This window comes from Podarcis erhardii, assembly GCF_964252035.2.
Source record: "Podarcis erhardii genome assembly, chromosome: 15".
Classification (NCBI taxonomy): domain Eukaryota; kingdom Metazoa; phylum Chordata; class Lepidosauria; order Squamata; family Lacertidae; genus Podarcis; species Podarcis erhardii.
This window is the reverse complement of record NC_138505.1, coordinates 31,827,301-31,971,188: the sequence shown is the minus strand read 5'-3', so window position 1 is coordinate 31,971,188 and position 143,888 is coordinate 31,827,301. Positions and strand designations below refer to the sequence as shown.

At 43.6% G+C, this 143,888-nt stretch overlaps 3 protein-coding genes across 5 annotated transcripts; 2 read left to right on the top strand and 1 right to left on the bottom strand.

Annotated features, from left to right (window-relative positions):
- The first annotated feature begins 45,857 nt into the window (after positions 1-45,857).
- On the top strand, positions 45,858-80,696 carry GOLGA3 (golgin A3). Its single transcript, XM_081842744.1, has 21 exons — positions 45,858-45,966; positions 47,279-47,949; positions 50,257-50,368; positions 52,272-52,578; positions 53,392-53,594; positions 55,156-55,293; positions 57,068-57,229; positions 59,203-59,571; positions 60,236-60,313; positions 61,811-62,074; positions 63,273-63,367; positions 65,214-65,430; positions 66,039-66,182; positions 69,319-69,516; positions 71,343-71,459; positions 72,410-72,549; positions 73,233-73,365; positions 73,982-74,104; positions 74,747-74,911; positions 77,153-77,316; positions 80,307-80,696. The coding sequence occupies exons 2-21, from the start codon at positions 47,324-47,326 to the stop codon at positions 80,512-80,514; spliced, it is 3,963 nt and encodes a 1,320-aa protein (XP_081698870.1). The 5' UTR covers positions 45,858-45,966; positions 47,279-47,323; the 3' UTR covers positions 80,515-80,696.
- A 12,597-nt stretch (positions 80,697-93,293) lies between these two features.
- On the top strand, positions 93,294-117,909 carry ANKLE2 (ankyrin repeat and LEM domain containing 2). Of its 2 annotated transcripts, none has more exons than XM_081840806.1 (13): positions 93,294-93,601; positions 101,020-101,466; positions 102,953-103,147; positions 103,491-103,684; positions 104,740-104,928; positions 106,311-106,433; positions 106,705-106,771; positions 107,074-107,270; positions 109,399-109,505; positions 111,047-111,240; positions 113,208-113,943; positions 114,058-114,189; positions 115,653-117,909. In XM_081840806.1, the coding sequence occupies exons 2-13, from the start codon at positions 101,031-101,033 to the stop codon at positions 115,873-115,875; spliced, it is 2,793 nt and encodes a 930-aa protein (XP_081696932.1). In that variant the 5' UTR covers positions 93,294-93,601; positions 101,020-101,030; the 3' UTR covers positions 115,876-117,909. The 2 variants fall into 2 exon arrangements, with proteins under 2 accessions (XP_081696932.1, XP_081696931.1); XM_081840805.1 differs by lacking the exon at positions 93,294-93,601 and adding an exon at positions 93,749-94,034.
- Positions 117,910-118,771: 862 nt separating this feature from the next.
- Positions 118,772-134,259, bottom strand: PGAM5 (PGAM family member 5, mitochondrial serine/threonine protein phosphatase). Of its 2 annotated transcripts, none has more exons than XM_081840808.1 (6): positions 133,767-134,259; positions 127,956-128,134; positions 126,598-126,723; positions 124,861-124,949; positions 124,075-124,208; positions 118,772-120,105 (listed from the first exon to the last, which is right to left on the bottom strand). In XM_081840808.1, exons 1-6 carry the CDS (start codon positions 134,048-134,050, stop codon positions 119,955-119,957), a joined length of 963 nt encoding a protein of 320 aa, XP_081696934.1. In that variant the 5' UTR covers positions 134,051-134,259; the 3' UTR covers positions 118,772-119,954. The 2 variants fall into 2 exon arrangements, with proteins under 2 accessions (XP_081696934.1, XP_081696935.1); XM_081840809.1 differs by having other exon boundaries at positions 124,075-124,205.
- Positions 134,260-143,888: the final 9,629 nt, after the last annotated feature.

Below are 143,888 nucleotides of genomic sequence, written 5' to 3'. Positions count from 1 at the left end.
AGGTTCTGGCCATCTTCACAGGAACAATGCAAGAGTATATTAAATCAGTAGCAGTGTGCTGGAAGAAAGTATGAGTGTTAGCTTCTCTGGATCAGATGTCTATACCTAACCAGGGGGTGGGAGAGAGCAGGAACTCTTTATTTGCTGCTTCTTTCTGTGCATGGAAGGAAGAATGCAGGAGGGAGGATGTCCTTCAATGACTAGACATGCTTGTTAGTCCCTCTCTCACTGCATGTTGTCTTCTCTTTTGTTTCCAGGATGTCTGCCAAGCTCTCCCCTGCTCCCCTTCTCTCCAAATCCCCCCTGCAGGTGAAAGAAGGCTCCCTGGTGGTCAGGTGGCTGAGATTAGTTTCCGGCCTGCAATTATCCGCATTCCTAATGGATATTTTGGCCTTGCCGATGTGCATTGCCTCAACAGCCATTGTCAACTGGCGAGTGTGGCGTGTGGACAACATCAAAGGAATAGGGTCTGGAAACATCTGGATAGGAATCTGGCAGGTCTGTTTTTGGAAAGACCATTCTAACGACGGCAAGTCTTTTTGGCATTGTGAAAATCTCAATGAGCAACATCCAACCCTCCCAATGGAATTTTTTATTGCACAGGATTTAATGGCCCTAGCTTCCATTATGAATTCAGCGGCCCTAGGATTAATTTCGTTCGCCTTGTACAATGTTTTCAAGCCCAGAAAACATAAGGATTTTGTGTCAACCTTTTTTAGGCTTGCAGCTCTCCTGAACTTAGTTGCAGGGATACTCGTCCTGATTTCCGTGACATGGAACATGTCTGCTGTCTTACAAAATGAGGAAATTGTCTTCCCAGAAGCTTTTGAATTGCCTCAAATTCCCAGTGAGCAGCATATTGGACCTTCTATTTATCTAGGCTATATCGCTGCGGGTTTCCAGCTGCTGAGTGCAGCATTGGTTGGGATGGAGAGGTGTTGCATCAGGACCACCGCAACAGATACATCTCAAATAGCAACTGTAGTAGTGATTACCCCAGGAAGTGCAGTGAAAAGCGAGAGTCTAACTATTTGTTCGAAGTGTGGTTCTCTGCTAGACCTGGTAATTCAAGAGAAATCCTCCGCAGTGGAGATGGAGGAAACCCATGCGGAGAATCTTGTCATTCCAGAGAAATCCTGTGCAGTTGAGATGGAGGAAAGCTCTGCAAGTGATCTTGTCATTCCAGAGGAATCCTGCGTGGTTGAGATGGAGGAAAGCTGGGCAAGTGATCTTGTCATTCCGGAGGAATCCTGCGTGGTTGAGATGGAGGAAATCTGTGCAAGTGATCTTGTCATTCCAGAGGAATCCTGCGTGGTTGAGATGGAGGAAAGCTGGGCAAGTGATCTTGTCATTCCAGAGGAATCCTGCGTGGTTGAGATGGAGGAAAGCTGTGCAAGTGATCTTGTCATTCCAGAGGAATCCTGCGTGGTTGAGATGGAGGAAAGCTGGGCAAGTGATCTTGTCATTCCAGAGGAATCCTGCGTGGTTGAGATGGAGGAAAGCTGGGCAAGTGATCTTGTCATTCCAGAGGAATCCTGCGTGGTTGAGATGGAGGAAAGCCATACACCCCAAAGGTGACCTGAAGGACATCAAAGCCCACCTGATGTCCCCAAACATACGATTATATATGTGATTCCCTAAAACAGGGAGTCATAAACTATCAAACTCAGATCCACGCAGATCGCTCCATACATGCATGGATCTGCGTGGATCAGGATCTTATAGTTTTGTTTTGGGACTTCAGGTGGGCTTTGATGTCCTTCAGGTGAGGAAGCCTCTTTTTTATGACTAGTATTTATTTATTTATTTATTTATTTATTTAAGATTTTGTTGATCTACAAAAGTGTGCAATGTCTCTCTCTCATGTTTTCTCCCCCCATGTAACACTTTTACAAATCATTTTCATTTGTTGAGACATTAGGAAGCAAAGGGGAAAGAGGTGGAGGGGGGAGGGAAAGATGGGTGGGGGTGGGGTCGGGTGGCGATTTTTCTATTTTACTTCCTATATGTAGGGTTTGGTGTCAGGGTTGTTTGTGCAGGTTCTTTGCTGTTCGCTTGTGTTCCTTTGGTGGCGAGAGAGGTTGGGGTTGGCCTAGGGTGTGGTTATTCATACTGTGTGTGAGGGGAGCACCCTGTTGCAACAGCTTTAATAAAGATCAGGCTTACTAGCTGCCTTGCTTCTCAATATTCTCTGGTTGGCCTCTGTTATTTTCTCCTACCGATAGAGAACCTAAAAAGAGGACTCTGTATGGGCTCTTGGGTACCCCATAAGAGGAAAAGAGCAGGTTTTTCCTTATAAGAAATAATAAACATGCTCATATCAAAACAAGAGTCTGAAAATAAGACAATTTTGCTTCTGATGGTAAAAGGTATATAAAGGACCCTTGGACGGTTAAGTCCAGTCGAATTCGTCTATGGGGTGCGGCGCTCATCTTTGCTTTCAGGCAGACGGATCTGGCATTTGTTGATAATACAGGGGTACCTCGGGTTAAGAACTTAATTTGTTCCAGAAGTTTATTCTTAACCTGAAACTGTTCTTAACCTGAGGTACCACTTTAGTTAATGGGGCCTTCCGCTGCTGCTGTCACACCGCCGCCGTGCAATTTCTGCTCTCATCATGAAGCAAAGTTCTTAACCCAAGGTACTATTTCTGGGTTAGCGGAGTCTGTAACCTGGAGCGTCTGTACCCGAGGTACCACTGTATTGCCTTTGATGGACAGCAGCTACTCAAAATGGGTCAGGCACCACAACACATTTGCTAGAGTGTTTTTCAAAGAAAACCAATGTTCAGCACTTTGGGGTTCACCTTTCCTTTCTTTTTCTTTTTCTTTTTCTGTTCCATGTTGCCCAGCCAACATAAAGGAAAGTAGGAACATGTAAATCTAGTAAGTCTACAGGAGTTGTAAACTTTGAATTGAAGCAAAATGATTGTATTTGCTTTTGTTATGCCCAAACTTGTGAGTTGTTTTAGGCTTCCATTTGGGGTTAGTTTTGTTTTTGCCTCTGAAATGCATCTCTGGCTTGAAGCAGTCTTCTAACTTGAAGAAAGGTCCTCTGGAAAATAGGGGTGGGGTTTGTAGCCCCCCCCCCCCCCGCTCCTGGACACCACACTTCAACTATTTCCATTCCTACAGCAGGAAATATAAAATCAAAACTGCTTTTAAATCGTGAGTCATAGGAAAAGAGGAAGCTGCCTTATACTCAAGTCAGATTACTGGTTCATCTACCTCAGTGTTACGTAAACTGACTGGAAGCAGCTCTCCAGGATTTCAGAAACATAAAAATACAAAATGAGAACACAAAATACAATGATACCTCGGGTTAAGAACTTAAATTCATTCTGGAGATGTTCTTAACCTGAAACTGTTCTTAATCTGAGGTACCACTTTAGCTAATGGGGCCTGTAACCTGAAGCGTCTGTAACCTGAAGCATCTGTAACCCGAGGTACCACTGTACATAATTAAACAAGAACAAAAACTCCAATAGGGATCTTCTACATGCTGTGATAGCCTGGGGGGGGGGACCCCCTAAACTCTAGAAATTAATAAATGATAGGATTTTGATTATTTGAGGTGTGAAGGGAGAAATATAAACTGCAGTGGAATTCCTGGGCTTGGAAGGTTGCCAAGGTAACTGGGTGCGAGGTGTCAGGAAAATAAAGTTTTGAGCAAGGGTTGCTAGGAGTAAGAAGGTCTGGGATCCATCTTTAGGCAGGCTAGCTGAAGGCTGGCTGGGAGAGATGTATTGGACTGTGGGGCTGCATACTCCTCACTCCAGAAAGAATAATAGGAATTGTAGTTTACCCCTCACAGAGCTTCAGTTCTCAGCACCCTCAATGAACCAGTACTCAAACCTGGAACATTTTCAGCTATCACAGTGGAAACAGAAAACGCAGATACTGGAAGTCTCTGAAAAACTAAAGACAAGGCATTAGCTGGAAAAGGATAAGAGGATAACTTTATGACAGGACATCATTTTTTATTGCACACACAACGGATTATCATTCACAGTGGCACCCACCCACCTCACTTGCACCTGACAACTTTGGGACTATGTTTTCCTATAAGGACCCTGTGTTTGGAGGGTATGGAGTGGGAAGTGCATAATGTTGGATGGGGAGGGGGGGGATAGAAAAATCTATAAAAGATCTTTAAAAACAACAACACAAAGCAATGCATGGCCACTGAGTAGGGGAGGCCAGGCGCTCCTGCACATTTAAACAGCTGCATAGCAAAGCGAATTGCTGCCCTTCGAACCGCACCTTCTGAAATTCCCTTTTGTACACCACTACTAAAAGCCCGGTCCTCTTATGCATCTGGCTCCCTAAACACTGAACCGCTCCTCTTCTGCGATTCCCCCACCCGTGCCAAAAAACAAAAGCAAGTTTTAGACCAGTTTTGGGGCACCAGGCGGGGTGGCAGAAACTCAAACGTCACCAAACCACCCAGAGCAACTTCCCTCCCGGCAGGTCCGACCACATAAACCGTCCGCCGCCGTGTGCGTAGCGGGGGTGGGGAAACACCGATTCCCTTTCCTGGTTCCGCCCTCGGGACGGCCCCACCCTTGTTTGGACTCCTCACCTTCCCCTCCTTCCCACCCCCACCCCCGTCTTGTCCTCCGAGCTTTGGCGCACTGTGACCGGGGCGGGATCCGGGAGGTGCTTTTTTGCTGGCGGAAGGGGAGATAATCACACAGCTAGCCCCGCGCCGACGGCTCTCGGCCCAACCACCCGGGCGCTTGTTTCCGGGGGGACGGGAAAAAACATCGCGCCGCTTTGGCTGGGCTGGAGATGCTGCAGCAGCGCCACGTCTCGGGCAGGAGGGAGGGAGAGAAAACCTGGGAGTCCAGCTGGGGCAGGTCAGTGGGGAGGGAATGGGGCCTGGCTGGGGGGGGGGAGTGTTGTTAATAAGCAGCAGTCCCGTGCACAGCGGAATGATGAGGAGTACGTGCACATACTCTAAATTTCTTTATTTACACTTCAAAGCTGGTATGTTACAGAAAAACATCTTGCCTCTGCCGGAGCAGAGAAAAGCATCCTCTCTCCTCTAAAGCACAGAGAGAGAAAAAACACACACTGAACTGCAAAGAACAGTGAAAAACAGGAAACCAGTGTACGTCACATCCAGTCTCCCTTTCCCGTGGGAAAACCCAACAGTACGCTGACTGTGGAATGTAAACACCTGTCTTGTGACAAGCACTTCGCTGCACAGTGAAGAGAGCAGAAACCAACATCCTCCCCCTTTCTGTGAACACCACTGGGCAGCGTGTTCGTACAATATCAGTACAAACCCAACTTCTGCACATAGGTACAGTGTTGATCCCTTGATACAATCTTGGACAATACATCAGCAGGAATTTCATTACCTGGCATATAGGACACCGTTACGAGTCCCTTCTGAATACGTTCCCTAGCATGTTGCAACTTCAATTGCAAGTGCTTCGTGCTTTGCTTACAACCTTCAGAATTCAGCAAAGCCAAACATGCTTTGTTGTCCTGGTAAACCTGGATTGGACATTTGACAGGAATTTTCATGTCTTTGCACAATTGTAACAACCATTCACAATCTTTAAGTGAATAAGACAGTGCATTCAGTTCAGCTTCACAAGTACTTAAGCTAACTGTTGTTTGCTTCTTGCATGACCAATCAAATAGACCCTGATTGTACATATAGCAAACTCCAGACGTACTTTTCCTGTCTGTAGTGTCACTTCCAAAACTTGCATCTGCAAATATCTCAAGACCACCAGACTTCTGATTGTTAAATCTCAGTCTGTAATGCATAGTGCCTTTCAAATACCGCGCTATGCGTTTCAGAGCTTTCCAATCCTTAACAGTAGGATTGTTGACTTGTCTGCTTAGCAAATTACAGCTAACAGCAATGTCTGGTCTTGAACATCTGGCAATGAAGTTTAGCTTGCCTAGCACACTTCTGTACAGTGTAGTGTCAGAAAATGCTTCTTCAGTGTCATCTACCTGATAACCTGTTGTCATCGGTGTGTCTACAGGGTTAGCATCCATCAGGTTCAGTTTGCTTAACACATCAGCAATTTTCTGTGACTGGTGTACTAGAACGTTACCATCTTGATCTCTCTCTATTTCCAGAGATAGGTAGTTGTTTACCTCACCAAGATCTTTCATGTCAAAGTGCTCTTTCAGTTGAGCTAGGGCGTTATTGTACATTGTGACATCCTTCCAAAAGAATAAAAGATCATCAACATAAAACAAACAATACAGTTTCTTTTGCCCCTCCTCTTTGACAAATACACATGGATCAGCTTTCCCTTGTTTAAAACCTAGAGAAAACAATACTTCAGTGAGTTTTGTGTGCCAACACCGTGCACTTTGTTTGAGACCATAAAGGGACTTCTTCAGAGCACAAACAAATCCCTGTTTTACCTGTACGCCATCAGGTGGAAGCATATAAAGTGATTCATCTAGAGATCCGTACAGAAAAGCTGTATTTACATCATGGTGACTAATGTGTAGATTTTCCTCTGCAGCTAGCTTGAGCATAAGCCTAATGCTCTCATACCTCACTGTGGGTGAGTAGGTCTCGTGATAGTCTTCACCTGGTACTTGTGCAAAACCTCTGGCTACCAATCTGGCTTTGTGTCTGACTATCTTGCCATTTTGATCAGTCTTCGCTTTGAAGACCCATTTGCTTCCAAGCAATTTCATTCCTGGAACTACTGGAACTAGTTCCCATGTTTTGTTCCTTTCTAAGGAATCAAGCTCAGCCTTCATTGCATTTAACCATGGCTCAGCTTCCTTTGAATCCAAATCCTGGATTTCTTGGAAACTTGAAGGTTCAAATACCTTCTTGGAGCTTTTAACAGCTGTTACTGCTATCTTAGCAAACTCATCAGCAAATCTCTTTGGAGGTCTGCCTTTTGTGGCTCTTTGTGACCTGCGAATTAGCCGTAGATCTTCAACACTTTCCTCTTCCTTCTTGGGAGAAAAGTGACCTATTGTGAACAATGGTTCCTCCAATTCTTGATCAGAGCTTTCAGAGGGTCGCATAGAGGCTTTCGCACTCTTGAAATCCTCTGAATCGCCCGATTCAGTTTCAGACTCAGAGTCAGAACTTTCATCAGTGGGTGTGGGTTGTTGTGGTTGCTTTTGACTATCCTCAGTCTCATCACTGTCTTCAGGATAACATTGGAAAATTCCCACATTCTCCCCCCACTTGGCATTGTACTCGACACTTCTTGTGAGCTTAATTGCCTTTGAGTCAGTCATCATTATTCTGTAAGACCCTTTCTGATAACCTAGAAAGATACCATGCAATCCACGCTTGTCTAACTTGGAGTTTTGTGATGAGTGAACCCACATGTCAGAACCAAAAATTTTCATGTGTTTGATGTATGGCTTCTTGCCAAACATCTTCTCATAGGGGGTACAACCAATCGCTGAAGATAACCTGCGATTATAACTGTAAGTGAAACATGAGAGAGCTTCGGCCCAATAACTCTCTGGTAGATTTGCATCATGCAGCAAGGTTTTTAACCCTTGAAGCAATGTCTGATTTGCTCGTTCCGCAAGTCCATTCTGCCATGGCGAGCGAGGACTAGACAAATCGTGTTGAATTCCTTTCTCAGACAGAAAAGCTTCAAACTGCTGAGAAGTGAATTCTCCCCCGCGATCACTGAAAAGAGTCTTTACCTTCTTACCATGCACATTTTCCAACCAAGCACAGAATTCCTTGAACCTAGGAAAAGCCTCTGATTTCTGCTTGAGATTGTACACATAAATATACCTGGAAAATGCATCAATGAGAACCATGAAGTACCTGTTTCCTCCCAAAGAGGGCGCTAGTGGTCCAACCAAATCAGCATGAACAATTTGGTATGGTTCTGTAGCTTGCCTACTAGACACCTTACCTTTCGCAGCCATTTTCACCTTGTTTGCTGCGCATGCCTTGCACTTCATGTGGTACCTGCAGGGTTTAATAGTCATACCTTCAACCAAGGCAGGCATTTTAGATACTGCCTCAAAATGCAAATGACCAAATTTTCGATGAAAATCGTGAATACATTCTGCATGCAAACTTTCGTTAGTACCTGCAATGCAACAAGTGTCATCCTGCACAATATCATCATAATACAAAACATATAAACGATCAACATATTCAGCATACAATACATAATCATTTTTCTTTGTGATGATGCACCTTTTGTTCTTAAAGGAAATGTCAATATTCCGCTCATTCAGCTGTCCAACGCTGAGCAGATTATGTTTGGCATCCGGCACATAAAGCACATTCTGTATCGATAAGTCCAAACTGTGAAGAACAACAGTTCCGTAGCCTTTACTGGGGATTGTGTGGTCATCCGCCTGGTGAATCGCACCTTCCTGCGGTGTAAAAGACACGAACAGTCGCTTATCGTTGCACATGTGATGGGTCGCCGCTGAATCAACAACGAAGAAAGATCTAGACGTCTTCTGGACCTCTGCATCTTTTGGAGTGAAGAGTGAGACCATTGCCTTGTGCTGCGTTGTCCTGGACACTGGACCTTTGCCTTTGCTCTGGCCTCTTCCACGCGATGAGCTTCCACTGCGCTGCTCTGTCTTGGCCCTGGGATATTTGCATTCCCTCTTCATATGGCCTAGACGTCCACACGAGTAGCATTTCACTGCCTTCAAAGCTTTGGCGCCATCTGGTGGTTCCACTGCACTATGGGATGACAACTGTGAAGTCTCCCCCTTGCCCATGCAGCTAGCACCCCGCCGGTCTGCTTCATTCAGAATCACGGCAGTAACATAGTCCACTGTCAGCTGAGCAGTAGGCTGTACAGCAATCTGAGTCGCAACAGACTCCCAACCTGAACCCAAAGATTGTAGTATCATGAAGGAATACACAGCCTCTGGAAAGTTGAGTCCTCTCTGTTGCAGCTCATGTCTCAGATTCTGCATCTCCATCAGATGTTTACGCACATCTCCACCTTCAGCAAGAGCCATATTATGCAGCTTGTTAAAGTAAAACATAGTGGATCCAGCTTCTGTCCTCAAGTGAGCCTCTCTCAAAGCGTCCCAAATTTGTCTGGCTGAGGTCTTATCACGCAATAGACAGAGCTCTTCTGGGGATACTATCAATGTAAGAGTTCCCCTTGCTTTGGAATCTTTAGCTTGCCATGCATCTGTAACTGGAGCTGGGGGGGTGTCTGTAATAACTTCAAACAGACCCTCTTTCCGCAGAATAGCCTCTGCATAGAGAACCCAGTCCGCATAGTTATTCTTATTGAGCTTAGGAATTCCACAAGCATCCTGAAGGGCCATCATGACTCTGGCATTAGCCTTCTGCGTCATGTCTGCTGCTTTAAATCATGCTGCTTTATACAAGCTGCGTCTGTGCTGCTTCATTCCAAAGGCAAGTTCAAAACAGCCTCTGCCTGTGAGCCTGTGCCACTCTGCTTATCTGCAGCTGCTTCAAACCTTATTCCAAAGGCAAGTTCAAAAGGAAAGTTCTAAAGTGCTTTCTCTATGCTGCCTTAAATCCATGCTGCGTCACTTCTGCAGCTGCTTTACTCCAAGAGCACTTTTAAAAGTTACTTTCGATTTCCCCCAGCAAAGTAACTTTGCCCGGCAAACGGCTTTAAAAGTTCAAAGTCCAGCCATAAAGCCATTAATTAGAAGCTGGCAGGCTGCCCGGAGCAGTAGCACATACCTCATCAATCATCTTGACGCGCAGAGCAGATTCCGTTCCGATCTGTCCCCCTGCATTCCGATCCTTTGCCGGCAATCCGATTCGACTTCTGGAGCCCATTCTTAAGATGACTGTGTTTTTCTGGGCCCATAACCAAATGTTGTTAATAAGCAGCAGTCCCGTGCACAGCGGAATGATGAGGAGTACGTGCACATACTCTAAATTTCTTTATTTACACTTCAAAGCTGGTATGTTACAGAAAAACATCTTGCCTCTGCCGGAGCAGAGAAAAGCATCCTCTCTCCTCTAAAGCACGGAGAGAAAAAAAACACACACTGAACTGCAAAGAACAGTGAAAAACAGGAAACCAGTGTACGTCACATCCAGTCTCCCTTTCCCGTGGGAAAACCCAACAGTACGCTGACTGTGGAATGTAAACACCTGTCTTGTGACAAGCACTTCGCTGCACAGTGAAGAGAGCAGAAACCAACAGGGAGGGGGAGGGGGATTGGCTTGACCCCCGCCCCCTCCCCCCCAGCAGCTGGGTGTCTTGGGGCTGGTGGGGGCTGCCAGGGGGGAGGACAGTGGTGGCTGGAGGTGGGAGGCAGATGTTTGTTTGGAGGAGGAGGAGGAGGAGGAGGAGGAGGGTGGAGGAGATCAGCTGAGCTGGAGAGGAGCCTCTGTGTCTTTCTCTGTGGGTGAGCGAGGGAACATATTAGTGCATATACTCAAATGTATTTTGGGAAATATTTGGAATGGTCTCTGGTACTGTGTTTAGAATTCCAGGGCAGACCAATCCTATTTGTGTGTGTGTGTATGAAGGAGAGGATGCAATAGTGGATGTTGTGCATTTTAAGGAAACATTCGAATGCTCAGTGGCATAAATATGTTTTAAAAAATCTAAGATGTTGATTCCCAATCCTATGCATGCTTACTCAGAAGTGAGCCCTACTTAATTCAGTGAGACTTAACCCTCGTCAAGGTAGGCATAGGATTGCAGCCTAAGAACTATGTATCCTGGAATGAAAATAATAATAGTAATAGTAATAGTAATATGCTTTGAAGTTCTTCTTAGATCTCTGCACAAAAGCAATCTAATGTAGTGCGTGTTCTGTGTGTGTGTGAGAGAGGCATCCAGCTGGCTAAAAGGAAGAGGATGGAGACTTAAGCAATGGAGATGTATTTATGCCCTTATATGTGATTTTTCCTGCCTTCTGAATAGGAGTTCAGGGCACTGTGCATGGCCCCTCCCTTTTTTTATATGCACTGCAACCCTGAGAGGTTGAAACAGAGCAACTGGCCCAAGGTTGCTCCATGAGAAGATTTTGGCCGAGTTCTGCGCCTGGCTGGAACGAATTATTAACTTTTAGGATGGAAAGGAACTCGGTGTTTGGAAGTCTGAGTGTATCGGAGCTGAATGTATGTTGTTGGTTTTTCATTGCATTTCTGCCTCAAGTATCTTCATTCATGAACCCTGAGGCAATGTTCATCAGGGTTATTGGGCAATTCAGGAAAAATGATCTTTTCCCAACAGATCCAAACCTGTTGAGGTTCAGACCATGGCCTTAGGTCTGAGTGAATTATTGGGAGTCAGCAGCTGAGTAAAATGCTAAATTTAGATCACCCTAGAGCACCAGAAAACATTTTGATGCAAGTTACTCTATGAAAATTTCTCTAAATTTCCTGAAAACCTACTTTACTGGTTTAATGATACAAAGCCTGTGTTTTTCTGTTTTGTTCAGTACCCTCACCTCAGTTGTATGTGTTTATATCTTTGTAGGCAACAATAACTGTTTTAGTCCCAGAGACTTAAAATATTTATAAATGGCAGTGATCTTTGAATTCTTGGTGAAAAGTACGAGTATGCAAGGCTTTTGATCACACAAACCATATATAAACAACAAAGTCACATAAGAGTGCTCTATTATTTTCAACAGGGATTGCTATTTTTGGTGCATGATCTATCTTCTCATTCAATTTGATCTCTCTAAAACAGAGTTGGTGAATATGTGGTCCGCCAGCTGTTGTTCCCATTGGCCTCAGCCAGCATGGCCAGTGTTCCGGGATGCTGGGAATTGTAGTCCAACAACAGCAGGAGGGCCACAGGTTCTTTGGTATCCCAGAGGTTCCTTAGAGCAGTGTTTCCCAACCCTGGGCCTCCAGCTGTTTTTGGACTACAACTCCCATCATCCCTAGCTAGCAAGACCAGTGGTCAGGGATGATAGGAATTGTAGTTCAAAAACAGCTGGAGGCCCAAGGTTGGGAAACACTGCCTTAGAGGACTAGTTGATGAGGAAAGGCTCCCTTTAAAGTAGGATGCTTAAACTTTGCTGGTCTAAAGGTTGCATTTGATTTCTGTGGTTCTTCATTCCTCTCCAAAGCAACTTTTGCTATCATGTCTCTCTTTTCAATCTGACCGTCCTTGCATGGCAGTGAACTTCATCCTTCGTCCTTGCATCACAGCCCACTCTTGTCCTAATTCATTCGTCTGCAATATGATATGAGTGTTGGTTGCTCTGCCAGATGTACAAGACTTCAATAAACAAGTGCTTGGTCCTGTAAGTGAAACTGTCTGGGCACGGAAGGATAAAATAGTCTAGCTGTCAGTGGGAATGGTGAAAATAAAAGGCAACTGGTGGTACAAATTGCAAATGAAAATAGTTTATGCCTATTGCCAAGGGCAGCCTCATCATTGCTCCGATCCAGCTAGTGCCGTCAGTGTACAGATATATGTTTCATGCACAGTAACTTCATAATTCTTGTGTGGGTGGGTTACTTGGGACTTGCACCTGTCTGGTGCTTTGTTTCTTACATCTTCATTTCACCATCTACACTCCAGATACAGCTCTGTGCTGCAGTTTCCAATCTGGTTGTTTAGTGCAGTCCTATGATAGCTGCACATTTGACACTCTGGTTATGCTTTAAAAAGCTACTGGAGGCACCTTGTTGGCTGCTTTTGTACCTTGTTTGTTCATTCTTGGTATGCGTTTAGTTTTAGGTGCTTCATATATGTTACCATGTAAACCTCACAATAACCTTGTAATGCAAGTAAGTATTATTTCCTTATTGCATCTAAGGAACGGAGAGCAGGGAAGCTGAGTTTGTGAGGAAGTGGGTTATATCAAGCCACCTGGTCACTTAGAATGATTTTGCTTATTTCTCTAGCTGTTTCTTTACATAGAGGAATGCTGGTATGCTCTGAATACTACACGTGGGCTAAGCAAACCTCGCTTTCTAGGGAGTGCCCTTTTATCAGACGCTTATTTGTTTAAGTATTGGGAGTGTTGTGCTACTACGCAAGCCGAGCGGTTATTAACACCTGCAAAAATCAGAGCTGGTTCTGTGTCCTCCTGGGCAACCGTAGCTCAGTGGTAGAGCCTACCTGTTTGGCATGCAGAACATCCCAGGTTTGATCCCTGGCATCTCTACTTTAAAAGGTCAGGTGGCATATAATAGGCAAGATTTCACCCTGAAGCGCCACTACCAGTCAAGCTAGACCAGTGGTTCCCAAACCTTTTCCACCGTGGACCTCTTGAAGGTTGCTAATTGTCTTGGCAGACGCTTAAAATGTTTCTTCTGCCTGCTTCAGCAATTGTAATGTGCTGTGCCAGAAGCTGTACATTTGTAAATTGCATTTTTATTGCTTCTTTCATTTTCTGTATTGTATTATTATATATTGCATTTCGAATGCTGTATAGTGCAATATAAAATACAATACAATAATAAACCATAAAACATAATAGAAGAAAAAGAGAGAGCAATAAGAATACAATTTAAATCTGATATTTAATGCACTGTGCATTCCACAATTGCTGCTCCCACTGTTCTTCACAGACCCAGAACTGTCTGAATGAAGCTTGCCATGGACCACCGTTTGAGATCCCCTGATTGAGTTCTGTGGTACCAGTTTCAGTTGATGGTGCCTAAGGTTGTGGACACAGTACTTGTAGCTATTTGCTGTATCGTGGGTCCTCCCAGTTCTTCCCCATCATTCAGGTCAAGCGAGTGGTGGATGCATTATTACTCCAGCCACCCTTAAAGAGGAGGTTGTGTGACAACATCTAAAGAAGCCAGAGGTCTATGATAATGATCACCCAGTCATTAATACCATTCTTGGGCTAGGATAGTCTAAGCTGTTGTGACTCACGCTTAGGAACCAACAAGCTGATGACCCCCACTTGGATGGCTTTAAAAGAGTAGACAAATTCATGGAGGCTAAGCTCTGCTTCTTGCCTCTGAATACCAGTTAATGGGATCACCACTGGGGAGAGGTGCTGCTGAGCTTTGTTTCTGCTAGTGGGCTTCCTGTAGGCATCTTGGTGGCCACCTACCTATCTTGTGGCAGTGAATCCCATGTAAGGCATTTCCTGCCCCTTCATCTGCATGTAGATCTGCCAAGGGTTCTGTGTCTGGGACATGCTAGAGCGCAAGAAGAATGTTTGTATCTAGGTTTTCGATGGACACAAGTGCGATCTAGAACAGAATGTCGCAGTGTGGAGTTGCAGCTAGCCAGCCATAATCTTTCACAAGATAAAGTGTTACCTCGGTTTAAGAAAGCCCTGTTTATGTACTATTTGGTTTACGAATTCCGCAAAACCGGAAGTAGTGTTCCGGTTTGCGAACTTTACCTCAGTCTAAGAACGGAAGCCAAATGGTAGAAGGGCACCAGTGGCGGGAGGCCTCATTAGGGAAAGCACGCCTCGGTTTAAGAACGGTTTCGGTTTAAGAACGGACTTACGGAACGGATTAAGTTCGTAAACCGAAGTACCACTGTACTCTATTCCATCCCTTTCTCCATTTTCTGTTCTCCCTCCCAACACAAACACAACCTCCTCCCCTGACATGTTATGGGGCTGCTGAGTATGTCCACTCCCTCACTAGACTGTTTTGGGGTTCCCTCGTCCCTACGGTCCCCCCTCCCCCCAAAAAAATTCTTCCTACTTCTGAAAACCTTTGTGTTCTGCCAAGCCAGCTATTATTTCCCTCTTGTGTACGGATGGTGCCATTTTCCCTATATGAGGTCCAAATAAAGAGAATCGGTTAACTATTGGTTTAAGTAGTGCATGTGATTGTTCTACTGTAACAGAATGGGGTTTTGTTGTTGTTGTTGTTTTACAAAAAATAAAATGCCTTTTTGTCTCTAGAGCAGGCTTCCTCAATCATTGCCCTGCAGATGTTTTGAGACTACAGTTCCCATCGTCCCTGACCACTGGTCCTGCTAGCTAGGGATCATGGGAGTTGTAGGCCAAAAACATCTGGAGGATCGAGACTGAGGAAGCCTGCTTTAGAGAGTGACGCAGCTTAGTAATTGCTTTCCCCCCCTTCAGGCTACTGCAATGATCTCGTGGAAATCCTGAGCTGCCTGCTGACCGGACTTGGACTGAGTTGAGTTGCCTGCTGTAAAACTACAGATGAGAAGCTTGGTATTGTGTCCTCATGCGCAGCCTCCTTGCTGGCAGTTCTTCTGATGGATAGAACCAGGACTCGGCAGTTCTCTTGAAAAGTGTGTTTTGTTCAGCTGGGGAAATATTTTCCCCGCATCTTAATAGCATCTGCCATGGACTCTTCGGTGATCCTGCTGGAGAAGCAAGCCAGCAACGGGGGCCCCTACAGCTCTGAGCAGCCTGTGGAGATGGAGGCCAAATTGGAGCGGCCAGCAGAAGGAGATGGCCTTCATGGTAAGCTGTTTCTGCAGATCAGATTTGTCTTGCTGCGAGGAATGTGTTTCTGAAGGTAGCGCAGTCAGGCTGAGGACATAAGGCGGGCAGTGGACAACCTGAGGAAGTGCCATCCCACTTTGGGCCTGCCGAGAGACACAGGTGATGTCCACTGTTTCCAGGATCTCTCCTCATTTTGAGATTTTAGTGCAGTGATTCCCAAATGGAGAGGATGGTGTGACAGGAGAGGATGACAAGGGTGGCAGGAAGATTAAAGGACCATCAAAAAAACAGTCAAATGTTTCAGTGTAGTATAGTATATTCAAAACGAGAGCAAGAGCATCAAGGGATAAATTTGGTGCGTTGTGAGCAAATTTTCATTCCTAAAGGGTGGCACAGAGAAAAAAGTTTGAGAACCACTGCTGTGGTTGGTGAGCTGAGAGTTGGTTTAGACCCTGGGTAAGAATCCAGAGGCTGAGGTTAGTGGTATGTCAGAAGGAAACTGAATATATATTTAATTTTTAATGTACATTTTTTGTAGCTGTGTATTTTTGTAATATTTTGTTTAAGTTGCCCGTTGTTGCTTTAGTTTTTTGTACATCGCTGAGACATATTTTTAATATATTAAGTGGTGTAGAAATTAAATAACCCAATCGAATCAAATAAGGTGAGCCCTGCTGGATAGGACCAGATGGCCATCTGCGTTAGGCCCCTGTGCCTGAATTCCCCCATCCTTGTCCTAGCAGGTCTGGTTGAAGGGTCAGGAGCAGGCAATTTGACAGAGCTCTGCTTGAGGACCCAGAGAGCTGCAGCCAGTCAGGGTAGATAATAGCCTTTACAGATTTCATATAATGCCGTTTCCTGTGTTCCCAGTGCTTTTCTTCTGAACAGCCAAAGGTCCCAGGCTAGTCAAACCACGTGGGTCTTTGCCAAGGCATTTCTTATAGCGGGGATGCTTTAAAGACCTAGGATATCCTCTCTTTATAGGAAGGGGAAACAGACTGGAGACCCATCCTTCCACCCCTAAGTTTGTAAGGGATGTGAACCTAGTGCAACCCAATATTCTGCTCTTTTCCAGTGACGAGTGTAAATGACAGCAAAGTGCCAGCTGAAGGAGAATGCCTGGTTCCAAACAGCAGCGAGGTGCCATGTGCGAATGGACCAGCATCTCGCTACCCTGTCTCTTCTGACCCCAACGGCAGCCCACGTGGGGAAGTACCAGCTCCAGGTGTGCCCGGTTTCCATGACAACCTAAAGGCGTCTCAGGGAGCTAGTGCTGAGGGCATAGTGCTTAGGAAGGAAGTGTTGCAGTCCCTCAAACTAAGCCTTCCCATGCAAGAAACCAAATTGTGTAAGCATCTGTTTATGGCGGAGCCCCCTGTTTTTTTCTCTTGCTCCAAGAAAAGAAAAAAAAGCTCCCTCCCCCACTTTCCATTACTCTCCTGGCCTCTGCAGACTCTGTCTCCAAAGATCACTTCAAAAAAGCTTGATCTGATACTGTAATTTTGCTCTGTGGCAATTGGTGCTTGTGACTCTGTATTTAACACACTTTACTTAAGTAATAAAAGCCCCAAACACTTGAGGTTTAGCTAGTTATTTATCTGTGGGCATTTATATCTCACTTTTGAAAATGGTCCATAATATTAACGTTAATGTAATGAAACAAATATGAAACAAGCGGCATTAAAAAAAAAATCAATTGGCAGGGAAGAAAAGCACATAATTAAAATACTTGGGGGTGAAACATTTGCTAAGGTCAGACAAATCTCGTGGAGAGCTCTCTACAAGTGGGATGTCACCACTGAGAGTGATTGTAATAATCGGTTTTCAAATCTAACCGCGAGACCACAGTTCAGTCAACCTGTCCTGTGGCTGCCCACCCCTTCCCTCAACCCAATAAAAGTATGGCAATTAGGGTTCTGCAACAGGCAGTATTCTTAATCTGGAGGGAGCTGTGAACAAGTTGCTTGAAGAGCTGTGGATCCTAAACTGTGCACTCTTAATATCAGTGCTTACACAAGGCATTGGGGTTTGGGGCACTTTTTTCAGCTGCACGCTCACCTGGCTAAAACCGCATGCTTTGCTTATCTGCATGAATATTGTAGTAAGTCTTGAGATAGGGGTAGTCAACATAATGCCCCCCCCCCCGATGTTGCAGGATTCCCAACACCCATCATCCTGACTGTTCGCCACAATGGCTGGGGCTGATGGCAATTGGAATCCAGCAACATCTGGAGGCCGCCATGTTGCTTAGCCCTTGAGTTATAGAAATAAGTTTGGCATCGCCCAGCTCAGTCCTTCCACACAATTCACATATAGGCGGGACTGAAGCCAGCTTTTTATGAACGACTTATATTGGGAGATGATGCATTTCAGTGGATAGCCAGCTGGAGGAGAAGCCTGGGAATCTGGATCCAAGCCTCTGCTCAGCTCACAGTGACCTGAGGTTGTCACAGTGCCTCAGTTCCTCATTTGTAAGAGACTCTGCTGACCTGACCCTTGTGGGGATGTAAAAATGGAGGATTCTGAATTTGCTTTGCGTCCAATTTGCTTTGCTTTGCGTCCAATTTAAAGCAAGCTGAATCTTCAGATGTAACCAAATTATACATTGAGGTGGGTCCTGCTGACTAGTCAAACCCAAGAGCTGGAATTGATGTCCTTGTTCCCTTGAGCTGCATCTTCTCCATGACCAATTGTTAACAATCTCACGGTGCATCCCAAAATGTCTTTGTTTGTTGGTGTCTGAGGTACTGGGTCCCATTCTGGGCAGGGTACAGAATGGGTACTGCTAAGCCTTGGTAGATAGAAGCCTCATTGGATTCTCACTAAATTAACTTCATTTCCCCCCAAAAAGCATGTAACCTTTCAGTCTAGTAATTGAAATGAAAGATCTGTCACTTTTCTGCCTCTCTTGCTGTTTTTACTTTTTGCCTAATTTTTGCTAAGAAACATACATTTCTACCCAGCCTAGTAACACACACGCGCACATCTAAATACATAAAACCTGTCTTTCATCCTGTAGGTTCAGCCGATTCTTCTCTCCCTTTAGAGAAGGAAGAACAAATCAGACTTCAGGCAAGAAGGCGCCTTGAAGAACAGCTCAAACAGTATCGTGTAAAAAGGCACCAGGAGAGAGTAAGAGCCTAGCAAGTGGTTTCTCTGGTGTTTATGAATTCTAATGACTTGGGAAATCCTGTAAACTGCTCCTTGGTGCTGCAAAGCATCATTTGAGGTGATGCTGTGGGGTGGACTCAGTTTGCGGAGGGGGTCACAGAATTGCAGCAGTGTGATCTACATATCCCTTTTTAAGGCCAGGAGCCTTAGCAGCTTTCACAGACAACGCGCCCCATTCAGAAGTAACAGATAGCCATGTCATGTTCTCTTGCTATATGAACAAGCTGTGGTGAACATTGGGCTTATGCAACCATCATTCCCCTATCTTCTGCAGAAGCTCTTTCTTATGGTTTTACACAAACCACAGTTCCTTGTGACATCTAAATCCAAGGAACTGTTGTTTGTTTAAAGCCTCTGTTGGTCATTAAGCCAGGATCCGATATAGTTGTACCTTGGAAACTGAACACCTTGCAAGTCGGACATTTTGGCTCTGGAATGCTGCAAACCCGGAAGTGAGTGTTCCGGTTTGTGAACGTTCTTTGGAAGCTGAACGCCCGATGTAGCTTCTGTGGCTTCCAGTTGCGTGCAGGAAGCTCCTGCAGCCAATCGGAAGCTGCACCATGGTTGTCGAACATTTTGGAAGCCGAACAGACTTCCGGAATGGATTCTGTTTGGCTTCCAAGGTACAACTATACTATGGTTTGATCCTGGCTTGTTTTCACTAATTGTAGTTATAATTAACTGCAGTACTCTGAGTTTGGAAGTGCTGTGGCTAGCCCCAGCCATAACTCTGTGTTGGGTGGCAGATGACACTACCATATTACATGGACATGCCAGTAGTGTGCTAAGTAGTGAGCATGCATTCACCCTCTTTATTCTCTGAGCATATACAGTGTGCATGCCCTAGAAGGTTACTTTCCCCTCCCATCTATATTAAAAGCGAGCGGACAGTTTGCCATTGAGGCTGATGCTTTTTTGACTTTCACTCTGGTGTGCCAATAGAGAACCTTTTGCTGGACTCCCAAGCCCTGCCGTCGTTGATCATTTGCCATGCTGGCTGGGGCTGATGGGAGTTGCAGTCCAGCAACATCTCAAGGGCCACAGGCTCCCTATTTCCGTTACATACAATCACAGATAACTGAAAACAACAGTATTTGTCTCATCAATGACCTGGTTCCATGGCTTAACTTGAATGGGTGGTCTCCTTGTGTGTCCACCTGCTGCACTCAGCCAAGCCATTGTTTGGTGTAGCATGTTGTTCAAACAACACACCATGTCATGCCATGGCTCAGCTCAGCTCAATGCAACACATAGCAGAAGGACTGAGGAGGAGCAGAGTAGCTGAGATTCACCCTCTCAGAGCCCACGTTCTTAGCTATGGTTTGACTTTGTGTGATGTGCAAACCAGACTGATGTCCACCCATGGATCTTTCACAAAACCGATTGGCCTGACACTTGTTTGTTCAGGTAGAGCCATTTTGATGTGTTAACCATACTGATGTGGCAGGGGTGTTTGCCATCCCTAAATCTGGTGGTGAAGGAAGAATAAGCTGTAACTTTAAATATTAAATTTAAATATAAACTTGAAGTATTACATTTAAAGTTCTCGCACTGAAAGGAGGAGACTGACTTTTGCATTCAGGAACCTCACCTTCCCTCATGGGTGGGCTCGTTCTGCTCAGAGTGGACTTTGAAGATGCTCGAACTCAGGACGAAAGGGAGAAACGTGCTAGGAGGAAGGCGCATTTGGCAAACCCTCACCGTGACCAACTCCCGCCCAGAAACCTATGTCCCCACTGTGGAAGGATGTGTGGGTCCAGAATTGGCTTCCACAGTCACTTACGGAGTCACTATTAAGACCATTTTTATGGAAGACAATCTTAGTTGGCTACGAGTGGTCGCCAAAGAAGAAGAAGGTCAACCAGATGCAGTGGACACTTAGAGCAACTCGTCCATTTTTTAGGAGGTCTTCTCAGATAAACTCTTGGTAGAGAGAGAATCAACCATTACAGCACAGAAGAACACGTTCAACGTATATTATTGCTCCAACTCCACACAGACACAGCTGTTCATTAACCAGGGTCTTATTGAATCATCCACTTAAGTGTGCCAAATGCAGCACATTACTTACCTGGAAGGGGAGATACCTTGATCGTGGAAGGTTTTCCCAGGCTCATCCGTTGTATTTCCCCGCTTGTTATTTTCCAGCAATTGGCATTCAGAGGCATGCTGCCTCCTAACAGCAGAGGTAGGACATTGGCAGCCTTTACCTCTATGAAATTGTCTAGCCCTCTCTTAAAGTCATCCATGTTGGTGGCCATCAATGCCTCCTGTGGGAATGAGTTCCATAGTTTAACTACAGTATGTGCTGCATGCAGAAGTTGTTGTTGTTGTTGTTTAGTCGTTTAGTCGTGTCCGACTCTTTGTGACCCCACGGACCAGAGCACGCCAGGCACTTCTGTCTTCCACTGCCTCCCGCAGTTTGGTCAAACTCATGCTGGTAGCTTCGAGAACACTATCCAACCATCTCATCCTCTGTTGTCCCCTTCTCCTTGTGCCCTCCATCTTTCCCAACATCAGGGTCTTTTCCAGGGAGTCTTCTCTTCTCATGAGGTGGCCAAAGTATTGGAGCCTCAGCATCACAATCTGTCCTTCCAGTGAGCACTCAGGGCTGATTTCCTTAAGAATGGATAGGTTTGTTCTTCTTGCAGTCCATGGGACTCTCAAGAGTCTCCTCCAGCACCATAATTCAAAAGCATCAATTCTTCGGCGATCAGCCTTCTTTATGGTCCAGCTCTCACTTCCGTACATCACTACTGGGAAAACCATAGCTTTTACTATACGGACCTTTGTTGGCAAGGTGATGTCACTGCTTTTTAAGATGCTGTCTAGGTTTGTCGCATGCAGAAGTACTTTTCCCCATCTGTCCTGAGTCTTCCAGTATTCAGCTTCATTGAATGTCAACATGTTCTCATGTTCTCATAAGCCATCCATGCTTCCTCTTACTCATATTTTATCTAAACTAAAAGAGCCTCAAATGTTGTAGGCTTTCCTCTCTTTTTCACCTTTGACCAATCTTTCACACCATGAAGATGATTACAATATATTTAGGGGTTCAATACCATCTGTGTTGCTTGGTGTTGTGAACAGCCTTTTACTTCTGCTTACATTTGGGGTACAAATGGGGCACGGTTCAAACTCTGCCCTCCTTCCTCTGTAAAAGAAACATATTTATAACTAGAAGTTAAGATTCATTATTATTATTTTTTGTTCCCAGGATTTAGAGCTAACTTCAAAGCCGCCATGACATTGTAATAATCACATTAGTTGGCAATGTGACAGTTGAGTTTCGGCTTTACTTTGGGATTGTTTCCCCACCTTAGCAGTGCAATATACTTAAACCAGAAGGTTTTAACTGAAACAAGCATTGTTTCTCTTTCGTGTTGTACGGATGCCAGTCCTGGTTGTTTGTGGATCTGTGGCCAGCCATGAAGATTGGAGCATTTCAGTTCATGAACATAAAAAGACCCCTGCTGGATCAGACCAAAATGTCCACCTAATTCAAGATCCTATTTCACTCAGTGGCCAAATAGACTTCTCTGGAAGGCCCATGAGCAACACTTGAAGGCAGTAGGCCTCTTCTACTGATGCAGAAGTAGGTAGAAATTCCACTTAGCTAAAGGCAATCTATTGCCCTGTTTGTGGGTTTCCCATAGGCATCTCGTTAGCCTCTTTCAGAAACAGGATGCTGGACTAGACAGGCCTTTGGTCTGATCCACGGGGACTCTACTTATGTTCACGTCCTACAGTTACTGGTAGACTTAAAATGCCTCTGCATGGTCCTTATCTGTTTTCCCACATGGAGCTAATATCAGGCAAGATCTGCTTGACCCGACTCTGCACTGGCTGCCCATTAGTTGCCAGGCCCAATTCAAAGCTGAAGCAGGTGATGGGGAGGCAGAGGTGTCATGGGTGTCTCCTCCTCCTGCTTCAACAAGCTCCTCTCCTACCTTGTCTCCCAGAACCAGCAGAGGACAGAAACAGGCAGAGCAGTGGAAGACTGCATGCGGGCCCAGTCTCTGATTGCCTGGGAAAAGCCACGGAGGGCTTTTTGTAGGGAGACAGGGGCTTTCAGTCTTGGCAACTGATTCATGGGTTCAGACCTACCAGGGATGAGCTGCTGTGCTCATGCAGCCAAATCTGTGAAGATTGTGCTTTTGCTAATAGTTTAACTCTGAATGGTGTGCTTTACTGCCAGCATGCTCCTTTTTTAAAAAAAATATTTATTTGCTTTTACAAGAAAGAAAAAACATAACAACCACAAAAATAAAGAGAAACAAAAACAATCACAAATACACATAGAAAAAATTAAAAGTAAAAATTCCAGCTTTTAAGTTTATGCTTACAAAGACTTCCTTTCTTGACTTCCTCACGCCTCCCTTTTTTGTGTTCTTCTTTACCCAATCGTGTACAGCAAATCTTTACCTTCTTTCAAAACTCATTTCTAATTATTAAAATCATTCTATTATGTCTCCAAACTTTCCTCCATTACATTTAAACACCTTTTATATATTATTTACTTTTGACATAATATAACTTTGGTCTTTCACCTTTTTTCTATTACATTTTTACATATTTTTTAAACCTATATCACTAATGCCATATTATTTTGTATCCAACATCATTTTAACATTCATAAACTTTACAATGTTTCTGCAGATAGTCTTTAAACTTCTTCCAGTCCTCTTCCACCGCTTCTTCTCCCAGGTCTCGGATTCTGCCAGTCATTTCTGCCATCTCCATGTAGTCTATTACTTGCATGTGCCATTCTTCCAAGGTGGGCAAATCTTGTGTCTTCTAATGCTTTGCGATAAGTATTCTTGCTGCTGTTGTTGCATACATAAAAAACGTTCTATCTTTCTTTGGCACCAATTGGCCGACTATGCCCAGGAGAAAGGCCTCTGGTTTCTTAAGGAAGGTATATTTAAATACCTTTTTCAGTTCATTATAGATCATTTCCCAGAAAGCCTTAACCTTTGGGCACGTCCACCAAAGGTGAAAGAATGTTCCCTCAGTTTCTTTACATTTCCAACATTTATTATCAGGCGAGTGATAAATTTTTGCAAGCTTGACCGGGTTCATGTACCACCTGTATATCATTTTCATAATATTCTCTCTTAGGGCATTACATGCCGTAAATTTCATACCGGTGGTCCACAACTGCTCCCAGTCAGCAAACATAATGTTATGACCAATGTCCTGCACCCATTTAATCATAACTGATTTGACCATTTCATCCTGTGTATTCCATTTTAACAGCAAGTTATACATTCTTGACAATATCTTAGTTTTCGGTTCTAACTTCTGTTTCCAGTTTTGATTTTTCCACCTGGAAGCCTATTTTTTAATCCAATTTATAGGCCTCTCTAATTTGATAATAATACAACCAATCTCGCACTTTATCTTTTAATTTCTCAAAACTCTGCAGTTTCAATATATCTCCTTCTTGTTCTAATATCTCCCAATATTTCGGCCACTTGGCCTCCATATTGAGTCTTTTCAGAGCCTTAGCTTCCAAAGGTGACAACCACCTTGGGGTCTTGCTTTCCAGTAAGTCTTTGTATCTTGTCCAGACATTAAATACCGCTTTCCTGACAATATGATTTTTGAATGCTCTATGAGCTTTAACCTTGTCATACCATAGATATGCATGCCACCCAAAAGCATTATTAAAACCTTCTCGATCCAAAATGTCAGTGTTCTCAAGAAGCAGCCAATCTTTCAACCAGCAGAATGCTGCTGATTCATAGTAAAGCTTGATGTCTGGCAGGGCAAACCCACCTCTTTCCTTTGCATCAGTTAATATTTTAAATTTTATTCTGGGCTTTTTGCCCTGCCAGACAAATTTAGAGATGTCTCTCTGCCACCTCTTGAAACAATCCATCTTGTCGACAATCTGCAAAGTTTGAAACAAAAATAACATTTTTGGTACTGCCAGCATGCTCCTGGACACCTGTTTGTTTCTTCAAGCACTTTTCTGTACAGCAAAATAATATATCTTTGTGTGCTATTTTTACCAAATAAATGCATTTTTTACCAAATAAATGCATTTTTATGCACACTTTACCTTAGTAAATACATTTTTGTACACATGATTTGGCTGGAGAACTGCATTGCAGAATTTTGAGAAGTACAAATTCTGAGAATAGTTTCAGGACATTAAAAAAAAATAGAATTAGGGTTCTCCTAAAATGAGAACTGAATAGGATCTCCACCCCCATCCCTTGATGTGCTACTTGATTCTACAAATGTTTACCAAGAAATTCATGCTAAAAAGTCTCCAGTGGAAATAAATAGGGCTTTAAAAGGCTTAAATTTGACTGGGTTGTGTGCTTAGTCCCTGTTGAAAAGGGAAATTATTTGCCAGCAAAGCATAAACTTAATCCCAAACTGCTAATGTGGAAAGGTAGCCACCTGCTGGCTTTCCGAGAAATCCACAATATGCCTCTTCGCCTTTGGTTTAGTTTAGAAACGAAGAACTGGAAAGGCGGCCTGTTTGATTACTAGGAAAGTTAGATGAATTCAAGCAGTGGAACATGCACAGCTGGATACTTCTGACTGAAATCCTGCTAGCAAAATTGAGGGAGGCATAGCCTGTTATAAGCAGATTGCATTTGCCTTGATTATGCTTGTCCCTTTGCAGCTGACCATCCTCTCCCCAAAACTTACCTTGGGTCAGCAAGTGGAAATAGCAGCAGCTCAACAGGCTCATAGAGTGTAATTTTCAACTGGCCTGCAGTAGGAAAAGATGTTATGGATTCCAGAGAGTAGCATGTTTCTCCTGAGCCATTTCAGGCAGACAGCTGACAGCATGTGACATTGCTTCCAGAACATCAGCACTGGTTGCCTATATCCTACCGGGTCAGTTTCTTGTGTTGATATACAACTGCCCATCAAAGAACCTGGGTCCAGGATATCTTAAGGGCCACCTGAGCCCTTATATCCCAGCTTAATCATGGAGATCATATGGAGGGGCACTGCCTGTTGTCCCCCGGGGTTACAGACCAGCCTCAGAATCTCTTCCAAAAGAGCTTTGACAGGCTTCCTTGCTTTTGACTTTCAAGCTTCTCTTAAAGATCCTTTTATGCTGACATGCCTTTGCAGTTGTTTAATTTTTATTTTTTATTAGCCAGTCACTTTAATTGTTATTTGTATTTTTTATAAATTGTGTCTTATGTTTTAACATTGTAGAACTGCCCTGACATTTTATGATATACTGGCATAGAAATACTCTTATAAATAAATCAAATAAATCCCACCCCACCCCCTTTTTTTTTTTGTCCAGCCTCACCCTTCTTTTTTAAATTTGCTAGTGTGTAGAGGTTAGTGGAGCTTCCGCTGCAATTATTACACAATCCTCTAGGTGTACATTGATGTACAGTGGTATTGTCTCATCAGGCATGGATAGGTTTAGAAGTGGCCATTATTATGTTCTTGGTGTAACCTTGCCTCCGTCTGTTACATGGCCACCCCTCCACCTCATTGCCTGTTCTGTGATGGAGCACAGATATGCAGGTGAGCATCACCTGTTGAATCAAAGCCTGCCAGGTAGTTGCTGAAGCCATGGAAAATTTGTAAGAAAAGGAAATGGTCTCAACCTTAGATTAAGGGTCACCTTACATGAACTCCCAGGTGTGTTGTTGCCAGTTTAACTCTGAGCATGTGGCAGCTCCTGATTAAGCTGTCATAACACAAAGATTTGGACTGTTTGGTATGTTAAGACACCATCACAAATTCATGCACAATTTGCCTGTAGGAGTTGCTCACAAACGAAAGGAACTAACTAACTTGCACTGAGTCACCCACTGTTGGTCCATCTAGCTCAGTACTGTCTACTCCAGAGGAGAAGGAAGTTTTAGCTTGAGGGCTTCGTTCCTTTCTGGACCATTTTGCAATGAACACATGTCAGGGGTGGATGGGGCCAGAGGTGAAAGTGGGTAGGGCTAAGAATGTAAAATTAACATTTGTACAGTAGGCTACTTTCTACAAACACAGAGCCACTATTATATGCCATTCATGCAGGCAAGGATCTGTATCAGAGTTCAAGGACAGATTCCAGCCAGGCAAAAACACCCAAGGAGGGTCCAAAGTAAGGCTAATGAGGGATGTAAGAGTGTGTGACATGGGGAGAGTCCCAAGGCCCAGATGATGATGATAATGATGGTGACATTATTATTATTTATTAGATTTGCTAGTCACGTGTTACCCAAAGGTCTCAAAGTAACTTACAATACTGTTACAAATAGATTATGCCATAACAGTATTACAGAAAACAAGAGCAGGGACTGGATCCCTCAGACCTGCCCCCCCCCTGCCCCCGGGCTCTTTGCCCCCCACTCTGCACTCTCAGATGTGGAGAAGTCCTCCCCTCACAAGGAACTGACAGTCTGACTTTTCCATTTCAGCGGCTGGAGGATGAACAGTGCTACATCCTGGGGGTCATCGAGAGCTGTCAGGCAGCTGAGCTCAGGGGGCTCCGATCCCTGAAGTGCTCCAAGGAGGAGACGACTCAAAAATTTCTGGTGAGTGATGGGGGGGGGTGAGGGACCCCCACAGGGAGGTGGGGGGAAGGGGTTGTGCATCTGCAGGGAGGAGGACCCTGCCGGCTTAGGCCATGGGGTTGCCATTCCCCTGCAAAGCCAAGCCTGGTGTTTGGGGTCGGAGCTGATTTTCCTCCCCTGTTCTTTTCCAGGACATCTTGGGGCCCTTGGAGCACTTCAGGGATTGCCCCCTGACCCTGGCCCTTGCCTTGGAGGCCCTCCTCCAGCTAAGGTGAGTGGGGTCTTTGGCGTGGATGGGGTTGTGGGTGGGGGGCAGAACTCCAGGGGGAAAGAGCAGGCGGGAGGGAGAAGGGGGCAAGGGAGACTCTAACCCTCTCCCTTTCATCTCTGCAGCACGATGAGGCCCAGATTCACCTCTGACATGATGAGTGCCATCCTGCACAGGACGTTGGAGGCCGTGCTGAGTGGGGCCAAGGAGGAGGAGGAGGAGGAGAAGAGAGAAGCATGTCCTTTGTTTTGACTTCCCTTCACAGGCTCTTTCTTCCTCTTCGTCACACCCTTGCAGAATCCAACTCTCTTCTCTCTTTTCCCGCAGGAACTGAAGAGGCACTTCCGGCTTCTGCTGGGCAGTCTTCTTATGGAAGCACCCAACCCTGGCACCCTCCTCCACCTTCTCAGTGTAAGTGTCCCTTTGGCATCCGGGGTGGTTTTAGCGTTGTCCCCCCCCCCCCCCATCCCTTACCCAACGGACTGCCCCATTTCTGGGGCACAGAGCCTGTTTGGCCCCCAATTTGGTCCAAGACCAAAGATGGCAACCCCTCATGGTCCAGAAGTGCCAGGGACTCCGTGGTGGGGGCAGTGGGGGCCGCTTTGGCCCAGATTGGCCCCTGACTCTGAAATGCTCTTTCCTCCTGCAGGACCTCCGAGGATACGCCCTGGGGGAAAGTGGGAAGGCTCAACAACTTGCGGGCACAGGGTTGGCACCTTTGTTTTGGCAAAAGACAGAGCAGGGGACAGAGAGATCCGAAAATTGTTAACATTATTTTGCCTCAAAAGATTTCACGGAATTTTGGGCTTTTCCGTTCCTTAAGATATATGATCTACTCTCTGTGTAACTCCACGTGTCAAGAAGAAAAAGAACTGGAAGAGAATGGAATAAAAATATAAAAATAATGGATTATGAATAAATGCACAATAAATTGTTACTGTCTTGAATTTCATTGTCTTATTGTCTTCCATTCATCTGGACACCTTTGTTGTTGCAGCCTGAAAGAGAATTAGCATTTTTTGCTGCTGCATCACTCTCAGGTTGACTCATGTTAAGCTTGTGGACCACTAAGATCCCTAGATCCTTTTCCCTACCAGCAAACCAGTGTCCCTCAACTTATATTGGTGCAGCTGGTTCTTCCTGCCAAAGTGCAGAACCTTAGATTGGCTACAGGTCCTCTTTGCTCACCACCAGGGAGTGACCATGTCGCAGTCAGTGCTGTGGTAGCTCCGTGTGGCAGGAAGAAGAAGAAGAAGAAGAAGAGGAGGAGGAGGAGGAGTTTGGATTTAATATCCCGCTTTATCACTACCCTAAGGAGTCTCATAGCAGCTAACAATCTCTTTTCCCTTCCTCCCCCACAACAAACACTCTGTGAGGTGAGTGAGGCTGAGAGACTTCAAAGAAGTGTGACTACCCCAAGATCACCCAGCAGCTGCATGTGGAAGAGCGGGGATGCAAACCCGGTTCACCAGATTACGAGACTATCGCTCTTAACTACTACACTACACTGGCTCCCAACACAGTTCAGTGCAATCGCCTGGTGACAATCCAGTCCAGCTGGTACCAGTGACCCGAGATTGAAGATGTCTCTAGCACACTGAGTGTTTTGCCTTGGTAGAGCATTCCATGTTTGTGACATCTGCTGGGAGGGCATTCCACAGGGCAGGCACCACTACCAAGAAGGTGTTTGCAGGCTCCTGACATCCTGGTCTAGTTCCTCGCAGAACTTGTTCTTGATCTGTGTATCAGAGTACACAGAACGTAAGCACTCAATATGTTAACCAGAATGGAGGTAGTTGAGAGATGGAGAGAAGGCAAGCATTCTGAGCCCTCAGCTAGCAGTTCTATCAGAGACAGAAGGGAGTCCCTTGCTGCAGATCTTATGCCGTGAATCTTTGGGATGCCCTCCTTGCCACAAAAGGTGTAGCTCTCTCTGAGGCTGCCATTCAAAGCAAGTCTTGTCTCCTGTTCTTTGTTTTAATATTTTTGTTTTTTGTGCACAACTGTGCATATTCTGTATATATTTTGTATATTTTTATTTTTTACATAGGGGAGTAGTTAGGGTTAAGTGTAGGGTTTAGGGTGGATTACGAGTCCACCACTCTTAACCACTGCACCACACTGGCTCGCCCCACTCTTATATGGAGGTGCCAGAGACAACTTGGGACCTTTTCCCTGCAAAGTATAAACGCTACATCTCTCTCTGAGCTAAGCTGCGTAGCAATTATATGAACTGGAACTAACAGTCCTCTCTTGATGGATCATGAAGGTTTCATTAGAAATTGAGAGGAAGGGCATGGCCTCTGCTATGTAAGTGTCCCAAAGCATTTTAAATGAATGCTAATGTATTCCTTTCTCTCCTACTTATATCCAGCCCACCTTTTTTTTTTTTTATTGCAAAAATGACCAAGGCAATCCAAGCATCTCTTAACCTGGGAGTAAACCCCAAAAGGACTTCTGAGTAGATATGGTTAGGACTGTACCATACTACATTTATTGAGGCATAAGTCCATTTCAATAGATGCATGACAATTTATTTGAGAGGATTACGATGCTCTCTACTGGCCACATTTTGTAGCACAAGAGGCATGAATTTGAGAGTGCAGGAATAGTTGGCTGTAAACACAAGTCAGGGCTGGTTCTGTCATGAGGTGGATTGCCTCAAGCGGCAAATTAAAAGGCAACAAATTATTAGTTGTTAAGATGACAATTTCAATACCCCATTTGGGGAGGCTGTGGATTTATTGTTTCAGAACCAAAAGGTCATGGGTCATCTTAAAACATAAATTCTAGCTCTTTCATATATTCTACCCATGGTATATACACATGGTATTTTCCACTTGACTCATTTGATGAATGCCAGTGAACATTGCCTGGTTTCTGTGGTGCAGTTTATTTAGTCCTTGTAACTGTTAATCAAGCACTTGGTTGCTCCATGCTGTAAAAAGGAGATGGGGATGAATCAATTTAGCAAAAACCAGCAACCAAAACTCAGCCTAAACAACAACACCAAAAGGGAGCCAAGTCCAAGGTGCTGAAGACCAACTTATTTGAAAAACACTCCACTAAATGTATTGTAACATAATGAGTTTCAAGTGCAATTGTTCTTCATCACAGGAAAGAATAAAGTGTTCTCTAATTTTAAATATATAAATTCAATAAATAATAATAAGAATTTTAAGGTCATATATATATATACATATACATATATTTGCTTTCGTAGATTTTCACGGGTACAGGAATGCAGGTTTTGGTGTCCTCGGGTGTCTTCCCGTGTAAAAGTTGGGGTGTCTAGGCGACGTTCACCAGCCTGAAGATGACGAGTGAGACCTCGTCGAAACGTCGCCTAGACACCCCAACTTTTACACGGGAAGACACCCGAGGACACCAAAACCTGCATATACATATATATATATACATATATACATATATATATATATATATATATATTCATAACTGTATATATAAACCACATGTTTATATATAAACCTAGATTCAGGAATTACCATATTCTTTGCTCTATAAGACTCACTTTTTCCCTCCTAAAAAGTAAGGGGAAATGTGTGTGCGTCTTATGGAACGAATGCAGGCTGCACAGCTATCCCAGAAGCCAGAACAGCAAGAGGGATCGCTGCGCAGTGAGGCTGGCTCACATTCGGAGCATCAACACAGAAAGGAACAGAAAGAAAGCAACACAAATATTTTGATGGAAGTGTCTTAGGAAAGCGATTTTAAATCATGGACACCTAGGTTCTGAAAATGGTATTGCCTGTATTGGTGTGAGTGATGGGGTCCCATGGCACAAATTCCATGTGGTCCCAGTGCAAAGGAAAAGAGCTAAGATCTTCTCCCTTACTATAATGTCCAAACAAGATGGGATGGGGAAGAAGAATGATAGGTTTGTAAGGAGTCTTCAATAATTTTGCCAAGGAAATTCTTATGGTTCAGGGCCTCATGCTATTAGCCTTTCTTGTACATGGAGATCCTTTATGAAATGCATTCAGGCCCATCAAACAAATCTGTACTGAGATACACACACTGTATCACCATTTTTATTGCTGGAACTGCTCTGAATCTGACTTCAGGAAGAACGCGTTTTAACTGCGCAGTGTCCTGGAATAGACACTCTGCATTGGGAAAGAAGGGGACTGAGTTCCCTCCCATTTCCCACTTTCCTGATGTTCCAAATGACCAGTACCCTGGAGTTATGATTTGTGTTGTTGTCAGGATTCTAACTGGCCTGTAACTGACCTAAGAATTCTGCAGAGCAGTTGCTGCTGTGGCTGGCCGGCTGCTCAGGCGAACGTCAGCTCAGTGGCCAACAGCTCAGTCTTCTTGAGGCTCAGGAGCACCTAGCAAATATCTGCTCTGTTCCTGGCACGCTAGACTCTAGCTGAGGAAGGCATTTCACGTAAGTTTATGGATTAAACATTCCTCACTATGCCATCAGGTGTGTTTATGCTCAGTGGGAAAGGATAGCTGCAGTAGCAGGTAGCAGAACAGCGAATCATGAGCAGCTTCCCATCCACAACAGGTTGCTGAGGTTCTGGCCATCTTCACAGGAACAATGCAAGAGTATATTAAATCAGTAGCAGTGTGCTGGAAGAAAGTATGAGTGTCAGCTTCTCTGGATCAGATGTCTATACCTAACTAGGGGGTGGGAGAGAGCAGGAACTCTTTATTTGCTGCTTCTTTCTGTGCATGGAAGGAAGAATGCAGGAGGGAGGATGTCCTTCAATGACTAGACATGCTTGTTAGTCCCTCTCTCACTGCATGTTGTCTTCTCTTTTGTTTCCAGGATGTCTGCCAAGGTCTCCCCTGCTCCCCTTCTCTCCAAATCCCCCCTGCAGGTGAAAGAAGGCTCCCTAGTGGTCAGGTGGCTGAGATTAGTTTCCGGCCTGCAATTATCCGCATTCCTAATGGATATTTTGGCCTTGCCGATGTGCATTGCCTCAACAGCCATTGTCAACTGGCGAGTGTGGCGTGTGGACAACATCAAAGGAATAGGGTCTGGAAACATCTGGATAGGAATCTGGCAGGTCTGTTTTTGGAAAGACCATTCTAATGACGGCAAGTCTTTTTGGCATTGTGAAAATCTCAATGAGCATCATCCAACCCTCCCAATGGAATTTTTTATTGCACAGGATTTAATGGCCCTAGCTTCCATTATGAATTCAGCGGCCCTAGGATTAATTTCGTTTGCCTTGTACAATGTTTTCAAGCCCAGAAAACATAAGGATTTTGTGTCAACCTTTTTTAGGCTTGCAGCTCTCCTGAACTTAGTTGCAGGGATACTCGTCCTGATTTCCGTGACATGGAACATGTCTGCTGTCTTACAAAATGAGGAAATTGTCTTCCCAGAAGCTTTTGAATTGCCTCAAATTCCCAGTGAGCAGCATATTGGACCTTCTATTTATCTAGGCTATATCGCTGCGGGTTTCCAGCTGCTGAGTGCAGCATTGGTTGGGATGGAGAGATGTTGCATCAGGACCACCGCAACAGATACATCTCAAATAGCAACTGTAGTAGTGATTACCCCAGGAAGTGCAGTGAAAAGCGAGAGTCTAACTATTTGTTCGAAGTGTGGTTCTCTGCTAGACCTGGTAATTCAAGAGAAATCCTCCGCAGTGGAGATGGAGGAAACCCATGCGGAGAATCTTGTCATTCCAGAGAAATCCTGCGCAGTTGAGATGGAGGAAAGCTCTGCAAGTGATCTTGTCATTCCAGAGGAATCCTGCGTGGTTGAGATGGAGGAAAGCTGTGCAAGTGATCTTGTCATTCCAGAGGAATCCTGCGTGGTTGAGATGGAGGAAAGCTGGGCAAGTGATATTGTCATTCCAGAGGAATCCTGCGCAGTTAAGATGGAGGAAAGCTGGGCAAGTGATCTTGTCATTCCAGAGGAATCCTGCGTGGTTGAGATGGAGGAAATCTGTGCAAGTGATCTTGTCATTCCAGAGGAATCCTGCGTGGTTGAGATGGAGGAAAGCTGGGCAAGTGATCTTGTCATTCCAGAGGAATCCTGCGTGGTTGAGATGGAGGAAAGCTGGGCAAGTGATCTTGTCATTCCAGAGGAATCCTGCGTGGTTGAGATGGAGGAAAGCTGGGCAAGTGATCTTGTCATTCCAGAGGAATCCTGCGTGCTTGAGATGGAGGAAAGCTGGGCAAGTGATCTTGTCATTCCAGAGGAATCCTGCGTGGTTGAGATGGAGGAAAGCTGGGCAAGTGATCTTGTCATTCCAGAGGAATCCTGCGTGCTTGAGATGGAGGAAAGCTGTGCAAGTGATCTTGTCATTCCAGAGGAATCCTGCGTGGTTGAGATGGAGGAAAGCCATACACCCCAAAGGTGACCTGAAGGACATCAAAGCCCACCTGATGTCCCCAAACATACTATTATATATGTGATTCCCTAAAACAGGGAGTCATAAACTATCAGATTCAGATCCACGCAGATCGCTCCATACATGCATGGATCTGCGTGGATCAGGATCTTATAGTTTTGTTTTGGGACTTCAGGTGGGCTTTGATGTCCTTCAGGTGAGGAAGCCTCTTTTTTATGACTAGTATTTATTTATTTAAGATTTTGTTGATCTACAAAAGTGTGCAATGTCTCTCTCTCATGTTTTCTCCCCCCATGTAACACTTTTACAAATCATTTTCATTTGTTGAGACATTAGGAAGCAAAGGGGAAAGAGGTGGAGGGGGGAGGGAAAGATGGGTGGGGGTGGGGTCGGGTGGCGATTTTTCTATTTTACTTCCTATATGTAGGGTTTGGTGTCAGGATTGTTTGTGCAGGTTCTTTGCTGTTCGCTTGTGTTCCTTTGGTGGTGAGAGAGGTTGGGGTTGGCCTAGGGGGTGGTTATTCATACTGTGTGTGAGGGGAGCACCCTGTTGCAACAGCTTTAATAAAGATCAGGCTTACTAGCTGCCTTGCTTCTCAATATTCTCTGGTTGGCCTCTGTTATTTTCTCCTACCGATAGAGAACCTAAAAAGAGGACTCTGTATGGGCTCTTGGGTACCCCATAAGGGGAAAAGAGCAGGTTTTTCCTTATAAGAAATAATAAACATGCTCATATCAAAACAAGATTCTGAAAATAAGACAATTTTGCTTCTGATGGTAAAAGGCATATAAAGGACCCTTGGACGGTTAAGTCCAGTCGAATTCGTCTATGGGGTGCGGCGCTCATCTTTGCTTTCAGGCAGACGGATCTGGCATTTGTTGATAATACAGGGGTACCTTGGGTTAAGAACTTAATTTGTTCCAGAAGTTTATTCTTAACCTGAAACTGTTCTTAACCTGAGGTACCACTTTAGTTAATGGGGCCTTCCGCTGCTGCTGTCACACCGCCGCCGTGCAATTTCTGCTCTCATCATGAAGCAAAGTTCTTAACCCAAGGTACTATTTCTGGATTAGCGGAGTCTGTAACCTGGAGCGTCTGTACCCAAGGTACCACTGTATTGCCTTTGATGGACAGCAGCTACTCAAAATGGGTCAGGCACCACAACACATTTGCTAGAGTGTTTTTCAAAGAAAACCAATGTTCAGCACTTTGGGGTTCACCTTTCCTTTCTTTTTCTTTTTCTGTTCCATGTTGCCCAGCCAACATAAAGGAAAGTAGGAACATGTAAATCTAGTAAGTCTACAGGAGTTGTAAACTTTGAATTGAAGCAAAATGATTGTATTTGCTTTTGTTATGCCCAAACTTGTGAGTTGTTTTAGGCTTCCATTTGGGGTTAGTTTTGTTTTTGCCTCTGAAATGCATCTCTGGCTTGAAGCAGTCTTCTAACTTGAAGAAAGGTCCTCTGGAAAATAGGGGTGGGGTTTGTAGCCTCCCCCTGCTCCTGGACACCACACTTCAACTATTTCCATTCCTACAGCAGGAAATATAAAATCAAAACTGCTTTTAAATCGTGAGTCATAGGAAAAGAGGAAGCTGCCTTATACTCAAGTCAGATTACTGGTTCATCTACCTCAGTGTTACGTAAACTGACTGGAAGCAGCTCTCCAGGATTTCAGAAACAAAAAAATGCAAAATGAGAACACAAAATACAATGATACCTCGGGTTAAGAACTTAAATTCATTCTGGAGATGTTCTTAACCCGAAACTGTTCTTAATCTGAGGTACCACTTTAGCTAATGGGGCCTGTAACCTGAAGCGTCTGTAACCTGAAGCATCTGTAACCCGAGGTATCACTGTACATAATTAAACAAGAACAAAAACTCCAATAGGGATCTTCTACATGCTGTGATAGCCGGGGGGGACCCCCTAAACTCTAGAAATTAATAAATGATAGGATTTTGATTATTTGAGGTGTGAAGGGAGAAATATAAACTGCAGAGGAATTCCTGGGCTTGGAAAGTTGCCAGGGTAACTGGGTGTGAGGTGTCAGGAAAATAAAGTTTTGAGCAAGGGTTGCTAGGAGTAAGAAGGTCTGGGATCCATCTTTAGGCAGGCTAGCTGAAGGCTGGCTGGGAGAGATGTATTGGACTGTGGGGCTGCATACTCCTCACTCCAGAAAGAATAATAGGAATTGTAGTTTACCCCTCACAGAGCTTCAGTTCTCAGCACCCTCAATGAACCAGTACTCAAACCTGGAACATTTTCAGCTATCACAGTGGAAACAGAAAACGCAGATACTGGAAGTCTCTGAAAAACTAAAGACAAGGCATTAGCTGGAAAAGGATAAGAGGATAACTTTATGACAGGACATCATTTTTTATTGCACACACAACGGATTATCATTCACAGTGGCACCCACCCACCTCACTTGCACCTGACAACTTTGGGACTATGTTTTCCTATAAGGACCCTGTGTTTGGAGGGTATGGAGTGGGAAGTGCATAATGTTGGATGGGGAGGGGGGGATAGAAAAATCTATAAAAGATCTTTAAAAACAACAACACAATGCATAAAACAACAACAAAGCAATGCATGGCCACTGAGTAGGGGAGGCCAGGCGCTCCTGCACATTTAAACAGCTGCATAGCAAAGCGAATTGCTGCCCTTCGAACCGCACCTTCTGAAATTCCCTTTTGGACACCACTACTCAAAGCCCGGTCCTCTTATGCATCTGGCTCCCTAAACACTGAACCGCTCCTCTTCTGCGATTCCCCCACCCGTGCCAAAAAACAAAAGCAAGTTTTAGACCAGTTTTGGGGCACCAGGCGGGGTGGCAGAAACTCAAACGTCACCAAACCACCCAGAGCAACTTCCCTCCCGGCAGGTCCGACCACATAAACCGTCCGCCGCCGTGTGCGTAGCGGGGGTGGGGAAACACCGATTCCCTTTCCTGGTTCCGCCCTCGGGACGGCCCCACCCTTGTTTGGACTCCTCACCTTCCCCTCCTTCCCCCCCCCACCCCCGTCTTGTCCTCCGAGCTTTGGCGCACTGTGACCGGGCCGGGATCCGGGAGGTGCTTTTTTGCTGGCGGAAGGGGAGATAATCACACAGCTAGCCCCGCGCCGACGGCTCTCGGCCCAACCACCCGGGCGCTTGTTTCCGGGGGGACGGGAAAAAACGTCGCGCCGCTTTGGCTGGGCTGGAGATGCTGCAGCAGCGCCACGTCTCGGGCAGGAGGGAGGGAGAGAAAACCGGGGAGTCCAGCTGGGGCAGGTCAGTGGGGAGGGAATGGGGCCTGGCTGGGGGGGGAGGGGGATTGGCTTGACCCCCGCCCCCCCCAGCAGCTGGGGGTCTTGGGGCTGGTGGGGGCTGCCAGGGGGGAGGACAGGGGTGGCTGGAGGGGGGAGGCAGATGTTTGTTTGGAGGAGGAGGAGGAGGAGGAGGAGGGTGGAGGAGATCAGCTGAGCTGGAGAGGAGCCTCTGTGTCTTTCTCTGTGGGTGAGAGAGGGAACATATTAGTGCATATACTGTATTTTGGGAAATATTTGGAATGGTCTCTGGTACTGTGTTTAGAATTCCAGGGCACACCAATCCTATTTGTGTGTGTGTGTATGAAGGAGAGGATGCAATAGTGGATGTTGTGCATTTTAAGGAAACATTCGAGTGCTCAGTGGCATAAATATGTTTTAAAAAATGTAAGATGTTGATTCCCAATCCTATGCATGCTTACTCAGAAGTGAGCCCTACTTAATTCAGTGAGACTTAACCCTCATCAAGGTAGGCATAGGATTGCAGCCTAAGAACTATGTATCCTAGAATGAAAATAATAATAATAATAATAGTAATAGTAATATGCTTTGAGGTTCTTCCTAGATCTCTGCACAAAAGCAATCTAATGTAGTGTGTGTTCTGTGTGTGTGTGAGAGAGGCATCCAGCTGGCTAAAAGGAAGAGGATGGAGACTTAAGCAATGGAGATGTATTTATGCCCTTATATGTGATTTTTCCTGCCTTCTGAATAGGAGTTCAGGGCACTGTGCATGGCCCCTCCCTTTTTTTATATGCACTGCAACCCTGAGAGGTTGAAACAGAGCAACTGGCCCAAGGTTGCTCCATGAGAAGATTTTGGCCGAGTTCTGCGCCTGGCTGGAACGAATTATTAACTTTTAGGATGGAAAGGAACTCGGTGTTTGGATGTCTGAGTGTATCGGAGCTGAATGTATGTTGTTGGTTTTTCATTGCATTTCTGCCTCAAGTATCTTCATTCATGAACCCTGAGGCAATGTTCATCAGGGTTATTGGGCAATTCAGGAAAAATGATCTTTTTCCAACAGATCCAAACCTGTTGAGGTTCAGACCATAGCCTTAGGTCTGAGTGAAGTATTGGGAGTCAGCAGCTGAGTAAAATGCTAAATTTAGATCACCCTAGAGCACCAGGAAACATTTTGATGCAAGTTACTCTATGAAAATTTCTCTAAATTTCCTGAAAACCTACTTTACTGGTTTAATGATACAAAGCCTGTGTTTTTCTGTTTTGTTCAGTACCCTCACCTCAATTGTATGTGTGTATATCTTTGTAGGCAACAATAACTGTTTTAGTCCCAGAGACTTAAAATATTTATAAATGGCAGTGATCTTTGAATTCTTGGTGAAAAGTACGAGTATGCAAGGCTTTTGATCACACAAACCATATCTAAACAACAAAGTCACATAAGAGTGCTCTATTATTTTCAACAGGGATTGCTATTTTTGGTGCATGATCTATCTTCTCATTCAATTTGATCTCTCTAAAACAGAGTTGGTGAATATGTGGTCCGCCAGCTGTTGTTCCCATTGGCCTCAGCCAGCATGGCCAGTGTTCCGGGATGCTGGGAATTGTAGTCCAAGAACAGCAGGAGGGCCACAGGTTCTTTGGTATCCCAGAGGTCCCTTAGAGCAGTGTTTCCCAACCTTGGGCCTCCAGCTGTTTTTGGACTACAACTCCCATCATCCCTAGCTAGCAAGACCAGTGGTCAGGGATGATGAGAATTGTAGTTCAAAAACAGCTGAAGGCCCAAGGTTGGGAAACACTGCCTTAGAGGACTAGTTGATGAGGAAAGGCTCCCTTTAAAGTAGGATGCTTAAACTTTGCTGGTCTAAAGGTTGCATTTGATTTCCGTGGTTCTTCATTCCTCTCCAAAGCAACTTTTGCTATCATGTCTCTCTTTTCAATCTGACCGTCCTTGCATGGCAGTGAACTTCATCCTTCGTCCTTGCATCACAGCCCACTCTTGTCCTAATTCATTCGTCTGCAATATGATATGAGTGTTGGTTGCTCTGCGAGATGTACAAGACTTCAATAAACAAGTGCTTGGTCCTGTAAGTGAAACTGTCTGGGCACGGAAGGATAAAATAGTCTAGCTGTCAGTGGGAATGGTGAAAATAAAAGGCAACTGGTGGTACAAATTGCAAATGAAAATAGTTTATGCCTATTGCAAGGGGCAGCCTCATCATTGCTCCGATCCAGCTAGTGCCGTCAGTGTACAGATATATGTTTCATGCACAGTAACTTCATAATTCTTGTGTGGGTGGGTTACTTGGGACTTGCACCTGTCTGGTGCTTTGTTTCTTACATCTTCATTTCACCATCTACACTCCAGATACAGCTCTGTGCTGCAGTTTCCAATCTGGTTGTTTAGTGCAGTCCTATGATAGCTGCACATTTGACACTCTGGTTATGCTTTAAAAAGCTACTGGAGGCACCTTACGTTGGCTGCTTTTGTACCTTGTTTGTTCATTCTTGGTATGCGTTTAGTTTTAGGTGCTTCATATATGTTACCATGTAAACCTCACAATAACCTTGTAATGCAAGTAAGTATTATTTCCTTATTGCATCTAAGGAACGGAGAGCAGGGAAGCTGAGTTTGTGAGGAAGTGGGTCATATCAAGCCACCTGGTCACTTAGAATGATTTTGCTTATTTCTCTAGCTGTTTCTTTACATAGAGGAATGCTGGTATGCTCTGAATACTACACGTGGGCTAAGCAAACCTCGCTTTCTAGGGAGTGCCCTTTTATCAGACGCTTATTTGTTTAAGTATTGGGAGTGTTGTGCTACTACGCAAGCCGAGCGGTTATTAACACCTGCAAAAATCAGAGCTGGTTCTGTGTCCTCCTGGGCAACCGTAGCTCAGTGGTAGAGCCTACCTGTTCGGCATGCAGAACATCCCAGGTTTGATCCCTGGCATCTCTACTTTAAAAGGTCAGGTGGCATATAATAGGCAAGATTTCACCCTGAAGCGCCACTACCAGTCAAGCTAGACCAGTGGTTCCCAAACCTTTTCCACCGTGGACCTCTTGAAGGTTGCTAATTGTCTTGGCAGACGCTTAAAATGTTTCTTCTGCCTGCTTCAGCAATTGTAATGTGCTGTGCCAGAAGCTGTACATTTGTAAATTGCATTTTTATTGCTTCTTTCATTTTCTGTATTGTATTATTTTATATTGCATTTCGAATGCTGTATAGTGCAATATAAAATACAATACAATAATAAACCATAAAACATAATAGAAGAAAAAGAGAGAGCAATAAGAATACAATTTAAAATCTGAGAATTAATGCACTGTGCATTCCACAATTGCTGCTCCCACTGTTCTTCACAGACCCAGAACTGTCTGAATGAAGCTTGCCATGGACCACCGTTTGAGATCCCCTGATTGAGTTCTGTGGTACCAGTTTCAGTTGATGGTGCCTAAGGTTGTGGACACAGTACTTGTAGCTATTTGCTGTATCGTGGGTCCTCCCAGTTCTTCCCCATCATTCAGGTTAGGCAGGTGGGTCAAGCGAGTGGTGGATGCCTTATTACTCCAGCCACCCTTAAAGAGGAGGTTGTGTGACAACATCTAAAGAAGCCAGAGGTCTATGATAATGATCACCCAGTCATTAATACCATTCTTGGGCTGGGATAGTCTGTTGTGACTCATGCTTAGGAACCTTGAGGGTAACCTCACAACTGGATTCCTGTGATGTGCTCTGTGAAGAGCTACCCTTGAGATTGGCTCAGAAGCTGCAGCTAGGTTGCTCAGTGGGGCATCTGCTGAACAACACCTGTACTGCCAATTCGCCACCGAGTCAAGTTCAAGGAGGGTGTTTTGTTATTGTTGATTCTGGCTGCTGCAGTTGCTGCAACTATGTTCTATGATTATCAGAGTTGCTTATTTTAATTATTTTTGTTTGGATTGTGCAGCACTTTGAGATTTTGGAATTGGAAAATTTGTATGTGTATGTATAAGTAGATAGAGAGAGAGATAGGAAATAAACAGATAAACAAATAGTCAGCCATAGGATCCCTTGTCTCTGATGGACCTGCCATGCAGAATTCAGAAGAGAGGGCAGATTTCTCCTTTAAGTTCAGTGCTTTTTTTTACTCTTTCTCCATAGGAGTGAATTCACACCAACAAGCTGATGGCCACCCACTTGGATGGCTTTAAAAGAGTAGACAAATTCATGGAGGCTAAGCCCAAGCTCTGCTTCTTTGCTTGGTATCTTTAGGATGCCTCCGAATACCAGTTAATGGGATCACCATTAACCATTTCCTGCACCCTTCACCTGCATGTAGTTCTGCCAAGGGTTCTGTGTCTGGGACATGCTAGAGTGCATCTAGGTTTTCGATGGACACAAGTGGGATCTGGAACAGAATGTCTCAGTGTGGAGTTGCAGCTAGCTAGCCATAACCTTTCCCAAGATAAAGTGTTACCCCAGTTTAAGAACAGCCCTGTTTACATACTGTTCGGTTTATCAACTCTGCAAAACCAGAAGTAGTGTCCCGGTTTGCAAACTTTACCTCGGTCTAAGAACGGAAGCCAAATGGTGAAAGGGCACCGGTGGCGGGAGGCCTCATTAGGGAAAGCACGCCTCGGTTTACGAACGGTTTCGGTTTAAGAATGGACTTACGGAACGGATTAAGTTGGTAAACCGAAGTACCACTGTACTCTATTCCATCCCTTTCTCCATTTTCTGTTCTCCCTCCCAACAGAAACACAACCTCCTCCCTGACATGTTATGGGGCTGCTGAGTATGTCCACTCCCTCACTAGACTGTTTTGGGGTTCCCTCTTCCCTACGGTCCCCCCTCCTCCCCAAAATTTCTTCCTGCTTCTGAAAACCTTTGTGTTCTGCCAAGCCAGCTATTATTTCCCTCTTGTGTACGGATGGTGCCATTTTCCCTATATGAGGTCCAAATAAAGAGAATCAGTTAACTATTGGTTTAAGTAGTGCATGTGATTGTTCTACTGTAACAGAATGGGGTTTTGTTGTTGTTGTTGTTTTACAAAAAATAAAATGCCTTTTTGTCTCTAGAGCATGCTTCCTCAATCATTGCCCTGCAGATGTTTTTGAGACTACAATTCCCATTGTCCCTGACCACTGGTCCTGCTAGCTAGGGATCATGGGAGTTGTAGGCCAAAAACATCTGGAGGGCCGAGTTTGAGGAAGCCTGCTCTAGAGAGTGACGCAGCTTAGTAATTGCTTTCCCCCCCTTCAGGCTACAGTAATGATCTCGTGGAAATCCTGAGCTGCCTGCTGACCAGACTTGGACTGAGTTGAGTTGCCTGCTGTAAAACTACAGATGAGAAGCTTGGTATTGTGTCCTCATGCACAGCCTCCTTGCTGGCAGTTCTTCTGATGGATAGAACCAGGACTCGGCAGTTCTCTTGAAAAGTGTGTTTTGTTCAGCTGGGGAAATATTTCCCCCGCATCTTAATAGCATCTGCCATGGACTCTTCGGTGATCTTGCTGGAGAAGCAAGCCAGCAACGGGGGCCCCTACAGCTCTGAGCAGCCTGTGGAGATGGAGGCCAAATTGGAGCGGCCAGCAGAAGGAGATGGCCTTCATGGTAAGCTGTTTCTTCAGATCAGATTTGTCTTGCTGCGAGGAATGTGTTTCTGATGGTAGCTAAGGTCAGGCTAAGGACATAAGGCGGGCAGTGGACAACCTGAGGAAGTGCCATCCCACTTTGGGCCTGCCGAGAGACACAGGTGCTGTCCACTGTTTCCAGGATCTCTCCTCATTTTGAGATTTTAGTGCAGTGATTCCCAAAGGGCATGGCATGCCACGCTGGTGTGACAGGAGAGGATGACAAGGGTGGCAGGAAGATTAAAGGACCATCAAAAAAACAGTCAAATGTTTCAGTGTAGTATAGTATAGTATCTGTTTTTTATATTCAAAACGAGAGCAAGAGCATCAAGTGATAAATTTGGTGCGTTGTGAGCAAATTTTCATTCCTAAAGGGTGGCACAGAGAAAAAAGTTTGAGAACCACTGCTGTGGTTGGTGAGCTGAGAGTTGGTTTAGACCCTGGGTAAGAATCCAGAGGCTGAGGGTAGTGGTATGTCAGAAGGAAACTGAATATATATTTAATTTTTAATGTACATTTTTTGTAGCTGTGGATTTTTGTAATATTTTGTTTAAGTTGCCCGTTGTTGTTTTAGTTTTTTGTACATCGCTGAGACATATTTTTAATATATTAAGTGGTGTAGAAATTAAATAACCCAATCGAATCAAATAAGGTGAGCCCTGCTGGATAGGACCAGATGGCCATCTGCGTTAGGCCCCTGTGCCTGAATTCCCCCATCCTTCTCCTAGCAGGTCTGGTTGAAGGGTCAGGAGCAGGCAATTTGACAGAGCTCTGCTTGAGGACCCAGAGAGCTGCAGCCAGTCAGGGTAGATAATAGCCTTTACAGATTTCATATAATGCAGTTTCCTGTGTTCCCAGTGCTTTTCTTCTGAACAGCCAAAGGTCCCAGGCTAGTCAAACCACGTGGGTCTTTGCCAAGGCATTTCTTATAGCGGGGATGCTTTAAAGACCTAGGATATCCTCTCTTTATAGGAAGGAGAAACAGACTGGAGACCCATCCTTCCACCCCTAAGTTTGTAAGGGATGTGAACCTAGTGCAACCCAATATTCTGCTCTTTTCCAGTGACTAGTGTAAATGACAGCAAAGTGCCAGCTGAAGGGGAATGCCTGGTTCCAAACAGCAGCGAGGTGCCATGTGCGAATGGAGCAGCATTTCGCTACCCTGTCTCTTCTGACCCCAACGGCAGCCCACGTGGGGAAGTACCAGCTCCAGGTGTGCCCGGTTTCCATGACAACCTAAAGTCGTCTCAGGGAGCTAGTGCTGAGGGCATAGTGCTTAGGAAGGAAGTGTTGCAGTCCCTCAAACTAAGCCTTCCCATGCAAGAAACCAAATTGTGTAAGCATCTGTTTATGGCGGAGCCCCCTGTTTTTTTTTCTCTTGCTCCAAGAAAAAAAAAAAAGCTCCCTCCCCCACTTTCCATTACTCTCCTGGCCTCTGCAGACTCTGTCTCCAAATATCACTTCAAAAAAGCTTGATCTGATACTATAATTTTGCTGTTTGGCAATTGGTGCTTGTGACTCTGTGTTTAACACACTTACTTTACTTAACATTGTTGGGCTGAGTAAATGTTGCCATTAAAACACTGTTAAAAACAAAGGACCCTTATTGCTTTCCTTTTTTTTTCTTTTTGCATTCCAGTTAGACAAGTGCAAATTCAGAATAATTATATTGTATAAAGCCAGGCTTGTATTTTAACAGCTTGCCATAGGTGACCAGGAATTCCATGCAGGTGAATAAAAGTGCTGGCAGAGGAGAAATGAATTGCCTACTTGGTAGAAAGCTATATTTTTTCTACTAGAATCCTTTCCTTGGCCAGCATGAGAATACAGACTACATATATTAGTACGTATATATGTTTTTGCAGGCTGATAACTGTTTGTTGCACTTACTTGCAAGCCTGTAACCCTGCACAACACCACCTGTTTAGATAAAAGCCCCAAACACTTGAGGTTTAGCTAGTTATTTATCTGTGGGCATTTATATCTCACTTTTTAAAATGGTCCATAATATTAACGTTAATGTAATGAAACAAATATGAAACAAGCGGCATTAAAAAAAAAATCAATTGGCAGGGAAGAAAAGCACATTACTTGGGGGTGAAACATTTGCTAAGGTCAGACAAATCTCGTGGAGAGCTCTCTACAAGTGGGATGTCACCACTGAGAGTGATTGTAATAATCCGTTTTCAAATCTAACCGCGAGACCACAGTTCAGTCAACTTGTCCTGTGGCTGCCCACCCCTTCCCTCAACCCAATAAAAGCATGGCAATTAGGGTTCTGCAACAGGCAGTATTCTTAATCTGGAGGGAGCTGTGAACAAGTTGCTTGAAGAGCTGTGGATCCTAAACTGTGCACTCTTAATATCAGTGCTTACACAAGGCGTTGGGGTTTGGGGCACTTTTTTCAGCTGCACGCTCACCTGGCTAAAACCGCATGCTTTGCTTATCTGCATGAATATTGTAGTAAGTCTTGAGATAGGGGTAGTCAACATAATGCCCCCCCCCCCGATGTTGCAGGATTCCCAACACCCATCATCCTGACTGTTGGCCACAATGGCTGGGGCTGATGGCAATTGGAATCCAGCAACATCTGGAGGCCACCATGTTGCTTAGCCCTTGAGTTACAGAAATAAGTTTGGCATCGCCCAGCTCAGTCCTTCCACACAATTCACATATAAGCGGGACTGAAGCCAGCTTTTTATGAACAACTTATATTGGGAGATGATGCATTTCAGTGGATAGCCAGTTGGAGGAGAAGCCTGGGAATCTGGATCCAAGCCTCTGCTCAGCTCACAGTGACCTGAGGTGGTCACAGTGCCTCAGTTCCTCATTTGTAAGAGACTCTGCTGACCTGACCCTTGTGGGGATGTGAAAATGGAGGGTTCTGAATTTGCTTTGCGTCCAATTTGCTTTGCTTTGCGTCCAATTTAAAGCAAGCGGAATCTTCAGATGTAACCAAATTATACATTGAGGTGGTTCCTGCTGACTAGTCAAACCCAAGAGCTGGAATTGATGTCCTTGTTCCCTTGAGCTGCATCTTCTCCATGACCAATTGTTAACAATCTCACGGTGCATCCCAAAATTTCTTTGTTTGTTGGTGTCTTTGAGGTACTGGGTCCCATTCTGGGCAGGGTACAGAATGGGTACTGTTAAGCCTTGGTAGATAGAAGCCTCATTGGATTCTCACTAAATTAACTTCATTTCCCCCCAAAAAGCATGTAACCTTTCAGTCTAGTAATTGAAATGAAAGATCTGTCACTTTTCTGCCTCTCTTGCTGTTTTTACTTTTTCCCTAATTTTTGCTAAGAAACATACATTTCTACCCAGCCTAGTAATACACACACACACATCTAAATACATAAAACCTGTCTTTCATCCTGTAGGTTCAGCCGATTCTTCTCTCCCTTTAGAGAAGGAAGAACAAATCAGACTTCAGGCAAGAAGGCGCCTTGAAGAACAGCTCAAACAGTATCGTGTAAAAAGGCACCAGGAGAGAGTAAGAGCCTAGCAAGTGGTTTCTCTGGTGTTTATGAATTCTAATGACTTGGGAAATCCTGTAAACTGCTCCGTGTAGCTTCTGTGGCTTCCAATTGCGTGCAGGAAGCTCCTGCAGCCAATCGGAAGCTGCAGCATGGTTGTCGAACATTTTGGAAGCCGAACAGACTTCCAGAATGGATTCTGTTTGGCTTCCAAGGTACAATTATACTATGGTTTAATCCTGGCTTGTTTTCACTAATTCTAGTTATAATTAACTGCAGTACTCTGAGTTTGGAAGTGCTGTGGCTAGCCCCAGCCATAACTCTGTGTTGGGTGGCAGATGACACTACCATATCACATGGACATGCCAGTAGTGTGCTAAGTAGTGAGCATGCATTCACCCTCTTTATTCTCTGAGCATATACAGTGTGCATGCCCTAGAAGGTTACTTTCCCCTCCCATCTATATTAAAAGCGAGCGGACAGTTTGCCATTGAGGCTGATGCTTTTTTGACTTTCACTCTGGTGTGCCAATAGAGAACCTTTTGCTGGACTCCCAAGCCCTGCCGTCGTTGATCCTTTGCCATGCTGGCTGGGGCTGATGGGAGTTGCAGTCCAGCAACATCTCAAGGGCCACAGGCTCCCTATTTCCGTTACATACAATCACACATAACTGAAAACAACAGTATTTGTCTCATCAATGACCTGGTTCCATGGCTTAACTTGAATGGGTGGTCTCCTTGTGTGTCCACCTGCTGCACTCAGCCAAGCCATTGTTTGGTGTAGCATGTTGTTCAAACAACACACCATGTCATGCCATGGCTCAGCTCAGCTCAGTGCAGCACATAGCGGAATGACTGAGGAGGAGCAGAGTAGCTGAGATTCACCCTCTCAGAGCCCACGTTCTTAGCTATGGTTTGACTTTGTGTGATGTGCAAACCAGACTGATGTCCACCCATGGATCTTTCACAAAACCGATTGGCCTGACACTTGTTTGTTCAGGTAGAGCCATTTTGATGTGTTAACCATACTGATGTGGCGGGGGTGTTTGCCATCCCTAAATCTGGTGGTGAAGGAAGAATAAGCTGTAACTTTAAATATTAAATTTAAATATAAACTTGAAGTATTACATTTAAAGTTCTCGCACTGAAAGGAGGAGACTGGCTTTTGCAATCAGGAACCTCAAAAAGAAACCTTGGTTGCCGTTCTATGATGATTTCCATTTGTTTACATGACGGGCAGTTTATTGGTTTAAAATAAAAGACTTTGGTGATCAGAAATTGCATTCCATTTATACTACTGCTTGTCATCTTCTTTTTCTTGTCCAAGCAGTCTACAGCTAAAAGCCGTCCCTCCAGTACCCTTGATCCTGAGCTGATGTTACATCCAGAGACTTTGCCAAGGGCCAGCACTGTGTCTATGACAAAAGAATACTCATTCTTGCGAACCAGCGTCCCGCGGGGACCAAAACTGGGAAGCCTGGGGCTTCCGACACAATCAAAAGAAAGGAAAAGTTCTAAATCTAACAGGTCAAGTAGAATCCGGTCTCTGGCAGACTATAGAACTGAAGATGCAGAAGGGCATCTTCCGCTTGATTCACCAGGTGGCTCCCTGAAGCAGAATCGAAGCAGCCTGACATCTGTTGTGTCTGAGATCAGGCTAACCCCTGATCCAGATGACCGGCTGGAGAATTCCTCCCTGGCCGGAGATAGCATCTCTGATATTGACGGAAGTGAAGTAGGATTGAGGCTGGACGGCAACGAGAGCGACAGTTCTACGTACAGTAGTTTATCGGGAAGGGGTCCCTATGGCGCTTTGCTCAATTCCGAAAGCAGGCAGGGCGCTTCGCTGGCTGTAAATGGCCAGGAGGTCCCGTTGGATGCAGTTGGACAGTTTCCTTCCATCAGGGAAGTGTTGCAGGCTGCTGCGGCGACAGAGCACCATCCCAACGATCAGGAAGTCAACGGGGAAGTGAGAAGCAGGAGGGACAGCATTTCCAGCAGGTAAGTGCATTACAGTGGCTTTCAAACTTTTGAACCTCCAGGGAATAGTTTTCTGTCTTGTCTACGAAGGAATACCGCTTGTCTCTGCTGTGAAAGGTGCTGCGGCGTCTTCTGCAGTGCGCAGTCAGCTTGTGAAGAGCATTAGCTTGGACTGTTATATGAAGGCACTCTGTGCTGACTTGGTTGGCAAGTCCATCAAGCTCAGTGCTGTCCACTCCAGGGATGGGGAGCTTGTTGCCCTCCAAATGTTGTTGGACGACAGCTTCCATCACACTTGACCACTGGCCATGCTGGTTGGGGCTGACGGAAGTTGGAGTCCAGCAACATCTGGACGGGCTCTGATCTCCTCATCCCTGGCCTACCTTGACTCACAGCAGTTCTCAAGAAGTGTCATGATAGGTCTGACCAAAAGGCCCCTCTAGTCCCCACAGCAGCCAGCCAGGTGCCTCCTGGGGAGCCCACAAGCTGGGCATGAGCACAGCTATCGTTCCCCAGAGACTGGTATTCAGAGGCATATGCTGCCTTTGATTCCTGGAGGCAGCGTTGAGCCATCATGGCTAGTAGGCAGCAGCTTGGGTGGGAGACTCCCTGGGAAGGTAGGAAGCAGCCTTATACCAAGTCAGACCATTAGACCTAGTTCATCCTGCATTGTCTGCTTTGACCAGCAGCATCTCTCCAGGGTTTCAGGCAGGAGCTTTTCCCTGCCCTACCTGGGGACACCAGGAGTTGCAAGGTGTTAACACTCTGCTACTGAGCTTGCAGTTCTTCCCAAAGCTACAGCTCATGTACGCTGCCTTGAGATCCATCATGAAACAAAGGTGGGATATGCATGGAGTAAGTGTAGTTGCAATGCATTGGGGAAGGGCCATAGCTTAGTGGTAGAATGACTGCTTTGCCATGCGGAAGGTCGCCAGTTCAATCCCCAGCATCTCCAGGTAGGAGAGCCTCCTTTTCTGAAACTTGGGAGAGCTGCTGCCAATCAGTGTAGATAAAACTGAGCCAGAATGACCAATGATGTGACTCAGTATGTAGCTACTCTGAGCGCCTTTTTGCCTAGAGGGCTGGCTATAAATGCCTTAAGTAATAAGTGAACAATATGCACCCAGATGCCCCTGTGGGTTGACCTCTTTCCATGTCAGGTGGTTGACTGAATCGCATTCAGCATTTTGTCATAGAAGAGGACCTTCAGTGTGTCCCCCTGTTTATGAACCTTACGCCATCCTTCTCACACAACCCATTAAGTATTTAATCCATGCACAGATCTTTCCAGCTTTTAGCACTTAACGAGACGCAAGGGTTCCTGCCCTAGATGCACTTATCCACTTTAGCCCTTTTAAGAATGGGATTATTTGTTGGTTCTCAGAAGCTTACTCGCCCATGATACTATAATGAGTTTCTCAGTGCCCATCTCTTTTAGGTCAAGTATAGAATTAGCAAGTGGGCAAGTGGGCAATATTGCAGTGCCGATCGTGGTTGCTGTTCTTTCCCTTCCATCTTTCTTATAAATGGATGGCCAGTTTTTAGGTATCCTTTTGGCTCGAAAGTTATTTGAATGAAATAACAATATTAAACACCCCATAGTTTTTTTTTAAAGTGTCCATTTGCTGGGCTAAGAAAATCTATTCTCCATCATGCTCAAGAGGGACTAAATTTTCTGAGCAAGTGTAGGTTGGCTGTAAAGAGTTCCCAAGGGCATTTAGCAATGGCCCACATTGCATCGTTGTCATCATCCTGTGCCATCGTCCCGCTTCAGTCTCGTGATACAGTGTCACTTTGATGTTTTCAAATGGCAGCCGCACTCATGGAGTGTGGTGGCGGCAGCAGCAGTGGCATGTCAGCAAGGAGGGTTGGAATACAATCAGATTGCCTTAGTATCTCATTTGGGGCTATGGAGAATCTATTGGGAAAAAAGGCCCATCCTGTCAGCTCTGCTGAAAAACCAGCTCCATCATGTTGCTCCTGTCTTTGTACTCTTTCCATCCTGGTGGTATTTCAGTAAGGGGCTATTGTTTAATTTAAGAATTGCTCCCTGCTTTTGCTTTTTCTCTCCTCTCCCGTCCTCTTTTCCCTTTGGTGTCAAATCTTTTCGATTGTAAGCCAGTGCACAGGGACTGTCTTGTTTTAATTCATTGTATGTAAGCCACTCTGGGAGCCTTTTTTTTTTTTTTTTTTGAAAGAACAGCCAGGTACAAATGCTCCAAAAAAGAAAATAATGGGGACAATATCATGAGCTGTGAAATAGCCATGTATGTCACTGGCACAACATGTACATTGATAAAGTGTGTGCGCGCTTTTGTCTCTCCCCAGTATATCGATGGAGAGTTCTATCGCAGGCACGCATGACGAAATGTTGCAGGTCCTCAAAGAGAAGATGCGTCTCGAAGGGCAGCTTGAAGCGCTGTCATTGGAAGCCAATGAGGTACAAATGATGTCACCCCTTCTGTACAGGATGTTACTGAGGCTACTTAAAGCAGGAATGGGCACCCTTCATATAAAACTGCTGGGAGAGGATGTCCAGAGTTTTGGGGTTCGGTGCCACCAGTATGCTGATGACACCAATCTGTCTCTTTTTCATCTAAACGTGAGAATGCTATTTCTGGGCTTAAATCAGTGTCTGGTGTCAGTAACGGGCTGGCTGAGGGTGAACAAATTGAAGTTTAAGCGAGAAAGAGGTGCTCCTAATTGGTGGAAAGGCAGATCAGGGAACTGGGATTCAACCTGTGCTGGGTGGGGTGACATTCCTCTGACAACTCAGGTTCGCAGCTTGGATGTACTCCTAGATTCAACTCTGAGTGTAGATGCCCAGGTTTTGGCAGCAGCTGAGCGTGTGCTTGCATATTTAAAACCAATGCACAATATGCACTCGTTCCTGGAGATGTCTGATCTGGGAACAGGGACACATGCCTTAGTCACAAGGTCGCCAGTTCAATCCCCAGCATCTCCAGGTATAGGGAAGTTTTTAATGTTTGATGTTTTACTGTTCTTAATGTTTTAATTTGTTGGAAACCACCCAAATTGGCTGTGGCAACCAAATCAGATGGGTGGCATATAAATAAATTGTTGTGGTTGTGGTTGTTATTTGGTATACTCTAAAACACCGTATGTGTGTCTGCCTTTGGAAAGTGTTCAGGAACTTCAGTGGTCCAAGATGCTGCAGGCAGATTATTGCAGAAACTTACTGCAGCACCTTATTGCAACAGCTCCAGTGGCTGCATGTCTGTTTCTGGGCACAATTCAGAATGCTGATTATTTCCTACAAAGGCCTATACAGCTTGATTCCAGGCTGTCTGAAGGACAGCATCTCCCTCTGTGAGCCAGTCAGCTTTTGAGATCTTCAGGAGAGGCCTTTTTCTCAGTTCTGCCAGCCTCATAGGCACATTTGGGAGGACATGAGAGTGGGCCTTTTCCATTGCTACTCCCAGATTGTGGCACTCCCTTCCACCGGAGGCTCGCCTGGCCTCCTCTTTGTTTTCCTTTTGCCAGCAGGCAAATAATGTTTTGTTCCCACAGGCCTTTGGCCACTAACTGGCTTTTGTGGCAGGGTCTTCTAAGACTGAAGGGACGTGGGTGGCGCTGTGGGTTAAACCACAGAGCCTAGGACTTGCCGATCAGAAGGTCGGCGGTTCGAATCCCAGTGACGGGGTGAGCTCCCGTTCCTCGGTCCCTGCTCCTGCCAACCAACAGTTTGAAAGCACGTCAAAGTGCAAGTAGATAAATAGGTACCGCTCCAGCGGGAAGGTAAACAGCGTTTCCGTGCGCTGTTCTGGTTCACCAGAAGCGGCTTAGTCATGCTGGCCCCATGACCGGAAGCTGTACTCTGGCTCCCTCGGCCAATAAAGCGAGATGAGCGCCTCAACCCCAGAGTCGGCCGCAACTGGACCTAATGGTTAGGGGTCCCTTTACCTTTTACTTCTAAGGGTGGGTGGCGTAAATGGTTCTAAGTTGTTTTGATTTGGTGTTGCTTTTTTTTATATGATAGCTTATTTAATTGTTCTTCAATATTTATATCAGATTGGTGTGCAATTCTGCGGCATGTTGTGAGCCACCTTGGCTTCTGCACTGGGAGAAAGGCAGGCTATAAATAAAATAAATAGTTTGTGGGGTTGCAAGCTGTAGTTTTACACTGAGGAGAAAAGAGGCTGTAGAGGGGTTAGGGTGGGGTGGGGTTTTCTTTTTCAGTTGGGGGTGACATTTTTAGAAGATTATGCAAAAGCTGGATTTTAAGGAGGTACTGAAGAATCCTATGAACCTCATTTGATTTTTCCGTTGCCTTGTGAAACCATCATTTAAAAATTATTTTTTAATCATTGTTTTTTGTTCAGGCTCTCAAAGAAAAGACAGAACTGCAAACCCAGCTTGCTGCTTTGAACATGAAGCTTCAGTCCCAGATGGAGCACAGTGAGAGCAGCCAGCAGAGGCAAGACTCGCTGAACTCGGAGGTGGCCACGCTGAAGCAGTCTTGTTGGGACCTGGAAAGAGCCATGGCGGAACTTCAGGCTGCCTTGGAGGCCAAGAATGCCAGCCTGGCTGCCTCCAACAATGACCTGCAGGTGGCAGAAGAGCAGTACCAAAGACTGATGGGGAAGGTGGAAGACATGCAGAAAAGTGTCCTCAGCAAGGATAGCACAGGTGAGTAGGTGCTGCTCTCTTTATTCTTAAGAATCATTATTTATCGAGCGGTGCTTTGTAAATTTATTTAAAATATCGTAGATTCCAGTGTATAAGGTGACTTTTGAACCTCGGAAAATCTTCTCCAAAGTCGGGGGTCGCCGTATACGCCGGGTATGGGTGGCGTGGAGCAGAGCCCGCCCCCTGTTGCTGCCCAGTGTATTGGGCAACTGGGCTTATAAGATGAACCCCCAAATTGCAGCTGCCAATTTGGGAGGTCGTCTAATACGCCCAGTCGCCTAATACGCAGGAATCTACGGTATTTATTAAATGGCTTGATCCGAAAGGCCTCCCAGCAGTGTAGTAATAAAGTGGTAGAGAAAACACAGCTAAAATCTACAAATGGATTAAAGAAAGAAAGAAAGAAAGAAAGAAAGATAGAAAGATAGATAGATAGATGCAAATAAATCTATAAAACCATCATCATTAAAGCGAAGGTAAGACCAATGAGGAGCATTAAAAAATAAATATAGAAGCAAACAAAATATTTTCAGCAGGTGCCTGAATCACTTTAGTGATCATAGATTTGTGTTGCCCTTTTCTGCAAGTTCTGCAGCTCTCCTATAGTCAGAGAGAGGCCTCTATTGCAGTTGACTTAACTGCAACAAAGCATAAAACATGTAATCGAAAAACAGTAATTAAAAAAAGCTAAGAACTACAGTAATTGTTTTTAAAGGTGCGATGGAAATGTCTATAAAATTAGATGCTTCTTGCTTGATCGTTGCTGCTGATCAACCTTCATAACCTTTCAAATGATTTCGCTTGGCTTCTTAGTTCATGATCTCCGACAGCAGCTTTCCTCATTGCAAAGTCAGCTCCAGCAGGTGCAACTGGACCGCACCACGTTGACCAATAAGCTGAAGTCATCTCAAACAGAGATTGCGTCCCTGCAGAAAGTGCGGCACTGGTACCAGCAGCAGCTGGTGGTGGCCCAGGAGGCAAGGGTTAGGCTGCAGAGTGAGATGGCAAACATACAGGTAAGGGGGACTCTCCCTTGTTAGCCTCTGTGGCACTTCTCAGTGCATGAATAATATCTTGCAATTAAGATGGAGGAAGCTGTCTTATACTGAGTCGCACCAATGGTCAAGCTGTCTTAGTAGTTTGCACACTGACTGGCAGTGGCTCTCTAAAATTTCAGGCAGGGTTCTTGTCCAGTCCTACCTGGAGATGCCAGGGGTTGAACCCTAGCACGTTCTGCATGCAAAGCAGATTCTCCTCTACTGAGCTACACCCATTCCCCAGTAAGTTAGGCTCAGAGGCTTGACCAGGATGCACCTATTGAGCTTTAGCAGCTGAAAGGTGATTTGCCCTGGCGGTCTTCCACCACAACACACAACATATTTCAAGAAACCATTGCTTCATATTTCAAGAAACCATCAGCCTGAACCAGCATGGTGTGAGTTGTAGACCCAAAACATCTGGAGGAGCACCAAATTGGCAACCCTTGGTATATCCATACATAAATATTCCTTTCTTCTTCAACTTAGAAGAAAGGAGATTCCAACTAAACATACGGAAAAACCTTCTGACAGTAAGAGCTATTCAACAGTGGAATGGTCTCCCTCGGGAGGTTGTGGATTCTCTTTCCTTGGAAGTTTTTAAGCAGAGGTTGGGTGGCCATCTGTCATGGATGCTTTAGCTGAGATTCCTGTAATCTAGGGGGTTGGGCCAGTTGACACTCAGGGTCCCTTCCAACTCTGTGATTCTGTGATTCCATGTATTTGACACTTGGGGCCAAATTAGGCCACTATGGAATTGGACAATTGGTGCCTTGCCATCTAGAAACCTAAGATGTGGTGCAACCCTAGTTAGACACCCTGAAGATTATTTATTTAAAATGAGAGCCCCTTCACTCCTCCCTTTGTCAGGAGCCATGACATCTGATTAACCATAGTTCCGTTTTGTGTGACCCAGGAAACTATGGTTACCAGCTTTGGAACAAGTTGGGTATTAAAATCATCTACAACCCATGGTTTAATATTGTGGCTTGTTCCAAAGCTGTTAACACATTTCCAAGACTGGACAAAATGAGGAACTATAGGCTTCATGGTTTAATCATGGCTTTAGGTGAAGAGAGGAGCAGAGAAGCTGTGCTGGCAGGGAAAAGATTCATGCATATCCCAGCTTCTTAAGAAGGTGAGAGATGGTTGTCCAGATACAGTCAGTTGGGAGCGGTGGTATCTGGCATTGGTCCTGATGTCATTCAAACATGCGGCAGCTAAAATCATGCATTGAAAGGCCCACTGGAAAGGAATGTCTTCAGTTTCTGGCAGAAGGCACTCAGATCATGATGTCATTCCAAGGCCATGGAACCACCACAAAGAAAGCACTGTCGATTGTTCCCATCTCTCAAATATCGTGAGATGGCTCTGAGAGCAGGGCCTCTGAAGCACGTCCAATAAAATAATATATTTGTGTATTTCTTCGGAACAGAGGACATGAATCCTAACCCGACTGGTTCAGTTCCCTTCCCCTTTGAACTGCTGTTAAGCAACATTTAGTGTGACTTTTTTTCTCTTCCCTTACTGTTTTCCACAGGCTGGTCAAATGACCCAGGTGGGCATGTTGGAACATCTCAAGTTGGAGAACGTAACACTCTCTCATCAGTTAACAGAGACTCAGCACAGGTCCATCAAAGAGAAGGAGCGTATAGCTACACAGTTGCAAAATATTGAGGTAAACTTCATAGGAATTTTCTTTGGACTCTCTTAGTACTTCCTGTAATATGGGGATCTCTAAAACTTCAGAATTGTAATACCTTAGAATACTGCAGTCAGCTTAGAATACTGCAAGAATATTGCAATCAGAAGCAGTGTCTGGGCAGAAATGGCTAAAATGTCCAATTTTTTGGATAATTTTCCTTAAAAATAGCTGGGGGTGGGGGAGTGGTATAGAATTGTCCTGTGCGTCCTGGGTACTTACGGAGTACAGTGGTACCTTAGTTTAAGATCTGCTTAGTTTATGAACAACTTGAATTAAGAACACTGCAAACCCGGAAGCAGGTGTTTTGGTTTGTGAACTTTGCCTTGGAAGCAGAACATGTTCCGCTTCCCGTTGAGTGTGTTCCATTTGTAAATTGAGTCCCGCGCTGCTATGGGAAAGCACGCCTTGGTTTAAGAACGCTTTGGTTTAAGAATGGACTTCCGGAACGGATTAAGTTCATAAACCAAAGTACCACTGTAGTGGGGAGCTGAGGCTAATACAAATGTCTCTATAATATAGGCACTGGAGAAGCACATGCTCTATTGTTTCTATTTGTCCAGAATTGGAGGGGCTTTGTCTCACTGAGTAAGCAATCTTCCTGTATCAACCTTCAATGACAGCCGAGGGGAGGGCACGACATTGTGCCAGGGTAAAGTCCCTCTGGTGCTTAGGGACGTCGAGATTAGTTAGATATGCCATGGGAGAGGCAGAGTACCTGATGGATTCATTGGCCATAAAAGTTGGGATCCTGGCTAGATCCAGTTGGCGCTCTGTGTCTGCTACACATTGCTTAATGAGTGCTTTGGCCTGATCATATCCCATACAGCTATGGATCACTGCCTTGCTGTGGCAAAGGGGCTTGAATACAGAGGTACCTCGCAAGACGAATGCCTCGCAAGACGAAAAACTCGCAAAACGAAAGGGTTTTTCGTTTTTTGAGTTGCTTCGCAAGACGGATTTCCCTATGGGCTTGCTTCGCAAGACGAAAACGTCTTGCGAGTTTGTTTCCTTTTTCTTAAAACCGTGCATTCAATTCGAGGAGCAACTCATAGCACGTGGTGTGGTAGCCTTTTTTGAGGTTTTGGAAGACTTTGGTGATTTTTGAAGATTTTCCAAAGTCTGTGCTTTGCAAGACGAAAAAATCGCAAGATGAAAAAACTCGCGGAATGAATTAATTTCGTCTTGCGAGGCACCACTGTAACTCAGATCACCTCCCAGGGGCATTTGCAGTCTCAGTTTGCAGTACAGCACGTGGTGCTTAACAGTAGTCGTTCAGTTGCTAGCTTGCCCTCTGGTCTGAATATTTCTTAAATGAATAATAGGACAACCTTGTCGTAAAATACTTCCCCTGCCCCCTGTACCACCCAAAAGAAATAAGAATGCACATTATTTATTGAATTTGGAGGGGGTAATGTGGCAAGTGAGTGATTTTTTTGGAGCAGATTCTGGATCATCTGGGTGGGAAATTAATTTGGGGTAGTGGGTTTGGTAATTGGACTGATTTGGGGTATCTGGGGTGGGGTTTAATTTAATGTTGAAATTATTTGGGGTGATGAATAAGTGGAAGATCAACCATATGTATAGCCTAACATCAACACTGGCCTGAAGAGTCATTTCTTCAGAGCTCAGGAATCTTGATAAAGGTTACATAACATATTAAGAGAATGACAGACTGGATTGTTTGATTCCCAGAACTCCTGTATTGTGTTGGTCACTTCCTCTTTCACTGTCTGCTTCTTCCTGACAGGCTGACATGTTAGACCAAGAGGCAGCCTTCTTGCAGATCCAAGAGGCGAAGACCATGGTGGAGGAGGACTTGCAGAGAAAACTGGAGGAGTTTGAGGATGAGAAGGAGCAGCTTCAGAAAATGGCGGATTCTGCAGCAATATTGGAGCAGGAGCTAGAGCAGGTATATGCAGCGGGTAGAGGGAAGAGCTTTCCACAGAAAGCTTTGCAAAGGCCTATTCATAGTTTGCATCTTAACGACTGGAGAGAAACAAAACTGGAAGCAGGAGATACAATCCAGCGAACAGGAGTTCTTTTTAAAGTGCTTTTGAAAATTCTGTTGGAAGGCAAATGCTGATCATGACGAGCCAGCTGTGAGGATAAGGTAGCTGCCTCCACCCGTCAACCAGCTATTTGGTAGTAGCAACAAAAGGCATTTTTGTTTTAATACAGTTCTTCTCTCGCTTTCTAATTCCCACCACTGCTGCTTCCTAGAGTCCCCCATCTATTAAAAGCTAAAGGTAAAGGACCCCTGACAATTAAGTCCAGTCGCAGACAACTCTGGGGTTGCGGTGCTCATCTCGCTTTACAGGCCGAGGGAGCCGGCATTTGTCTGCAGACAGTTTTTCCGGGTCATGTGGCCAGCATGACTAAGCCGCTTCTGGCACAATGGAACACTGAAACCAGAGCAGCGCACAGAAACGGCATTTACCTTCCCGCCGGAGTGGTACCTATTTATCTACTTGCACTTTTTTTTTGTCCTGCTTTTGAACTGCAAGGTTGGCAGGAGCTGAGACCAAGCAATGGGAGCTCACCCCGTTGCGGGGATTCGAACCACCGACCTTCTGATCGGCAAGCCAAAGAGGCTCAGTGGTTTAGAGCACAGCGCCACCCGCGTCCCCACAGCACCACCCCCATCTATTACTCGTCTACATTCCACATCATCCTTGTTTGCCTACCACACTGGTTTCCAATTCTGACCCTCTACTCCAAGCCGCATGAAAATTGCTGCAGGTCTAGGGGGACCACTTAATTTTTTTTTGTCTGTTGTAGCAATTGCAATACACTGTGCTAGATGCTGTAGGATTTTCAACTGTATTTTTTATTACTTCTTTTGTTTCTAATGTATTACACCTTATTTATTTATTAATTTATGTATTGAATGTATATACCATCCTATACCCAGGGGTCTCAGGGAAGTTCACAGAATAAAATCAAGATATAAAACCACAAAATACATAATAAAAATAAAAACAACCCAGTAGTGCCCCCCCCAAAAAAAACACATTTTAAAATGGCATAGGATGTCAATAAAATCAACCTAAGGCCTAGTTAAAAAGGAACGTTTTTGCCTGGCGCCTAAAGATGTATAATGAAGGTGCCAGGCAAATTTCCCTGGGAAAAGCATTCCACAGATGGGGTGCCACTGCAGAGAAGGCCCGTTTTCGTGTTGCCCCCCTCCAGATCTCTCAAAGAGGTGGCACACGAAGGAGGGCCTCAGAAGATGATCTCAGGGTCTGGGTAGGTTCATATGGAAAGAGGCGGTCCTTGAGGTATTGCGGTCCTGAGCCGTTTAAGGCTTTATAGGTCAAAACCAGCACTTTGAATTGGGTCCGGAAACTAATTGGTAGCCAGTGCAGTCAGACCAGTGTAATATGCTCAAACTATCTTGCTCTAGTGAGCATCCTGGCTGCTGAATTCTGCACCTTGACTTCCATAGAATGCAACCCCAGGAAATGCTCTATCCCTTCCTGCCGCTGACCTAATCCCTTGGATTGGGGTAGCCAACTTGGTTCCCTCTAGATGGTTTTGGGTTACGACTCACACCAGCCCTTGTCAGCATGGCCAGTAGTCATAGATGATGGGAGTTGTAGTCCAACAACATCTCGTGGTACCATGCTGGCTACCTTTGCCATAGGTGATAGTACTCTAGGCTCAGGGATGGGGAACCTGTGCCTGCCTGGATGTTGTTGGTCTCCAGTTCCGTTCAGCCGCAGCCAGCATGGCAAGCAGTCAAGGATGATGGGAGCTGTAGTCAGGCAACATCTGGAGGGTTCATGGGTTCCTCACTCCCACTCTAGAGACCTTAAGTGCTGGGTATGTGATGTGTGCATTCATAATGGGAGAACACCCTAACACGTTTTTCCTTCTATTCAGCTGAAATCGACGTTGCATCAACGAGATCTCCAGGTCGAGGCTTTGCAGCAGGAGCAGCTGGACCTCATGAAGCAGCTGACTGCCACCCAGGAGACTCTCCAGACCCGAGAGCAGTCCCTGGGCGACCTCCAGACACGTTTTGATGAGCTGGAGGCCAGGCTGACGGAGTTGCAGGGGGAAGCCACCTCCAAAGACGACGCTATCCAGTATTTGCAGAACGAGAAGATTGTCCTAGAGGTGGCTCTGCAGGTAGCAAAAGCTGGCAAAGAAGGACTCAAGGAAGGAGTCCAACATTTAGGAGAGAGCACTGAGGCGGCATCAGATGTTCTGGAGCAGCTGAGACAAGAAATAGTTGTAAAGTCAAGCCAGGTAATACACTCTTCTTAATTGCGTTTCTGCTCTTTTCTGCACTTATAATCATCAGCACACCTGTAGGCCAGGGCAACCTGCACAGCAAATGTTCACAAACCTTTTATATATATATATATATATATATTTATTGGTTTTTAACATACAAAATTATAAAACATAGCACACAATTTATCACAAATACATTCTTATTGGACTTCCATCAGCACCTCTGATAATCCTCCGTCTTAATCACTTCTTACACATTTCCTAACTTAATATTGCCTTTACATCTCTTAACATATCACGTCTCCTTCTCCATTTTTGCAATATTTCTAATATCATTCCTCACAGAACTTCTTGCAAAATTCACAAACCTTTTATAACAGGGATGCCCGATGTGGTGCCCTGCAGGTGTTATTGGACCACAATTCCCATTATAAAAAAACCCAAAAACTTTTAATTGATTTATATGCCACTTATGTTCCAGAGTGGCTTTTAAGCAACTTTTCCCTTCTTTTCCCCTGTTCTGGCTGTTGCTATTAATCAGCATGGTGCACTTTGGGATCATGTGCTGTAGAAATTACACCTGAGAAAATTCTGGATGCCACAAAACTAGTTCACTTCTCTAGTCCTCGTTCAGTGCCCAAGTAATATTGATATTATTATTCCCCACCCTCCATAGGTAGAAAATCTCCAGCTTGAGAGTGCCAGTCTCAAGAAGCAAACCCAAAAGGTCAAGGAGCAGTTCCTTCAGCAAAAGGTGTGTGTCTATATAAGTGTTTTAAAATACCGTATTTTTCCGTGTATATTTTCCAACTATTTTGGGGGATTCAAATTTAATAAAATGGGGGGAGGTGGCTCAGAGTTGTTCAGCTTTTTTCGCTTTTGGGGGGGATTGCACAGGGTTGTTCAGCTTTTTTTTAGGGGGGATTGCCAAAAATCGCTCGCTCGCACGCAATGCAAAATCTGCCTATCGCCTGTCCCCTCACCAACAAAGGCTGCCAATCCCCCACCCAATTGCCGGAGGGTCAGCCAATCCACACCAGCCCTTGAGGCAACAACCAATAACACGCCCAATAGCTGCTGACAGACCCGGCAGCAACCAATCAAACGTTCACCCTATGCACTACCCATGTATAAGACAACCCCCACTTTAAAAAGTGATTTTTAAAGAAAATAACCTAGTCTTATACACGGAAAAGCACGGTAATAAAAATAAATGGCTCATAAGGATGTCAGCTTATGACTGGGGAACTTGGGGGTCGAAATATCACCCTCCAGGCCTTTCTGTCTGGCTCTCAGAACTCTTCACATGCCATAGACCTCACCAACCCTACTTCTCTTCCTCCTTGAGTGCTTGAATATGTCCTTGAACCTGGACGGAGAATAGAGGTTTGTTTGTGTGTATGTGTGTGTCGAAACTTGCCTCCTTTACAAAGGCAAAAATTTCCAATGGTTGCTCTACCCACTTTTGCCTGTGGCCACACCCACCAGTGGCATGTGGCCTTTGGAATATTGGCGAGAAGGGAATGTGGCTCTTGAGCTGAAAAGGAGTCAACACTCCTGCTGTAGTTTTATATAGTGTAATTGCCAGTGTGGTGTAGTGGTTAAGAGCGGTAGTCTCGTAATCTGGGGAACCGGGTTTGCTTCCCCGCTCCTCCACATGCAGCTGCTGGGTGACCCTGGGCCAGTCACGCTTCTCTGAAGTCTCTCAGCCCCACTCACCTCACAGAGTGTTTGTTGTGGGGGAGGAAGGGAAAGGAGATTGTGAGCCGCTTTGGGACTCCTTGGGGTAGTGATAAAATGGGATATCAAATCCAAACTCTTCTTCTAAAATGAGGACGCCCTTCTCTTAGTCCTGCCAGCCTTACAGGCTCGCTTGGTAGGAACATGGGAGAGGGCCTTTTCGGTGTCTGCTCCCACATGCAGGCAACTCCCTCCCGAGAGAATCTAGACTGGCTCCCTCCTTCACCGGCAGGTGAACACTGTCTTGTTCCAACAGGCTTTTGGTAACTGACTGCTTTTAACGAAAGGGTTGGTGCCGTGCTGTCTCTATTGTAATTATTGGTTTGGTTTTAATATGTTTTGTATATTTTACCAATTTTAAAAAATGGTCCCGTCCCGTCCCCCCGTTTTTTAGTGGGTCTTATTTTTAACTGTAAGCCTCCTTTGAGTCCCATCAAAGGCGGGGTGTAAATAAATATGTAATGATATATAATGATAATAATAAAGCTAAGCATATCAATTTCTTTTCCAGGTGATGGTGGAAGCTTACCGGAGAGATGCAAATTCAAAGGACCAGCTGATCAGTGAACTGAAGTCCACCAAGAAGAGGCTGGACTCTGAAGTGAAAGAGTTAAGACGGGAGCTGCTCCAGCTTCAGGGTGAAAAGAAATCCGTGGAGGTTGAGAACTCAAGGCTGGGCAAGGAAGTGTCTCGAGTTCAGCAGCAGATGGAGGAATTGGAAAGCCAGTTGCAAGCAGTCCAAAGAGAGCGAGATGACATGGAGAGAGAGTTGCAGGTGCAGATGAAGCCTTTGTTGTCCTTCTTAACGTCCATAATAATGCTTCGGATCAGCCTGTTGGAATACGTAGACAGTAGCTATGCTGTGGACATTTGTTTGGAGGGCAACAAGCCCTCCACCCCTGGTAAACTGTGATGGGAATGAGCCTAGCCTTCCCAAAGCTCTCATGATCTCCTTCTCCCTTCAGCATGGCCACAATGGGGAAATCATAAGCTTTTACTTCCTTTACAATCATTGTTTAGTGTATAAATTGAAACTTGCTTTATGAGCGATGGTGGACTCTCCTTCCTTGGAGGTCTTTAAGCAGCGGTTGGATGTCCATCTGTCATATATGATTTCGTTGAGATTGCCGGATTGCAGGGGGTTGGACAAGATGTCCCTCGGGGGTTCCTTCCAACTCTACAAATCTGTGATTATTAATATTTAACAATGTACAGTGGTGCCTCGCAAGACGAAATTAATCCGTTCCGCGAGTCTCTTCGTCTTGCGGTTTTTTCGTCTTGCGAAGCAAGCCCATTAGCAGCTTAGTGGCTATTAACGGCTTAGCGGCTATTAACGGCTTAGCGGCTTTAAGAAAAAGGAAACAAACTCGCAAGAACTCGCAAGACGTTTCGTCTTGCGAAGCAAGCCCATAGGGAAATTCGTCTTGCGGAACGACTCAAAAAACGGAAAACTCTTTCGTTTTGCACGTTTTTCGTCTTGCGAGGCATTCGTCTTGTGAGGTACCACTGTATTATTTGAAGTCAGCCAACTGTGGCTTGAAGTTGCCTTGTTTCAGATAAACCATTGTTAAATTTAACCATGGTTCAGCTGGCAAAACAAGCTGTGGTTCATTAAAAAAACACAAGTGAGACCTTCCTAATTCCTCGTGCCTGCAATGGAGTAGGATGGAGGGGAAGGGCAGAACTATGAGACATGGGGAAAGCAAGGCTCATTCCCATCATGATAAACTATGGTTTATGATGACTGTGCCGCCAGAACATTGACCTGCATAGATGTTGGAGTGATCTAGAAATGCAGTTCATAAATTACCACCCCAGAGTAAATTGGATTGTTTGTGGGCCATAAAAGGTCCACAAAATAGTTTTGTTTGAGTTCACCCACTGAATGTGTTGCCTTTGCCAAGTATATAAAATTAAGACCTTTTTATTACAGAAGAACATGTAGCTTACAGTTCTCCTGTCCTGCTTTTCAGACTTTGCAGTTTGACAGAGAACAGATGTCTGCTCTAGCTGAAATGAATGAAGTATTAAAACGGCAGGTTGACGAAATGCAGCAGGAAACCAAAATGTGAGTATGACAGATCACACCTTGCCTAGAATAGCCACAGCAACTAGTACTCATTGATTTTGTTCATCAAGTGCCTATGGGGGGGGGATCTGCAATCTATTAATGGGGGCATAGTCTTCTTTTTGATTTTTATCTGGATTTCTGATTCCTATAGCATTGATGTCATTTGTCACATAATGGTAATCTAAGAACAAAGCAGCACCAAATTAGTTTTTGACATCTTGGGATCACAAACATTCACTATTTATATGGGAGTTTCTCTTTTAATTAAAGGTAAATGGGTAGTCTGAAGTAGCTTCAGTTGCCTTTAAAATAAGATAAGCTTTTCTTGCCCAATGAGACTAAAAATGTATGTAAGGCAGATTAAAAAGCATTAAAGCCAAAAGAGTGGCTTTGATTCTCACAATATGCCTTTGTCTAATTGTGTGGTATGATTAATTTGCTTGCCTGTGTTAATGCGGTGCATGTTTGTGATCCCATTTGTTACTTAATCCTCTTTAGTGCCAAACTACAGTGGAATTATTGTTGGGAACGTTGCCAGCGTTCTGCTTTTAATGCTGTTTGTTCTTTAGCATATGCTGTGTACCACTGATGCCATGTCAGTCTTCTGGGTCAGATTCAGGTTGGATTAGATTTAGAGTGATACCAATGTCTTAAGTAGACTCCCCCTCGCCCCTCCTAGCGGGGGGCAGCTCTGTTGCAACATCTTTGATGCAAAATGTGACAGGCTTTGGGTAGTCCTTAAGCTAGTAGTTCGGAACACAGACTGATCTGACTTAAGGGATATAGCCCATTGGAAAGTTCTCATTTGGGGCTTAATGCAGTCCCGCTTTCAATGAGGCTTGGGCATGAGCTTGTGTAGTAGAGTGGTTAGACTAGGCCCTAGGAGGCCATGGTTCAATTCAACCCTTGGCCATGAAACTCCCTGGGTGACCTTGGGCAAATCACTGCTTCTTGCCCTAACCCTACATCATAGGATAGTTGTGTGGATTAAATGAAGAGGGACTTTGAGAGAGTAATTCCTATCATTTCCCTAGTTATTGTGCTGTTGGGTTTATTTCAGAGTTTCCTGCCTATTTCCCACTTTGCCCATTTCACTTAATTAACAGTTGAAAGAGAACATGATCCTAGTGAACAATGACTAAGACTGGTCATCTTTGTCTGCCTTCTGTCTCCAACTTATCCCACTGCTATTTTGATGGCACCCATTCAGGTGTTAAGTAGATTTTCAGGGTAGCTAGATTTACATCTGCTGACCTTTATGCAAGGCATGAGAATCTCAGGATGTTTCTAAAGGCTCTCCGGGTTACATTTTTTGAGATCAGACTGGTACCAGGGCCAGGAAAGTTTGTACAGTGGTGCCTCGCAAGACGAAAAGAATCCGTTCCATGAGTCTCTTCGTCTTGCGGTTTTTTCGTCTTGCGAAGCAACCCTATTAGCGGCTTAGCGGATTAGCGCTATTAGCGGCTTAGCGGCTTAGAAAAAGGGGGGAAAGCGAAAAAAATCGCAAGACTCGCACGACGTTTTCGTCTTGCGAGGCATTCGTCTCATAGAGAAATTCGTCTTGCGAAGCGCCTCGAAAAACGGAAAACCCTTTCGTCTAGCGGGTTTTTTGTCTTGCAAGGCATTCGTCTTGCGGGGCACCACTGTAATGGAGGGTTCCCTGTCTATTAAATTATGTCAACTTTTTATAAACCATAGAATAAGTTCAGATTGAAACGTGCTTATTCGCATCATGGAAGAGTGTATAGCCGGCTGGAACCTTTAAATGTCTAGAAGGTGTGGTCCTACTTGTTCATCTTAATGTGGAGCTTTTTTTGAGGTAGTTTTTTGATATTACTTTCAGGGCCTTTACTGAACAGAAGCAAAAAATGAAACGACTGGGCTCAGATTTGAGCACAGCACAGAAGGAGATGAAAGCAAAACACAAAGCTTACGAGAATGCAGTCGGGATCCTCAGTCGCCGGCTACAGGAAGCCCTCTCAGCAAAAGAATCGTCTGAAGCAGAGCTGGCCAAGTTGAAGGCACAAATCTCTGACAGTGAAAACAGCCAGGGTGGCCTAGTAAGCAAAATTCCTGAGCAGACCTAACTTCACTCACTTAAAACAGGAGTGGGGAACTGGATCTGACCCAGTGAGTCAGTTGTCTATCTCCTTCCCTCACTGGAGACCACTGGGGGGTGAGGGCACGCACCTGACGTCCAGAAGACATCAGGTGACCCATTTTGGGGGGCCTGCACAGTTTGAAATCAAACTGTTTGGGCAGGTGTGCAGCCCGCAAAACATGCCTTGAAGCTATTTGCAAGACCCAGTGATCATTGAGTTTTGCAGAACCCTTTCAGAGTGCCTTTCCAAGTGCTCTGCAAGTTCTGAGAATCAGCTTATTGCTGGATTTTGCAGAGTGATTTGTGATGGACTCTGCACAACCCAACGATCAACTGATGGTAAGGTTCTGCCGAGTGCTTTGCACAGGGCCTGCAAAACCCCTTTTGGCTGAGCTATCTATCTATCTATCTATCTATATGATGGCAAGGGATGTGGCATCATCAAAATGGCCTTGTGGGGCCTAATGTTGCTTGTGGGGCCGATGTTCCACACCCAAACTTTAAACAATTGAATTCCTACCCCAACTGAGATGCCTAACTAGACTTACTTTGTCTTTTCGCTTTCAGGAAAGGATTCAGGCACTGGAGACAGAACTGGAGGTTCTCGGCCACAGTAAGATGGTTCTAGAAAAGGAGCTGCAAGAAGTGATCTCACTCACCACCCAGGAGCTGGAGGAGTACAGAGAGAAAGTCCTTGAACTTGAGGACGAGGTAATTGTGTTGGCTTCTTGTTATCCTATATCTCCTTGATGTGGTGCTGCTTCTGTAGGCTGGATGCATGTAACCAGTTCCTGAGGATCAGCACTGGTCTAGATCTGTCTAGTGGAGGCAGACTGGTGCAGAAACTGACCTATGAACTACAGCAGTTGTGCAGAATATATCTCAGCCAAAGGGCCACATTCCTTTCTGGGCAGCCTTCTGGGGTCTACATGCTGTTGGTGGGCGGGGCCAGAGGCAAAAGTGGGTGGAGCCATGAATGTACATGTTAGCGTTTGTACGGAAGGCAAATAACAAAAACAACAACAACACTATTATTATTTGTACCCCACCCATCTGACTGGGTTGCCCCAGCCACTCTGGGTGGCTTCCAATATATACAGTCATACCTCGGGTTACAGACGCTTCAGGTTATGTTTTTTTGGGTTACGGATGCGCCGAAACCTGGAAGTACCAGAATGGGTTACTTCCGGGTTTCGGAGGTCACGCATGCGCAGAAGAACTAAATCGCGCTTTGCTCATGCGCAGAAGCGCCGACTCACAACCTGCACATGCGCAGATGCAGCACTGCGGGTTGCGAACGTACCCCTCGCACGGATCATGTTCGCAACCCGAGCATCTACTGTATATAAAAATAATGAAACATTAAACATGAAAAAATGTCTGTATACAGCATATGCCCCTCTCTATCTAGGCAAAAATGAGGCATTATCAGATTTTAAGGATAGCTTCCAGCCAGACATGAAAACACTCAAGGCAGGTGCAAAGCCGGGCCAGTAAGGTGTGTGGCCTTGGAAAAATACTGAGGGTCAGATGGAGAGACTTGGAAGTCTGCATTTGGTTCCTGCCCCTGAGGTTCTCAACCCCAGAACTATGGAGCTCTGATTCAAAATTCACCTCTGCCATGAGCTCACTCTGCCATTGCTGGCACAGAAGGTCAACCGTGTTGGGCACCTGCTAAGGCCCATGCAGGGGTGGGGTAGACTTTGGTAATCTTTTGTAATATGGCACCCCATGCGAGGCCAAAATTTGGTGCCCCCAAATGGATCTTCTCAATTATGGGTTTTCTCAATTTTGCTTCTCCTCGGCTTGGTGCCCTGTGCCACCAACTGCCCATGTTCCACCATTTCCCAGCAGCCTCCTTGCTCTTCTACCACTGCTATTCTTCTTTGCCCGCTATACACCTGCTCTCTCCAAATGAGTATAACCTCTGTGTGCTTTGCCCTGCCCTGCCCTGTCTCTCCCTTGGGAGGCGAGTGCCTGTTCAGGCCAAGAGAAGGAGGGAGGTAAATATGCAGCAGGAACAGCAACCAGCAGGAGGGCCCCCCTGCTAGGAGAGTCTCTTGCCCAAGGAAAACTGCACTGCCTTTGGCAAATCTATGCTTTACACGTCCCTTCTGCAGTATGGGGGCAATCCTGCTCTGCCTTCCAGCTTTGTTACATTACAATAACGTAGTATATGTCAAGCATCTTGAGCACTGAAAAAAGCTGTACGAATGCTTGTTGTTGTAATGCCATATGTGGTGCTTGGGTTCAAGGCCTAACAGATTCCTTAGCCCTCTGGTTAATGCACGATAGCCAGTGTAACACGAGGCACTACGATGCTCTAGACTGGGCATTGATTTGTGAGTTTTGCCATGCGGGAAGCTCAGCTGTGCAGCATAGGACAACATCGAAATGAATGCAGATGATGTAAGGACATCCTCCTTCAGCTCCAGACAGAACCAGATTTGCGGGTGTACCAGCTGAAGTCAACCTGATGCAACAGCTGTACCTTAAATTGTTTTGATCAGGATGCCTCCAGGGTCTGCAGCTATACACAACACTTCTCAGCTCTGCAGTTACACAAATATACTCGTTATCTCGCTTTCCTCCTCCAGGGAGAAATTATTTTCTTTTAACGCATGATAATTTTTGAGTTGAAAGCACTGGAAGTTTCTACAGCCCATTTAAAAAGTAGGAACTCCACAGCGGTCTGTCCCAAACCATCTTTTAGATTTGCATTTAAACAACCTGAAAAGCTTGGTTGAAAAAACCAGTTAATTCCTCTGTGCTGTGCAAGTATCTGGGCAACTAAGGTGATAGTTTTCTAAACGGATACAAGTCTGGAATACAGTTTGATTGTTTTACTTCACTAGCTATATTTCTGTACCACCCTTTAGCCAAAAAAAGTTACCTGGGGCAGTGCATAGACAAAAGGTGGAACCAAGAAGTGAAACAAGCAAATGAACAAAGAAACATAGTCATACCTCGGTTGGTTGGAGCCTGGTGCTGATAACACCAGGGTTACAGGGTTGATTCCCATAAGGGACAACTGCATATTCCTGCATTGCAGAGGTTTGGGCTAGATCGGGCACCCCCAAACTCAACCCTCCAGATGTTTTGGGACTACAATTCCCATCATCCCTGACCACTGGTCCTGTTGGCTAGGGATGATGGGAGTTGTAGTCCCAAAACATCCTCTGGGTCCCTTCAAACACTATGATTTTAGTGTTGTATCCAACTTAGTCCTACTCAGAATAGACCCATTGACATTACTGGATGTAAGTTAGTCATGCCCATTACTTTCAGTGGGTCTCCTGTGAGTAAGAATCTAAGAAGAGCCTGCTGGTTCAGACCAATTGCCCATCCAGTCCGGCATCCTGTTTTCCCAGTGGCCTGCCAGGTGCCCTTGGGAAGCCTGCAAGCGGGACCTGGGTGCAACACCACTCTCTCCTCCTGTGGTCCCTAGCAGCTGGTGTTCAGAAGCATCCTGCCTCCAACTATGGCAGTAGCATTGGGTATAAAACAGCATCTGAATAAAGCCAGCAACAGAAATAAAGCAAAGAACTTTAAAAGCACGCAAAAATGGAACGCAGAAAGGTTTTAATCTGTACTAGATGAGCCTCTCTGGACAGTGCATTCCAAAACTAGGTGCCACTACTGAAAAGACCCTCTCCCTAGAAGCCATCTGACAGGTATTCGAGCAGAAGGGCCTCTGAAGATGACTTTAGGATCTGGGAACTTCTAACGGATAATTCATCGGTTTATAAACAGGGTTTCTTCATTGTTTGCTACTCAGTGACATTCAGTGAGCCTGCAAAGTGATTCCTTATGGTGGCTGCAGTAATTGTTCCTATTTTTCATTTAGCTTCAGGAAGCCAGGGGCTTCCGGAGAAAGATAAAGCGACTGGAAGAGATGAACAAGAAGCTCTCCCTTGAGCTGGAGCATGAACGCGGGAAGCTCACTGGCCTCGGCCAGTCCAACGCAGCTCTGCGGGAACACAACCGCATCCTCGAAGCAGCGCTAGCAAAGAGAGAGGCGGATCTGGTGCAGCTGAATCTTCAGGTACTCTGAGCCGTTACTGGGCTGGGCTGGTGCTGGATTGGATTGGATTGGATTGATCTTTATTACGGCCATTGGCCCGTCACACGACAGTTTCCCATACCAACATAATATACTTAAACCTCCAAATTTAAAACCGCCAAAACTTACAAAAGACAAACAGGAACCAAAGCAAAACAAAAGCAAAAGACCACCATCATACATTACAATAAATTTGTAACCTAAACATCGCCCTCTGCTCATAAATTAATCGAAGATATCAATGGTGATATCACCTAATTACATCCTAAAACATAGATCATGGTTTAAAGGGATTATCCGAGCCACACAGGAGTCTGTTTCTCTTCTTTAGAGATAGGACGCTCATCAAGAATCTGGCAACCATGAATGATCTTAGGGGGTCATCATCATTTAATAGATATCTCAGTTTGGCTTCAATCGTATCATCGGCAATTCCCTTTAGATATTGAGCAAGAAACTTGCTCCTGGCCGATAAGTGAAAAGCACAATCAAGAATTATGTGATGCAACGATTCCGGTGCCCCACAATTACAATCACATAAGAGCGATATCTGTCCATTGGAGAATCTATTTCTCAGCACGTTCGATGGGAAGATGTTGAATCTTGCCTTTACAAAGGCATATCTATGAGCTGAAGAAGTTAAGGAATTCAAATAGTTTGGGAGCCTTAAGAGGGGTAATAAACCAAGATTTAGGGGTGAGCAGGTACCATTGCCCAAGACCATTTTCTGCTGCAAGTCCATCTCCTCTAGTTTACAGGTTACTGTTCTTTTAGCTGGAACTATGTCCTGCTCTAGTAATTTGGATGGGGAGATTCCCATTGCCGTAATTTTCAACTGTAAATTTGTTACCCATGGGCTCTGGAAATCATCTCTCCACATACATTGTATCAAGTACAAGTTTGGGAGATTGTGCCATAGAGATAACCAGTGACAAAGTATGTGCTTCCACAGAGCATTTTCCAGGGATACAGTATTAAGTTCCATGCGTAACGCTGTATTACTTACACAGTTGGGCAGTTTCAATATCCCTCTTAGAAACTGATTTTGAATAACCTATATATATATATATATATATGTATGTATATATATATATGTATGTATGTATGTATTATAATAATTTCAATGTTTAAAGTGGTTCTTGTTTTTATCTGTAAGCTGCCTTGAGTCCCATCAGGGGGAAAAAGCAGGGGATAAACACACAAAAACACACATTTGTACACCATTTAATCACTGTCAGCTCTAAATAGTGCACAAGAGGCTCAATATACTAAGACTAAAAATGAGCTAAAACTCATTATAAAATCAGAGTTTGATTAAAAAGCCTGCTGGAAAGGACTTGAAATCAACCTCAACAGAAAGAGAGTTTCACAAAACTGGTCCCACAATGCTGAATGCACAGTTCCTTGTCACTATGAACCGTACATCTGAACCATGGGGAATGTAGTTTGTTAAGGTTTCCGAGAGTTGTTCAGAGACCCCTATTCCCTTCACAGAGCTACAATTCCCAGAGTGGTTTAACAGCCAATCCCTCTTCCCAGGCTGTTGTGGGAACTGTAGCTCTGTGAGGGGAATGGGAGTCTCAGAACAACTCTCGGAAACCTTAACAAACTACACTTCCTATGATTCTTTGGGAGAATCATTGGCTTTTTCAAGTAGTATGTTGACTTTTTCCAAGGCATGTGGGGCCTTAGTTAAGCACACATGCTTTCAGAAATCATCAGCCAGCGCAGTGAGCAAGCCCAAGGTCGCCAGCTTTAAGTTCTTTATATCGGGAGGGTTCACCTTGTGGGTTTTGTTGATGGCCCAGGTCCAGGCAGTTCTGAAGCGCAAAGAGGAGGAAGACCAGCAAATGAAGCAACTAATCCAAGCCTTGAAGATGGCATTGGAAAAGGAGAAGACAAAGGTCAACAGCCTTAAAGAACAGGTAAGAACTGGGGTGTGTGTGTGTGTTACTTTCCACCATGAGCATTTTAAGACTTGCCTGCAGAACTGGGCAGAGGGCCCTGTGTGTGGTATGCATATAAATGAGCAGCAGCCATTAAGGACTGTTGCATGTTGTTGTTGTTTAGTCCTTTAGTCGTGTCCAACTCTTCGTGACCCCACGGACCAGAGCACGCCAGGCACTCCTGTCTTTCACTGCCTCCCACAGTTTGGTCAGACTCATGTTTGTAGCTTCGAAAACACTGTCCAACCATCTCGTCCTCTGTCATCCCCTTCTCCTTGTGCCCTCCATCTTTCCCAACATCAGGGTCTTTTCCAGGGAATCTTCTCTTCTCATGAGGTGGCCAAAGTATTGGAGCCTCAGCTTCAGGATCTGTCCTTCCAGTGAGCACTCAGGGCTAATTTCCTTAAGAATGGATGCGTTTGATCTTCTTGCAGTCCATGGGACTCTCAAGAGTCTCCTCCATGATTATGGTTAAATGGCAATGAGCTGTAAAGCCCTCCATTTCAGATCTTGGCTGAAGCCACAGGCTCAGTGGGTGGCCTCTGATACGCTAAGACCTCCCTAGTCCCTATTTCTATCTGCAGCAGGAGGATGCCAAAATTGTCACATGACAGGCTTTTGCTATGATTGCCAAGGTAGTGCATGTAAGTTTGGGGACTACAATTCCCATCAGCCCCAGCCAGTGTGGCCAGTTGTCTGGGATGGGGGGAGTTGTAGTCCATCAACAACTGGAGGACCAAAGGCTCCCCAGCTTCGAATGAGAGTGAGAAATCGCAGGTGATAAAGATGGAGAAGGGGCAATCTTTAGTTGTAGGCTTGTGGTCCTTAAACAGAGATGCAGCACACATGGGGGATGGGGTCAGGGAAATGGATGGGGTCGGATGGCAGAGATATAATGATCCATACACTGATGCTCTTTGCTGCTATAGGTTGCAACAGTCAAAGTTGAGGCAGCACATAATCGCCGTCATTATAAAGCAGCTGCCCTTGAACTTGGCGAGGTGAAACGAGAGCTGCAGGCCAAAGAAGTCCTCATCAGGGCCCTTCAGGCTGAAGTGGACAAACTGCAGTGAGTATCACAAGGAAACTGAAACTACATTTCTATTAAAAATATGTATAGTTTGGTGTTTTTGAACAAAAAAACCATATATTTTAGGAGGAATTGCAAGGCCTCCTCATGGGTTAACCATGAACGAAGGGCTAACACATGAATAACGGGAGTTGGGGGCCAACCCACTGGGCTGCCCCCCAACATCCCACCTGGTTCTACCCCACTGATTTCCACACATTTGGAAGCCTTTACATGTGGGGAGGAGCCTGCACAAGTGCAGAACTTCGCCCAAGAAGTGGAGGTCAAGGGATGGAGTCAGGTGGCTGAGCTGTGTTGGAAGCCAGAATGGAGAGCTGGTAACTGAAGGAAGCTGCATGGATGCATTTATCTGCCTTATCCCCAGGAGGGGGCTCTCTTTATCCTCTGTGAAGCAGCTCTGAAAGAATTCTATCCGCTGATTGCTCTGTACCTCCTACTGCAAGAAGCTTGGCAGTTCTCCTACTTTGTGGTCCTTTGGTGGTTACAGTCCCCCATTTTCATTCTAGCATAATTGCAACCTTGGTTGATAATGTATTGAACTAACTTTAATGTGTACAGTTTATTTTATCTCCCCTCTTGCCATGCATCCTCCGAGAGGTGTGCTCTTCAATCTGAGAGCTGTGTTCTCCTCACAGTGGCGTGACACTGTTTTTTTGTTCTAGAGTTGAAGATGGGAAGCATTCAGCAGAAGTATCCCAGTTCCAGGAAGAGCTGGCAGAAGCTCGTTCCCAGCTCCAGCTCCTCCAGAAGCAGCTGGATGAGCAACTTAGCAAGCAGCCTGCAGAAAACCAGGAGGTGAAGCATCAGTATTGCTCATTCTCTGCTTCCTTATATGAATGTTGATCCAGGGGCATTGTTAGTGGTGTGACATTTGACATTATCTTTTTCTGAGTGGGCAATGATGTGATGGGTGAATCTAGGTTATTAAACAGGGCACCAATGGGGTGAAATATGTTTAATTTAAAGTTTCATTATCTAGAGATTATGTTGGGGGTGGAGGGATGAATGGGATCAACTGAGAGCAAACTGAATTTATTTGGGAAATTAATTGAGAGTAAATGAATTTAAAACAACTGATTTGGAGTTGGGAGCAAAATAATTGAAGAATTTACCTGGAGTGGGAATTTGCCGGCCTTCCTCCTGCGGCATTTTAGGTTCTAGGTTTTGCATCAATATGTATAAATTAGCAAATGCACATTTTATGCAAAATTGCGAGCTTTGCAGAGGCATCTGTTTGGGCACAGTGAGAATAGAGTGCTGGGTTAAAAAGACCATTTAGTCTGACCCAACTGGGCTCCTCTCCTGTTTTTATTAAATCTCACTGAACTTCACTGTGATTTAATTGACCTACAGTATTACAGCTTCCTATGTAATTATATTTTGAAATACGCCCCCCCCCCCCATTTTTTAGGTTGAAGATCTCAAGTGGGAAGTGGAGCAGAAAGAGAGAGAAATCCAAGCCCTAAAGCAGCAGTTGGACTTGACTGAGCAACGCAACCAGAAGGAGTTGGAAGGCGTACAAGCCGTTTTACAGGTATTTCATTGGACTGTCAGGCAGTTGTCATGGAAGATCTGTTACGAGACATAATAACAGTGGTGCCCCGCAAGACGAATGCCTCGCAAGGCGGAAAACTCGCTAGACGAAATAGTTTTCCGTTTTGGAGGCGCTTCGCAAAACGAATTTCCTATGGGCTTGCTTCGCAAGATGAAAATGTCTTCCGAGTTCCTGCGGGTTTTTTCCCCTCCCCCCTTTTTTCTAAGCCGCTAAGCCGCTTATCCGATAAGCCGATAAGCCGCTAAAAGTCGCTAATAGCGCTAATCCGCTAAGCCGTCAATGGGCTTGCTTCGCAAGACGGAAAAACCGCTAGATGAAGAGACTCGCGGAACAGATTCTTTTCGTCTTGCAAGGCACCACTGAAGATGCTAATGAAATAAAAGGTTTATGAGTGTTCCAAGCCTCCACCAGAGTTCAGATTCTATAAGACTTGTAAGACTACAGCTACAATCCTATAACTCCATATGGGAGTTACCCACATTGAACTCAGTGGGACTTGCTTCTGAGTAGATAGGCAGAGGCTTACCATCTAAAAAAAAAAGTGACCTCTTTCCTTTTTTTTGAACAATCTTTGGTTAATGCAGAAGGTCAATGTCTCCAACAATCCCTTCTTCATTCTAGAATATCAAGACAGAGTTGGAGATGGTTCGGGATGATTTGTCCTTAACCCAAAAAGATAAAATCACGCTTCAGGCAAAAGTGACTGAACTCAAGAATAGCATGAAGACTCTACTGCAGCAGAACCAGCAACTGAAGCTGGACTTGAAGCATGGAAAGATGAAAAAGGTACTTAAGAAACACAATCTTCATCTGTATTTCATCCTTTTCCTAGAGAACACAATAATCTTAGTTTTATCATAATTAATTTGCAATAACTCCCCAAGGCTCTCAGCAATCGCCTCAAGCCCACTTTTTGTCAGAGACAAAAGTACTACATCTTCTACATATAATAGAATTGGCAGGGGTTTGTTTGACAGACTAGGATAATAAGTATGTTCCACTGGTAAAAGGTAAAGGTAAAGGGACCCCTGACCATTAGGTCCAGTCGTGACCGACTCTGGGGTTGCAGCACTCATCTCACTTTATTGGCTGAGGGAGCCGGCATACAGCTTCCGGGTCATGTGGCCAGCATGACTAAGCCGCTTCTGGCGAACCAGAGCAGCGCACAGAAACACCGTTTACCTTCCCGCTGGAGTGGTACCTATTTATCTACTTGCACTTTGACGTGTTTTTGAACTGCTAGGTTGGCAGGAGCAGGGACCGAGCAACGGGAGCTCACCCCATTGTGGGGATTCGAACCGCCGATCTTCTGATCAGCAAGTCCTAGGCTCTGTGGTTTAACCCACAGCGCCACCCGTGTCCACTTCCTGCCAAATAATTTATATAAAAAGAGTAGGGGCAAATATGCATCCCTGTTTCATTCCTTTGAGAGCAAGGATGGAGTAGGATAGATAACCTTTGCAATTACTACCCCAAATAAAAGGGTAAATACATGTAACCTTCCAAATTGTCCTCCAGTAACCATCTCAGAAATTAAGAGTCTTATCTCTAAGCTCAAAAAAGGCAAGGCCCCAGGAATTGATGGTACTTGAGAAACAACAGCAGAACAAAAGGGCTTTTCCCTGAGAACACTTGAGCTATAAGAGCAAGACCAAATGAAACAAATGCACAGTGGCATTTATGGCTGTTAACTTAAGCTTAAATGCCTGGTGAAGTGTTAGAAGCAGCTGTTGTCTTTTCGCTAAAGAAGAAACAACGTAAATTGATACGTGCTTCATTTTAGACTGGTCACAGAATCCAGCTTTTATTGGTTCATAATTGTCGTACATTGAGTGAAGTGGGATTGTGCACACAGGGCAGGATGCCCAGAGCGAGAGTGTGTCCCCCGCCCCCCCAGTACAAATGCATTGCATTATGAGTTGCTTTGAACCATCTGTCTTGGCTTATTGAACTTTCACAAGCTGCAATTAAAATAGGAAGCTTCTAATGAACTGAAAAACAGTTGTTACCAGCTTCGGAACAAGCCAGGATGTTAACTAACTCCCAAACCCTGGATTTATCATTGTGGCTTATTTCAAAGCTGATAGCTCTAAGTTGGATGAAATGGGAAACAGATAATAAAATAATCTAAGCTGCCATTTATACAGTGGCATTCATGGCTGATTAAATGTCCTGACCATATTTGGGGGTCAAGTGAGAGCGTAGTCAATTTTAATAAATTATTATTAAAAAATATAATGCACAATAATTACACAGTTACAGAAAATGAAAAATAAAACAACAAACACTGAGAATTGTCTCTGAATACAGCAACAAACTTTTGTCAAAGTGTATATGCTAAAACCATTATAATTTTAACAAGCAGCAAAAATGTAGTGTATCGGCAGCAATTATGGTCTATAGCAGTTTATATAAAGGCAAGAGGAAAAGAGAAAAATAATAATTAAAACATGTGCTTCATACATGCCAAACTGTGCTGTAGACCATAGGTCCTGTCCTACCGTATGCCTCACACAAAGGAAACACGACAATTTTTATGCAGTCTGGGGCGACTTTATTAAGTGTAGTCAATTGAACAGGATGCCTATTTAATTCCAAAATATTTTCTTCTTGTTCTATCTATCTATCTATCTATCTATCTATCTATCTATCTATCTATTATTTAATAAAATTTATTTACCACTTGATTGTAAGAAACCTCAAACAGCTTACAAAAAAGACATTAATATTATTGGCAAAAACAATTATAACTAATTAAGGTGTTCAAAATTTAAAACCAGCAATAAATTAAATCCGCATTCTAGATATCTGGGTTGGCTTGTCTAAACAGGTGCCAAAAAGAGTACAGTAAATCACTAAGCAGGAGTTCCAAAGCGTTAGTTGCTGCCATGGTAAAAGATTGAGTTCTTACAAATGACCTTGTTCTGCTGGTGGAAAGCATGTCTTAAGAACTGTGCTTCAGGTATTCACAGTAGAGAGAGCTGCTGCTTATTGCACGTGGATTGATTTGTTTCTTCTTTCAAAAAGAGAAAAACACTGAAGGGAGAGTCAAATCCTTCAAACCCGGTGACTCCAGTGAAGATTCCTGACTGCCCTGTCCCGGCAGCTTTGCTGGAAGAGTTGCTGAAACCTTCAGCAGCTGTGAATAAAGAGCCTTTGAAAAACCTCAACAGCTGCCTCCAGCAACTTAAGTGAGTAAAATCCTGCTGTCTCTCTGGTATTTTTTTTAAAACCTGCATATTACTACTTATAAGTATTTTAGCAGCTTCATGAACAGTGACATGGACAGATGGTTTTTGCCTTTTTTTGTCTGAAATGCTCAGGTCTTCTGTGTTGGAAATATGTCAATATTTATCTGCTTTTAGGGGTTTTTTCTTTTTTTTTCCTTTTTAAAGATATATTATTATCAAATGACAACTAGTAGGATATTGGGTTAGAGACCAAGGCTGCCATCCTACTCACACTTGCTTTGGAGTTCAGAATTACTTTTTTTGTTTGTTTGTTTTGTATTCCCCCCCCCCCCCCCAGAGACACAGCTATCTTTAATAAGCACATAACTCGTCTCTATTCACTCCCATTTAGTATACAGTTGCTCCTCTAGCAGCGCAATCCTATGCATGCTTGCTCAGAGTTGTAAGTCCTAGAGTGTTCAATGGGGCTTACTTACTCGCAAGAAAGCGCTCCTAGAACTGCAATCCCAGACATATGCACAAAGGGGTAAGTCCCACAATGGGATCCACTTCTGCAGACATGTTTGGTTCAGAATTACTTTTGAGTAGACGTGGTTAGGATTGCAGGCTAAGTGCTCCATCTCTCTGATTCTAAATGTAGAAGTCTCTATCCGTACAATTTAATTGTTTTCCTTGCCGTGTACATTGCCCTCTGTCACTATTCAGTTCTACCTTCTTACCTAACACTTTGTTTTCCTCCCCGTTCTGCTTTTTGATACTGTTCTTTTCGCTTGCTAAATACCGACAAGACAGAGTGCCAAAGGAGTCATCCTTTCCAATCCAAAGTAGACAACATGGCAGGGCATGGGGCATCTTTGCCTCCAGATGTTGCTAGACTCCAGCTCCCATCATACCAAACCTTTGGTCACGCTGGCTGGGGTTGATAGGAGCTGGAGTCTAAGAACGTCTGGAGGGCCACAGGTTTATCCCTGCAACACAGCGTCTGTCTTGTATTTATTACATTTATATCCCACTTTCCTTGCCAAAGAATTCAAGGCAGTGTACATGGCTCTCTCCAGTTCTTTACCTTTGACCTTGCAACAAATCTGTGATGTGCATTTGGCTGGCCCAAGCACACCCAGAGAGCTTCATGACTGAGTAGTCCTAGTTCAGCACTAACCATTACCCCACACTACACCTCTAAAGTTGGTTTCCTGCCCCCTTGTTAACGCTACCGTTAAAGTGATATAGACTCTTGTATGTTACCATTGTGAAAATGGAAAACCTGTATTTTTTCTTATAATATAGATGTTAATATAGAAGACATGTTTTCTGGTCATCGCAGTGCAGACATAAGAGAGGTTAAAGATAATAAAGATCTATAATCTCTCTCAAGTCTGCATTATGACAGCCAGAAATGTGTCTTCCTGAACTCTTGGTGAATCCTGTGATATAAACCCATCCCCTTATGGAAATACCACTAGCTGCCACTCAGTCTTCATCTGTAGTCTTGCCTTCTGACTTCATTATTTCATCCAATGAAAACTGACTGACACTAGGTTCAAGGGCAACCAAATAACAACCTTCACATAACTTAATTTCTGGAATTTTCTACCGTAAGCGTGGCAACGGCCACCAGCTTAGATTGTCTTATCCTCGTTTTAAACCCAAGTCATGGAAAATAAGTCTGCCGATGGTTATGACTAGAGAGACCTGTAACCAAATGTTGTGGCCTAGAGTACTCCAGTGCGCTTACTAGCCAGCCATAACCTCTCCTGGGGTACTCCATTTCTTTCCCCTTTGTCTCCCCACCCAAACAATTTAGCCTTCTTAGTAATCATTGGATAGTTTTGGTTCCTCCCCCTTCCCCAAGATGCTTTGTGTTTCCACAAGCCTTAGTGTTCCATGAAGGCTGCTGATACTTTTCTTGTGTGGGTGGTATCATTTTAGCTACGTAAAGAACAGTGGCACTTAGAAGAAATGCAAATGCTATAGATCAGGGGTGGCCAACTCTCAAGAGACTGCAATCTACTTTCAGAATTAAAAACTGGCAGTGATCTACAGTGATCAGTTCCAAGCTGTTGAGCTTTTTTGAGGGGATTAAGTCACTCACAAAGGGACATGGGTGGCACTGTGGGTTAAACCACAGAGCCTAGGACTTGCCGATCGGAAGGTCGGCAGTTCGAATCTCTGCGACGGGGTGAGCTCCCTTTTCTCGGTCTCCGCTCCTGCCAACCTAGCAGTTCGAAAGCACATCAAAGTGCAAGTAGATAAATAGGAACCGCTCCGGTGGGAAGGTAAACAGCGTTTCCGTGCGCTGCTCTGGTTTGCCAGAAGTGGCTTAGTCATGCTGACCACATGACCCGGAAGCTGTATGCCGGCTCCCTTGGCCAACAAAGCGAGATGAGCGCCGCAACCGCAGAGTCGGCCACGACTGGACCTAATGGTCAGGGCTCCCTTTACCTTTTAAGTCACTCACAAAGGAATCACTTTGGATTAAATCAGCAGCACAGAGAAAGCTTCTTTTCATCTTCCCTCCCAGAGATCAAACAACAATGGAGGCCGGGGCAGTAGTCAGTTTTAGCAACGCTAAGGAAAGGGAGCCAGAGATCAACCGCAATATACCGAAACCTCGCAGGGATCTACCAGTACAGCGGCTCTCAACCTGTGGGCCCCCAGATGATGTTGGACAACAACTCCCATCATCCCTAGCTAGCAAGGCCAGAGCTCAGGGATGATGGGAGTTGTAGTCCAACAACATCTGGGGACCCACAGGTTGAGAACCGCTGTACCAGTAGATCGTGATTGACCTGTTGGACATCCCTGCTATAGATGAAAGCAACAAATCAGAATTTCCATGTTCAGCATCAGTTTGCCACTCAATCCTGATTGCTGAGCAACAGAGAGTGGGGTTGCTGTGTTCATTGTGTACTAGACGGGACTTTGGTCTGATCCATTAGGGCTCATATTACATTCTTATCCCACCCTTTGCTCCTTTCTGCTTAACCAAGGCAGGAGATGGACAGCCTTCAGCGTCAGATGGAAGAGCATACGATAACAGTCCATGAATCGATGTCTTCATGGACCCAGATAGAAGGGCAGCTAACGGACTTTACATCTAACTTTGCTGCAACTACGACGGGCAACCAGAACCTCTCCGTTGTAGACCTAAAGGATAATAACCTAAGTGCTGGGGAAAATGAAGAGCCGATGCAGTGACTTCTTTGCCTGTTGCTTCACTTCACAGCTGTTCGAAGTATGTGAAACATGTTCATCAGCCCTATTTGAAACCAAGTTTTAGAGATCTTCATCTGTTCTTCCTTTTGAGTAGGGGGGGAAATGTCAGAGCCAAAACATTTGAAGATAATGCTACCGTATATTAAAATACATTTTAATCTGTCTTGGAGGAAAAAGAAATGTGATGTTTGGTCTCCAACAAGACATTTTCATCTGTTCAGAAGTGGTTAAAGTGACTTTTGTTGCAGAGGAATGTGGGCTTCATTACACCACTTCCAACCTTTTTTTTTTTGTTGTTAGTAAAAAAAAAAAGTCATATAGAAGGCTGAGGATTTTGCTGATATGCAAAGCTACGCGAGCAGGGCTGGGCACACTAAGCTCCTTCCCCCGCCCCACCCCCAAACTCATGAAGGGCAAAGGTTTGAAACAAGGAGTCTTTTCTATTTGTGGATTGCATAATCAGGGCCAGAGACTGAGGTTCTAAATTGAGCTCTCTGCATCAGGGCTTCACCCTCCATAAGTGGAAGGATGACAGGGGTGGGTGGAGCTGAGTGCATTTCTCCCCCCGCCCCCTTGCTCACATGGTACATTTTATATGAATTCAGAATGGCCAAATAAGACTACAGTGGTGCCTCGCAAGGCGAAATTTATTCGTTCCGCAAGTTTTTTCGTCTTGCGATTTTTTCGTCTTGCGAAGCACGGACTTTGGAAAAGCTTCTAAAATCACCAAAGTCTTCAAAAACCTCAAAAAAGGCTACCACACCGCGTGCTATGAGTTGCTCGTCGAAGTGAATGCACGGTTTTAAGAAAAAGGAAACAAACTTGCAAGACAAAAGAAACAAACTTGCAAGACCATAGGGAAATCCGTCTTGCGAAGCAGCTCAAAAAACGAAAAACTCTTTCGTTTTGTGAGTTTTTCGTCTTCCGAGGCATTCGTCTTGCGAGGTACCACTGTAATGACTTGGTCTGCTGTAGACATGAGAATATGAACCAGAACTTTCACACACCCTAGGCTGGTAATTGAATCTCTTTTTTTGTTTGTTTGTTTTAGAGACACACCCTTGATTGATAGAGATGACCAGTTCTAACCAATAACTTACTGGCGGCCATGAATCTCAAAACCACCAACTCTGAAGTAGTTCCATTGCATCAATTGGGACTACTTCAAAGGAAATACATTGAGGATCCACAACCAAAGGCCAGTGGAGAGCTTTGATTTCACTTTGGCAGAAGCATTTTGCACCTTTTTTGTTGTTGTTGTTCCAGTCTTTTGAGGACTCCTCCAGTGCAGGGTGTATATAAATACTTCAACTCTGTTCTTGTCCTGGAGTATCTGTTTTTAAGTGGACTTACTCTGTAGGTTACAAATCACCAGGGGTTGAGTTTTATTTTTGCTCTGTTAATTTTTTTTGCATCTTATATTTTGGTTGGAAAATGAGATATATATGTATGTGTGTATGTATGTATGTATGTATGTATGTCATGGGGCCTAAGGAAAGCCAGCCTCTAAAATACGGAGTTTTAGAAATTTACTTACTGTATATTTCAAACATGAATGTCATACTGCCTGTAACCCTTGTTTGTTGGCTTTAACCCCCTCTCCTTATGCAGGGATCCAGACTCTGCAGTCCTTCAGAAGTCATTAGACTCCCACACCCACCATCCCTAACCATTGGCCATGCTGGCTGTGGCTGATGGGAGTTGGAGTCCAACGTCATCTGGTCTAATGACTAGTTAGGAGCCTAGTGCTCATGTAGCTGCCTTTACAGATAGACCCTGCTGAGCTATAATTAGCAGGCTGAAACAACATGCCTTAGGTTTTCTCTTTTTATCTCTCCCCGCCCCCCCTCGCTCAATTACTGACAACAGAAAGCCACCTTTGCTGTGTTTTGAAGCACATTGACTTGGCTTAATCTACTTTCTGCTTTGAATATTGCCCCAAGATGCTTTAGAGAAAAAAATACTGCTAGAGAACGAATGGATTGTCAGCAGTCTTGACTGAAAGGTATAGAAATCTGGGGTGTAACAATTGCAGAGTCCACCACTACCACCCTGCACAGGTCTTCTGCGACATCACATTATGGTGTAAACCTAGCTACTACCAAAAATGGTGGCAACCTCTGATTTCCTGCAATATTAAATGCAGCTCATCAGTGATGTTGGTGTGTTTTACTGACTGATGATCTTCCGTGGGTGGGCCAGGAGCCACAGCTGATCAATGCCCCACCCTAAGGTGGGTCACACCAGTGACAACATTTAGCAGTAGCTGACTTAAGGGGGAGAAACAGGGAAGGCAAAATGGAAAGCAGGATAGGCACTTATGGTGGGTTTTTTTAAGCGTCCCATGTTGCAAGCTGGGGTTAAAGGTGGACCCCAGCTTTGAAAAATTTTAAGATTTCTATATTAGATATTACAGTGGGGAAACAGGGTACTAGATGCATGATTGCCACTTCCATAGTATTTAGTTCTGACCTGACTTTCAGGGTAGATTGATAGCAGAAACAAAAACTCTAGGGTAAGTGGCTTTGAGGGTCTTGGCCTCTGCATCATTCTCAAACTGCATACCGTATTAGACTCGAATTTAAACAAACTTACTGAGGGGAAGGAATGTCTTTGGATAAGGATAGTTTTATTGTGGGTTTCCTTCCAGATAACATACAGAGACCATCTTCCCATCAGGGACAGAGTATGGTATTCCCATGTTGCTTTTAAGAAAAGAAAAGAAAAGAAAAAACCCACTCACCACAACCCTGGCTTCATATTGAAGATTTGATTTTTCTACGGTTTGCACCCAATGTTTATCATATTCAGAGCACATGTATTGAAATTAATGGACATAAATAATTTAGGTCCATTAATTTCAATGCATCTACTCCGATTATAATTTATTGGAAACATCCCATAGTCTTTTTTTTAATACTATGAACCATAATTTTGAAACTGCAGTAAAACTTTTAATATTTGCATATAGTATATGAAGGAAAGGTACTTTTAAAATGTAATTTTTTTTTGTTTCTGTTAATGTGACAATGACTATTTTATAAGACTAATCAAACTGTTATTGAGACGAAACATTGAAAGCTTTATTGATTAACCCGGATATGCTAATAGCTTTTACTAGTAAGTCTATTTTGCAGAGTAAATAGTAATGAGTGATTTCTTTTTGCTGCTGTTCACAATCTTGAAGCTTATGTACTTGCTAACTTAAAGAGGAAGAAATTCTATAGTATTTAAACACCAAAGGTAATACTATGTAATGATTAATATATATTCAGCTCCCCAATTTGCACCAGTGGGATTTTCATGTTGCTGTTCTACTTAGCACACGGTATTATTTACAGGAATGATTCTTGTATTTATAAATCTTGACAACTTCTGTTCATATGTTAAATACTAAATTAGGTAACACACCTCTTTCAGGCCTTTACCAATTCCTGACCAGCTCTTTAAAACAAAACCGGATTGTATATTCATAAAGCAGTATGTAGCCTTGTATGTCTTTCTCCTTTGGGAAAGGAAATCTTATTTCTCTTCTTATTTCCCAGCTGAAAATGCTTCCTTCCTCTCTTTTAAGACATCTCCCCTCCCTTGTTTATATCTACTATTAACATGCCATTTTGACCAGGAAGGAAATAGGTCTAAACTTGAGAGAGCAAAAGAGAGCACACTTAACTAGCAACAAACCTAATTACAGAACTTTTATTGTTCTCTCCCTCTGTCTTCAGAGACTGTGCCCTTTTTAAAAGGTGCTGTCTTTTAAATCCATAGTTCAAGGAAAAGCTTCCAGAGCAACCACAGATTAGCCAAGTGGACAGGTGCCTCAGTTTAACACTGGCATGTTTTTAGAGATCGGAAGAATCATCTTGAAGGGATCCAGTGTATAAGATTATTGGAATGTCCTTCTTTTGCTGGCTTCTTCATCCCTAGAGGTCAATACCTATTAAGGTATATTTTTAATTGCAAAATGGGGAAGAAACCACAAAATGCTCCGTCTGAATATTGCAGAGGTTTGTTTGTTGTTGTTGTTGTTTTTAAAAAGCTTCAGCATTCCTTTTGGAGCATTGTTTGAGGGATTTTCTGCAGTCTTTCAGTGTTACAGTAAAAAGAAAAAGGCACATTTTATGCTTCTCTAAATTGAGCGTCTGCATTATTGCAGAATGTTGCATGTTAATTCCACTGTCTTCCAAGTTGTTTGGAAACTTGGGTACTCTGTTAACACACTTCTTCCTTTTTCTTGTGGAGGACAATGTTCTCTTTTTCCTATCAGGAAAATGTTATTACTATTTCGGTAAAGACAAGCAGTTTTCTAGAATGACATATGCATGTTGGATGTATTGCGCATTACTGCTTCTTCAGTATGTACAATTCAGTACTTGTGGGAGTATCTATAAGCAGGTGTGCTGATCAGCATGAGAGCATTAAAGGTAGATAACTCTGATCATTATAAACCAAAATGTATCAAATTCTTCTTTGATCTGATACATACGCAATTAAAAACAGTTAATCCCTGTCACTCTTATTTATAAGAGGGCTCTAATTATGCTGATCTTTTTACTCTTCCTCCTGAAAACTCAGAGTTAATGCTAACCTGCTGGAATTAGATGGTTTATGTCCCAGTGGCGCATATCATTCTAGCCACTAGGAAATTATCTGTGAAAACCTGCCTTGCCTTGAATCGACCTGCACAGAGTTATTTGAAGAAATAATACCGAAAATTTCTCATACATATTCTGTCACATCTTAAAGGTTTCAATCAGTTGCTGTGTTGATAAGGAAAAGCATCACCTCCAAAACAATGTTCAATTGGGAGTTCCAAATAAGGGAGGAGTTATGAAGTTTTTGACTTAAGGATTCATGACTGTGACCTTTTTAAAAAGCATGTTAATGAAAAAAATAATTAGGATGTGCATAAAAGTTCTTGAACAGGTTTTGTGCAATAAACTATTTTTCATAAAAAGTGTTTCCATTGTTTATTATGGTAAAATGGGGAGGGGGATGATTCAGGTGCGCAGCCTGGGAGTCATTTTGGACTCACAGCTGTCCATGGAGGCGCAGGTAATTCTGTGTCCAGGGTAGCTGCCTACTAGTTCCATCTGGTACGCAGGCTAAGACCCTACCTGCCCACGGACTGTCTCACCAGAGTGGTGCATGCTCTAGTTATCTCCCGCTTGGACTACTGCAACGCGCTCTACGTGGGGCTACCTTTGAAGGTGACCCGGAAACTGCAATTAATCCAGAATGCGGCAGCTAGACTGGTGACTGGGAGTGGCCGCTGGGACCACATAACACCGGTTCTGAGAGATCTGCATTGGCTCCCAGTACGTTTCCGAGCACAATTCAAAGTGTTGGTGCTGACCTTTAAAGCCCTAAACGGCCTCGGTCCTGTATACCTGAAGGAGCGTCTCCACCCCCATCGTTCAGCCCGGACACTGAGATCCAGCGCCGAGGGGCTTCTGGCGGATCCCTCATTGCGAGAAGGTTACAGGGAACCAGACAGAGGGCCTTCTCGGTAGTGGCACCCACCCTGTGGAACACCCTCCCTTCAGATGTGAAGGAAATAAGTAGCTATCCTATTTTAAAAAGACATCTGAAGGCAGCACCGTTCAGGGAAGTTTTTAATATTTAACGCTGTATTGTTTTTAATACTTGATTGGGAGCCGCCCAGAGTGGCTGGGGAAACTCAGCCAGATGGGCGGGGTATAAATAATAAATTATTATTATTATTATTATTATTATTATTATTATTATTATTATTATTATTATTACTACAGTAAATTTCAAAAAGCTGAAAGCACATTTTAAAGGATAGGAAACAGGGAAGATGACTCACAAGCTGATGAAGGTCAGTATACCAAGACAACAGAAGAATGGAGAGCTGTCCAAGACCAAGCTAGGGATTGAAATTCTACCATTTCCCTGTTTTAAACAAGGAAAGTTAGAAAGATGTTAAGAGTATCTATCCAAGCGTTATAAGCTACAGTATATGTATTTTAAAAATAGGGTGGGCTCAGCGGCATAGCAACTTTTTTTAGGAAGTCCAAAAAATTTTTTAGACAGCGTCTGCCCTCAAGCTCCCCCTGCTGCCCAGAATCCCAACCCCTGACACACAGCAGCCAATGTGCTGCAGTACAGACCCCCTACGCTGCCCCCCCCACCTGGTGCAGACTGCACCCACACACCACCCTCAGTTACCTACGCTACTGGGTGGGCTATAATTGAATTCTCAATTCAAAGGTTCTTGCATCTGTAGGATCATATCACCGTGAGGATGAGATGTGGCACCAGAACCTCTGTTGCTCTCACTCAACTGGTTTATGATGACATCCTGCAGAACAGCAAAAGCAATAATGAAGTGGCAACTTCAAAGAAGGGGCTTTAAATGGAACCTTATTGAAGTTCTTTTGGTAACTGGCTGGAGGTGAATTTCCCAGCTATGATACACTACAACTAGATCAACTGCCAGAAATGGCTAGATTAACGAGTAGATTAAGAGACCAGGATGAAAGAACCTGTAAGGGAAGATTGGAAAAGATTTGTAGATAATTGGAAAAATCATTGTAAACATATTAAAACGTTGACAGGATTAGAATAAATTGAGCAGTGTGAAGTCTACTGAAACCAAACTGAAAAAGAGAAAATATGGAAAAAATAGAATATGTGTTCTAAAAAACGGAGGGAAGGGGGAAGGGTTGACCTTTTGGAATTTTATATGATAATGTTCAGTTAAGCCATCGGAAGAACAGTTGCGCTATGGTCCAAGCCCTAGTTTATTGCAGGGAATCAAAACCATAGATTCTAAAGTGTTCTGTAGCCATGCATGTACTCCTTAGCATTGTTTCTGTGAAAAGGGTTATATAACTACACATAACTACAAGACGAAATAACTACACGCAGAACAGTGATAAGGAAAAACACACATTTTATTCACAACTGCTATCAGCAAGGATGTGGGCTCAAGCCTGAGATAAATGGTTATGCAAAACACTAGGATGTGCCCAGACTTGTTCCGAACAGGAAAAACAATTAGTGCCTCTAGCAATGTCACACCTGTGGGGAGGAAGCAGACAAAAAACTACTGTATTAGCACTCTGTAACCCCATCCAGGCTTTACACAAGGAAACCACGAGTTGCCTCATAACATGCTTGTTATGAACACTTACCTGCTATTACCCTAAGGTAAGGCTAACATTGGCACATGGGTAGCGCTGTGGGTTAAACCACAGAGCCTAGGACTTGCCGATCAGAAGGTCGGCAGTTCAAATCCCCGCGATGGGTGAGCTCCCGTTGCTCAGTCCCTGCTCCTGCCAACCTAGCAGTTCAAAAGCATGTAAAAGTGCAAGTAGATAAATAGGTACCGCTCTGGCGGGAAGGTAAACGGCATTTCCGTGCGCTGCTCTGGTTCGCTAGAACCGGCGTAGTCATGCTGGCCACATGACCCGGAAGCTGGACGCCGGCTCCCTCGACCAATAAAGTGAGATGAGATGAGCATTGCAACCCCAGAGTTGGTCACGACTGGACCTAATGGTCAGGGGTCCCTTTACCCTTTAAGGCTAATATTAATAACTTAGTTATTACACGGCCCCTGTACATAAGGGCAGCCGATACTGCCAACTGATCACAGGAGAAGCGCCACTGATTCAATAACTTGGGTAGACCATTTGTACAAAGCTCTGTCAAAATGATCTGACAAGCTTTGACCAATCAATGTTACCGCACAGTGCCCCTAGGGTACATATCACTGGTACTACAGCCTTACATTGCACTCCTTTCCATTCAACCCATTCTGTCAAGGGAAAAAATCCTAACTTTTATTAATTGCTTCCTGTCTAGGTAAAGGCAGTTTGCAGATGGTTACATACTAAGGTAAACTTATATATATATATATATATATATGCAGGTTTTGGTGTCCTCGGGTGTCTTCCCGTGTAAAAGTTGGGGTGTCTAGGCGACGTTTCGACGAGGTCTCACTCGTCATCTTCAGGCTGGTGCTTTCGGCTTCTTGTTACTGGAACAGAGCAGGATCTCAGTGTTTGAGTTCCTATAAATACTGTAGAGGGGGTGTGGTGTATAGCCTCCAATGTTCTGGGCAGAGAGGAAGTTCCCAGGCTAGTGTGCCTTTTCTTCTTTTGTTCCTTAATTACTTGAGAGATATCTTGGGTGATTTCTTGAGTGATATCCTGAGTACCACTTAGGTGGGTCATTAGGTGTGGATTAGTTGTTAAAGTCTTTGTGTCTTGACCTCTTGAACTTTGTGAAGAGTTTTCCTGAGAAGATGGCTGTACTGTACTTAGTTGTGCTCTGGCTTGGCTTCGTGTATAGGGGCGAGCTGTGGTTTTGTGGCTTGTGTCAGCCAGATCTGTGTAGGGATTGCAGGGGGGTGCAGCATCCGGAGGTGCCACCATGGATTGGCTACTGGATGGTGTCTGTAATTCATCTGTGGAGAGGGTCTGGGTTTGGGTCTGGTGTGGTTGATTGGTGTTGGCGTTCTGTGTGCCTCTGGATCTGGTGTCAGTTTTTGTGGGGAGGGCTAATTTCCAGATGTCTGGCAAGCGGGATGTGTCGTCACGCTTGTTCATGTTGTGAGGGTGTTTCTCTATCTCGATGGCTTCCATGATTATTCTCTTGTGGTGATGTTCCGTGTTAAAGAGCAATTTGGAATCTGCAAAATTAATTTCGTGTCCTGTTTCTTTCATGTGTTGGAAAAGAGAGGAAGTTTTTTCTTCTTTTTTGACGGCATTCTTGTGTTCTGCGATACGTGCATTTATTCGTCTGTTTGTTTGTCCAATGTACGTGGCTGGGCAGACTTTGCAGGGTATTTCATAGATCCCTTGGTTTTCCAACTGGATTTTATCCTTGGGGTTTCTGAGGATATTGGCTATACAATCCCCCCGAATACATCTTGGACCTGACCAACCACTGCCTAACCAACACGTACTTCATCCACAATGGACAAAGATACAAACAGATAGAAGGAGCACCTATGGGATCACCCCTCTCACCGGTCATCGCAAACCTGTACATGGAACACTTTGAAACCAATGCTTTAGACAAGTCAGAACACAAACCCAAACTTTGGCTCAGATATGTTGACGACACCTTTGTAATTTGGCCACACGGGAAGGAAAAACTGGATAGCTTCCTCACACATCTCAACAACTTACACCCCAAAATACAATTCACTATGGAAATAGAAGCCAACAACCAACTTCCCTTCCTTGACGTCCTAATCTACAAAAAACCTGATGGCTCCCTAGGACACACTATCTACCGGAAAAAAACACACACCAACCGCTACTTACATGCACAATCACACCACCACCCTGCACAAATAAACTCCGTAGCCAAGACTCTCATCTCCAGAACCAAACGCCTGGCTGACAAAGACCACTTGACAACTGAGTTACAGAATCTCTCAAACGTGTTAATTGCCAATGGATACCAGCAAAACAGGATTACGAAGCTAATCCAAAAGGAAACACCCCCCAAAAACCAAGACACAGAAGAAAACAATGGCATGGCCCTCCTTCCTTATATCAAGGGCACTACAGATAAAATTAGCAAAATCCTCCATAAACACAATATCAAAACAGCCTTTTGCACCAACCAAAAAATAGCCAATATCCTCAGAAACCCCAAGGATAAAATCCAGTTGGAAAACCAAGGGATCTATGAAATACCCTGCAAAGTCTGCCCAGCCACGTACATTGGACAAACAAACAGACGAATAAATGCACGTATCGCAGAACACAAGAATGCCGTCAAAAAAGAAGAAAAAACTTCCTCTCTTTTCCAACACATGAAAGAAACAGGACACGAAATTAATTTTGCAGATTCCAAACTGCTCTTTAACACGGAACATCACCACAAGAGAATAATCATGGAAGCCATCGAGATAGAGAAACACCCTCACAACATGAACAAGCGTGACGACACATCCCGCTTGCCAGACATCTGGAAATTAGCCCTCCCCACAAAAACTGACACCAGATCCAGAGGCACACAGAACGCCAACACCAATCAACCACACCAGACCCAAACCCAGACCCTCTCCACAGATGAATTACAGACACCATCCAGTAGCCAATCCATGGTGGCACCTCCGGATGCTGCACCCCCCTGCAATCCCTACACAGATCTGGCTGACACAAGCCACAAAACCACAGCTCGCCCCTATACACGAAGCCAAGCCAGAGCACAACTAAGTACAGTACAGCCATCTTCTCAGGAAAACTCTTCACAAAGTTCAAGAGGTCAAGACACAAAGACTTTAACAACTAATCCACACCTAATGACCCACCTAAGTGGTACTCAGGATATCACTCAAGAAATCACCCAAGATATCTCTCAAGTAATTAAGGAACAAAAGAAGAAAAGGCACACTAGCCTGGGAACTTCCTCTCTGCCCAGAACATTGGAGGCTATACACCACACCCCCTCTACAGTATTTATAGGAACTCAAACACTGAGATCCTGCTCTGTTCCAGTAACAAGAAGCCGAAAGCACCAGCCTGAAGATGACGAGTGAGACCTCGTCGAAACGTCGCCTAGACACCCCAACTTTTACACGGGAAGACACCCGAGGACACCAAAACCTGCATTCCTGTACCCGTGAAAATCTACGAAAGCATATATATATATATATATATATACCCAATTTTTTTATTAGTTTTCTCTTATAGACAAAAACACAAAAGAAAAACATTACATTTGACACAAGATAAAAATTTAACAACAATAAAAACACACAAAATAAAAGAAGATTTTTTTCTTCTTATTCCCTGGTGTATTTGCATTGCTAAAAGACTTCCTCGACACCCTCCAATCTGGATTTCATCCTATTAGATATTTAGCAGTTCCCAATTTCATATTTATAACATCAGTATCTTCTTTCATTACAAACTTCTTAACCTTACTTCTAATTGTCATCCATGATAACCTTTATTATTAATCTTTTTCTATCCCTTAGCCTACTCTGTTACTTCTAGGGATTTCCTAATTATCTTATATTACAGTGTCTCCCTAAATATTCTTTAAATTTCTTCCAGTCTTACCTTCCATGGAAGAAGGTAAACTAATATAATTTCACTAAAAATCAACCACTCAACAGATCTTCTCCATTCCACCTTTGTTCCACTCAGAAAAATGATTGGGAAATATGACTCTAGAAGCCATGGCTGTGTTTGTTCTACATCTTCGACCACAGGGAACTCTCGGACTCTACCGGGCTTTTGAGCGTCCTCTAAGGACCAGGAGCAGTTCAGTTTTGTCCCTTTTTCATGTTGTTGTTTAGTCGTGTCCGACTCTTTGTGACCCCATGTACCAGAGCACGCCAGGCAGGAGTTTAGTCAAACTCATGCTGGTAGCTTCGAGAACACTATCCAACCATCTCGCCCTCTGTCGTCCCCTTCTCCTTGTGCCCTCCATCTTTCCCAACATCAGGGTCTTTTCCAGGGACTCTTCTCTTCTCATGAGGTGGCCAAAGTATTGGAGCCTCAGCTTCAGGATCTGTCCTTCCAGTGAGCACACAGGACTGATTTCCTTCAGAATGGAGAGGTTTGATCTTCTTGCAGTCCATGGGACTCTCAAGAGTCTCCTCCAGCACCATAATTCAAAAGCATCAATTCTTCGGCGATCAGCCTTCTTTATGGTCCAGCTCTCACTTCCATACATCACTACTGGGAAAACCATAGCTTTAACTATATGGACCTTTGTTGGCAAGGTGATGTCTCTGCTTTTTAAGATGATGTCTAGGTTTGTCATTGCTTTTCTCCCAAGAAGCAGGCATCTTTTAATTTCGTGGCTGCTGTCACCATCTGCAGTGATCATGGAGCCCAAGAAAGTAAAATCTCTCACTGCCTCCATTTCTTCCCCTTCTATTTGCCAGGAGGTGATGGGACCAGTGGCCATGATCTTCATTTTTTTGATGTTGAGCTTCAAACCATATTTTGCACTCTCCTCTTTCACCCTCATTAAAAGGTTATTTAATTCCTCCTCTCTTTCTGCCATCAATGTTGTGTCATCTGCATATCTGAGGTTGTTGATATTTCTTTCAGCAGTCTTAATTCCGGCTAGGGATTCATCCAGCCCAGCCTTTTGCATGATGAATTTTGCATATAAGTTAAATAAGCAGGGGGACAATATACAGCCTTGCCGTACTCCTTTCCCAATTTTGAACCAATAAAGGCTTAATAAAATGAACCACGGAGAAGGGAAGTCGATGATAAATTTATGGTTTGTATTCGGTCAAGTATTGTGCAAACCCGTAAAACTGAAAACGATACATAAAATTAAAAATAAATTAAAAGTGGCACTTTGCAATCCGTCTGTTTCTGGGAATGTGTATGGCACGTGGCCTCCCTCCTTCCCATCAACGCAGTTCTAGCCTTAGGGTTAAAGGGGCGGCGCCTCGCTCAAGGCCGCCGTCGGACTCCCGAAGGAAACTTCATTTCCCATCATGCGCCGCGGCAACGTTCCCACCCGTGACGTGGCTCGATGCGATTTGGTCTCGCTTCCGATGCTCCCTCATCTGTTTTCCTTTGGATTGAAATTCCTGTCAGGGAAACGGGGGGGGGGGGGGCGACCCACCCTGGCGTCTTGCCAAAACCCTTTCCATTTTTATCCTCGCTCAGTCCCTTTCCCTCGCTTATTTCTCCCCCCTTACACCAAGAACAGGCAGCCTCAAACCCGTGAATGCCATTCTAAGGAAGGGGCTCCGTGTTATAAGACTTTCACCTCATAGAGGGTCGCCCAAGGGTCGTCCAACCCCCTTCAAATGCAGGAATCTTGCGGGGGGTCCGTATAAATAATACGCTCCCCGTTCAATTAAGCTAAGCGCCACTTGGGAGAAAGACATTTCCTTTTTTCCTCAGGCGCTAAACTGTTATAAAAATCCCAGCCAGGCAGTACACTAGACAGCCCTCTTGCGGGTAGGGAGGCTTTACTGTGGCAAGTGGCCGTTGAAGGAGGTCCTCGCGCGCGAGGCGCCTGCGCACTGGGCCGCCTCCGCGAGGAGAGGGAGGGAGAAAAAAGCGCGAGGGAGAGAGACGGAAGCCGGGAGGCTTTTCCTGAGGTACTTGGAGTTGTCCCTTAAAGGGCGTGGCGTGGTGTGGTTTTTCCCCCCCCCCTTTTGCGGGAGGGGGTGGGGCCGTGGGAATCGTCCGCGCACGCGCGCGTACTGGCTCCCTCATCCCTCCTTCCCTCGCTCGGTTCCAGAGGGAAGAAGAGGGGAGCGATGGAGCGCTGGCCGGGCTGGGCCGGGTTGTGGGAGGCCTCGTGGTCCCGCTGGCCGACCTGGGAGCTGCTGGCCGCCTGCGCGGTGATCGGCGCCCTAGGCTGGATGCTGCGCTTGCTGGAGAGGAGGCCCGGCGGCCGGCGCCGCTGCCAAGGCCCCGGACCTGCCGCCCAGGGGGCCTCCTTGGCCGCCGCCGCCGCCGCCGCCTCGACTCCTCCGCCGCCGCCTGCTGCCGAGGAGAAGCAGCGCTGCCGCGGGAGCCCCCACCAAGGTGAGAGGGAGAGACGCCCCACAGACCTCTCTGCTCCTGCGGCTTCTTCTCCTTATAGCATGTGCACATTTGGCATCTGAGAATCAGGGCATTCTTGTGGGGAAAGGAAGGAGGGATCTCTGAACGAATATATATATATAATATATACACACACACACACACACACTGTATCTCGTTTTGCCTTGGTAGAGTTATGATCCCTGGTGTGCGTGGGGAGTCCGTGCTTTGCAACAACTGGCAACAAATGCGATTGTGCTTTTTTCCTTCTCAAAATACATTTTAATATTTTGTTTTCCTTCATAGATTTAATAATCTTTTAAGATTGTCCTTATCTCCTCTGACGTGGCTCTGGTTTTATGTTTTCTTTCTTTCCCCCCTGGTGGTTTTTCATAAGTTGGTATGACGCAAAAAAAGCCCTAAGCGTTGGTCTTAAAAAATAGTAGGATGGATTATATCAGGCACCCCCAAACTCTGCACCCTCCACATGTTTTGGGACTGCAGTTCCTATCATCCCTGACCACTGGTCCTGTTAGCTAGGGATGGTGGGAGTTGTAGTCCCAAAAACATCTTGAGGGCCGAGTTTAGGGGTGCCTGGATTATATGGTGGTTTTGGTTTTTTGTGTATCTCATTTGTTATTTGTAGGCCTTTGGGCAATAGAGGCCTTCAGGGTGGTGTACAAAGCGAATGCAGATACATATTTGATTAGATCATAGACACGTTGAAAATGATGAATTTAAGTTCGCCATGGCTAACAATTGATTTTAGTATGATTACTGGAAGTATAGCCTAGTTAAAACTCAGTAATAATAATAATGACATAAATGTGTATGGTACTGTATTTAACAAAGCGCAAGAGTGGAAATCCTTCTAATGTGAGAAGCAAACAGGAGCCAGGAGCAGAGGAAGCTGTGTGGAGACTGGTGTAAGCATATACCATGCAGATTACGTGGAAATAACATGCAGTTGTTTTAATTAATCAAGAACATAATGTTGTCTAACCTTTTGTGTCTAGTATTTAGCTTAATTCTCATAGTAGTTGTCATGTTGGAGATGAGTGTCATTATATTGTTACATGCCACCCCAATCTCTGCTCAGCGATAACAAGATTCCAGGGGGTTCCAAGCACCCACCCAGCATTGTGCTCCAGTGGAAATAAAGGCAAGTCTGCAGTGTCTAGGAAATATGGTTTATTCACACACATTTACACCTGAAGCCTGCAGTGGAGGGGCCCCCAGAACGTTACACCCCAAAAGTGTCTTGTGGCTCCTCTCATAGCTTCAGCAAGGTTGGGTCCAGCAGTCAGTCATGGCCCCCTGCTGTCTTGGTGCAGTTTCTCCCAGCCAGTGCGCATGGAGTTCTGCCCAGTTTCCTCCTTGTTCCCAGAACACCTTGCCAAAACCCTCTGTGTAAAAACCCCTCAGTTACCTGTAGGCTCTTTGACTTGATGGCTTTTGCTGTGGGTTAATGTCAAGGCCATCATCTCCCTTTGTCATTCTGTCTAGCAGAAAAACAAGCTCAGCCTGTCTGCTCTGATTATCTGATTAAACCCGAGCACCCAAGAATGGGGAGGGGGGGGGGAGAGGACCTGAGAGAACGAGTGAGAGAACTAGGGATAGGGAAGAGAAAAATACTTTACCCTGCTCATTCAGGTCTAATAACTTGAGATTTCAAGCTGTCAGAAATTTATCTCACTAAAGTTAATGAGTTTGTACAGCATAGCCTGTCTTATCACATCCTGTAGTGTCATATTTTCTCTCTTGCACTTCTTTCTTGATGTTCCACTTGATTTCTTTAATATTTCTCAGTTTTTCTACTTAAACCTTTAGATTTTTGTTTTTTAGTCTCACCCAGCCAGTTGTTGCAGATTTCCTAATTGCTTTTTTTTTTTAAGCCTGCAGATGACCTAGTATATATTTTGGGCACTTTTATAAATAAGTGTGGATGATTCTTCCCCCAAATTGATGGACATCCCTATGTAAAGAGATCTGTATTTATAGTTACACCTCTATTAATACATCTGAACTGTCGCTGCAAGCCTGCCTACTCCTGGGAACATTCCACTTGCAGAGTAATTGCCTACTCATCAATACATTTATTAAGATGAATTCCAGCTGCCAGCGCTGACTCACAGTTTGGGAGTCTTTCACACATGGAGTTCTTATTGACAAGAATACTTTATTGAGACTCTTTAAATGTAAAAACCTTGCCCAGAAAAGTTAGCTCAGATCTCAACCTGCTCTTCCTTACCATATTTCTTTTCCCTTTGCTCTTAAATAGATTCTTCTTGTATGGGGCATGCCACCTACACTGTTTTACTCAATTACTGTGTTTTGAGTTTTCCACAATATTTTTTCTACTTTTGTTTTTAGCCAAATAAGAATTGCCTTTATCCTTGAGGTGCTAGGAAAAAGTGCAGTGGAATATTACTCAAGAGTGCTGTACCTTGATTATGTTGTTGGAATATACCATACCTTATACCAACTGGCACAATGTTTGGTAGAACAGAGGTGATTCTTTTCACCGGGGTTCAGCAAACTTTTTCAGCAGGGGACCATTCCGCTGTCTCTCAGACCTTGTGGGGGGCTGGACTATATCTCCTTATCCTTTTGCTGCTGAAGATGTACCCATACTTTAAAAAAAACACAAAGCAGCCTCTTAGAACAAGGAAACAGATTGATTTTTCCTTTCATTTCTAGCAATCATATCATTTGGCAAAATCCTGTTTTATTCCAGTCAGATTCCTGTTTCCTGCTCTCTTCCATTTTTTTGCTCATTTTTTCTCCCTTAGTTGTTTCACCTCCAAAACTCAGGTCCTCATTTCTTTACAATCCACAGCCATCCACTCTAAATATTAACCCTTTTCTCTCAGCCTTCCCTCAAAATATCTTACCTGATCTCTTCTGATTTTTACCTAAACACTTTCCAAAAGCCCCATTACCCAAACTCCCTTATTACCATCACAACCTCCTTTTCTCTTACTATAAAGCCAGCACCTTCTGTCAAGAGCTTGCGTGTAACCTTCCACGCCTCCCTTTCTATGGAGGCGCAGGTTGCAGCCACAGCAAAGGTGGCATTTTTCCATCTCTGCCATATCAGGGAATTGGTCCCTTACCTTTCTCATCCTGATCTGGCCACAGTGATCCATGCGATGGTTACCTCCAGGCTTGATTATTGTAACTCGCTCTACACAGGGCTGCCCTTGAAGCTGACCCAGAAACTCCAGCAGGTGCAGAATGCTGCGACGAGGCTCCTTACGGGGTCCTTGCCACGGGATCACATTCATCCAGTACTTTACCAGCTGCACTGGCTCCCAGTGGAGTACAGGGTCAGGTTTAAGGTGCTGGTTTTGATCTTTAACATCCTATGCGGCCTAGGACCCTTGTACCTACGGGACCGCCTCTCCTGGTATGCCCCGCGGAGGACCTTAAGGTCCATAAATAACAACACTTTGGAGGTCCCAAGCTGCAAGGTGGTTAGATTGGTCTCAACTAGGGCCAGGGCCTTTTCAGTACTGGCCCTGACTTGGTGGAACGCTCTGTCACAAGAGACTAGGGCCCTGCGGGACTTGACATCTTTCCGCTGGGCCTGCAAGACAGAGCTGTTCTGCCTGGCCTTTGGTTTGGACTCAGTGTCACCCATATGTTTCCCTCCTTATGGTTTTCATTTATGGGCTACTATTAAAATGAGGCTGCATTTTAAATAGTATTTTAACCCGTATTTTAATAAACTGGTCCCCCCCCCATATTATGTTTTATTGTAATTTTATTGGTGTTGGCCGCCCTGAGCCTGGCTCTGGCCAGGGAGGGCAGAGTATAAATTATTATTATTATTATTATTACTAGTAATAATAATAATAATTCATCCATGATCTATTCTCTTCTGATAGCACCACCAACCAGCATCCTTGGATCACTCACCTACTTTCCCTGACTGCATCCTAGTTTTCTTAAAGTTTTTAGGAATGCTTCTAACAAGAACTCTTATACAGTGGTACCTCTGTTTACAAACTTAATCTGTTCCGGAAGTCCGTTCTGAAACCGAAACCATTCTTAAACCGAGGTGTACTTTCCCTAATGAAGCCTCCTGCTGCCGGTGCCCTTCCACTGTTCAGCTTCCGTTCTGAGACCAAGGTAAAGTTTGCAAACCGGGACACTACTTTCAGTTTTGTGAAGTTCATAAACCAAATAGTTTGAAAACAGGGCTGTTCTTAAACTGAGGTGCCACTGTATTTGGTTCTAATTCTCCTAAACTCAGACTAGTATTTGCATGCTTATTGATTTTTTCTAATATTTTCTTAGTAAATTCCCTTTTGAGACAAGTTAATTCCCTCTTGATAGAATAAATTCACATATGCTTCTCATCTGTTCTCTGTGTTAACTCTTGGGGTGCCAACCTCTGGACATTGGCCAGATCTCAATGCAAAAGACCCCTAAAATTGAGTGTCAGATTGCATGTGAGAATTGCAGGCTTGTGTACTAACTGCAGCCTCCATAACACAATCTTATGCCAGGAGAATCAATTTACTTTGAATGTTAATAAGTAGCTAATCTGTTTGAAATTATTAACTTCACTGGGAACGTGGGCAGTAAGTTTGTTGTGACCTAAAAATAGAGGCAGTAGGTTAAATGGTTGAGTATATTTGATGTTCTTATCCCACTGAAATATTCTATTTATTCTAATCTATTTTAAAACTTCTTCCAGTTTTCCTTTTATGGTTGAATTCTTGCATCTGTTTCATTCTCTTTTTAAGTAGAAGAGCAGACGTGGATCTAAAGCTTCCTGCCAGATGCTTAATGACTAAGTACTGAAATGGTGCTCAGTATTCTTGCTGCTAGCATTAGTCAGTGTTTCTCAAACATGGGTCTTCAGCTGTTGTTGGACTACAACTCCCATCATCCCTAACCATTTGTCCTGCTAGCTTGGGATAATGGGAGCCGTAGTCCAACAACAGCTGGAGACTCAAGTTTGAGAAACAGTGCATGTAGTTAATACACAAGGGGAACAGTCTCCCTAGGGAGGTTGTGGACTCTCCTTCCTTCAAGGTTTTAAAGCAGAGGTTGGATGGCCATCTGTCATGGATGGTTTAGTTGAGATTCCTGCATTGCAGGAGGTTGAACCAGATGACTCTTGGGGTCCCTTCCAACACTACAATTATATAAAGTTACAGAGTAAATTGTTTGAGGCTGGAATTTATATATTTGAATACACAGGTTTCCTAAGAGGCTCTTACTGAATCATTGCTTTGAATTCTGTAAGTCATTGACAGTAGCTATACAGTGGTGCCCCGCAAAACGAATGCCTCGCAAGACGAAAAACCCGCTAGACGAAAGGGTTTTCCGTTTTGGAGGTGCTTCGCAAAACGAATTTCCCTATGGGCTTGCTTTGCAAGACGAAATGTCTTGCGAGTTTTTCCGACTCCCCCCCCCCCCTTTTTCTAAGCCGCTTATCTGCTAAGCTGATAAGCCGCTAAAAGCAGCTAAACCGATAATAAGCGCTAATCCGTCAATGGGCTTGCTTCGCAAGACGAAAAAACCGCTAGACGAAGAGAATCGTGGAACGGATTCTTTTCGTCTTGCAAGGCACCACTGTATATGAAAAGGGACGCGGGTGGTGCTGTGGGTTAAACCAGCACTGTGGTTCGCTAGAAGCAGCTTAGTCATGCTGGCCACATGACCCGGAAGCTGTACGCCGGTTCCTTCGGCCAATAAAGCGAGATGAGCGCCGCAACCTCAGAGTCGGCCATGACTGGACCTAATGGGTAGGGGTTCCTTTAACTTTACTATATATGAAAAAACCCACTGTTTTAAATATTTCCCTGTAAAATTTTGAAATTATTAGCAAATATTACAAAAATGGGGAAGGGGTTAATACTGGGGTTTCTGCCTTAGTGCTGTACCCCTCTACTGAATTAGAATCATAGGATTGTAGCGTTGAAAGGGACTCTTGAGGGTCATCTAGTCCAACTCCTGCAAAGAGGAATCTTTAGCCCAGTGCGGGGCTTGAACCAACATGCTTTACCAATGGAGCCATCCAGCTACATTTGCTAATCACATATTTGCCTTGTTGATAGGAAACATTTGTAAACTTGAGAGCTTACAAAGTTTTAACATTACATAGTGTGTTTAAATTTAGTTGCACAGTGCTATTATCTTCCCACACAATGCACATGATTGAGATAAGATGTATTTCAAAGTTGTCTTTGTAATCTGAACCTTTGCATTCAGAACAGAATTGCTAGTGTAATAAACAAAATCTGCCCTTATTCTCTTATGGGGGACACAAGAGACCTTATAGAGTCCTTTGTAGGTTCTCCACCGGTAGGAGAAAATAACAGAGGCCAACCAGACAATATTGAGAAGCAAAGTAGCTAGTAAGCCTGATTGGCACAAAATATTCTTAAGAGTTGCTTTGAGCAATGCTTGTCATACACCTGGGTTTATTAAGATACTTCAGCTGCAAAGGGGGCCAGATGCCCAAAACAGATACAGGAGAGTGCAGGAGTGGTGTAAATTCTCCCCTTGCATTTCTAGTTAGTGCATTGATCTGCCCAGCAAGCACCTTATCAACCCTTCTCTTCCCAGTTGGTGCAGCTATCCACTAGTGTGAGAACCTAGTATCTGACTTTGGAGACTTTGGTTTTCTGTACACTGTTTCAACCTGCACCTTCAGCTAGACTAGTCTCAGTGAGAGCCAAGCTAAGCAACCCTTGGGAGAAGATTCGAACGTCATGGGACCAACCACCTCTGAGGAAGGTATTAATGAATGAACAGGTTCACATGCAAGCAAGTGTTCCTCCTTTAGGGATTTAAAAACTTACCATAGGGTTCACACAGCCCCAATTACCCCTTTAGCTTTCACTCACCTATTCTTTGATAACAATGAGCTGACTTATTAGGAGAAATTGCTCTTCAGTATTTGAGCCCTCAAAGCTAATAATCTGTTTGGTCGTCTTTTCATTTGGTGGTGGTTGTTTTTCCTCTCTAGGAACGGTAACAATGGATGCTATTTTATCACGATTAAAGCAGCTAACTTCTGATGAGCTCAGAGAAGAGATCGTTAAAGCTGGACAGAAATGTGGGCCTCTTACACTTACAACGAGATCAATTTTTGAAAAAAGATTGGCCCAGGCACTATTGGAACAGCAAGGAGAATTAGAGGCAGAAACCTCACTTTTGAATGGTGTACTTGGAACTGCTGCAGCTGATGCCAGCCAACTGCAAACAAAGAAACCTTCAAGGAATCAAAATGGTCACATAGGCTCCTCTGAGGATGGCGATTTTGGGTACAGTATGGGTTTGAACCCCCCAGAAGAGGAAGCCCTAATGCACAAGGCAGACAATGATTCTCTGATCAGTTCTCAGACTCCATCTAAGGAGCCTCTGCTATACTATGGTGTATGTCCGGTTTATGATGATATATTGGCAAGAAATGGTAATTTATTTTTATTTTTACCACTGCAGTGTAGTTAAAGATCAAGTTAAGCAAATGTACCTTTCATGGAGGAAAAAGAGTGCTATTGGAGAATAGTAATTGTGGTTAATTTATTTTACAGATTAGTTATTTAAAATGTATACCCTACTCTTTTATAATATGTTGAGGGTGGCCAGCATTTAATTTTTTTAAAAGTGCAAAAAACCCGAATCCTGTATTCTTTCATATAGCCTTTTCATTTATTTCTAGCTTTAGGTTTTTCCTATATTCATTATTACTGTAGAAGAGTTTGTTGGTAATCTACCATTAAGCATTCCATTGGGAAGTAAATTGAAAGGAAATTCTTGCAATTAAGCAGTTTTCAATAGGTACTGCAAGCCAGTGTTAGAAACTAAGATGAAAGCTAGGAGCTAAATGGCACCTTAAACCTAAGTTATGGGCACAGTAAGAGTGTCTAGGTGCACTTTTTTTTGTAACAAGAATACAAAGCTGAAAATTAATGAACTGCAGCTAAAATATTATGTTCATTTTTCACATGGTCTAGTCCTTCCCCTGCCTACCCCCTAATGTTATTAAGAGGGTCTTTTCTCTAGTCTTCAGAGAGTAGCTGGAAGTGGGGAGGCAGAAAAGGGTCCTCCTTTCCTTCCACTCTGCAGTTTTAATCTGAAATCTTAGGCACAGTACTACGTCCAGAGCTCAGAAATTGCTTGCTGTAATGAAATTCCCTGTCACAAAATGCACCTAATACAATGGGAGTTTCGAACTGCAAGCCTGAAACTAGAGAATCTAATGTTCTCTCTTTGAGGAAGCATAATCCCGAACAACCAAGGATGACATAACAGCTCTTGGGATGCTCAAAATATTTCAAGACTGATCTCGGTTCCACCCTTACTTGGTATGGGATTAGATTTGAGATTAAGTATTTAGGAGACTAATGCTATTTATGGAGTCAGTCCTAGAATATACAGATACTATTTTTAAGCTGCAAGAATACCAGATGTGTACAAATATCAGAACTTCAGTGAAAAATTAGCCTAGTTTATCTCAATATCATACTGTTATTTTTTTATTATAGTAGCAGAGGATATTCTGGATGGGAGTGGGAGAATGCATGCCTTAGGCAATGAGAACTGTGTTCAATAAAGATTTTTGACAGTGTCATATTGGTATAGTTTGGTAGGGAATTTTTCAATGGCTTGTCCTTTCTTTGCTTGCTGATGAAAAGTGTTTAGGGTTGCATCATAATCATGATGAGAATGATTTGTAATAAGCCAGATTAGTGCAATCTTATCACGATTGTTCTCTTTCTCTGTAAGACCCCCCAAATTTGGCATATTATTACAAATTTGCTGTCAAAAATGTATAAGAATTTAAGTCTCTTTTCCTGAAAGTAAAATTCACCGAGCCAATTTTGAACTCATTTGAGCATTTTCTCCTGCAGACTACCACGATGGAAATAAACTAATTTGATTTGTTTCTGTTCCAGAGAGGGTGCATGTATATGAGGATAAAAAGGAAGCCTTGCAAGCTGTTAAAATGATAAAAGGGTCAAGATTTAAAGCTTTCACAAATAGGGAAGATGCAGAGAAATTTGCCAAAGGCATATGCGACTATTTCCCATCTCCAAACAAGCCCTCCTTATCTTTGTCGCCTGTGAAAGTTTGTTCCGTGTTCAATAGAGGTAAGTGGATGCTTTTAAATGTTTTCCAGTTCTTTAACTACTTAAGTGGCTTTTGGAGTTGGGACTGTAGTTTATACTTAAAATACTGCCAGTGCTGTTCTTTTTCTGCTTTTAAAATGTAGCTCTGAGAACTTTATTTTGACAGGGATCATGTGAATTCCTAAACTGGTTTAAAGCTTATAAATATTCTTTATTTTAAAATTAATGCTGAAGGATCTGTTCTTAATTTACCTGCCTAGAAGTTCTGAACAATAGGTATACAGAGTTTGCATATAAAATAACCTGACACACTTTCATGAGCAAAGATCACATCATGAGTAGAATACCATTTTTATTTTGATAGACGGCTTATGCTCTCCTGAGATGGAAACAGTTAGTAAAGAGAGAGCCAACAGTTACAAAAGTCCTCGTACGCAGGATCTTACTGCCAAGCTTCGGAAAGCGGTTGAGAAAGGAGATGAAACAGCATTCTTGGAACTTATCTGGAGTAATCCTCGCTATCTCATTGGCTCTGGAGACAACCCAACAATTGTTCAGGTGTGGGAATGGTTTGGCTTTTGCCAAAACGAAGTTTGAATTAAACCCTTTGCATCCTTTCCCCAACTTGCTAACCGAGGGAAATGGCTTCAAAACTCATCTGCACAAGAGATGGGCATAGTGTTAGTTCTACAGTGTTTTTCTGTGCTGCTTCTGGCGGCTTTCTTTCATGTAGAGAACCTTGGGGCTTCACTTTTTAAAAAAATGATATTGGGAGGGGGATGAGGTTTGAAAACTAAATCAGTTTAAAAAAAAATTTAATTTGCTGGCTGTTTTTGGAAAGTCTGTAACCAAGAGTGACTAGCTTTTGTGGCCCCACCAACACCTTCCATCCCCTTCTGGGTGCTACATGCCAAAAAAGTAGTCATAGCCACCTCACAGCTGACATGCACACACACAAATACACATACAAGGGACGCAGATCTTCCATCCTTTCAATCTACATTGTGCTAAAAAAAAACGGATCTTGTTCCTGTTTGTTACAAACAGGTTTGCTCTTCTCTCTCTCTCTCTCTCTCTCTCTCTCTCTCTCCCTCTCCCTCTCCCTCTCCCTCTCCCTCTCTCTCCCCCTACACTTTAAGCCAGGCATAGGCAAACTCTGCCCTACAGATGTTTTGGGACTACAACTTCCATCATCTTTGACCACTGGTCCTGTTAGCTAGGGATGATGGGAGTTGTAGTCCCAAAACATCTGGAGGGCAGAGTTTGCCTATGTCTGCTTTAAGCTGTAAAAACTGAACATACAGGCTCAAATGGTAGCAATAACTTGTATAAATATGAGAGAGGCTTGTTCTCTGAGCACATTGTTGTGGGGCTTTACTAGTATCCCTGTTTTCCAAATTCTTAGATTTCCCCTCTAGCAAGACCTAACACCATCAGCTTGTTAGTATAGAGTTCTCCAGGTAGATTGAAGGCTTTACAGTATATGTTTGTGTTTCCTGAATTTTTGTGTATGTAAGATCTGAGGGAAAACAACAACATTGCTGTAAGTGTATTCCTCTCTAGCAAATCGTTCAGATTTCATATTTTGTGAATGTGTGCCTATTTCTTTTTAGGAAGGCTGTAGATACAATGTCATGCATGTTGCGGCCAAGGAGAATCAACCTGGTATCTGCCGGTTGCTATTGGACACTTTGGAAAATCCTGAATTTATGCGATTGATGTATCCTGATGATGATGAGATAATGTTACAGAAGCGCATTGGATACATTGTTGACCTTTATCTTAACACACCAGATAAAGTGGTGAGTTTCTTTTTCTTTTTGTTTGTGTTGGATACTGAAGAATAACACTGCTAGCCTGTTATTTTAAATAAAGAACATATGGGCTTGGGTCCAGGCTACCAATGCATATCCACTGGAAATTAAGCCCTTTTGAGTTAGAGGGGACTTGGGCCCAGGTAAGTGAGGACTGGATTGCAGCCTAAAGATAGCTCTGTTAATGTGAAAACAAAAAAGTGAATCTGAAGAAGTGTGCATGCACACGAAGCTCATACCTAGAACTAACTTAGTTGGTCTTTAAGGTGCTACTGGAAGGAATTTTTTGTTTTGACTATGGCAGACCAACACGGCTACCTATCTGTAACTTAATGTGAAAAGTTAGTCATGACTTAATTTGTCTCACTGAGACAAATAAAGTGCAAGTAATTTAGTCTAGCTCCAGCGCAGACTTAATTAAAAGCCAGTGCAGCTTAATGCCATATTAGCAGTTGGGGCAGCAGTAGCAGTGATTGTTATACATCACTGCCTCCCCCTACCTTCCTTAATCACCACTGCCTTTTAAAGCAATATTTTTTAATCTCTTGATTTTGTTACTATTGATTATCCCATGGAGGCCTGTTGTCAGGCAAGATATAGCAATGTTTTTAGATATGTAGTTTTAGAATTGGGGAGTTATGGGCCTGGTTTGCAGCTTAACCCAGCTCAGGTTTGGATAGAACAAGCTGCAGTATGTGGTTTGTTACTCCCTGTGCACCCAGGAGCTGGAGAGGACTGAGATGTGGACATTTAAGCAGTGGGCCACCAATGCATTGCTCATTTGTATCAAACTATAGTTAAACACTAATCCATGGGTTCATGTGATGGGTGAACACAACCATAATCTGTTTTGCAACTTAAAAAGATTTTTTTTAAAAAATAAAAATAAAAATCAACAACCCCAAAATAGCCTGCTTAAAAGGAAAAATCTTCATTGTTCATCTAAATGGGGCAAGCCTATGAACGCGGTGGATCTCAAGAAGTAATGAAATTCAAAATTTCATTTGATTGGGAGCCGCCCAGAGTGGCTGGGGAGACTCAGCCAGATGGGAGGGGTATAAATAATAAATTATTATTGTTATTATTCCAGAAGTCTAGTCGGATAATGGTTAAAGTCAAGAATCGGCACCTTGAAATTAACCCCAAAAATGGGGCAACCAGTGGACTCCTGCAGTATTGGTGTTAATATGTGGTTATGTGCATCCCAACGCTTAATTTATTAATACACATACCTTTTCACATACCTCAAGTGAGCATCACATGGATCTTGTTCACCCATGCAAATGAAGAGGCTTTTCCAAATGCACATATATACTTAGGTGAAAACAAGGGTCCAGAATAGGAAATAATTGTATTTTTTCTTTTTATAGGGATTTGATACACCACTACATTTTGCTTGCAAATTTGGGAACCCAGATGTGGTTAGTGTGCTTGCTTCACATCCAGATATTGTAAAGAACCCAAGAAACAAGTACAACCAAACTCCAGCAGAAGTAAGTTGTCCTTAAAACATGTTATGACCACTTTGGTTTTTGTTTAAATGTGACTGTTCTTTACCTTAGTGCTCTCTGGTAGTTTTCTGCCATGTACGTTGGCAAAAGCCTCCCCGAATTATTTGTAGCTTGCAGTGCGGTTTTAATAGTTAAACCTATAAATTATTGGGACAGAAGTGCTGCCTATTGAGCTGTTCCAAATGGATAGATCAGTACAAAATGTGCAACTACTCTGTTCTTTAATCAGTACCTTGATGCTTTTTTCTAACAGGTAGTTTGTGAAAGAAGTAAAAATAAAACTGTGGATCTGAAAGAGAAAATCAGGGAATACTTGAAAGGTTTGTATTTAATCTTGGTTGTCTTTAGAGGTTCTGCAGAAGTAATACCAAAAAATTGTATCATCATTTAACTTTTTATTGGATGATACCAGAAGCAAATGACATGTATTATTTTATGTACCTAACTGGAGTGTTAAATAAAACTTACATGGTCTCTGAAGTAGAAACAGAATGATCCAGTATCAAGTGAGAATTTTATTTTTGAATTGTAGGGAAATTGAATCCACAGACCTGGGTAGCATTTAAGTGTATGATAAACATTCTTAGAAACTTAACACCATTTTCAATTATTTGTAACCTAGGTCAGTGTTATGTGCCACTCTTCAGAGCAGAAGACAATGCCTCACAACCTGTGATTGGACCACCTGTGATTGGAGCACCTTGGTCACCTGATCAGACAGATGATAGCCCTCATGCTTCTTTACCCAGATATTTTGGCAGCCCCAAAGATCCTGTGTTGACAGTAAGGGCTTATGGAGGCCCAATGAGCCCTTCTAAGGTAATAGAAACCAAGAAAATATTTAGTCTTGTTTTTTCTTTTTGGTGTTACTTTGGGCTATCATACACCTGGATTAAAATGAAATCAAGTACACCTGTAGAAGTCCAGAATCAGGTACATTCTGTAGAACAGTCTACAACAGGGGTCAGCAACCTTTTTCAGCCGTGGGCCGGTCCACTGTCCCTCAGACCATGTGGTGGGCTGGACTATATTTTTTGGGGGAAATGAACGAATTCCTGTGCCCCACAAATAACCCAGAGATGCATATTAAATAAAAGGACACATTCTACTCATGTAAAAACACACTGATTCCCAGACCGTCTGTGGGCTGGATTGAGAAGAGGAATGGGCCGCATCCGGCCCCCAGGCCTTAGGTTGCCTACCCCTGGTCTACAAGTTTAGGAGCACACAGGTGAGGTTAGTGTGCTTACTTCAAACCCAGATATTGTAAAGACCTTCCTCACATGCAAATTCTTCCCTCCCCCCTCAACCCCCTTCTGTGGGTTTAACATTTCCTGTGACACTTCTCAATCTGGGCTAAAGAAAACCAGCCTTGGTGAACTTGAGAACTTGCTGTGAAGAAAGCTGGGAGACTGCTTGAATGAGTGGCGGAAAATTCCAGTCAAAAGCAATCAAAGCATAGTGAGGACTCATCACTGAACCTACCTAGTGGCAGTGAAGGCGGCAAAGAAGGCATACTTTTCTGCCTCCATTGCATCCTCATTTTGCCGTCCAGCAGTGCAGGCCCTTTTGCAGTCTGGCACTTACTTTACTTTAACATGGGTTATCTAACAATTTCACTTTGTGGGGATGTGTGCAGGTGGTACCAATAGTGCAGTCTTGCAGCCCAAGCCAATCTATTAATTATGGTTATGTTAAAATTGGACTTAGGTTTGTTTGCCATTACATAGACCTGAAAGTACAGCAGAACCTTGTTTATAAAGAACTAAATTTATAAAGTGCCACACTGGGTGCTCTTTGCAACTAACAAAATAATAGCTCCCTAGAGGTCTCCATTTTATCTATATAGCCAAGCACCTTACTGTCTCAGAGGAATTAATTGCCCTTCAGTGTCATAATCTTAAGCACACATGCAAAAATACAGTACATAGAAAATAATTGCTGTCTTCAGATGTCTGCTATGGAAAAGGTAGTTGGAAAGAATTAGATATTTTCAATTAATTTATTCATTTCAAGCTTATTGATAAATTACTGTTTTATCTTTTGGGGGGGATATTTATGTCCTGCTCTTGTACTGTAAATATGCCACTCAGACTTATAACATATAAAACTGAAATTTCACAAAAACCAAACTCAAGCAAGAGATAAAAAAAGAGGTATTTGGGGGAAGAGTGCAATGGCTATATTGATGGGGGGGGAAAATGGAACAACCCATTGTTATGCTCTTAATTTCTTAGCATAAGATATGCATGTACTACTTTACATGGTGTTCTAGACCTCTGATAACTAGTGTAAGCTGTAGTTTTTAAAAGTCAGTAAAGCTTGCTTTGCTCTTGGTATTTTGTATAAATGAATAAGAACTCATTTTGAATATAGTTTAATGAGTAGAATCTCATAACAGAGACAGTAACACTGATAATGTGGACACACTGAAGCAAACTGTCATTTGACGAGGTTATATGGATCGTCACTATTTCGCAAAGCAATATAGGACTAGTTTTAACTTGGTAAAACAAATAAAGTAGGTGTTGTGCTGCATTTGTGTAATTGTTCAGATAGAGTCAGTTAAAATGTAGGAAATAGAAGTTGTGCTTCTGAAATCCTGTGTTGCAAAAGTAATGTTTCTTGGAACATTCTGATCTTGCAGCTCCTCTAGTGCTAGCACAACTTCTCTCCACAACTAGGGCAGTGTTGCTGTTGGAAGTTACATTGTGGGCCTCATCCATGTGGCCCAAGGCTATTTGGTGTTGGGACCTGTACTATGCTGAAGAAAATTCTGCATCACAAAGGGTTACATCAGATGGGCCCCTAAGTTGATTGGAAGTTTGCATGAAAGCTGGATGGTTCTGGATGACTAAAAGATGCTCATTCCAGATTTTTAGGAAGAGAAGATTAGCATGTTCTAGATTGAACTACAGTAACTGAATGCAATTTTCCTCCCTTAAAGGCGGAAGAGTTCCACAGACTTTGGAAGACCCCACCTCGAGAGCGAGCAGGGTTTTTTAACAATCTCAGAAAATCTGATGTGGAAAGAGGCGTTGAAAGAGTTGGAAGGTACTTCAGAATTAATGCATGAAACGATATAGCGACAGGAATAAAATATATTTCAATTGTGTTAAATATCAAAACTTGGTAAAATGCTATGGATGAGAACAAACTGCATCTGGAGAAGCTTAGGCAGTTGTTGAGAAAGCTCCCAGCTTCTATTAAGGTCTATCTGTGCATAAGAACAGAGAGAGAATGGAACTTTGGAGGTGACAGTTTGTTCTGTTAACTTAACTGACTGTTTATTTATTTTTAAATTTCTATACCGCCCTTCATCCGAGGATCACAGGGCAGTTTACAATATAAAAAAAACACACACAATAACAAAACAAAATTTTACACAGGCTTTTAAAAAAGTCCATTTTGAAGCATATTCTGGATCTTAAAATGAATTTAAAATGAACTCAGTGAGGATCACTTGATGATGACTGCAAACTTACCTCTAAGATTTGTCATTCTGTCTTCTTTGATTGCACCTCCATGACATGTAGCTATGGCAGCTTTTCATCTCTCTCACTCCTTAAGGGCCCAGAATGTTTCAAAAAACAAAAACTCCCAATCATTTTGTTTTGCAACTAAAACGTCCAACCTTTGCTAAAAGTCTTAGCCCGTGCTCGGATCACAGCATCCAGGATTGTGAACACTTTGTGCTTAAACTGAAATAGCGCCCCAACAAAAGCTGACTTCTGCAACCATATGAAAAAGATCTTGACATTCTAAGAATGTTGAATTCTGCACTGTTATTTTTATCCTTTCTGGTTCTGCTCACGCAATACACAGCCTACTTTATTAAAACCTCTTCCTCATTGGCTTATTCTGTCTTCAGTGCAGAAGTCACTGCGCTGTTTTGTCCTGGGTCCATGTTTTCCAAATCTGTGTCAAGCTTCTGGTCCATTAGCAACTTCCACTCATTCCCTATCTTATTCTCCTTCCCCCTCTTCCTTCACTTGCATGCTTATGCCTTTTGCCATGTTGGAACCTCCTTTACTTGTCAGGCAATGCTCATTTTTCCTGCACCCTGCCTTTCCCGAACCATTTCGTCTACACATTTTCACTTTTCCTACCACCTGGCCTTATTTGCATCACCTGTGTTTTAGAAGTGCCAAATAAATACATTGCAGAAGCAGGAGCAATGCTAGTAGACTTAGCAGTCCAGTGCATACATCTATATGTGCTGTTTTTGGCAAGCTTCTGTCTCTTTATTTCTCATAGAATGCTTAATTCATTTTGTGTTAGGAGTATTTTATGTGCCTTTAAAGGTTTCATTCAGTAATAGAATTTCTGTTGAGATTGCTCATATGCTTTGACAGTAGAAAGCAAGATGGGATGGAAATTACTCTGAATTGTTTTTTGAAAATGCGGGAAATATAACAATTAAAAAGAATTTGTGAAGGTTTATGGTCATGCTTGGTGCAGAATTCACTTGTTAAAAGTTTTTTTTACAGTTGATGTACAGACTTGGGGCTGGTTAATTAAACGTGTGTTTTAGTAAACTTGTCAAATTAATTTTATGTCTTCACAAATGATTCGTTCTATCTTGTTTATTGCAGGGAGTTAGCTCATGAACTGGGGTTCCCGTGGGTTGAATACTGGGAATTTCTGGGCTGTTTTGTTGATCTGTCTTCCCAGGAGGGGTTACAAAGGCTAGAAGCATACCTGAGTCAACGGGAAATGAGCTATAAGGCTCAGCAAGAGAAAGGGGAGAATGAAACCCACAACAGATACAAAACCCCACAGCTTTCTGGTAAGAGCAAAGCATCTCTTAGTAGCTGAAGGTTAGAAAATGTTTGATTACTGAATAGATAATTTTTCAGACGTTCCAAAATAAGTCTAAAAAAAATTTCTCAAGTTTTGAGATTTACCAGTGTTAGATTAGTCGCTTAGCACAGGACACTTTAGAAGTATAAGTTAGAGCAGTATAAGTTTCTAGTGCCTTTGGGCAAGGCATTCTCTGTGGGGCTCCCTCTCACAGAGTCTCCTGTTAATGAGACCCCTGCTGGGATGCGAACTCTAGGCAAGTGCCTATTCATGCCAATCCCTGAGGCCAGTATTGAACTGGAAGGTCGCTGCTTGTTAGTATATTTGGGAATAAAAAAAATGCAGAAATTATGATGTCGGGTTCTTGGGGATGGGCCAAAGAATTAAAAAATCACTTTCATGTTCTGGGACTTTCAGAACATGCCTTCCATGCTACAAATTGAACTCCGTAGCCTTACTGATATCCCCACTGTTACACTTGGAACAATCAGGTCAAAGTGACAGTTGTATCAAACTTTTATAGTAGAGGTGCTGAACAAATTAATAAATTGTATTCTAAACAGTGTAAATAATATTTCTTTTGAAGACTTCAGTCTCTCTTATAAAATCTCTCCCCCCCCCCCAAGCTGTGAATTGAGTTTTGTAAGCTTAAGGGAGGAAACTCCCAAGTTTTATGAAGGCAAGGGTTTGTTGATGGATTCTTTGGGCTTATGCCATCTGCAACAAGGATGAGGCACAGGAATTTCTGTAGCTGTGCAGATGACAAAATACTGGTGTTGTGTTCAGTCTCCCCCCATAACAGCCCAATAAAGTGGGGTAACTGCTACCCAGAAAACTGTCAAACTGGATGAGGAATATCAGTGTACTGAGCAAAGGGATTAAGCAACAGAGTTGAAGAGAGACAAGCAGAAAATGCACACCTGTGTTGTCCTAAATGCATATTTTGCCGCCACTGAACCAGCTGTACATTCTGTAATAATAATAATAATAATTTTTTATTTATACCCCGCCCTCCCCAGCCAAGGCCGGGCTCAGAGCGGCTTACAAACAATAATAAAAACAAGAAGAATGATTACAACTTAAAAACAAAAATAAAATACAACATTAAAATAATGGAACATTAAAATATTAAAATGTAGCCTCATTGCAGGAGGAGAAGGAAAAGAAAAAGAGAGAGGGAGGGAGGGAGGGAGATGGGACATGTGATTGTTGGATGGAATACTTAACGTAATTGGCAATATCTAGTCAGTCATACGCAAGAGTAGTCATTGAAATTAATGGGCATGAGTCACTCTTTAAGTCCATTAATTTCAGAGGGTCTGCTCTTAGTCAGATATGACTTAGTTGGATATCACTCATTGGGTATAAGGGAAGTGTGACTGAGCATTACCAGATTCTGGCTAGAAATGTTTCCCCAAAACTTTTCCAATCTGTGCAGGTATAGCCCAGCTCCCTCATCCCTAGGTAGTTTTCTCAGACCTGCTCTAAGGAGCTGCTTCAGGCTTTGTACAAAGCTTCCTCAATTAGGTTTTCACATCATCTGGCTACTGCTTGATTGCAAGCTGTCTTCCATGCCCCTTTAGCCAAGGCAGCATCAGTCCAGGTTTATTTTGGTTGGGGATTTCAAGTCAGCAGCCCTTATCTTTCAGGGAGCGGTATCTGACAGGTAAAGGGTAGTGGTGCCCTATCTTGCATTCCCAGTTGTGGTATAGAGTGAGAGTAACTAAAACGAAGCCAAGACATAGATGTGAGCCAGTAGTTGGAAACCTCCAATTTCCAGTATTGATGAGAGAATGCTATTTGTATTGCAGTGCTGGGTCGGTTAACATTGTTTGTTTGAATCTTCCTGAGTCCCTTAAAAACAAAGTGGAATATAGAACTTTTGTTATTAAAAACTGACTAATCAGGCAGATGAGATGTCACACACCAAAATTCTTTTATTTTGTTTTAAAGGCAAAAGTAAAAAAAGCTGCAATTCTATTTCTGTTGGGGCATTTCTTGATGATGATGATATGAGTTTGGAAGAAGTAAAGAACAGGCAGAATGCTGCCAGAAATTGCAGCCGAACTGTTGCATCCAATGAACCAACCATCACCGACATCAGAAGCTCAGAGTGTGACATCCTGTCCATTGAGCGGACTGAAAGCATAATGCCTACAGCAGAAACTTCTGATAGGCACTTGGAGAAAGGAGTTCCTGCCAGTAAAAATGGATTTTGTAGCCCTGTGACCAGCGATAGGACAGTAAATCCTCATAGGAGGCACCCAAGTCGAGGAGAAGAGTGCCTTCTGTCTCCGGTCTCCAATTTAATGGAAGAATTTGATAAGCTGTCTTGTCAGGATCAGATGGTGGCAGGAGAATGTTCACCAGAGAAGCCAAGCCAGGCTGCCACAAAAAGCGGGTGTGAGAGTGCTCAGATGGAAAATACAAGGCAGCTTAGAAAACCTAAGGACCATCTCACTAAGACTTATTCACCACTTCTCAAGGCAGGTGCAGCTGCTGAGGATACAAAAATAAGGACAGAAGAAAAAACACCACTAGAAGTGGGGAGGCTGTCAGCAGAAACTGATGTCCGGGGAGGGGAGACAAAACAGTCTTGCAATTCTGAATTGCAGTCTGAGATGTCCTCGCAATGTCTCCTAAAAGTCTCATCCTCAAACGAAAAAGCCAAGCAGCTGTTTCTCTTAGGGTATGAAATAAACTGTTGCTTAACAAACTGACCTCGTCTTGTGGGCAATAATCATTGGGGATTGTGGCAATGCCAGATTCTGTTTTCCTAATCTAGCTCCCTTTCTGTCTCTAGGGAACAGCCAACAAAGCTGGACAATGATGTGTTAACAGCATTACATGGGTTAGAGATGGATCCACAAAAATACCCTGCTATTTACAAGTGGAGTGTGTCCGTTCAGTCCTACTCTCCTTCTGACCGACAAAGGTATACTTGGTTTCAATAAAAGTTAGCTGATGTGCTGCATTGGTATGGCTTGCTAAAAGGACTAAACCTGGTCTGTGTGGTACAGCTTATAGCTTTGCAGTGTGGCCATGGCATAATGCTTGCTAATGAACTGATTGGCCATTATGTTTCCCACCTTTCCCCAGTACAGTGGTACCTCGCAAGACGAAAAACTCGCAAAACGAAAGAGTTTTTCGTTTTTTGAGTTGCTTCGCAAGACGGATTTCCCTATGGGCTTGCTTCGCAAGACGAAAACGTCTTGCAAGTTTGTTTCCTTTGTCTTGCAAGTTTGTTTCCTTTTTCTTAAAACCGTGCATTCACTTCGACGAGCAACTCATAGCACGCGGTGTGGTAGCCTTTTTTGAGGTTTTTGAAGACTTTGGTGATTTTTGAAGCTTTTCCAAAGTCCGTGCTTCGCAAGACGAAAAAATCGCAAGGCGGAAAAACTCGCGGAACGAATTAATTTCGTCTTGGGAGGCACCACTGTAGCTAGTTCTTACTGGCAGGGTAGGAAATTCGCTCTGTCCTCTCTCCTCAGCTTGAAACATGAGGTAGAGGCATAGTGCCTTCTTCAGTACCTGACAGGCAGTTGGCAATCCTGTCATGTTCAAATACAAGTAGAAGTGTTTACTTCCAGTTTGGAGGTGGGACAGAGGAAAGCACAGGGTCAAGTCAAAACTCCGCAACTACTTTTAAGGGTTCACAGTTCCAAGACTTTCTCACCAGAACCTGGCTGACCTCTAGGCTCGCATAATACTAAGTCTTGCATATTACTAAGAACTACAGTGGTACCTCTGGATGCGAACGGGATCTGTTCCGGAACCCCGTTCACATCCTGAAGCAAACGCAACCTGTGTCTGCGGGTCGCAATTCGCCGCTCCCACACATGCGTGTGATGTCATTTTGAGCGTCTGTGCAAGCAGTGAAACCCAGAAGTAACGCACTCTGTTACTTCATCCCGAAGCTACTTCAACCCGAGGTATGACTGTAATTAACTAAACTGTTCTACAGTGGTACCTTGGGTTACAGACGCTTCATGTTACAGACTCTGCTAACCCAGAAATAGTACCTTGGGTTAAGAACTTTGCTTCAGGATGAGAACAGAAATTGTGCAGCGGTGGCAGTGGGAGGCCCTCTTAGCTAAAGTGGAACCTCAGGTTAAGAACAGTTTCAGGTTAAGAACGGACCTCCGGAACAAATTAAGTTCTTAACTCAAGGTATTTGGGTGCTCAAAGCATAACCACCTGGACAAGGTCTTTCTTAGAAGACAACAGCCAATTTACTTACAAATGATATTCAGTGATAAATGCTTGCATTTAAATATAATGTCTCAACTATATGTGGGTATTAATATTGATATCTAGAATAAAGGTTCTCACAGCAATTCAACTTCTCCGCCTTGTTACATTTTCCTGATATATAAAAAGTGTTGTCTTTTCTTCCAGCTGGTCAACTCCATCACTAAAAGGAAGATTCAAGTCTCAAACAGCTTCAAGCCCTTCAAGTGGTCTGGCATGCTGTAGCCCAGGAAAGAGCAGTCCAGTATTTGGTAGTCCTGGGAAGTACAATGTAGGTGCTGCCAGCTTCTCGCCAGATTCTGGGAGCCCTGGATGGTACAGCCCAGCATATGTGAACTACGTTATGTTATCTAAGCGCCATCACTTCTAAGCGCCTGCTCATCCATTAGAATGTGACTCTCTTTAAAATTTCAATTAAGTATTTTTAAAAGGCGTAAAATAGGGTGTTGAAACACAAATAATGTACCCCAAACTCATTTTATTTATTGCTGTCAGAGAAAGGGCTGCTTGTAGCAAATATTTTTATTCCATTTACCAGATTATTGGTGATTTGCAGATTAGTAAATTAAATTAGAGCACCTGAAGAGTTTAAGCATTTCCTAGAACCTAGAAGTTACTTTTCTTGGACATTTATCCATGTCCATTTTACTATCTGTACAGTGCTTCTCACTGGGATCCCTTTCACTGTAGCAACTGTAGATTAAAGGGAACTCAAGGCAAGTTGTCAAGTTTTAAGGTCTTCCAGTTGAGCTGAAAGGAGGAAAGCTCTTTTCTATGTATGTAGACTGCAAATTTATAGTTTGTTAATTTATCTAATTAGAGGTATTTTAAAAGAGCCAAACACTTTAGTGTCCTATGTTCTTAATGATAGAAACGAATATTTTGTATCCAAACAATTTCTCTACCACAATCCCACTTATCATGGGCAGATTTTGCTGTTCTTCCGGGGGGGGGGGCAGGACACATTAACTTTTAAATGAAAGGCCAATGCTAAAGTTTGTTAGCTACAGGAAAACTAATTCCCTTTTGGAGACTTCTGGAATAGATAATGCAGCTGCCATTAAAATAGTAAAACTTCAGGCAGCTTAAGTTTTGACATTTTGGAAGGACTCCTTCAGACTTTGATAAAGTCTGTGTTATTAGTGGCTGTATTCACTGCAAGCCTTTTTAGTAGCCTAGATCTCTACTGCACATAGAGCTGTCGTGGCTTCCTTATACCAAGTGTGAGCATTTTGTATACTGTTTCTGAGTGTGATGATTTGGTACAAAACTCCAGAACCGCACTTAAGATTCTTCCAGTTTTATTAGTGCCTTTTGTAACATTTTTATCTTGCTTTTTAATAAGCGCTGTTCTCTTATGTAAACAGTAACCATGTTTAACTTTCCAACACTTTTGGATGCAGGTTTTTTTAAGCTGTTCCCTTATAGTTTAAAGACTTGAACAGATGCTGTAACCATCCATTTATTATTTTGTATATTTAATGTAGGTGGTCTAAATGTAAATTACAGAATAAATATTTCCAGAGAGGCTGGGTCTTTATCATTATCCCATTGTTTAAATGGGCATGCAAATATACAGCCTCTCTTGGGTGCACCTCAATTCCCTTACATGACTATTCTTTTCTGTATAATTTTCCATTAGAAATTAGAGTGCCATTCAACAGATATACATATTGAAGCTGCCTTCTAATATAGGTTTCTATGACTTTGACAAGAGACTATAGAAGGAATTTCTTGACTCCTGTAGTGGAATATTTAGAGGTGCTTAATTTAGAAGTCAGCTTTTATAAATCTGTCACCATGGTATATGGTTATCTAGGAAGTCCAAACCAACTTAAAATAGCTTGCTAAAAACACTAACACTCTGAGGTACGATGCCTTCCACAATATTGAAAATAAGCTCTCAACACTCACTGATCTTTAAGCTAATATATATGCCACTGTTCCAAGGCACAGCTGCCCCTTAAGTGACGCTCTCTATGGTGTATAAAGAGCATTCTTGCTTAGAATCTTCAGACTGTTGGTTTTAAAAGAAAACCAACTTTAAGAAATTGACAGTGTTTTGTTGTAACTTCTTTGCTTTATCCTTGTTATGCATACCTTTTTGTATTTAAGAGTAGGGGTTGTAGTGACCAAGTCATACTTGGAGCAGACCCAATGAAATTAAAGGACCTAAGTTAATCATGCTCATTAATTTCAGTGGGTGTACTCTCAGTAAGACTCACATTAGATATAACCCTGTGTTGCCGCAGCACAAGCCGATCAGTTTGTAACTCTTGCCAGGGGGGCGTCTAAAGGGTTAGTGTTAGAAACATATTAATGTTTAGAATTCACATTCGAGTCCTTTTTGTCAATGTGTTCAAGTGAATTTTTAACAATCTTATTAAATTTGTTTATTTAAAAAGCTCTTGCCTCTATTTAGTGCTTGTGTGTTGCAAATATATTCTTTTGCATATTGGACTTCATTCTTGCCCCCAGCCCCTGAGCAATATTGGTGGCAACCTGGTAGAATCAGGCTTCAAAAATAATAAACTTGCACTCAATTCATAGAGGATAGGACTCTCGACTACGAGTTGTAATGCCCATATACCCACCACGTTTGAAGGCAGCCACCTCCAGCTGCTTGTTATGAGTGGAAGAGTGCCATTGCCTTCATGTCCGTCTGCTGTGAGAAAATGCTGGACTAGTTTGGTCTGATAACAGCAGAGTGCTTATGTTAACTGCTGCTGATTACAGTTCCTTAGAGCTGGTATTGTCTGCATAGTCCTACATAAAACACAAAACAGGAGAAATAAACAATAACAGTGGGAGCCCAGTGCCTGGTGCTGCAGAGTGGAGCAGCCAGGAGCAGCAGCAGCGCCCAGGACAAGAGGATCCATGCAGCCGGGCAGCGCCAGCCATGGGGCTGGGGGTGTGCAAGGATCCCTGTGGGTAGGGAAGGGGCTCCACACTGCCACGCCTGTGGGAAGATTGCCATGTAGCTCCCCTTGGGTATGCTCCATCAGTGCTGTGACCGCTTCCCGTTCCCACAGCTGCACTGAAAGGGACTCTAAATTCAGGGCTTGGCACTAGCTCATGAGTTTCACCCCTTCAGATCTTCCCCACACACTTAGAACTTACTCCATTAGCAAAATCATGTACCTACAGCACCATAAACAGACTAAAAACCAGCCCATAAATGCTAAGAGGTCAATTGTTCGAGCATTATTTACCTGAAGAGAAAATAACCACTGCTATTAGCAACTCTTGATATCAAGGAAGCCTCATGAAAGTTAATAAAAAACTATATTTGCAGATATTTTACAAAGATAACTTTGTTTGCATTGATTGAAAGACAGACCACCACCTTTTTCCAGGTAGCATTTCACCAACAGCAGATTCCATTTCAAAAAGTAGTTTTGATACATTATAAAATAAGACAAATAAGCATGCTGAAGAAATAGTGCAGGCTATACTCTTGGGGATGGTAAGGATGAGGCTCACTTCTAAATTTAGTTTAGCACCCGTGTCCCCAGGTGTGCTTTGCCTCAATGGGAATAATGACAAATGACATGTAACCATAACTACTGTTAATAAGTCCAGGCCTTGAGGAGTGGTTCAATTCAGACTTTTACACTAATCGTGTGAGAGGGGCATTTGTAAAGCAAAGGAGAACACTCATTTTCATATGAGAACAATCGTATGTGATATTGAAGGGCAAGAAGAAAAGAATCAAGTCCAGTCTCCTTTTAGATAGTCTCTCTTCACCTTGGATACCATCGTGAGAAGGGCGGTTCAAGCAGCCATTACAGCATCATAGTCTACTCTTGTTCCCACCAACAGGTGTGTATAGCCAGGGGACACCCTCTAATACATGCCTTTTGCACATTTTCAGTTTCCAGCCTTTGCTCTAAAGTAACACAGACATGTAAGGGAGCTAAATTATTAAGTTATGAAAACTCAGCCACAACTGTAGTTGCTGAAACCGCTCTACCCCCAACTCTTTGCTGATTTAGCAAAAATAATTTTGCCGATTACCAATGCAAAGAATTGCTTTCTAATCCTGTGGTATTTCTGTATCCTCTTTTCCACAGAAGAGAGGGGGAAATCATCTCTACACATAGCAATATGCTTTGGTAAGAAGCCTGGGAACATTTCTTGTTGCAGCCAGGCAAGTGGCACCCTCACATGAGTTAAGTATGTAGATTCTCTGGTTTTAGGTTCATTCATTAAGTACTGCTGTAAAGTCTCCATTCATTTTAATGGTGTAGGAGACTGTACTGCAGAAGTACTTTGTGGAATGTGCCAAATGCACCATGAACACAGCAATGCTGAACAGCCCTTCTATTTACAGATAAATGAAGTGGGAGAAAGAGTAGGCATTCACTGAGTACACTGTGAAATGCAATTTCCTACCAAGCCATAACCTTGTACACCACAACGGCACCAGCGGTGCCAGAAAAGGTCCACTCAGCTGCGTGTGATTTTCTCAGGAGGCATAAAGCCTGTGTCACCGAGCAATCGAAGCGCCACTTTGCCACTAGGGCGGATGACCAGGTGGGTGATGCTGCCATTGTTGAGGGATATCCGAAGCCAACCTTCGGGAGGAAATTGTAAAGCTCTGAAAAAGATAAGGAAAGCAGTTACTTCAACATTTTCAAATGAGTTGTGCTTCTTTTCACTGTTCTTTTTGCATAGGACACATTAGCATTTCAGCTGCAATATGTACACGATAGCAAATTCAGAACAGAAACACTCCTACCCTTTGCAACTGAGAAATAAAAAAGGTGTTGTTTTGGTTGGTTTTTTTTAACAGAAATAAATGACATTGCAAGCTCAGTAAAATCCTTCTGATTACATACCTGAAGTCTCAGTCACAATGGAGTCCTCCTGCCCTCTTGCTTCCACCCCACACACTTGGCATTACAGTAAGCTTAGAGATACTACTTTCACTTTCGGCAAACATCTGCCTGCCGCTTGCTTTTGATGGCTAACTTGCTGACGTCCCTGCTACAACATGTGCTGCCTTGTACAGATCCCACCTTACTTTTAACAAGCTGAAAATTCCCTCCAGGGAACCTTGCTTTGCCTCAGGAGTTATCCAAAACTGATTAACATTCCTACAATTCACCATAGCACTTTGCAAGTTGCAGGTACTTTAAGTGGGAATGAGATTCCTGTAAGAGGCTGGATTCTACAGTACAGAGCACAAGGCCATCCAAAGCGTAAGGCCATCCACTGAACTGCACTTCAGTATCAAGGGTCCCAACTTCAACCTGAGGCTCCCAGTGGCTATGAGGGGCTTCCTAATCAGCAGCCAGGGCCAACTTGATATTTTTCATTTTTAGGCTTACTGAGGGATTTTAAACTTCACCCAGCAAATCCACAGATAGATTTCCAGAGGCATCACACAAAGAGGTGAAGCCAGCTTACCTATCACCCACCCTCACCATCTAGTGACTCAACCCCAATTCATAAGGCAAATTTATTCCAAGCAAAAGGACCTTTTGGCTCTTGCAAAAGATTATCACTTCCAGGTAGGAAGAAGAGACAGCCAATGGAAATAACAAATCACTATGAGCATCAGTGGAACTGATCTCAGAGATAGCGTAAGAACATAAGAGTCTGCTAGATCAGGCCAATGGCCCACCTAGACCAGTGTCCTGTTCTCACAGTGGCCAACCAGATGCCTATGGGAAGCCAGCAAGCAGGATCTGAGCACAAAAACTCTCCCGTCCTGTGGTTTCCAGCAATTAATAAAATCCTACTTGGATTTAGAGGCCCAATACATTCAAGAAAATACCTAGCACACACAGTAAGAAGACGGGCTAAGCTATTTTGCCTGTTAATTGTAAACGTGGAAGAAAAATATACTCTGGGGAGATAATTTGTGATTTTGCAGTGAAAGGCCAGACGAATGAAGATTTAAAGTTATCTAGTCTTTTTATAACACAATGGTAAAGTCTGCGTCCATTACATTTATTTAAAAAAACACTGACAAGGTGAAACGTTAGGACAAACAAAGTTACAATGTAGTCAGCAAGCTTTCTTATGGAAAACAATATCAAAAGAGAGAGGTGTTATGTGCACAGGAGAAAAGTCCCACCATAGACCAATATGTAATTTCCGAAATGTAAAACATGGGATTTCATTGTGCCCATATAACATTTGTTAAATTTCAAAATTAAAACAAACATTTGGGATTGTATGAACGGTGAAATGTAGGAGTGGGGGAGAAAAAAGGTTCATTGCTTCAAGGAGTACAGGCTATAAATACTTAAATGAGTGTGCCCAATTTTGAGGAAAGAGGCAGACCTGCATGATCTTTCCTTTGACCCGAATTCCAAAGAGATACATTAAGTTGAACAGTAGTCCCAGAAACTAAACTGTTCTTTTAAGTTAGTGTAATACTCAACCACCTTGCCTCCAGTCCAACAACCGTGTCCATCTTTTGCAAGAGTCAGTTACTACAATGGTTTCAAGTACAAATCACTCTTTCAAAAAAATGAACATTTGCTGGCATAGCTTGATAGTTAGAAGTTCAGCAGAAAGACATCAATACAACTCTGAAACCATACAAAGAGCTTAACGTACCATCTGTTTCTACACACACTGAAATATGGTTCACACATAAACTACTCATTATGACTTGCACTGTTAATCTAGTTAGCCAGCGCAAGCACACATGTCACCCTTATTAGAAATGTAATGTAACAGATGTGTACTAATATAGACAGGATATTAAATATTAAAGGGAAGCTACACAAGAGGTTGTTATGGAGGTTATAATCTAGCAAAAGGTCAGCAGACACCCTAGGTTTTAATATGCAACTAAGAAGGCTTTTAACCTCTCTATGTGGCAATAGTCACATTTCAATGTGGAAGGTTCTAGGAACAGGGTCAGCCTCTTATCAGGCTTGGACTACATGATATGACATTCCTTAAGGCAGATCCCTATCCAGATGAAGGTGATCTTATCAACTTTTGAAATTTCAGGTCTCATTTGCTTTTGCAATGTTGACTGCCAGCTCATTTCTTACTTGTTTGCAATACACTGTTAAACAAATGCAGATAGGTGTATGAGGCTTGCAACACGATAATCCAGCTCAAAACAGCTGAGCTGTGATGGAATATTTGATCTCAGACTAGCTATTCCTACCTAATGTTTCTTGCCTACACAAACAAAGCAACTCTAAACACACTCAACTTTCTGAGCTCATAATGTTCAATTCGTCTAATATATGGATGGCATACTGGGCTCCATGTCTCCCAGAAATGTTTAAGCCTCCCAGAAAACTACCACTGCACACATTTTCAACAACTCCTCCTGGATAGCAAACTCATTCTGAGAACACACCACCCCCAATGGAACCTGTGAATAGGTAATTAATTGCTTCACAGCATAAAGCCATCAAGGTGGTGTACAAGATAAAAACATAATCTCTAAAAATAAATTCAACAAGCTCTAAAAACAATGAAGTCATCCCTACGAGAAAAAGCAGCAAAACTACCTTTTCAGATATAAAATATTGGTATTCCACTCATAACTGAGTCACAACCTGGGTCAAATCCTTAAACAGAAATTTCCTCAGTAGGCACCTAAACATCGTGAGTTTGGATGGTACAGTCATACCTTGGTTTTCGAACAGCTTAGTTCACGAACAACTTGGAACTCGAACGCCGCAAACCCGGAAGTAGGTGTTCCAGTTTGCGAACTTTGCCTTGGAAGCCAAACTTACGGCATGGCTTCCGATTGGCTGCAGGACGCCCCTGCAGCCAATCGGAAACCGTGCCTTGGTTTCTTAACATTTCGGAAGTCGAAAAGACTTCCGGAACGCATTCTGTTCGAAAACCAAGGTACGACTGTAATTGATTAGACAGCTCAAACTTCAGCACTAAAAGTCTAAGTATCCAGTGCAGGCTAAGTGCTCTTTAGTTATGGATGCTTAAGCCTGTATGCTCTGTTCTCATTCTGCACTTCCAAAACAGAAGCACTTAACTGAATTCAGCATCTCTTTCAACCCAAACAGGTCTTCAGCACAGTTCAAAGAAACCAAGGTTACACTGTCTTAGAAGATGCAACCAAAAATGGTAGAGTTGAGCAGGATGTAACATGAGGGACAACTGTACATCTCTCAGAACATTTATTTGATGCAAGAAGGGAAATCCAGTTTCACAGCTCAGGGGCAGAATACCTGCTAGACAGTTACTTTGGATTTAAGTAATAATTTGTTTTGCTAACCCAAACTTTGGTCCAGGATTTGGAGGTTCTGCAAGCAGAGCAATAGATAAGCTGCATTCTCATTTTTCCATTTCTAAATTTCATAATACGTTTCGTATGGAAGGTTTATTTGTTTTATAATCCCCTACTCAAAAATAGAGATTAGAGCAAAGCTTCAAGTTAATCTGGCAGTCATATGCTCTCTGGACAGCTGTTCATTTTACTGTGCACACACCCTCTCCAAATAACTCAGAGCCGCTAAATGCATTTGATTGCTTAAGTTAAGGGTTAGCACATTATTGTTTTGGTCATGAAGAGCCAATCAGAAGGTTTCCCATACCCACCAGTTTGTTTCAATGCCATAGTTACCTGCAAACTATGTAACGAATAACATTAGCATGACAGACGTAGATTTCATAGCTATCCTCTTCCTGCTTTACATCAGCCCTATGAATGTAGTTTCGGAAGGCAGCTTCAATCCGAGCCCCATCTTCGTAATACTGCTAAAAAGCAGATAATTGGTTATTGATGTATATATTTAAACATGCACAAGCTTTTCATCTTTAACTTACCATTAGTGTTGGCTACAGAAAAGGATTTTGACATTTCTGATCAAGATACAGAGGTCATTATCCAACCTCAATAACCTGCTGTGATTACTGCCCTACTGAAGGCTATTTTTCTCCACCATCTGTAGTCCATCTTATCAATAGAAATGGACTGCACAGAACATACCTCTTCTGGACCAAACTCAGTGTGCTGGGTCGTGCCTTTTAAACTCTACGCCACCTGGGCAATGGATAACTTATAGGAGGTGCTACTAACTGTGCATCATCCTGTTTATTAGGTCATTAAGCTGGGCTTTGTTCTGTGTTTCCTCATTCACCGAGTTCAGAATGATTAAAGAAAAAAGGTAGGACCTTGCTGCTGTGGCTCCCATTCTTTAAAGTTCTCTCTCTAGTGATATATTGAAATGTTAATTCCTTTTGCTGTTGGATGAAAATATTCTTGTTTAATAAAATATTCTGTTAATCAGCATGTGCCACTTTGGGTGGATTAGCAGACAGAAGAAACCTGAGGAAACTGGTCTACATTGCTATAAGTAAAGCCAAAGATTACACAACATTAAGGCAATTGCTTATACAAAAATCTTACCACAGCTTCTGGCTTCCAGTGGGAACTAGGAGGATTTGGTTCAATTGGAGCTCCTTCACGCAGAAGGTCAGTGCTTGATTTCTTCACCCCTGGGGGAAGAAAAATGAAGACATGCATTTCAGAGCCTTGTCTCCAGGGCCATCTCTGACATTAAACTCTAGATCTGCATCTATACAAAGTAAGTTAGCATATCAAAGGTGCTGCAAATCTTTTAATACCCTGGTTGTAAACTCGTGTTATGACAAGCAAGGAAGAATAGTGCATGGCCTGAAGGGTTTGTGCTAGAATGTACTCCTTGTACAAGTAACGTGCATTGTGTCAGAGACAGAGATTAAGAGAAAGGGTCTTGTTGCTGACTTGTGGAAGTCAGTTGGTAGTTCACAGCTCAACCTATCTGCATTTGTTTAACAGTGTATTGCAAACAAGTAAGAAATGAGCTGGCAGTCAACATTGCAAAAGCAAATGAGACCTGAAATTTCAAAAGTTGATAAGATCACCTTCATCTGGATAGGGATCTGAAATTTCAAAAGTTGATAAGATCACCTTCATCTGGATAGGGATCTGCCTTAAGGAATGTCATATCATGTAGTCAGCAGAGTCTTAAGAGATTTCCTGCTTCCAGCAACCAGTTTCTTCTAGAATTCCAAGATAAGGGAAAAACTCCTCCCATTCAGTTCAAAGTAACAAAGAGTTTATTGTCTCCAGACACAAGACAAAGCTAAGCGCTACTACCTACTATGTACATTTCTTCTGGTCCTTGACGTAAAGATATATCACCATGCTAGCTAATGCTGCTGTGTAAAACCCACAACCTCTTCCCCCAACTCTCACAGATTCAGTCAGACCCTGACAGCAAACAGAACAATATCAGGATAGTCACAACATCAGAACAGGACCAGACAAGATGTCACATAATGAAAGCAATGCCCCAGTTACTATTATACCTGTCTCTACTCGTAGGCATATCTCCTGAACCAATGGTAGGGTGAACAACTCAGCAAGTCATACACTTGAGCTTGCTCTGTTGCTATGGTAACCCAGTGCACCTGCGCTCTTATCTCAGAACATCCAGACATGGGGGATCAGAGTGGTTCCCCACCACTAACATAGAGGAAAGAATTTGGGCAAACCTCTGCAGCAACACCTTGGTAGTTTAGTCGGTAGAGCGCAAGACTTAATTTCAGGGCCGTGTGTTCAAGCCCCATGTTGAGCAAAAGATTCCTGCATTGCATGATTGCACTAGATGACCCTTGTGGTCCCTTCCAACAGTACAATACAATTCTATGATTCTATGTACTAATGTTCTCTTAAACATATCACTATGTGTTCTTTCCCACTTTGCAGTCAATATTGGTTCTCACACAATTAAAATTAATAAACAGTAAATATATTAGGAATACATGGGAGATGTTTATCAAAAACATTTAACAGGCCTTCATCAGAATATTCCAGGGCAGGCAAACAATTCACGTAACACACAAATGTAGTGTTTTGTTTTTTTAATGACATAAAGGCAGACTGAAGACATAAAACTTAGGAACAAAAAAAAAGCCCAATTCCAACTAAAATTCCCCATCTAAAATGCCTATGCAAGGACTTAATCAGGCACCATATGTCAATGCTTTGATTCAAGAATGCACCCAGCTTAGTCTGCATGGCCCACTCTGTGCTTATGAAAGCCACACTGTCTATTTAGAACAAATTATGTTTCCTGATACAACAAGAGAATTCACTCACCAGGAAGATGCTTGCTGATGATGTTGGTTGTTTCAGTTGCTCTGGTCATAGAAGAATGGACAATTTTATCAAATTTCAGTCCCAAGCTTGCAAGCCTTTGCCCTGTCAACTCAGCTTGTTCACGACCTAAAAATTAAGGCGACGTATAAATTGCAATGTGTCTCTTTTAACACATTCGGGGTGTGTGTGTGTGTAAAATAAGATTTCTACATTATGTAGACCTTTTGTCCCAGCACAATGATACACAAACAGTTATTGCCACTGCTGTTCTTTCAACTTGTATCTTCAGCCAAACAGATACAATGAATTTTTGAGTATGTGGAAGTACAAGTAGAATTCCAAATGGGGCCTCCTTGCTAATCAAGGGTTTGTTTAATCAGGAAGAAGGTTGCATTGTTTGTAGAACTATTTAATAATATTGTTTTATATATATGTATATATAAATATATTATAAAATATATATGTACGATATATATGTACAATGCTTTATAGCAGTACAAAATTATAATCTAAAATTCAACAGAGGATAAATAAGTAGAAGGGAAGGGTAGCGTAGGCAAGTGTAAAGAAAATATATGCATTTGTTTCAGTTACATATGCATAGCCTTGGCGACAGGAATAGTTGCTAGGAGATGGGAACTAGGGTGCTGAGCCAAAGACTATATGGAAAAGGAGGGCTTTGAAAGATTTGAAGAAGCAGGGGGTGGGGCAACATACAGGTATTCTGGGAGGCAGTTCAAAGCATACCAATCAGCAAGGGTGGGGTCTTCTCAAAGAGTAGGAAAGCTTCACATGGATTAGGGTAGTCAAGTACAGGCAATGAGCAAATAAGAGCAAAGGGATGAGAAGCAAGAGAAAGAGGGATTTGAAAACCACTAGACTTAGTGATTTGATTAATAGGCAAGGCCAAGTGAACCTACAGAGAAATGCTGCAATATAAAGTTTTCCTGTGCATCAGAAAAGCCAGTCATGTTGGAGAAGAGGGGAAGAAATAATGTGTCCAGCTGTGCTCCTTACTGCAACAGCAAACTAGGCCAAATATTGCTCTTCCAGCATTGCAGAGAAGGCACTGGGGGCAGAAGAGGCTGGGCAACAGACTTGGGGATGAAATGACACAGCTACTGCAATTATCTATTTACACAGCTGACCAACAAAAGTTTGTAATGCCTAAATGCCAATTCACAATGTAAATAATCTACCTGTTAAGAACAACACTCTGGTCTCTGCCAGGAAGTACTAAGGGTGACTGAATAGTTTCCCTACCCCCATTTTAACGAGAGGCAATCAAATCAGTAAATAAACTGGCAAGTTTGCTTTCTCCCCCAGCTCTGAGGTATGAAAAGGCCAGTCATACGTACCAAGCTTGGTTAGAATTCTCTCTTTATCACTGTTCCCATCTGTGTTGTACTGAGAATGGCGTATGAGGAATATGTGTCTGGTAGCTTTTGCTTTGTAGTGGGCTAGACGAGATGAGTCCTCCTCTTCCCCAGTCTCTTCATTTTTCTTTTTCAAGTTCATAAGAGCCAGTGGTTCTCTCCTGAAAATCATTTTGAAGTTTATATTTCTGTATCAATAAATGATGGGGCAGAGGTAGCCAACATAGTGCTCACCAGATGTCTGACTACAATGCCCATAATTCCTGACCATTGGTCATGCTGGCTGGGGCCAGTGGGAATTGGGGAGTCCAACAACATACATAGAGCTCTATGTTAAGATACTCCTGTAATAAGATAACTGGACATGCAAATGAAGTGACCCAACAACATCCTTTTCAGTGCAACGTGTTCGCTTGACAAAATCAACCAGATTTACAGTGGTACCTCTGGTTATGAACTTAATTTGTTCGGGAGGTCCATTCTTAAGCTGAAACCGTTCTAATCCTGAGGCGCGCTTTCGCTAATGGGGCCTGCCTCTGGTGCACAATTTCCATTCGCATCCTGGGGCAAAGTTCGCAACCAGGAGCAGCTACTTCCGGGTTAGTGGAGCTCATAACCTGAAGCGTTCATAACCAGAAGTGTTTGGTACAGAGGTACCACTGTAACAATGCTCACTTTATATCCCCCAGGCAATCCCTCATTAAGAAGTTCAACATCTCAATAATGTCTCATTTCTACCCATTGAGAAAGGCAGTTTGGGTGCAGTTTGTGAAGCCAGAAAGAAAAGGCAGCAATGCAAAGCTTCGGGAGTCTAGTGCAATGAGAGATTTAGAGGTATGACTGGTGCCCAAAGAAACACTTTTAGACATACCAAAGAACTGAGGCATGAGTCTGCAATGCGTGCGTAAAAATACATACAGCATCTAAGTACAGTGCACTACAACTACTATAGCAGGCAAATAATTTATTAAGTGGTCTGCCAAGATCCTAAGCAATTTTTAAGTGATCTGTGGTGGGGAGGGGTTTGGGAACCACTGCACTAGTACATGAACCAGCCCTATACCAAGACTCATCTTCTGAAGCAGCCATTTGGAGTTGCTCAGTTTCATTCCAGTGTCTGAAATTATTAATCACTGTATTTTCACTGGTCCATTAATGCACCAGTTCAGCCAATATCTTTGGATCTTTTCTGCCAACAGGGTACAAGATTGTAGGTTTTCCAATCATCCATCTGGAACATTTCCCCATTCTTTTCCTTCTGTTCTGATTTCTCACAGCTGTCTCAGCTTTTAGCAATGAAAGGGGAAATTCTTGGAAATAAATATCAGCTTATGTACTCAAATGTGGTTTTTTAAAGTTTTGGAATATTATAGAAGAGTCAAAGAGTTATTTTAACTTCTGGAAGACAAAGTGGACTAGCACAAAAGAAAGTATATATAAAACAGCCCTATCACACAGAACACATTAAATATTGATACATCTTTTTGATGATGTTTATGCTATTAATACATTTCACAACAGCAATATAGCAGCACCAAGTATTTCTCTTCTCACATACTTTGTAGGGGTGTGCACCAACCACTAGATTTGATTCAGACCCCGATTTGGTGCTTAAGAAACTAACCCAATTTAGTTTGACCCAGTTTGAATCAGATTTTTTTTTAAGGGAAGAAATTGTAAATGCTACTTGATGAAGCTGCTACAATAGGAACAACTTAGTTTCCACAATACCACTAGCACAACTGCAAATACATGCACCACTTAATGCAATTCCGAAGTCTGGATGTTAGAAACAAGCCAGAACTGTACCCACCCCACATATTTTCCTTTAGTTTATTTACAGATAGTCTTATGTCCCATTCACACCCAGAAGTTATCTTAGTACTTAACAGTTTATGCAGAACCATGAGATAAGAGGTATGAGATACAGAACAGAAGAGAGATATGTATGGCCTTCACAGCTTTGGAGAAGGGCCATAGCTCAGCAGAAAAGGATATAGGAGGTCCCAGGTTCAATCCCCAGTATAGTGTGGGGGGAGGGAGGTCCAAGCCTGAAACCCTGAAGAGTTGCTGCCTATCAGTGTTGACAATATTGAATTAGATGGACGATTGCCCGGCTAATTAATTTTGATGAACTCTAATTTTTAAAAAAAATATTAACAAAATTAAGAAAACTTGAAGTTTTAAAATGAAAAATATTGACCTGGCAAGCAATATAACTAATTGTTCATTGCTATCACACCGATCCAAGGAACTTCTCTGTAAAGTCCTTGGGGACCCAAAGAATATTTATTATATATATATTACTTATATATTACATTTGTATGCCATCCTTCATCTGAAGATCACAGGGCGGTTCACAGCATAAAAGTTAAATGTGCTAAAAATTGAAACATGCTAGCAAGGCAAAATTTTAAGTTTACAATTCTAGCATATGAGCTGACACATGATTGTGCACCTGTTCCGAGTTTACCTATTCACTGCTCTCAGAACGATTTTGAAGAAAAGCTAGATAATATAGACTTTGAAGTGAGACAGAAAAATGGTTTTTCCCATGGTGGGTACAGTTGAGAAACTGCAGTGTTGTGCCATAGAAGGGAATAAGCCAAGTTTGAACAGATGTCACCAAATGACATATCCGTAATAAGCCTCTCATTTATTTGTGCACACATCTGCAATGTGTAGTGGTGCCAAGCCATTATAAAATTAGGAGGTGGGAGGACTTTTGCTCAGATTTAGTGTTATTAAACCAGAGATAGAACCATCTGGGAAGGAATTAAATAAAAGTATAAGCTTAGCACTTCCCTCTAGCTCAACCTTCCCTTCCCTACTCTCCAGATGTTTTAGACTACATCTACCATCAGCCCCGTGGGACGTGGATGGCACTGTGGTGTAAACCACTGAGCCTTGGGCTTGCCGATCAGAAGGTCGGCGGTTCGAATCCCCATGACGGGGTAAGCTCCCATTGCTTGGTCCCAGCTCCTGCCAACCTAGCAGTTCAAAAGCATGTCAGAGTGCAAGCAGATACAGTGGTACCTTGGGTTAGTAACTTAATTTGTTCCAGTGGTACCTCAGGTTAAGAACTTCATCCATTCTGAAGGCCCAGTCTTAACCTGAAACTGTTCTTAACCTGAGGTACCACGTTAGCTAATGGGGCCTCCCGCTCCCGCAGTGCAGCCACTGCACAATTTCTGTTCTCATCCTGAAGCAAAATTCTTAACCTGAGGTACTATTTATGGGTTAGCGGAGTCTGTAACCTGAAGCGTCTGTAACCTGAGGTACCACTGTATATTATTTAATAGATTTATACCCGATCTCATCAGGAAACTTTATGTTATTTTGAGATTCTCTAAAGGTTCTCTAACCCCAATTATTAAAATGTCCTTTCACATCCAATACCGGTGTAGAAGACTCTCCTAAACTGCCAGGAGTCAACATAACCACCTAAATATGTTAAGTGTGGAATTATATTTGCATTGTTGTGGCATGGTAAAGAGTCGAGTTTATTAACAATGAGTGCTGAATTCATAATTTTGACTCATCACCAATTTAAATCTCCTTGGATATTAAGAGAATGAATCCACATCCTGCTGAAAATTGCTAGGTATACTCCTCAATTTTCATTTTCCACCCCAGGCACAGCTGCGCTTCAGCAAACAAGGGTGAAGCATAAATACCAGTTCAAGAGCAGACATCCATTAGAGTTTGTTCACATTAAGCTTTCATAAACTTGGCAGATTGAATGCAACTTCTCCTATTAAGTTTCTCAACATTTCTTAAGGTGAACATCGGGAAGTGGCAAGAAGTACAAGTGTGGTTCTCAGATATAAGTTCAGCAACCACATCTCACAAGATTTACAAGAAGTCTAAATCACATATTCACAGTAACATACATGTGCATTTCAGCACTGCCTGTAGTTAAAAGCTGTGTAAGAAGCCCTCCGAGCCAATACAAGCCACAACTAGGGATGAATCTTGACCTGTGGCAGAAATAGTTGAAAATATAAAACTGCTTGCTGGACAGAGGTAGGTGGGGTAGCAAGTGCTGAGTACAAGTGACCATCAGGTTTCTGGGCACCCTGAGCATCCAGATACAATGGAATAAATGTTTGGCAATAAATACACTGGATCACATTTACCTCTTGTCACTCAAGGTGTTAGTAAGGAAAAACTACAGCCATTTAGTGCTGTACTCAAATGCTAATGCAAATTAGAATGTGCAACCATAACTGAACACTGAAAAGATGGGAGAAAAGCCTGCTTGTAAAAAATACAAGTTTGTTATTTGAGGTATTTTTAACATTTTGCAGTCACTGAATTGATTGGGATTCTCTCCCAGTGAGAATATGGGCCTTAAAATCAATGTTAAGAATGGCAAGCAGGGAGTCAAATATGGTAGGAAACAGATCGTGTGTATAGACTGTGTAACTCTCCAGGAAAAACAGGGAGATAATCCATTCTAAGATTGCAATTCAGTAAAGTTACTCAAAGTGTTTGGGTTAAGAATGTGCTTTTGTTTAATTAGGCTGCAGATATTTTTAAAACTGTACTTTTTTATTAGAGGTACTGAAGGGAATGGTTGTGTTATATTAGGAGAGACATTTCCCATCTCTCCACAATGAAGATTGCCCGCTGCAACAAATTCAGGAACTTAACTTAAAACATACATCTTTCCTGCAGAATTGCATTTACTCACATGCACGTTTCATCAACTAAGCCCCATTCAAAATGGATAAATTCTATTTAAACAAGTTATTTTTATTTGGACTCCTAGCTCATACAAAACAAAGACCCCCCCCACATAGCCTTCATTTGTGCCAGGGCAGAGTCCCTGCATCTGTTTATATTATGCCAGAACTCCATAATAAAGATTACACAACACATCATTTATGAAATACACTGCTTCAGGATGTAGAGGTAGTGAGGAACTTAGATGGCTTTCAACAAGGATTAGACAATGGCTTTTAAACCACAACTACTTGTTCCCATATAGCATTCCCAGGAGTTATGCATTACCTTTGGGCTTTGCAGCTTCCTGGAGACATTTACCTGACTTTTTTTGGGACACATGGACTAAATGACTTTTTAGAATCCATATTTCAGCAGATTTATGTTCCACTTTTTGACTAAGTTCTCAAGTTTCAACTCACAAAAGTCTCTCCCTTAATCCCCAAGAGGAATTTCTCGTCATATTTTGTATTAACATGACGAAGGGCCTGACATCCCTGTACTAGACGACGATAAAGTCAATCAAAGCTGTACCACCAACTCTGATTTATGAAAGTATTTCTGTATCACGATGTCTTAAAACACCAGAACCTTTCAACACAAAACACCTATTACAAAGCACATGATCTATCCCCCACTCAAATACATGTAATTAAGAGGCAGCAGCTCCTTAAAGCAAAGGCCGGGTAAATCCACCCCCCCTCACTTTAGCAAAACACTGCACTTCAAACCCACGAAATCGTCTGGAGATGCAGCTCTTTGGACAATCGAAAGAGTCGGCGTTTCATTTTTCACTTTCATTTTCTTTTCTGGTGAAGGGAAAAGCACTTTCTATAAATAAGAATGCAACCGAATGATTAAAATATGACGATGGCGAAGTCCATGGGGGTGGGATGAGGGGTTGCCAGCAGAGAGCAGCCTGGCGTGCTCCTGTGCTTTGGAAGGGTTGCCAACTTACGGCACCTTGGCCTGCTCCTATTACCTTGGGGAGGTGTTTTTTTTGGGGGGTGCGGGGAATGGGATTTTCGCCCGCCCGCCCAGAGGCCTGAAGATGCTTCGCTTTACCTGTCCCAGTTGTCGTCCCAATAGCCGCAGTTGGGCTTCTCCAGCCAGCCAGGCGCCGTGGCGGGGCAGGAGGCTGCGTTGGCCGGCGAAGGCAGAAGCAGCAGCCCCGGCGGGGGAGCCGCGGACGGAGGCAGGGGAACCGGGGCGTCGCCGGAGCTTTTCCCCACTACCACCTGCTGCTGCTGCTGCTGCTTCCCGAGAGGCACCGCAGAGAAGAAGACAGAGCCGCCCGCCAACCCGCAAGCGGCGGCCGCGGCCACCGCAACGACCCGCCTGAACGCCATGGAAGGAACTGAGGGAGGGAGGCAGGCAGGCAGGCGGCGGCGACGAAGAAGAAAGCGCGCGAGGAATAGGGGCGCCCGAGCCTAAATAAGCGGCGAAGGAAAGGCGGACTGAGGGAGAGGGAGGAGCAGGAGGAAAAGGCAGCAGCCGGCAGGCGGCGTCACACGCCCCCTTCGCAGCGCCGCCCTGCCGAGGCGGGCAAGGCAGGCAGGGAAGCTGACTCCCGCCGCCGTCGACGGCGCCCGGCGTGGGACAAGATTGCTCCGTCCCTGAGGAGAAAAGCGTTTCTGAAGGAAACTGGTGAGGAGGGGAGGGGAGCAAGGCAGGCAGGGAAGCTGACTCCCGCCGCCGTCGACGGCGCCCGGCGTGGGACAAGATTGCTCCGTCCCTGAGGAGAAAAGCGTTTCTGAAGGAAACTGGTGAGGAGGGGAGGGGAGGGGAAGGGGGCCCCGCCAACCTCCTCGCGCACGCGCTCTTTACCTCCCTTGTTTTTGCGCGTTTCCTTTTTTTCATTCTGTTCTATTACCCGTTCTCCAATCTTTTTTTTTATTTTATTTTTAATCGAATAAAGGAAACGAAACAAACGCCTCGCCTCGCGTACATGATGTGCGCATACAAAATGAAGATGGGGTGGGGGTGGGGGGAGAGCGTAAATACCGGTTTTACCTGAATATACACTTTAGGAAAAGGAAAAGAAAAGAAAAAGAATAAAAACAGCCCCTCCCCAATGAATCTAATTGTGAGAAAAAGACTAGGAGTGGGTCACGAAAATACTAGTTGTTGAAATTATATATTTCTTTTATACGCCGCCTTTTTCCCCGGACGGGACTCGAGGCAGCTCGCAGATAAAAATAACTGTTCAAAAACAAAAGTTAGCGTCCAGTTACTTCCCGAAGAATTTATACCAACGTGTTTGCTTGCTTTGGTATTTGCATCTGCTCTTTCCCCCTCCTAACAGGAGTTTTCTGGGCGACTTTTCTCAAGGTTAGGTTGAAAACACACTTAACGTATCCACGCCATGCGTTTCAAATGCATGCAATGCACACACAACATGAAGAATATTTGGGAACTGTAGTTTCTCCCCTCACAGCTGCAATGCGTAGCATTCCTAATACAGTTCACAGATTCTTTGAGAGAAATCCTCTGCTTTAAATGTGTATCACAGAAAATTACATGCACTGATTGTGATTTAAATGCTTTGTGTGGATCTGCATGTACGTGCAAAACTAATATAGAAAAGCACGCACACAAAAACTCAATCAATTCCTCTCTCTAGGCTTTATCAGCACTATACATTTAAGGCAGTATCATACCACTTTAAATTGTCATGGCTTCCCCCAAAGACTTGGGAACTGTAGTTTCTTAAAGGTGTTGCGAGTTGTTAAGAAACCCCTATTCCCCTCCGATAAGTGGCTTAAGAGGGTGATGACCACAGCATTTACTCAACAATCCACAGGCCTAAAAAAGGTTTCCGTGCCTTATTTGGGTTTTAAAGGTTGACTCCAGTAACACTAAGACAATTGTGTTGACAATCACTGCTGCTGTGAAAAGTATTTCAATTGTAGGGTTGCAGACTGTACTTCTAGCAGTTCATTGCCAATTAACTCTATCTTCACCTGCCATGTTTCTATGTATGTGTATATATCACACATAGCCCCAAAATATTATTTCCAAAGAAGGTGAAAGGGCAAAGTATAAAGTATAAAGTGTTTAAGACAAGCTTAAAACACACTAGCAACATAAACTGTACCAGAGATGCTGGTACGTCATGAACTAATCTCCTACAGCACAGTTCTTCTGGTTTTAGCAAGGGCGCCAGCTCTTGGGGGCCAAGCCCTTTTGAGCCCCCTCAATGTTTTTAGGGTGGGGGCCAGCCCTCCCCTGACTCTTCCGACATCACATTCATGTCATAGCCCCCTCCCCACCATTGCCTTCGCAAGCTGGCGCCTCTGGGTTTTAGAAATACAGTGGTACCTCGGGTTACATACGTTTCAGGTTACATACGCTTCAGGTTACACACTCCGCTAACCCAGAAATAGTGCTTCAGGTTAAGAACTTTGCTTCAGGATGAGAACAGAAATCGTGCTCTGGCGGCGCGGCGGCAGCAGGAGGCCCCATTAGCTAAAGTGGTGCTTCAGGTTGAGAACAGTTTCAGGTTAAGAATGGACCTCCAGAACGAATTAAGTTCTTAACCCGAGGTACCACTGTAAAGCTTGTAAATGTACTAATTTACAAAGATCCACTAGGACTTTACCATATAGCATGTAACCTTTAGCTTCACTGCCGATACCTTGCACAAAGCAAATACCTTGCTCTCAGTTAATACCTCACACTCCTGCCGATGATATTGCACATACACAGATTGCTTAAAGAAAGGGTGTGTGAATGAGTCATGCTTTAGGCATTAACCTTTGACTGTTTCTAACCACCCCATTGCAACGGAGTCTTTCTCTAAGCAGAATCCGGACGTGGGGGTACGGGGGTGGGATGCTTAAGACATGCTCTAAGCACCTGATGCAATTTCACCTATTTCCCCAAATTACACCAACAGTACTGTGCTCAGTTCTGGTCACTGATGTAACATTTGTGCTTTTCAGTAGTAGAGGTGCATAACATTAAGCAAGAAAGTGGTTAGAAAGAAATTTCTCTCTTTATTTCATAATAGTAGAAACCGGGGTCTCCAACGAAGCTGAATGGTGGAAGATTCAAGGCAGGCAAAAGGACACGTGATTAGTTAGAAACTTAAGGTCATCAAAAAACTTTTTCTGTGGTGCAGAAAGAGACGTCCCCATGATTGCAAGAGTAGCGAAAAAGGCTGGGGGCACTTACCAGGGATCCTCAGAGGGATGAAAGGCGCCTGAAACCCGTGCCGGGCGAGGTAAGTGCTGATAAGTCCATAGCGTCGCGAAGTCCAGAATCAAACACACGGGGCACCAAATGACGAGAACCTGCTCGCCATCTGTAAGAATCAGTCTCACACAGAGATGGGTTGAAGAAATCTGGCTGCTTTAGAGTTTCCGCAGCACAGCCTTTATTGTGTAAAGTCAGAAAGATACAAAATACAAGGCATGCAACTTTTTCTAAGCCAGCAGATAAGGACCATCGCACTAGACTACGCACACGATCAGGCTATGCTTACGTGGGCCAATCATTAGGACAGCATGAGCCGTCCACGCGTTGATCATGCTCCAAGGATGCTTTTAGCTATGAAAGCACCCTGCAATAATAAGAACTTTGCTCATGCTCTTATGTACAAGCAACCATTTTCCCACACCTGCCACAGGATGCTATGATGCTCATCAAGTTGGATGGCTTTAAAAGAAGACTATGTTCCGCCTCCACTGTCAGAGAGTCCCAGCTGCCTGGAATTAAAAGTGGGGAGAGTGCTGTTGCGCTCAGGTCCTACTTGCGAGTTTCCCATAAGCCCCTGGTTTGCCACTGTGAGAATTGCAAGCGGGACTAGAGAAATAGCTCTTTGGTCTGATCCAGCCGGCTGTCAAATTAGTTACAGTACTTTGGGCTGGCAAATTGAGTCTGTGCAGTTCATGCCATATACTGTTTAGCCACCAGGTGGCGCCGGACTTAAAGGTTAAGGCCAGCACTTTGAATGGAGTCCAGAAATAAACAGGAAGTCAGTGCAGATGGCAAAAGACTGATGTATCTTCCAGTCTCGGTTAGCAATCTTACTACCATGTTTTGGACTAGTCTCAAGTCTCCAGATTGTTTTCACAAGCAACTCCAGGTAATCCAACTGGGGGATTTTACGAGAGCGTGGATACACTGTAGCATTTGTTATATTGATTTTAATGGATTACTGTTCCTACCTATTATGAATTACTGATTTTATATTGCAAACTGTTTTTGTGAATGAGCATTGCAAAATGGCAGGTGAATGCTGTGAATGCAATATCCCATCCCATCCAATATTTTCTCACTCTTTCGCCACATCTTGTCACAACTTCTACACCCTCTTCTTCCTCCGTGAGCGAAAGATTTTTTGTTTTGAAAAGGCATGGAATTGTACACGTGTAATAAAGAGAACTGAAGAGCTTGTGGTTATTTTCAGTTCCTCTTTGCTTCCTTTTGTGGCAAGAGCTACAGTTGCTTGTGAAACCCACAAAAAATAAGAAAAACAGCTGTAAGGGTGGCCCTTGGGTAATTATGGTCTCTCTGCATTTATTTATTTATCCGTGAATTTGTATACCCAGTGCTTTTTTTCTGGGGGGACGCAGTGGTACGGCATACCCCTAAATATTTTGTGAATTTTTGTACTTTGTCCATTTACTGTATTTATTTTTCCCGATTTGACCTATAAAAAACACTGTATATGCCAAGTATTAGGGACGCGGGTGGTGCTGTGGGTTAAAACACAGAGCCTAGGACTTACCGATCAGAAGGTCAGCGGTTCGAATCCCTGCGACGGGGTGAGCTCCCGTTGCTCGGTCCCTGCTCCTGCCAACCTAGCAGTTCAAAAGCACGTCAAAGTGCAAGTAGATAAATAGGTACCGCTCTGGCGGGAAGGTAAACGGCGTTTCCGTGCGCTGCTCTGGTTCGCCAGAAGCGGCTTAGTCTTGCTGGCCACATGACCCGGAAGCTGTACGCCGGCTCCCTCAGCCAATAAAGTGAGATGAGTGCCGCAACCCCTTTACCTTTACTTTATACCAACTATTACAAATCTGTCTCAATAGATCGTACAAGTTAAAATGATAAAATTGTAATAATGTAAATGCATTTATTTGTTGCATTTATATCCCACCCTCTTCTCCAAGGAGCTCAGTGTGGCATACATTGTTTCCCCCCATCTCATTTAATCACCACCACCACAACAACCCTGTGAGGTAGGTTAGGCTGAAAGGCAGTGACTGGCCCAAGGTCACCCAGTGAGCTTCATAGCCAAGTGGGGACTTGAACCCTGGTGTACCAGTTCCTAGTTTGACACTCTAACCACTATATCATAAATAAAATGGAACTGGCAACCCAAGATTGTCATTCTGACACTAAACACCAGAAAAGTCTAGACTACACAGGTAAGGTTTTAGCTGAATAGTGGAATTAGATGAAATTATTATGATTGGCCAATGGCGCCTGTTGACTGCATATACACCAGGCTTCCTCAACCTCGGCCCTCCAGATGTTTTGAGACTACAATTCCCATCATCCCTGACCGCTGGTCCTGCTAGCTAGGGATCATGAGAGTTGTAGGCCAAAAACATATGGAGGGCCGAGGTTGAGGAAGCCTGATATACACCATACATTTAAAGGAATTTCCTCCCCCCACCCCCACAGAAGAATCCTGAGAACTATAACGTACTTGTGACAGAGCGACAGTTCCAAAGCGCCTGCAACAAACTTCACTTCTCAAGGGCTCTTTGGGGGATTGTGATTTGAATCTGTGGTGTGTGTGCAGTCAACAAGCTCTAATAATAATAATCATCATCATCATTTTATTATTTATACCCCACCCATCTGACTGGGTTTCCCCAGCCACTTTATCAGCCAATCATAAACCATTTCATCAAATCCAAATATTCAGGTTGTGAGTGCCATTGGTGCCGTTGCTCGTGAAGCCAAAACAGCACCACCCATGCACAAGAGGGAGATACCAGTAGTCTTGGCAGGAGGCCTCAGGTTTGCAGAAATTATTATTATTATTATTAGTGCTCTATGGAAGGATAAGAGAGGTTGATAACCCAAGAACAGCCCAATGAGGACTCAGTGAGAACACACCACAGACTTATTCTGGAGCAGGTGTGGTGGGGAGTAGTGTTACCGGAAAAATCCGAGGGCTCCCTTGGACAAAAAGTAAAGACGCCAACCAGGGTAAATTGAAGCAAATCAGCAGCCTGTAGGCTTGGTCTTTATTGAAGAAAGACTGTTGCGACAGGGTGCTCCCCTCACTTGCAGGTGAGAGGAAAGACCCAGAAAAATGGTGTGCAAGACCTTATAAAAACTTTTGAAATTCCCATCCTGTAGGTCAAGCCCACCCCCAGAAACATCATGCATACATTACAGAAAGGAGGGGTTGAGGGAGGAGTTGTGGTGGTAACCTGAGTATCCTGTCACCTGGCTGATTCCCTTCTCCCCCCTCCTCATGAGTCATTTTCAGAAGACAAAAGGTAGTCACAGTTTCCTGCCCCCAGAGGGAAGATCTGATCATTGTCCTTTGTTCCAGTCCATGCTGAATCCACTCCCATATGGAAGTTCTTTGTGATCTTGATTGTCTTCTGTCTAGGACCATCAGGGTTGGCATAGCAATTGGGCAGGGCTCCTGTGGATGTGCTGGGATGGTGAAGGGATTATGGCTGGCCTGTATCAAACCTTCCCCATTTTGTAGTCCTTCCTTCATGGAGTAAAATAAAAGTGGAATAGCGCAAATCCGATGTATGGTTGATTTTTTTCCTATGAATTTATAACAGAAGTGTGGCGTATGTAGTGTGTGAGTGTGAGTGTGTGTGAAGTTTGTACAAACTGAATGATGGGGGGGGGGGTTCCTGCTACAGTAGAAAGGAATGAGAAGCAGTAGCCTGAGTGGAATAACCCTGAACGGGAGTGCTCTGCACTGCAACATTTTGCTGCAGTGCTTGTGAAAGAACAAATAGTATATTACAGGTGTGATGATAACCTGTCACATCACACCATACATTTAAAGCACTCTTATACAATCTGGCTTCTCCAAATGAATCCTGGGAACTCTAGTTTTTTTTAAGGATGCAGATAGATGTCACGGGAAATATTAACAAATACAGTTCCCAGGGTACCTTTGGGGAAGCCTTGATATAAGATAGCTTTAAATATATGGTGCAGATGTGGCCAACTCTCTCTCCCCACGACTGCATTTCTGAGTGTGTGTGTGTTGTGTTTTTTTGTGGCTTGCTCCACCGTTCTTCCACTCTCTTTCTTGTTGTTCTTTTTTCTATCTTTGCTGGATTTGGGACTCAAGAATATGATATAGGATACCCAGACAGGGTGGTTACTGCTGCAGGCTCTCTTGTTTGGTATTCTAATGTCAAACTTCCTTAAATGAAGAATGTGAAACAAAACACAGGGTCTGGAGAGGGAGCCTGTACCACAGTTGATGACAAAACACTGGTGATGCAAGAGGAGTAGTTTTCTAAAATCAAACCATTTCGTAGACCTTCTTCATTCAGGAGTGTTGCCTTGGATTAAAAAGCAGTACAGTGGTACCTCGGGTTGCATACGCTTCAGGTTACATACGCTTCAGGTTAAAGATTGCGCTAACCCAGAAATAGTACCTCAGGTTAAGAACTTTGCTTCAGGATGAGAACAGAAATCGTGCTCTGGCGGCGCGGCAGCAGCGGGAGGCCCCATTAGCTAAAGTGGTGCTTCAGGTTAAGTACAGTTTCAGGTTAATAATGGACCTCCGGAACGAATTAAGTACTTAACCCGAGGTACCACTGTATATAAATAAACCATAACAGGAGGCTAGCTTAATTCAGCTGAAATTATAGAATTCCTTTCACTTGCTTCTTTTTAAAAACAACAGTGACCCCTAGAGGTTTGATATTTAACAGCCACATAAACAATTTTAATTTACTGTGGCGTAAACTCTTGTAGATTTGAGGCCACTTCAAGTAAGCCTACTTAAAGTGGCCTCTAATCCACAGGAGTTTAGGCCACAATAAATGTAAATAGTTTATGATGTGACTGTTAAATATCAAACCCCCATACACACACCCAAAACGCTTGATCTGAGTAAGCTGCCATTTTCTGCAGCATATATATGCATTGCCAGTGCTTTTTTTCTGGGGGGACGCATGCCCCTAAACATTTCGTGAATCTAAGTTTGGCCTCATTGAGGAGCAGTATTTCAATATGAGTAGGCAAATGAGAGTACTCCTAAACATTTATTTTAGAAAGAAAGGACTGTGTATTGCAAACAGGAGAGGGAAAACATTCAGAAGGATTTTTTGCTGTGTGAAATCTACTACCTCCAATTTATCTGAAAGAGAGGCTCATTCCCTTTCATATTTGTAGGGAGCAAGGGGGGCAGTCTGTTTGTTGCTACGGCAAATGGGGGCGACTGGTTGGTACTTAGCCAAATTTTGCTTCCTGTTGCATCACAGTGGACTTTGAGGTGTTAAGAGGAGTTCGGAAAGGAGCAGGTGGGGCAAGGACATAAAACTTGCTGAGTCCAATAGTGCTTACTCCCAGGTAAGCATGCATGAGACTGAAGCTGTGGCGCATGAGCCTGTTCCATTAGATATATTATCTTTATCCCACAAAGCATCTTACAAAATTTAAAAATTGTGAAACGTGCTCAAAAGCCTCATTGACTTTTATTGCATTACATTTAAAGGATTTTACCCCAAAGTTGTTGACCTTTTTTTTAGAACCCAGGGAAGGAACTGCCTGTGGGGGCTGGATTAAACCAATATTAGGTCCCCGGGCCAGACTTTAGGCTTGGTGTATTACAAGGATTCTTTTCAGGTAAAATCAAACCGCTGGAGTATTACGGCGCCTGCTGTGACTGTAGAGAGGGATACAGGAGAGACATGTTTTATTTCAGGTGAGGCAAATGAAGGCATCCACTTTTTTGCTGCTACAGGTGCACCAAGGTGTTTATTTTCTCTGTGCTCCTCCCAGCGGTCCACAGTATATATCTGTGACTTTGCAGTTGAAGACCAGAAGCAGTACACGGCATTGCATTAAATAGACATCTTGATTTTTAATTGTATGTCTTATTGTTTCTTTTATTGAATTTCAATTTGAATACTGTGGAGTTCAAATTGTAATACAATGAAATGCAGCATATAAGAAATAAAAAAGCAACAGAAGGTTAATTAAATGACCCTACAGCATCTTGCTGTAAGTGTTACATTGCTACAGTTGGCTGAACAATCATTAAGGGGCCCGCCGTAAACCTCAGTAATTTTAAAGTGGTCCATGCGAAAGGAAGTTGGGGGACACCGATTTGCCACATGCTTCTGCTCTGTGTGTCATTCCATACTTAATTCTAGGGGGTATACGCTGGTGGCCGTATTGTGGTGGGACCCGTGCTTGCCCCCCCCCCAAAGGGTTTGAACAACTAGTCTGAGATGGTATTTGATGGCAAGAGCCAGAATGATGAAGTAGCAAGTGTTAAGACTAGAACTTGAGGCCCCATCATGAATTTCGCTGCATGACTTTGGGGGCAGTCACCCTCTGAACCTAGTCTGTGTGATAGGGCTGTCGTCAGGATATAAGAAAGGAAGGGTAAAAGTGTGGGTGACACTGTGGTCTAAACCACTGAACCTCTTCGGCTTGCCGATCAGAAGGTCGGCGGTTTGGATCTCTGCAACAGGGTGAGCTCCTGTTGCTCTGTCCCAGCTCCTGCCAACCTAGCAGTTCGAAAGCACGCTAGGGCAAGTAGATAAATAGGTACCAATGTGGTGGGAAGGTAAACATTTCCTTGTGTTCTGGTTTCCGTCACGGTGTCCCATTGCGCCAGAAGCAGTTTAGTCCTGCTGGCAAACATGACACGGAAAGCTGTCTGTGGACAAACACTGTCTCTCTTGGCCTGAAAGCGAGATGAGCGCCGCAACCCTATAATCGCCTTTTGACTGGACTTAACTATCCAGGGGTCCTTTAGAGGACCAGGTACGCCCCAAGCACTTTGGAGGAAGAATGGGAGTGAGGCATCTGATCAAGGCCTGTATTTTAAAATGAGCTTAAAGATTTGCAAATGTTTCATGCCAGGCAGAAAACCTACTGGCTAAGGACTTTGGCAGTTGTTTATCCTCCTGGACAAGGGTCCCCCTGATTTATAGTAGTAGCAGGAGACAGGTTTCTCAAGGTTGTAAAAGGGAAATACAGGCTGGGAGCAAAGGTTACACTGACCCT

Bases quoted from the DNA above. Each gene is read 5' to 3' on its own strand.
- GOLGA3 (XM_081842744.1), top strand. From the start codon at position 47,324: ATGTTACATCCAGAGACTTTGCCAAGGGCCAGCACTGTGTCTATGACA. The intron at 62,075-63,272 runs GTGCAGATGAAG...CCTGCTTTTCAG, and splicing joins ACATGGAGAGAGAGTTGCAG to ACTTTGCAGTTTGACAGAGA. The intron at 71,460-72,409 runs GTAAGAACTGGG...TTGCTGCTATAG, and splicing joins TCAACAGCCTTAAAGAACAG to GTTGCAACAGTCAAAGTTGA.
- ANKLE2 (XM_081840805.1), top strand. From the start codon at position 93,764: ATGGAGCGCTGGCCGGGCTGGGCCGGGTTGTGGGAGGCCTCGTGGTCC. The intron at 94,035-101,019 runs GTGAGAGGGAGA...TTTCCTCTCTAG, and splicing joins CCGCGGGAGCCCCCACCAAG to GAACGGTAACAATGGATGCT. The intron at 106,772-107,073 runs GTTTGTATTTAA...TTTGTAACCTAG, and splicing joins AATCAGGGAATACTTGAAAG to GTCAGTGTTATGTGCCACTC.
- PGAM5 (XM_081840808.1), bottom strand. From the start codon at position 134,050: ATGGCGTTCAGGCGGGTCGTTGCGGTGGCCGCGGCCGCCGCTTGCGGG. The intron at 124,950-126,597 runs GTGAGTGAATTC...TTCTTCCCCCAG, and splicing joins CATCAGCAAGCATCTTCCTG to GGGTGAAGAAATCAAGCACT. The intron at 124,209-124,860 runs GTAAGATTTTTG...TCTGCTTTTTAG, and splicing joins ACTGGAAGCCAGAAGCTGTG to CAGTATTACGAAGATGGGGC.